General features: G+C 48.2%; 1 protein-coding gene across 1 annotated transcript; it reads left to right on the plus strand.

Moving 5' to 3' along the window:
- Positions 1-58,070: 58,070 nt before the first annotated feature.
- LOC144161528 (phospholipid-transporting ATPase ABCA3-like) lies at positions 58,071-120,260 on the plus strand. The gene is made up of 20 exons (XM_077692186.1): positions 58,071-58,115; positions 58,262-58,443; positions 62,644-62,769; positions 66,555-66,675; positions 68,347-68,501; positions 74,632-74,778; positions 79,408-79,667; positions 83,579-83,681; positions 88,175-88,284; positions 88,773-88,870; positions 92,336-92,621; positions 95,040-95,210; positions 100,321-100,532; positions 107,810-108,106; positions 109,240-109,365; positions 115,103-115,363; positions 116,255-116,408; positions 117,748-117,952; positions 119,025-119,383; positions 120,083-120,260. The coding sequence occupies exons 2-20, from the start codon at positions 58,363-58,365 to the stop codon at positions 120,258-120,260; spliced, it is 3,450 nt and encodes a 1,149-aa protein (XP_077548312.1). The 5' UTR covers positions 58,071-58,115; positions 58,262-58,362.
- The last annotated feature ends 11,983 nt before the right edge of the window (positions 120,261-132,243 follow it).

Consider the following 132,243-nt stretch of genomic DNA (forward strand, 5'->3'; position numbering starts at 1 on the left):
CGATGTTACTCCTCTCAAGCCATGGACTGTGCGCCGCCTGCTGAATGACATCGGGTTCAGGTATGAGAAGAGGGGCCGGAACTCGCTGCTGATCGAGCGGGACGACATTGTCGCGTGGCAGCAGAAGTACCTCTACGACGTCGCCAGGTACAGGATGGAAGGACGAAAAATCTTCTACCTTGATGAAACCTGGGTGAATGCGGGACACACGCTATCGACTGTTTGGACGGACACGACGGTTGCTTCCCACCACGACGCCTTCATGCGTGGTCTGTCGACAGGTTTGAAGCAGCCGTCAGGGAAAGGACAGCGCCTGATTGTAACGCACATCGGCAGCGAGGACGGCTTCGTCAGTGGTTGCCTGGATATCTTTCGGGGTACGAAGACCGGCGACTACCACGAGGAGATGGACGGCACCCGCTTTGAAAGGTGGTTTGGCGCCGTTTTGCCGCAACTGCCACAAGGTAGTGTAATTGTCATGGACAATGCCTCGTACCACTCGCGGCTGGAAGAAGCAGTGCCTACGACGTCTTCGCGCAAACAGGTCGTTCAGGACTGGCTGACGTCCAAAGGACTTGCTTGGGATGAAAAAATGCTTAAAAAGGAGCTCCTCAGCCTTGTGGCCTCTGTAAAGACACGGTACATCAAATATCGTATTGACGGTGCAGCTGAAAGGGCAGGATGTATTGTGCTTAGGCTCCCACCCTACCATTGTGAGCTCAATCCCATTGAGCTCATATGGGCGCAGATGAAACGAGGTGTCGCAGCCAGAAATGCCACATTTAAGCTGGCAGATGTAGAGGTGCTCCTGAGGGAAGAAGCTGCCAAGGTAACAGCTCAACACTGGGCAAACGCAGTTCAGCATGTGATCAGCATTGAAACAAAGTTCAGGGGAGACGGTGGAGCAAGTGCGCATGTTCAACCTATTATAATCCATCTGGATGAAGATGACATGGACTCCGACAGTGACCTATCTGGTATCGAGTCCTTTGAAGATGTGTAAGGCAACCAGCTATTCGCCAGTGCCGCCTTTGCCCCTTTCAGTTAGTGTGGAGTGCGCAATTTAGCTTAAGTAGGTGTGTTTCCATAGCTGCAGGAGCAAGAAACTCCATCAGACAGCAGAGAAGACCAGACATGCTGTTTGTGTGCGTTATTAAGACTTCTTTCTGGAGTTAACTGAGCAGCCTGTGTGTGCAGCGTAACTTGTTAATGGTTGATTGCTTTGATATGTAGCTATGAGAATCAGAAAAGACCATTGCAATGCTTGGTTTGTAATCTCATTTGCCATTACTCAGTGTTGTCTGCTCTGTCGTAGACTCAACAGTGATCTTCCAGCATAACAGTGAGGGCGGCAGAAGCTATTTCAACAATCGATGCATGATATCATTTGCTGTAGTGAACCGAGCGGTGTATTGTGTGGTGCTGGCTCAGGACTGGTTGCCTTGATATGTAGCTATGATAATCAGAAAAGGCTGTTGCAGTGCTTGGTTTCTGATTTCATTTGTTGCCAGTGTGGTGCAGGAATTAGGCCGAATGAATGCAGTCCTGACAAGACACTGCGTGGCAGACGTATCCATAAAAGAAAATTGTACATCTCGAGCTAGAGGAAACCCACACTGTTCCAAACTATTTTCTGGAAGCAGGGCCACGCCTGCACTATGCGATAGTTTTTGCTGCACAGGGAGGATGGCTATTTGCATGTGTAGCATGAGGTGTGTGCAAGCAGAGTCAAGCGAGTTCGCAAATTCACTTCAAGCAGAATCATCTGCAGTGTGTGGCTCTACGGCTCCTTGTGCGACACTATATAAATGGCTATAAAGGCAAGTTTCACCTACAGGAAAAGACGCTAGCTCGAGTTTTCACCCCACGTTTTTTACATTGTTTGGACACTTATGTGTGTATTGGATGCAGAAACAAAGTTGCAAATTAAATGCCTACGTGAAAGCATGTAACTGAACATTGTGTGTCCGTGTGGCTGGCTGAGCCAAGTTGTCTTCTTGTAGAACATTGAGAACAAATAAATCTGTTTAAGTGTCTTATTGCTCGTTTCATTTGCTATGCATAATTCAGCAGTGCGTCTGTTTAGCTGTCTGAGCCAAATCTGACAGGATACAGCAGTGAGGACAAGAAAAGTTGCTTCGGTGTTTTATTTCTAATTTGATTCTATTTAGCTATCTGCTGTCTTACGCAGGACTTAGGATAAATAGGTTTTATCTGTTGCCTACTCCACTGGATAAAATGCAATGTTAAAAACAATCCCCAAAGCTTTGGGAAGGGGAAACAAGGTTGGTTTCAATCGATCCTCCCATGTATGGGAATAATTTCATGTAGTGCATATTTGGCGAGATTATAAATTTCCTCCTGAACATATGATCCGATTTTGCCTTTGCGTAGCAAGAAAAGTATGATATGCATTGACCAGTTTCAGTGCAGCGATGTGTACCATATGTGTGGTTCCATGCATCAACTCAACCGACATGTCATCAATCAGTGCAGATCACTACGTAACCCTTCAAACAGACTTCATTGCCTGTGTTATGAAGTGGGCATCAATTCATGTTCTGTCATTGTGATTTACACTCCTAATATATGTGTAGACATTGCACGAGTTGAGTTGCGAACAGTGCTGTGGCAAGCAGCAGCTTGCTATTTGACTTGGAGCAGCGAGCTTCTCGCTCCAGCGGCCACTTGTGACGCAACAGTGAGAATGGATGAAATGCTGAGCTGTTTTCCACCCTGAATGCTCTATTTTGAATTTAGAGCACGTGCATGCAGATGACCATTGCAGCAGCAGCTTCTTACTTAAGAGACAAACACAAGGCGAGCAGTGTCTATATAGCTTCAATAATGCACATCTCATGCAAGAATTTGATTTGGTGAACAATATGCATGCGCATGTGTAGAAAAAGCTGAAAGGTGGTTTATTTGATTTCAGTGCTGCGTTTCATGTCTTCACATGCATTGTTGCAGCTGGTCATACCGGTGAAATCTAGCTAATGCAATGTCACTATCGCGAACCACAGCTCATTCACAAAGCATAAACGGGACAATGAAATTGAACTTACAGTGGTAACACTCCTGTGGAATCTTAATTATCATAGACAATGCAAACTCAAAGCAGATGCCTATTCGTATTTAATTCACAAAGGTTTTTGTCCGAAACAACAACTTAAGGCACTCCAACAAAAAACAGGCGACAAAAACATACTTGTTGCAATTAATACATTTAACAATGGTATCTCAGCGTAACCGAGAAACAAAATAGAAAAGGTGGCATATTAAATCCCATCACGTAGCTAAGCTACAGCTCGTACGCATTCACGGTCAAAAAGTGCGAAAATTCTGCTTCTTGTATTTGGCAACTTGATCACAATTTGGGCGAATACGCTTGCGCCCGACATGGACTTGGGACACACGGCTCGACATATATGCTTTCACGAAATGCAGCGCGCGCCGTCGCGTGGCTTGCGTTTCGCCCCGTGCATACTGTCCATGGCGTTAATAACTGCTGGCGTAATCTACGAGAAATAAACAAGGAGTTATCGCCCCCTGTCGCAGACACTGGTGCGATAACGTGGGTAGCACAGACACAGGAGGGACTAAACGGTAGAACGGTACTTCACGCTCAAGGCCAAACGCCCGCACAGGATGCCGACGACAGCTTCGTATCACACAGCGTACTGCAGTAACTGCAGCGGCGGCTGCTTACCGGCAACGCGAGCGCTCACAAAGCAGAAGAAAAAACACCGTAGCGATTGTCATTACCGAGCATGTTAAGAACACTGCACACAACACGCAAACAAGGAATACGACTGAACGGCACTAAAAATCGTCGTCAGAGAGCCCGACGACGCCGACGGTTTGACGCGAACAGCGGAGGCGGCCATTTTGGTAGAAGTCCGGAAGCGCGGAAGAACATGTTTTGTGATTTCTGCCGTGAGCGCGGCGTGGAGGCGGTCTACCGCGACGTCACGTTGATACGGCGACACCATTGGCTGGAAGGGGGTCCTTTGATGAGGAAAAGCCGCACTTTTCTTGAGTTGTATCCGAGTATAGAGTCGCATCTTGCGTCGCGGGCGGTGGCCGACGACAAGGGCCCGGCGAATTTAGCGAGGCGCGGCGGGCGCCGGCACAGCCCGAGGCAGGAACAGGGAGTAGGAATCCTCACCCACTGAAGCCCAAACAATGACTGAGCCTCAAAACGGAGGATTTTACTGAGCCGACTGAGCCGACGAGCGGACGTTTCCAAGGTAAATATAACTGGTAGCGAAGCTTCCATAGACGCCCATACGTTCATAAAATGGCGGCTCTTAAGCTGCTCATGGGGCTTAGCGCCATCTTTGTGAGGAGGGAACACTTCCGGCGGAACAAAAAAATAAACAGGATGTGACGCAAGATCCGGTCAGAAAGTGACGTCATTTTGGTGGCATTAGCGGGAAAATTTGACTTCAAAATAGCCTGAGCAGGCCTCTGATCGTTGAGGGCTCATGTCATTGCCACCTGACGCAAGTTGGCGAGCTCTTGGCGTCTGTGCTTCAAGTCAACGCCAGCTTATACTCGTGACTAGAGAAACGTACTTTAGCATACTGTCGTATGATTCGCCTCGGGGTTTATAAAAACATCTTGCATCTTCTTTGAACCTTTATTGTGTATTCATGCCTTCCACTGCTGTATAAAAGCAATCAGTTGTTTATTTTGATTGCAGTGGGTGGCAAACGTAACCCCCCCTTCCCCCCCCCCCCCCCCCCCCCCCCTCCCCAGACCAGAATTTTTTTTCTGCCTTGGGATGCAGAGCACAAAATTACACTTGACCACTCTCAACGGCCCCCCTTTCATATAAAAACGTGCCGACTCCTTACCCCGATACCAATTTCTACCAACGCCACTGCTGGGTTTAATTGCGTCGCACATACGCAGGTAGGCGTGCGTGCCTTAAGTATAGATCAAGGTTATATAATGCTTGCTCAGTTTGTGTACTTCTGTACTAAGAGAAAAAATAACGCATAGTCATGCTATAATCAAGACATTTGAATTTTATTCCAGGATAAACATAAAACAAATTTACCACACTGCACAAAATCAGCACGTATACACTAAGTACAAAATGTTCGTGGGCACTACATGCATTATAATTTTCCTTACGCGCCGAAAAATTGACTTTACCCGTAACACATAGCATTATGAGCAATGAAAGCGTCAACAGCAGAGCTACTTCGAAACAAGAGAAAAGAACTAGGCACTGCATCTTGACGCAGAAAACCGGGCCGCAGGAATGCCGATTCACGAAAGTGCAACGAGCACACCGCAGCTGTCCCGGCGTCTTATCAAGTAGACATGGTTTCTACAGGTTTCTACAGAAGTTCACTCAGCATTCACGCCTGCGGTTTCCTGGTTGCATTATTAGGCAAGTGTCGCAACAGATAAGTAAAAAGAGGAAAAATGGATCAATGCAAACGAAAGCGACAGCAGTATGTAAAAGCACATAGCAGGAAAGATCTGGCAGCAGCGCAGCACGGAGCAGCACAACACAGTACTGCGATGGAAATAATGCTTGCGCATACAAGTGCGGGAAGCAATGAACACTACAAGCGTTGTAATGCAATAGAAAGACACTGAGATAGATAATTAAAGCGACTCGTTTGAATTCGAGTGGTACTACGCTGAGAAGTCCTAGATTAATTGACACCACTTGCTCCGAGCCAGCCTGAGGTGAAATCAAGAGATAACTGTGACATAACAAAGCTTTAGACCCATTTTTTTTTCGAAGCACCACCATGCACGTCCCCTTACACAACACCCGTGCACGTATTAACAGTACTATAGTTTCGTGTTACGTGTGGAAATGAGAGAAAAATGGTGCAGTAAAACGCCAGGCGTAAGGGAGTTGCTTTTGCAACCTTGTACAGCACATCGTTTCCGTAGGTACCGAGGAAAGCGCTCCGCTCCAACCGTTGGCAGCATCGTCCCGTAGTTCACCGTGCCCGCCGGGCACGGTACTAAACGTGTTTACCGACGATACAACGCACCTCGCAACTCCACGCCCAGCAAAAATTAAGTGCACACCAAATTAACAAGGAAAAACGAATGCAAATATGCGCACCACCAAAATACGCGAGGGGCGTTTCCGAGCAGACGAACTTTAGGAGCGCCTTTCCGAACACTATAAGGACTGCATCACAGAGCAATGACATGTGCCATTCTTCAGAGAGTGCTACAAAAAAGGTTTTTGAGAATGAACAGCATTTTCGTAAAGTATTTACACTTTGTGGCTAAATAAATGTGATTCAAAAATAAATATGGTTCGCAAAATATAAATGTTGTTTTATAGTTGAACAAAACTTGGTTTTTTGTTACTAGTGTTTGTTCCCTCCTCACCTAGACGCGCTTCAATCGCCACTCCCATAAGCCCCCATGCTGCTGTCGCTGGCAGTAGGTTCTGAACCGCTTTTCGCCCGAAGCTTCGCTACCATTTATATTTACCTTGACGTTTCTTCACGATGACACACGGAGACACGCATACAGACGGGATTGGCTAGCTCGAATCACGTGTGTCGTTCAACAATGACATCTATCCGACACTCTCAACACAGAGCCGCACCCAGTGCGCGTGCGCTACCACTGATACATCCCAACTCTCAACCAGGCTATTCTTATAGTCATCAGGTCTTTAAAAGAAGAAAAAATCAAAGCCGTTTAAGAGAAAGATGGTTGAAACGCCGAGCTTTCTCCCATGCAACCTGACTCGAAGTTGAAGTCCAAAATCCAAACTGCTTCGATCCTATCGGTCTGGCGCAATCGGATAGACGTCAGATTCATAACGCAAAGAAGCAATGTTCGAGTCCAACCATGGGAGGAGGAGGAATAAACTTGATTAGACCACAGGAAGTATTTCTTTCTTGAGGCGCTTGATGTGCGTTCACCTATCATCATCATTGTTTTGTGGAAGCCATTGTCTAAAGTATAGGCTGTCTGCAGTGCGACAGAGGCCGCTATCAGTGAAGCATACAAAGCTGCGCTTTAAAATTAAGGCATATCCAAACTAAGCATGGCGGTTGGCGACCCCAATCTATGCCTGGAAGTTTTAGCATTAGCTTTGAAACCAAACGTGCGTACCCAGGGGATTGGTCAAGAAGCTATAAATTGCCATCAGACGCCCTGAAGTTTCTGGACATCAGGCCGTTAAAAGGAAAATGAAGGCAAAGCTACACTAAGGACGCTGACTGTGGTGGCGGCGGTTGCCGACACAATCTATGCCTGAAAGTCTGCCAGCATTAGCATTGAAGCGAAGCGTGTCCACGCGGGGGATTGGCCAAGAAGTTACGAATTTCCGTCAGACCTAAAGTTTCATCTTGTCATCAGCCCTTCAAGAGGAATATTAAAGAAAAGACATAATAAGGATGTTGATGATGGGGATGGTGGCCGGCGAACCCAATTTACACTTTGAAGTGTCAGCTTTGGTACGAAAGCAAATGCTTCCAAGCAGACGAGTGACCACGAAGGTAGGAATTGCCATCTGGCCTTCTGGAGCTCCTTCTCATCATCACAACGGAATAATCGATAGAAAAAAAAATGCGCTATACCTATACATATGCTGATAGAGCTTGAATCCAAAATGCAGTGTGTTTTTTAGCCCTCTGGACATTTTCAAGCCTCGCATGCCTTCTGTGGGGTAATAAATGTAGTTCTTGAGAAGCACTGGAAGAAGAGGAACGAAGTGGGAGGGAACGCACGCGGTGCACGCCTGCGCGCACTTCGTTTCTTCGACGGCACAGGTAAGCACACGGCGCCTTTTAAGCGCTGAGCACTTTATGGGCTCGCCTTGTCGTCGTAGCTCGCTAACGGTTGATGCGACTGCCGGAATCAGGCGGCGCAGCGAGATAACGGACCCATGCAAGTAGAGCCTTCTGTACCGGCGTCAGGGAGTCACGCTGAGGCTTCGAAAACCACGCGGTTTCAATTGTCATAACCGTTCGAACCTCGTGAACCGCTGGCGCTTGTGGTACAGCTCCCTGTTGTTTAGCGCAAAGAAAATTGCAGGTACATTTCAGGCAAAATTTGTGTGCATAACCGGCATCCCCTGCGTTCATTTAGTTAGGAACGCTCGTTGGGTTGGTTTTTGCGATAGCAAGCGAAGAAAACGGCCGAGCAAAAAAAAAAAAAAATGGCCCGTTCGAAATGACGCAGAAAGGCTCCAGCCGCTCAAGAAAGAAATGGCACGTTCGAAATGCCGCAAAAAGGCTCCAGCCGCGCAAGAAAAAAAATCACGCGTTCAGAATGCAGCTCCAGCATGCGAAATTAAAACAAAAACAAAAAGAATACCACCCCCCCCCCCCCCCCCCCCGGCGCAGTTTCAGGCAGGGGGCGCGCGAGCACTACGAAGGCGAAAGTTTGAAATGCATTGGGTGGCAGCAGTGAGCGGATAATGGCGCTCCAGCCAGTTATGGCGAATCACTGCTCTGCACTTACGGCAGCTTTCGCATTGAGTGGAACGGCTTTAATGTTTCTTGGTTGTTCTTTTGCTGAGTGTTAAAAGGGCCGATTTTTTCTGGAGCACATTCGAGACCGCTTGCTTGGAGGCATTGCTGTGTCACATATACCGCAGTTTGGAGGGCGTCTTCTTGGGCACCGATGGATCCCGTAGGGGTCCATAGTGTAAGATCATCCGCATACATTCCATTTCGGAGGTTGGGGATTGCTTCAAGAAGTGGTGGGAGGCCCGTCATTGCGATATTGAAGAGCAGTGGTGAAATAACGGAGCCTTGCGGAATCCCCTGCGGTATGGTTGTGAAAGTGTCTGAGCGGAGGTTCTCAATGTCTACTGTGGCGGTGCGGAAGCAGAAGCAGACAGATAAAAAAACAGCGCGAACGGAACGAAGAAAGTCAGAAGACCCCGTCCCAAAGCGATGCTGCGGCGCAGAATATTGCAGAGCAGACGCCAGCAACCACATGTTCTTGCAAACGTCATCGAGAAGCGAGGCGTCGCATGCAGTGACGCTCGCGCGGTGCGAGGATATGGACGAAACGAGGGAAAATCACGGCGTGGGTGAAAATGCGGTCTTTTGATTTGCAATAATTTCACTAACAGTCATCGCTTCAACAAATTTTTTGTCTAATCTCTCTCCTGCTAAATCTGTCTATCAGTGACTCCAATAGCTCAGTCTCAGCAGCGCATTGGACACGGCTTCCGTGGTAGATAAATGATCGATCTGCAGACACAGAGACGGTTTAGTCACCGGAACTGGCAGCGAAGGTCCACTGTTGCCGTGCGCTGGAACATGTAACGTTGTTCTTCCCTTGATCTCCGTAGAGTGGTTAATCTGCGCTTCGATGGAAATGTGAATTAGCCGCCACACTGCATACTCGCGATCTCTCTCAATGGTGCTGTGCACTCGTCAATATTACATGCGGAAACCGGACTATTTTCCACACTGCAAGGTTCCAGTATACAGACGGGGCGTTTATAAAACACGCTGCTTTACCGCAGGGAATTCGGGCACTTGGTGCCGATTTGGTTGTCGAGTGATGGGTAAGACCAGAGTCCTTCAATGCTTTATTGAAGGACTCTGGTAAGACTAAGAGGAGGTGCTTGTCTAGGGAATCAAATTCGGGGTAGTTCATTATTATTTCGAAGGAATGGATGAGATATCATAGTAAGATGACAGGTGCCAATAAACACGTATACCAACCTCAGTGCGTGGGCGACATGATTTTGTCCTTTTGACAACTATGGCCGTTATACTCCTTTCCACTCCGATAAATTGCAAGACCCTTATGGGTAGAGCGACCCTTCGCTCAGCAGAAACAATGGTTGTCATGCGCCATCATCCTCATCGTCCAAAGCTCATTTTTGTACATAGCAGGGCTGAAAACTCGCCCAGAGACTACTTTCCAAACTACTCCGTTCGTGCACTGTGCAAGTCCCTTGATTGCCTCCAAATATTTGTATTTCGCCCCAACTCGGCCTACACCAACAGATACCTTTTTCGCCTCGGACTGACGGCCAACCCGTACTCAGATAACTGTTCTTCCGTAGAAACCGTTGAACATATTTTATTAGTATGTGTGGCCTACTTGGCACCAAGATCCCGTTTTTTTGAAGATATTGAACGCCTAGATTAAGGGCCGGTAACTTTGAAAACCATCCTAGGACCATGTACTTGCCCCTCAAAGCAGCGTCAGGCTCTAAATTTTTCTTATTTGGAGGGCACTGGCCCCATTTCAAAATTGTGAATTCTGTGACACAATCTCCGTCAAGCCGGTCAAGCCACGCCAGTGTTTTTTTTCAGCCCACCTCTTTCTAGGAACTGTTTTCCCTACATCCCCGACCCCTAGCAGAGAAGCATGTAGGCGATTGCAAACGCCGGCAAAACTCTCTGCTTTTTCAATGAAGAGCCTTCTCTCTCTATTTCCCTATAAAGTTTGTCGTCCTCTTGGTAGTCATTCCGTTAAACGTATGGCGTTCCACCTACGTCATTCACATTACACGACCCGCCCTACCACACTTCTTACGTTTAGTTTGATCTTGAATGTCTTCTCTTCGATCGAGTCTGCTTTCTAATCAATAATACCTTTTTGTTACGGCCTGTCATTCTAACGTGCCTATTCCCACCACTCTTCCCTGACATAGAGGGGCTCGCGAGATCGCCATACTCGCGTTCCCATGTAATTGAGGATCATGTATTCCCTTTATTACGGGGAAGAAGGCAGCCGCTGTAATGATGACGGTGGTGTCAAAGGTTGGCCGTTGAAGCCCGACATGAGCCATATTATAAGATAGAATCTCCCTCCTTGAGAACCTCCATGCCAGTGGCGTAAGTGGAATTGAAAAGCTAACTAGAACATTCGTGTCTTTGTATCGTGTCTAGGACTTCTTGTATATACCGGCATGGCACACAAGTCCTCGATACTTGTTGACGTGAACTATACTCGGCTACAACTCAAGAACGGCACCACCTCATGTAGTGTATCACTCCGTCAAAGCGGCGAACCCGTCACGTCAGTGCGCGCGCGTTTTGAAAGGGGTTTGCTATGAATGCGTGATATCGTCTGCCTTGTCTCACGCAGTTTGTTTGTCGTCACTGGAGTCGGGAACGGCTCACGCCATGTTCAAAATATTCCCAGTAACGCCCTACTTGCGCCGCGCGGAGAAACATCCGGCTACGGTTATAAGGCACAGCGGCAACTTCCGATGCCGTTCTTAAGTTGTCACCGAGTAGTACGTGTAGTATCTGGAGTTTCGGTTTCAGTTTCGGTTTCGATTTTGGTGGTTCTACCACCAGGGGGCTAACAATGACTCTTTTGCTTGAGTGCAACACGACCGCACCTGACCGCACGTCTGTTCTCTCCGCCCTTCGGGGCCGTTGCCCACGCGACGCTACAGTACACCACACGGGAGAAGCTATGGAAGCGGGCAAAGTTGCTGCGGTGGTGGAGGGATTTAGGTGAATGTCGTAGTGCGGACAAATTATTCGCTGATGCTAGGCATACGTCACATTATGCGATGGAATTGGAAGTAATCGCTGTGACTAGCTCTGAGCAGGAACGGGAAATAGAGGGCCTAGTAATGGTTGTATGTAGTGAACCCTGTCTTCGTAAAGCCATTCGATAACTCGGCGAAAATCCTAAGCTCACTCTTGTGGTGTTGCGGACAGGATCTTGAACCAGATGTCCAAAGTTGAGGTGTGCACGCGTGACCTACTGTCAACGCAATTACGCTTACCCCGAAAGCCACTCGCACACGAGTACTGCGCACTGTGCTTACTTTGTGAGCAAAGAAGGGGGCGTGTCGCGAAAACTTTTCGTGTCGATTCGCATCGCTCTGTAACAGAGCGAGTGACGGATGATCTTAGAACGATAGAATAGAGAGCGTATGGAGCGCCTTTGCAACCCTGGCAACGTTATCAGGGAGACGACGAGTCGAAGCAGGGCTGTCCAGCGGTCTCTGCCTCGACAGGTCCCGTGACTCCCCGCCACCACATAAAGCGTTGAAGAATCAAATCCGGAGCCAATGGAGGGTGGCAAATCAATCAATCAATCAATCAATCAATCAATCAATCAATCAATCAATCAATCAATCAACTATATGCGGGCAAAGGAACAGCCGGGGGGGGGCTTTGTGCTGGCGCACGGAAACAAAAACACACGAAACATGATGTACATATCTCTGAAAGAAAAGAATAAGAGGGGACTAGTAGTGGCTACACACAAAGAAAACTGCACATTTTGACAAACACACAAACACACACTTACCAGCACCCATTCATACACACAAGTAATGATAATAGTGATGATCAATCAATCAATCAATCAATCAATCAATCAATCAATCAATCAATCAATCAATCAATCAATCAATCAATGTTTATTATAGTGCCCAGGAACAGCGGAGGCCTTCGGGCTGGAGCACTCAGAGGGGAAAATGCAGCACTGTAGTACATCGACAATTTGCTAATAAACACTCAGTGAGCAAAAAAAAAAAGGAAAGAAAGAAAGACCTACAAAAAACGGCGAAGAAGATTAGAAATAAAATAGTGCAATCCAACCGACTTTACACAATCAAGTCGTGCTGGCGCACAGAAAAGGTATAAGACAGCAATGAAATGCATCAATACTGATGATAATAATCAATCAATCAATCAATCAATCAATCAATCAATCAATCAATCAATCAATCAATCAATCAATCAATCAATCAATCAATCAATCAATCATGTTTATTTACGTGCCCAGGAACAGCCAGAGGCCTGAGTGCTGGCGCACGGATATTTATATGAAAACAAAATACAAGAAACATATTGCAAGAAACAAACAAGCGACAAGACACACATATTGAAGTAGCGAAAATTACAAAAATAAAGCACAGGCGGAGCCTGGGTACAGGTAAAAAAGAAAAAAGAAGATGCCTTTGTGGCTCAGCTTATTGTAATGAATACACAACAAGCAGAGAACAAAGTTTGACAGTAAGACGACAAAAACAATGACAAGAGTATAGAGACAAATGATAAGACAAGCATGATAAGTAAACAGTTTCAAAAACAGGCAACTATATTGGTTAAACAGAACCGCAGAGAAACCAAATTTCAGCAATAAAAAAAAAAGAAAAACGAACGACAGAGATATCATAGATGTTTAACATACTGTGTTCAACAGCGCAGTACGAATAATAATAATAATAATAATAATAATAATAATAATAATAATAATAATAATGATAATAATAATAATAATAATAATAATAATAATAATAATAATAATCAATCAATCAATCAATCAATCAATCAACCTTTATTTTCGGTGCCCAGGAACAACCCTAGGGTCTTGGTACTGGTACACCATACAAAAAAAAACACTACAATTAAGACAAGACAACACACAAAAACTATATGTATGACATAAACAATAAAGTAAAAATAGTTACAGAAATCTTAGAAAGCAAAAAGGAAAAAAAAAAGACCAGAAAGTCAAAAAAGAAAAGGCAGGCTTAGTGTTGCAAGCCATGCCACTCGGCCAGCGAAACGTTCAGTAGATGTGAAAAATAGGAACTATACAAGCAAATATTGAATCAACATGACATAGAGTATACGTATGTAACCAAGGTTTTCTAACAACATATTAGGAAGTTCCAAAAAAAAAAAAAGGGGGGGGAAAGCTTCAGCATTACCAACACTGACACTAAAACGTACAAATATTCAAGCAACACAAAACAAGAAAAAGTGAAAAGCAAGCAAGAACAGTTTGCACATAATACATAGGGTATATAAATTTGGAATGACATAAAGGACTTAAGCTACAACAGTTTTCAACTCATTAGAGAACAAAGTAAAGGAGCTCTGGAATATATCAAGCCGAACGGAATATTCATTATATGCACATTGTATTCGGCAGATGGACGAGCGTCGGCTATTTAAAGCAACTGGTCTGAAAGCTGGAAATTTTCTGAAAAGTTTATTTGGCAAATTGACATTGATAAGTGTAACCAACTCGTCACACAAAATATTACCATGAAGAAGTTTATAGAGAAATATAATATCAGCTCGCATTCGTCGACACCGAAGGGAAGGAATGCTTTTCAGAAGAGACATGATGCCGTTTGCGTCGTCTTGCACATGACGGAAGCGGTGCTTAAAGATAGAAAGGAACTTATTTTGAACCCTTTCGATACGGTCACTATTGGACTTGCAAGTTCCATTCCAGACAACAGACCCGTATTCAAGAAGAGGTAAGCAGAGAGCCGAATACAACTTTAAGAAAGGAAGCGGACCTTTAAACTCTCTAGAATACCTGCAAACAGCACCCAGACAACGAAGAGACCGACGGGTAATTTGTGCAATGTGGGAAGAGAAAGTCAGAGAAGTATCAAATAGTACTCCCAAGTCTCGAATTTCAGTCACCCTCGGCAATGCAGTGCTTGCAATTTTATAAGAGTATTGCAGCTGTTGAGTTTTTCTACTATAGGAGACAACTTTAGTTTTTGAAGGGTTCAAGATAAGGTCGTTTTTGGTGCACCAACGATGGAATGACGCTATATCAACCTGAAGAGAATTACAGTCCTGAACACTACGCACTTCTCTAAAGATTTTTATATCATCAGCGTACAACAAAAAAGAAGAATTTTGAATGGCAGAAGCAACATCGTTAATGAAAATGGAAAAAAGAAGGGGACCCAGAACGGAGCCTTGGGGTACACCACTGGTTGCTTTGTACCTAAATGATGTTTGACCGTTAACACTTACATAGCAATATCGCTCCTTGAGATAACAACGTATAAGACCCACCAACGAAGCGTGTACATCTAACAGAGTGAGCTTTGCAAGCAATAACGAGTGGTTGACAACATCAAAGGCTTTGCTCATGTCACAGTAGACCACATCCAGTTGGCTTCTACCAACGATTGCTGGGACAGCCTGCTCCATGAAGCATACAAGGTTCGTGGAAGTTGAACGACCACGCATAAATCCATGTTGATTAGGAATGAGGACATGTTTAAATGAGAAAGACAAGACCGTATGAAGAGATAACTCGAAAATTTTAGAGGCAGAACAAAGCAGCGAGACAGGCCTATAGTTTATAGCATCAGTTTTTAGGCCTGACTTGAAAACAGGGAATACGCGAGAGATTTTCCATGAGCGAGGAAACGTTCCCGACCGGAGACAGTTATTAAATATTGAAGTGAACACAGGAACGAATATATTTGCATATGTTTTTAGGATTGCAGCAGGAATACCATCTGGCCCACAAGAAAGCGAGGGCTTGAGCCGCTTGATGCTGGTCCGAATGATGTTCTCGTCCAGTTGTAAACAACCGGAGTTCTCGCCCTGGTGACAAGGGGCGCTGCTGTTGTCACTACCACCGCTAATCCCAAAAACAGAAGAAAATTGACGAGCAAAGCAGTCGGCCACCTTGACAACCTCATCTCCGTTGGAGTCTAGAAGACGAATAGAATCTTTAGTTGTACTAGATCTAGAATTAATGTATTTCCAGAAGGCTCCAGGTTGGTGAGTTGCTTGAGTTTCTACCGACGCCAGGTACGAAGTATGATCACGTTTGTGCAATATTTTACATAGGGCACGTAGGCGCCGGAATTCCTGAGCAAACTGGTTGGCACCAGAGCGCTTCATCTTTCTGTGCGCACGTTCCTTGAGTTTCAGGGCATCCCGCAATTCAGAAGAAAACCAGTGTGGAAACCTGAACCTCCTCGGTAAATATTGCGGGATGTATTCCATCATACCCGAAAGCACAATCTCTGTGAAACGGTCGACTTGTTCATTGACATCAGTGTGGTCAATGACGGTCGACCAAGGGGCAGCGGAAAAGTAGCCATACAGCCCAGCATAATCTCCCCTGGCGAAAGCGTAATGAGGTTGCGTGTTGTTGGAATTTACGGAACGGTGGAGCAATGAAGGGAGGCAACAGGAAATAGAAAGAGGAGGATGAAATCTGTCCGGTATTACTAAAGAACAATCAGAGTGCAACACACTAACGCCATCAAAGTTCGAAAAGCACAGGTCCAGAATATTTCCACTGCAATTTTTTATGCGATTACACTGTGCCATAGAAGTGAAAGCCAAAAAATCTAGTAGCCTATTACCCTTCTGTTCAATGTGGTGGTTGTAGTGGGAACAAGTTAGCTGGCTCCACTCCACGCCAGGAGCATTAAAATCTCCAAGCAGGAGGACTTTGCGGTTGCCATGAGTGATAAGCACCTGTTCAATGGAGGAGATTAACTTATTGAACGCCTCAGGAGCTACATCAGGAGGAATGTAAAAAACACCAACTAGAAGTTTTTCAGTTTTAGAGAAATGAATTTCGACCCATAAAGACTCATCGGCGTTATCAATATCGCTACGTAGCACACACGGGAGAGATTTGTCAACGGCGAGAAGGACCCCGCCCCCTTTTTGTTTGCATCCCGTTAAAGCACGATCATTACGATATACATGGTAATTTTGAGGAAAATAATCACTGGATAAGATATCGGGGCACAACCAAGTTTCAGATATAGCTATTAAAGGAAAGCAAGAAGCCAGAACGTTACCAAAAAATTCAGTCGCCTTAGTTCGAAGACCTCGCACATTCTGATAAAAACCATCTAAACTAGTCATGGTTGTTTTTCTTACGTGATGCGCTCAGAGCTGTGAAGCATGCCTTCGCGAAACATGCCTCGAAACTCCTTAAAGAGGCAGTCTTTCGGCCAAACAGCGGGGTCATTTAGGCGCTCGAAACACTCTTCATTCAAGGAAATATAAAAGGATGCATAGGTGTCGAATTTAGTCTTCAGTCGTCGGCAGCTCAAGGGCGAGACACCTAAAGTGGACAGGTGAGCATTGAGACTGGCAGGGGTGGTGGTCGGAGAAAGCTTGGAAACAAACATAGCTTTGGGGCGCTTCGGCTGCGAAACGACGACCAGTCCAGATGTGTCTGACGCACCCACACATGCCCGGCTTCGGCGCTTCTTCTCAAAACTGGGAGGGTGACAGTCAGGCACAGACACGGAAAGCACTGGGAAAGGGGTGGACGGAGTTGGGTGCAGTGTAGGAGACGCCGGAGACACCGCCTGCAGCGGAGCCGACGTAGCCGACGAGGATGGCACTTCATTGTTAACAGCTTGGACGAAAGAAGGCTTCCCCGAGCTGCCGCGCATTCCATTCTGCAAAGCAGCGGGACGGCGAAGCAATTCAGCTCGCAAGGAGCAAACCTCTGCACGCAGGGAAGTGACCAACTTCGCATAATGGGCGCGGTCTCCCTCCCTCTCCTGACGGAGGCAGGCAAAAGCCCGCGCGTTTTCCCGGCGCAGAAGGTCGTTGTCCTCGCGAAGCCCGGCCACTTGGTCGCTGAAAAAAGGAAATAATAATAATAATAATAATAATAATATTAACATTAATAATAATAATAATAATAATAATGAGCAGTATAGGAAAAAATGACGGTATCATCTGCATATGGACATAAGAAAAAGATACAGCATACGCGATGTCGTTATCATACAAGCTAAATAACGGCGGCATCAGTATAGATCGTTGTGGTACACTAGACCTAATTAAAGAAAGAAAAAGGGGAAGGCATGGAACGACGGCGGCCAAGTGCCAATGTCTTGTCGTACTATTTTTTGGCATATATATATTTGTGCTGTGCGAAGTATGCGAGGAAACCAGCCGGACGTACGAAACGCGCGGTAGTCAGGGTCTATCATGGGCTTTGAGGGATACACGCCTCATTCAAATTTGTTCGCCAGTTCATACCGTTATTACAACCACCCCTCAGTAGCGAAAAGGGTGACGAGCGCAGTCATTTCTGATGGAGGCGATAAACGAAAGCGCCTTTGTGGCAAATTTCTGCTCCCGTGAAGGTCCGGTGTCGTCAAAAAATTATCCGGAGCCCTTGACTAAAGTGCGCCTCAAAGCCCAGTGGTAACTCGGCGCGTAAGGCCCACAGAATTAGAATTAGGTGATCAGAGTCATGATATATCTTCCCTGGATTAACAGCAAAAAATCACTGATGCGAACAACTTGTCATCGTGTTCTGATGCTTACCAAACCTTGTGTAGAGTGGAAGAGCCCATGACCACTTGTGCACGCCGGCCGTGTTGCAGCGCGACATCCTGAACAGAAACGGCGATGGCGGCCACGTCCGTGTCCCTGTGGCACCAGGTGCGCCTCCTGATCTGGCGCTACGTGTGGCTGTCGCGAGTTCGACGTCACTGCGCGGCAACCGTCGCCGAGATCGTCTTCATGGTGTTGGTCATGTGGTGCGTGTGGGACGAGTCCGTGGCGCCGTACTTCGCCAGGCCCCACCTGGACTGGTACTTTGACAGCGTCGAGCCCACCACGCTGTGGGGCCGCCCAAACGAGTCCTGGTCCGTCGGCGAGCTGGCCTTCGCGCCCAACCACACCTTCTTCGTCAACCTGATGGAAAGAGTCAGCCGCAAGATTCCGGGAAATTGGAGTAGGTCGATGCCCCGACATAAATAAGAGAACATGGGGTAGTACTTTCCGTCTAAGCCGCCGCGGTGGCTGAGTGGCTAAGCCGTTGTGCTGCCGAGCCCATGAACGTGGCCGCTCTTATGATGGAGGCGAAAAGCAGAAACGTCCGTGTGTTTCAGAGAACGTTTAGTGAAATTTCAGTAAACGTAAGAGTTACCCAGGTGATAAACAATGGCAGCATCTCCACTCCGTGGATGATGGCGAGGGTGCGGAGTACGGGGACTCCAAATGACATCCAAGTTGCGCCCCGGGTGACATCCGATTTGCGCTCCGACCGTCGTTCGATTTGAGCCGTGAGTTGCACCTTGATTAGTCCCTAAATAAAACTGCAACTCACGGCTCACATCGAATTTCGCTTGATTTTTGCGCGGATGGACACGGACGGACATTGGGAGGTCCTAAGGTATATCCGCACCGTTACAGGCGAGGGAGTTAGCCCTTTCACTCTCGGGTGCTAACTCACGGGCGTAGCCCAGGGTGTAAGACGACTGACGCTAACTCTGTCTGGTCTACTAGACACAGGCTCGAATCCTGCCGGTGCCTGTGTGATTCTTTGCGATTGTGAATGCTAAGCGCACGGACGCGGACGAACATTGTGCTGTCCTAAGGTGCTACGCTCCGACAACTTTTCGAAGCCCTTCCGTACGGCGCACCTCATAGCCTAGATGGTGTAGCTTCGGCGCATTCAACGCACATTATCAATAAACTTGCTTTCGATTTGCTTAAAAAAAGATTTTCTTTCGAAGCGCGCATTTGCGGAACCCGTCGGAACGTGTTCGGTTTCCGTCATGTTGCATGGGGAAGACTGCCCGACCAGAGTTACTCGTTTTCACATGCTCAGGAAATTACACGTGTAGGTTATTTTTTAGTTAACACATCCCGCAGTTCAAGAGTGGTGCCTGGACCAGCAGTAAAAGTACCATCACTTTACAAACATGCCTAAAAAATGAGCAGATATTCAGAGTTCTTTCACAACCCCACTGCGCATGCGCAATCCCCTAGCGGCCAAGTCCCTAAGCAGTCCAGTAGGGGCAGCAGACGACATTCCCCACAGCTCCCGCACAAGCGGGAAGGGGTCGTGGTTGTATTTACATCGTTTGATTTTTTGTGTGTGCTCGTTGTGCGCGGAACAATGCCCACAACTTGTGCTACGTTCCGCTGTAACTCGGAGTGCCGAAAAGGGAACGGTGTCGGCTTCTATCGCTTCCCGTCGGCCGCACGCGATCGGCTACGGCGGCTTGCGTCGCTCGCGTCGGCTCGGCATCCTGGCGGATATTTGATCGCTGCTATCTGTGCAACTGCGAATGACAATCCGCAACACAACTTTTCACTACACTATCATCCCCTTTCTCGCATGTGGAACTCTATTTAAGTTATAACTGCCGTTTGAGTGATCGGTGACCGAAACATCTGCGTAGCCTGTTGCGATGCTTCCGCGCAGGTATCGCCATCTCTCGGCTGCTCGGCGCACCGCGCGCCGCGGCGACCGGTCAGCGTATAGGCTTGCATCGCGGCAGATATATCTGATCGCCGCTTTTAAAATAAGCCCTGACAACAATCCCTAGCACAATTTTTCACCACACTAACACATACTTTCTCGCATGTAGAACTTTTTAGCGATCAGATTGATTCAGAAGAGCAGCGACAAGCGCGGTTGCTACCGTTGCTACCGTGGTCTGCGCCGGTTCGAGCCGCTGAGTGTGCCGAGCTGGCAGGCGCGGCCGGCGTGTGCGCGGACTGTTTCCGAAGGCAGAAAACGCTTCACGATTGCTTGCTTTATCCATTTCTTGCGAACAAACGCGCAGAATCTACAAATTCAGCTCAGCGATCATCGTAGTTGACCATGGAGCAAAAACAGTGGGCGGAGCGACGCCGACGACGCATCTCATGCGCGCATCGGGCCGTCTCAAAGTCACGCGTACGACTAGTCGTGGCGACAGTCGTAACGATCAGTCGCATGCGAATCGCGTGTACCAATCGTACATGTGTCCAGCGAACTGCCGGCCTTTGTTGAGCTGGCGATCGTACTTCATGCCAGACGACTCCAAGTACTGCTCGCTCTGCTACTCGGACGGCACACGGATCTGTCCGAGATTTCTCTGCCAGCCCTCATTCAGTGATAAGAAGCCGCCTGGTATTATGTGATGACCAGGGGCTGTCGTCGTAAGGCGTTATAACACCAACACAGAAGAAAAACTTCGGCTGCTCCTCGCCGTAATGTGGGATTGCCGTGCATACAACTAGAACGTAGCCGGAGGAAACGCCGGCAAACCCTACGGCTTCAACTTCCGCTAGGCACGCTAGGTGGCAGCACACCGCAATGAAAGAGGCGGATTACCAGCATTCAGACACCGCTTGTCGTTATTGTGATTTTTTATACCCGGACTTGGGAGTAGCGAAATATGTTGGGTTAGTTCATTGACATAAAGAATTTCATTTGTATTTTGGTGCCCATGATGTACAGGGCCGTCCACGCTAGGTGCGAACACGGTGCAGCCTGGCCGTGCTCCGCGGAGCGCCAGCGCACAAGCCGTGGCCGCGCATCGAAGCTCAGCGGCGCAGGCGCACAGGGGCTTGGAGGCGCGGCTTCGTGTCGTCTGCTAGCGCGGGAGCGCGCCGTGCTTGCTTTGCTGTGAAGCTCGCCCAACTCTCGGCATGCTTGTAGCGAGCGTCTTAGCGCGCCGCGACGCGTTGCGGGAAAGCGCACTTCACTCAGTGCGGCGCGTTTGTAGTTTCTAAGCGTAAGACGACTGAGCGCTTCCCTTTTTCAGTGCCACCATCCCAGTTCAATGCATGTATTGTTACAAACAGTTGAGGACTGGTTTGGTTGGGATTATGGGTTTTAATGCCGCAAAACGACTCTGGCTATGAGACGCCGTAGAGTAGCACTCCGGATAACCACCCGAAGCTCTGCAGTGATATAGCTCAGCATGCGCTCGTTCTTGCATTTCGCATGTGTTGAAACGCTGCACCTACTACCGCGATTGAACATGGATCCCCCCGGCACACCAGAAGTTTGAAGCATAGTGGCTAAGATTGAGCGTAGGTTGAGGATAAAGAAGGATTGATTAGAAGCAGTCGTTTCGTGTCGTGCAGTACCGGAATGGAAAGGGGATGAGCTACAGTAAGCTGTCACAATCCTTGCGATTGGATTGAAGACATATTGAACATACTGGTCATTTTTCTGTTCGTGGCGTTGATAGGCCATGCGTTTTGGGTGGTAAAGAGAAGGGCGCAGAAGTGATGGACCGCAAGAACGGAGAAGCTGTTACACAACGGTGGAGCGTGGAACTAGTGACCAGAGCTTCATTACTCACATAGGCCCATTGCGGGGAAGTACGAATCAGAACAGAAAAGAGGCTGCGTAGCAGGTGGCAAGAAAGGGTAGGTAGGGCCCCTGTGTCTCAATTAGCCAGTTATATACTTCGCAATTAATGATATATGAACTATAACGCAGCAGGCCACAGTGGGACCAGCCCAAGGCTCTGCCGGAGAGTAGGATGATCGCGCTGGATGCGTGAGACCCGCTTGCTGGGCGGCTGCTTGAACTATCTCGACAATGGGCGATGATCTTCTAAAAAAAATTGAAAAAGCTTGCACAAGGTTACACAAGGCTTCATCCATAGCGAAGCTGAAGGATTTCTTTCTATGTAAGCACTGAAAGACACACCACCACGCATTGCATTAGCTTTGAAATTGTTTATTTACATGGCCTGTCGCCGCTTTCCACTTCTGTAGTAGCAGTCATCGTCATATCCATCTTCTTCCTCATGCATGACTGCCGGGCCTGGTACGTTTTGTCGGCAGGTTTGCACATTTCGCCCAAAGTGGAATGCGTCAGGACGCGCTAAAACCGGCGGCAACCGCCTTCGCGAACCGGGCGTCTGTAGAGCAAGCTGTATTGTCCCCCTCTCCCCCCCGTTGAGGTGCAGACGCACGCGAGCTGTTTCCTTGGTATTTATTTTACGAGCGCCACGCGCAAGCCTGGACTTCTACAAGCGCTCGTCGTGACGCGCGGGCTCACACGAGCGGTAAACTTCGGGAGTAACCATGACCCGAGGTTTTCTGATGACGTCGCACACTGCACACATTTACGGCCTGCAACAGCAGCACCGCTATTGTTGCCAACAGATATCTCCAACAGATATCGAGACCAATGTCGCGGGATTGAAACCCAGCCGCATGTTGCCGAAATTCCATGGACGCGAACTGCACGGACCCTCATATGCTGCATAATGCCAGTGCACATTAAATAAATCATGGTGGTCAAAATTATCCGCAGCTCTCCTCTTCATTAAATAAAACAAACCAGTCCTCAACTGTTTGTAACAATACATGCATTGAACTGGGATGGTGGCACTGAAAAAGGGAAGCGCTCAGTCGTCTTACGCTTAGAAACTACAAACGCGCCGCACTGAGTGAAGTGCGCTTTCCCGCAACGCGTCGCGGCGCGCTAAGACGCTCGCTACAAGCATGCCGAGAGTTGGGCGAGCTTCACAGCAAAGCAAGCACGGCGCGCTCCCGCGCTAGCAGACGACACGAAGCCGCGCCTCCAAGCCCCTGTGCGCCTGCGCCGCTGAGCTTCGATGCGCGGCCACGGCTTGTGCGCTGGCGCTCCGCGGAGCACGGCCACGCTGCGCCGTGTTCGCACCTACCGTGGACATTACGCTATTATAGCGATTAACTGCCTTAATCTCGCCAATAGTTTATTCTGTGCAGATGCAAGGCATAATGCATGGTTGGTATGTTTTCACGTTATTTCTGTTCCGTTGTTTCCGTTGTTTTGGAGGCGCCCGCTCCTGTTTTTTCACGTCGCCGCGATCCTTGATGTAACCCAGCGAATGAGGAGGATACCGAAGGTAGACGAAATAGAGCGAGCAGTAGTGCGAAGGTGGAAAGTGTGGTGAAAGGGGTAGGGGGAGGGAAGTATTCCGAGGCCGCGCAAGACGTGTGGGAAAACCGCGCCTTGGCGTCTAGCGGCTCCCGAGAAAAGGGACGCAACACCAGCATCGATGAAAGCAAGCGTTCATGCAAGCGTTCTTTCAAGTTCATAAAATGCATAGAAGCCCAGCACGCGCTGCGCGCTGCACGTTCATGGGTCCTTCGTCGTCCTCTTCGTTGCGTGGCTCATTCTAACAACGTGAAATTTGCGCGCGAGGTTTAAATGTGATTTAGTACAAGAACATGCTCGGCGGCGGCGACGCATTGCGAGATAACGCCATGACAGAGTATCGTGCATTTGCTGATCACGCGATCACTTCCCGAGACGCAGCAGCTAAGCGCCGTGACCAAGAAGACTGCAGCTCGCTCTGCGCTCAAATTTCGCATTATATGGAGTGTCGTAATCATCAGACAATTTTTTCCGGGACAAGTTATAAATTTTTGTCGTAATTTTTTGGGCCAATCTTCACTTTTATTACTTTTTATTTTTTTGTGGACTTTATAGATATTCACGATTTGGTTCACTATTAGAACCATTTTGCTATTATAACCTTTAATGCGCTGACACTTTGAACGGGTGTGCATACACAAAGCATCACAGGCCTGGTCCGTTTCCGCGATTTTTTTACTCGTGTCGCCAATGTTCTTCTCCGGGCCTATTTATTTTAGCTTTCATTTTTGTCAGGATATGTATAAGGTGCGTAGTTTTTATTTTGTTAGTCGATCCCCATTTATAAAATGCGTCTTTTGTTCCTTTTTTGTATTTTTTGATTTTCTAAAACTTGTTCGCTTAATCAACTTCAATGTCGCTATGTATCATAACGGGTAAATGGGTGACTTATACCAATTCAGACTTTTTTTTTTTTTTGCAAATTCAGGGTATTACAAGGGTCCGGGCGGGGGGGGGGGGGGGGTACCCGACTTTTAGTCAGATATAGCGATGAAACTGTAGTGGTGTTGAGGATGCGGGCTCGATTTTCAGGCCCTCTGTTCGATTCACATCCAGGCTCAAAGTCACCTTATTTTATGTTTACTCCATTACTTTACTCTTAATGTATTTGCGGCATCGGCCATAGCCACGTGCGCTTAGGACACGTGTCGCTGTTACAGGCGCCGGACTCCGGCTTTTTCACTGAATCCATGGGCCCATTCATTGCTGTCGCATTAAATCGCTACCCGCCGCTTTTACGAAAGGAATTTGATTATCCTCATCCGCACAATATGCTGTGTAGGTCACGGCATTGATTCATAGGCGTCAGAATTTCCAGTGAACAAAATCTATTCCTAATTGCGAGAGCTGGAAAGGGATGTGGGCGTATACTCGGGGATTTATAAACGCTCCCGTCCTCTTTTGCGCACGCAGAGTCCGTGCCGTTCGGAGACGCAGAAGAGGCGGCCCGGTACGCCGAGTCAGCCGGCGATTCCGGCCACGTCCGGCGTGTGGCTGTGTGGTTCGACCGACCGGCGGACGACAAGCTAACGTACCACGTGCGCTTCCCGGATGGTCGGTTCGACACGCAGGACGACTACAAGCACGGACTGCTCGTCCCCGAACCCGCCGACATCGATCGCTTCGACGAGATGAGTTGAGCGATTCCGTGCTGCATGTGCACTTTATATTGCCAATATTTGTCTATCCTTGCATATTCATCCGCATGTATCGTAATCGTCATAGTCATCAGCATCACGAGACGCATGACCCTGTTCATTACGGAGCGAAGCGAGGAACGCGGTCATGGTCCACTGGTTTCCGCAGTAGACGGTGCCGATACTTTCGGGAGAGGAGTTAACGGTGAATGTTCCTTAGATCGAGGGCGTCAAAAAGGGAACGGCTGCCCGAAGACCGGCGAATGGTAATGGCGGTGGCGCCCCCTGTAATTCATTTCAATGTTGTCGGCGTCATTCGTGACTAATTCTATACCCTGCAATGCATATGGCTTAGCGCAATGCTTACGTGTGATTATCATCGTTAAGCAACATTTAGCATGTCGTTTTTTGGAAGGGAAACCCCCGAGACGTGCGAGTGCCAGCAGTGCTTACCTATGTTGTAGTGCTGCCAGGTTTAGTTAAGAACAACAAAAGAAGGAAGATCCCTTGACGCAGGTAAGCTGATCTGGATAGCTGCAACCATGTGGGAGAGTATCTCTACAACATAAAAGTGAATGCTGACTCACCATCGCACGAACTGCTGCTCACGTGTGTAGTATTCGGCCGCCGACTGCTCGGGACCTAATGACGAGACTCCCACGACTATATTCTCCCGTTGCCAAAAAAGTTCTGGTAACCACTTTAAAGGCCCATGAAAACAAAATGCATGTTTGGGTCATTAAAAAGCAGGTTTGTCCGGAGAACAATTATGCCGATTTTATCGCAAACTTCAAATTTTAGAGATATGAAGGAAAACACGTGAAGCGGTGGCGACTCCCTAGCCACTTGAACGCAACTTTTTTATGACGTCACAGAATCTTGTTTGTGCGATTGGCACCCGCATACCGAAATCATCGCTAAGACACGTGATTGGGAGATTGTATCGGATCCTCTAGTTCCTTAGATCGCATCACTTGAATGCTAACGTGTAGTTGACATACACATTAGCATGTTTTAATGCCGACCCATATGACGTCACTCCTGCAGAAACCACCACTGTCCCACGAAGTTGGAAAGTTTTTCAATATTTGTTTTTTTTTCGATTTAAAAACGTCTTGTCGGGCCAGAATGGAGCTTAGTGAGGTACTGAGGCGTAGTTCTTTCAAATTAAAGTTGTATTTTGCCTTCATGGCCTTTTAGAGGGACCCTGCAACACTTTTGATAAGCACTTTTAATCTTTCTTTCGCGTCTGGAACCACTGCGAAATTTATAGTTATCGCCAGCACGGAGCGGCACGGAGTGATTTGCTCGTCCAACCAGATGCGCCTTCCATTTCTGCTTTTTTTTGTCACTTCATTTTTAAAGTTGCTATCGAAAAGCGTTCATTGCTGCAACTGAAGGAAAACTGGCCAACAGTCGCTACATGGCCTTGGTGACGTAATTAGAGCCGTTGAAGAACGTCAGGACCGGGAAAGGGAAAAAAATCTTTTCAGCTAGTTTACGAGTTATCTGATGGCGACTGAGGAGTTATTTTTGGCTCAGGTACTTTGCGACCTTTTAAAGGAGCCATGAAGACAGAATACAAGTTTGTTTTATTCGAAAGCTTTCGCGTTTTATTGTGCTCCCAGCGCTTGTCCGGCAGCAAATGATGCCGTATTTACTGAGAAATTGATCAATTTAGGTTAAAATTTTGATTCTCCCGCCAAATCGTGGGTTTTCGTAATGTCAGCATTGACGTCAGAAGGGCGTGTATTCAAACGAAATTTCACTGCGTCATTCGAGTTTGTGGCCTTGCTGACCGTGAGCCCTCCCAGATGGCGCTGCCATGGTCATCCACGCCCCGATTCAAAGGGAAAGCCACTAATCATCATCATCATCATCATCATCACGAACCGTTGTCCACCGTTGCTTTGTTTTTGAGCGTAGTTGCACCTTGCACCTTGCTTTGTTACTGTAAAAAATGATCGTCTCGTGAAACCTGGGGTATCCTCGACAAACGGGGTCACGTAAGACAACGCCGCATACGCCAATCGGCCAGTGTCCTGTAAAACAACTTCAAAGCGGCGGAGTTCTGTGCAGCTAAAACATAGTGCGCCCAGTACCAACAGCAGTGCTCATCGGTACTTCTATGCTTACGTGCGTTTTCGTAACTTTCATTGTTTACCGCACCATTCTTACTGCTGTAAAATGAATATGAATTACACTTAAGCGCAAATAGTTCGTTCGGAAAGCCTATAAGCCGTGCCTAATTTGCGTTTGCTTTTTCCGTCCTCAGCCAATCGCACAGCTCACATGACATCATAAGTTCTGTTGCGGGAAATGAGCTAGTGGGTCGCATGGCCATTACACTTTTTTCCTAATTATGTAGCTTATTTGAGCGAAGTACATGTGCGTTAACAGTGGTGTCAGTTTGATTCTATCGAGGCAATCTTTCGAAGAAACCGAACTTGTGTTTTGTCCTCATGGCTAAGCACTGAGGATCTAAGCACTGAGTGTGTTGGGTGACTACGTTCTACAAGCCTTTAAGGCTTCAAAAAAAGTTGTAAAAGTGTTGCAGGGTCCGTTTAAAGCCGCAGTTACAACGGCAAAACGTTTCTTTCTTTTGTCTTGCCCTGCCAGGATTGCTGGTGCCGCTGCAGTACCTCGTCGAATCGACGTTCGTCGACGAAGTGGCCGCTGCCCTGAGCAAACCCTTGCAGCATGAGGTGAGAGCACGCGTTCCGCGGGGAATCGAGACACGCGACACACCGTCTGTTAAAAAAGTGTGGTTGATTCCTCTGTCATAGGGATAGATAAAACAGGAAAGTGAAATGTGCAGCGAAATCTGCAGCTGAGCATTATTTGCGGGTCGGCGGCTGTCTTGTGGGTGTGCTTGGCGAGCGACGTCCTGCTGGCGGGTCGCTTCGACAAAGTGTACTGGCGTAATTTCCGTGACCGATATGACGTCAGTGAAATCTTGGTGTATATGTGAATAAAACATTTTCGTGATAAAATATCAAAACCGAAAACGAACGACCCTAAGTATAACGTACTCTTTAGTACTAAAGGTTGCTTCCCCGCAAAAAGACCTTGTGTGCAAGGATACTTCTTTTACGGGCCGCTTGCTTCGTTGTACTGGCGTCATTTCCGCGAGAGATATGACGTCAGTGAAATGTTGGTGTATCCGGGAATAAAAAAACTTTCGTGTTAATAATATCTCGGGCCAATTAAAGGGACGCCAAAGTGTAGAAACAAGTCTGCCCCTATCAGTAGAAAGCAGTGCCGTGATTGCAACTACACAACACACTGTAAAAGCAGTGGCTTATTAACGCATGAAATGCCAAAAGCGTCACAACACGCACCGCCCCCTGCGTTTATTTTCCTGCATTGCGATTTGTAACGTCACGAATCTACAAAGTTGAAGCGCGGATTGGTGCAGATTTCCTAAGCGAGTTTCTTACAACAATTTTTCATCTTTTTCGAAATCTTAAATGCTGGCTGAACGTAGCCACCCAACACACGCAGTACTTAGATTAGGGGGTGGCAAAGTATCTCAGCCAAAAATTACTGTTCTATGCCCATCAGATAACACGTCAACTCGCTCAAAAGATTTTTCTGCCCTTCCTGGTCTTGACGCTCTTCGACGGCTCGAATTACGTCACGGAGGCCATTTAGCGGCTGTTGGCCGGTTTCCCTTCAGTTGCAGCAATGAACACTTTTTGATAGCAACTTGAAAAAATAAAAGCCAAAAAATAAAGCAGAAATGGAAGGCGTATCTGGCTGGACGACCAAATCACGCAGTTCCGCTCCGTGCTGGCGATAACTATAGCTTTCGCAGTGGTTCCAAACGCGAAAGAAAGAGTGAAAGCGCTTATCGAAAGTGTTGCAGGGTCCCTTTAAACTGACAGTCAAAATGAGACAAAGATAACTTCCTGCATTGATAACTTCCTGCATTGATAACTTCCTGCAAAGATAACTTCCTGCATTTTCCTGCATTGCGATTTGTAACGTCACGAATCTACAAAGTTGAAGCGCGGATTGGTGCAGATTTCCTAAGCGAGTTTCTTACAACAATTTTTCATCTTTTTCGAAATCTTAAATGCTGGCTGAACGTAGCCACCCAACACACGCAGTACTTAGATTAGGGGGTGGCAAAGTATCTCAGCCAAAAATTACTGTTCTATGCCCATCAGATAACACGTCAACTCGCTCAAAAGATTTTTCTGCCCTTCCTGGTCTTGACGCTCTTCGACGGCTCGAATTACGTCACGGAGGCCATTTAGCGGCTGTTGGCCGGTTTCCCTTCAGTTGCAGCAATGAACACTTTTTGATAGCAACTTGAAAAAATAAAAGCCAAAAAATAAAGCAGAAATGGAAGGCGTATCTGGCTGGACGACCAAATCACGCAGTTCCGCTCCGTGCTGGCGATAACTATAGCTTTCGCAGTGGTTCCAAACGCGAAAGAAAGAGTGAAAGCGCTTATCGAAAGTGTTGCAGGGTCCCTTTAAACTGACAGTCAAAATGAGACAAAGATAACTTCCTGCATTGATAACTTCCTGCATTGATAACTTCCTGCAAAGATAACTTCCTGCATTTTCCTGCATTGCGATTTGTAACGTCACGAATCTACAAAGTTGAAGCGCGGATTGGTGCAGATTTCCTAAGCGAGTTTCTTACAACAATTTTTCATCTTTTTCGAAATCTTAAATGCTGGCTGAACGTAGCCACCCAACACACGCAGTACTTAGATTAGGGGGTGGCAAAGTATCTCAGCCAAAAATTACTGTTCTATGCCCATCAGATAACACGTCAACTCGCTCAAAAGATTTTTCTGCCCTTCCTGGTCTTGACGCTCTTCGACGGCTCGAATTACGTCACGGAGGCCATTTAGCGGCTGTTGGCCGGTTTCCCTTCAGTTGCAGCAATGAACACTTTTTGATAGCAACTTGAAAAAATAAAAGCCAAAAAATAAAGCAGAAATGGAAGGCGTATCTGGCTGGACGACCAAATCACGCAGTTCCGCTCCGTGCTGGCGATAACTATAGCTTTCGCAGTGGTTCCAAACGCGAAAGAAAGAGTGAAAGCGCTTATCGAAAGTGTTGCAGGGTCCCTTTAAACTGACAGTCAAAATGAGACAAAGATAACTTTGAAACCCAGCCTAATGCTTGTCTGCTCACGAGAAATACATGGAACACCAGCCATAATAGCGTCTCTTAAAATGATTTCGGCTGACGCACCACCGAAGAAATGGGCAATGTAATGGAAAGAGCTTCGTCCAGCAGTGGACATCGGCACACCGTGGATGATTCTACCAGACGTTCGGACTTCCTCCCAGGTTGAAGGCGATCTGTTTCTCAACCAACCAATTCGGGCCACTCGCAGGTGAAGCTGCTTCGGCTGCCGTACCCGGGCATCTTCTACGGATCGGAGGAACACACGCTGACCCCCGTAGTGGTGCGCTTCGCCATCAGCTACTTCGTTCCTTTCTGTGCGCTGGTTCTGAAGCTCGTGCAAGAGAAGCGCACAGGGCAGAGGGTGAGGCCTTGCGGCACTCCGCCGGGTGTTGGTTAATAGGCTCCTCGACTTCCCGGTCCACAGTAGTCCTGGGCGCTTCGTGGGAAGTTCAGGACTACTCTCACATAAAAAAGTATAAAGCCAGAACATGGACACTCAGTTGCTTGTGAGCATTTATGGGTAGTTTGAAATGGCACATGAAGGAGTCGCTGGGTCTCATTTCGCTGCATTCCTAGAATACTTAGTCGAATTTTTAGGGCAGTGCACGACGGTTTTCAGTTTCAGTTTCAGTTTATTAGTCATTCTAAAAAAGTAGTACAGTAATAGTATTATACAGACGAGCGTCACAAAGTTAAAAACTAACGGGACCCCCGACGAATAACAACAAACAATAAATTAGATGAATAAACAAGCAACATGTAATACGAGTGAATGGCAATCAATTCTACAATGTATTGGGGTGAGTAACCATTATAAGCTAAGTGACACAACAGGAAACGAAAAGCAACGCAAAAAAAGAAAGCAGAAAAAGGAAAAAATAAAAATAAATACGAAATCACAGGTTTAGTTAACGGCGGACATTGTCAATCAAAATGCAATTATCTAGATTATATAACAAAAAACAAAAACACAAAGCCCTCCAAAAGCCCTAAAACAGGTAGCTAAACATTTTGAAAAAAAATTTTCAGCAAATTTTTGAGTGATGGCAAAGTAGACATCGATTTAACAGAAAGAGGCATGTCATCCCATAAAGAAATGGCCGCAAAGGCAGAGGTCATTTTTCCATAATTGGTGCTCGAGGCTGGTGGCAAAAAGTTAAGGTTGGTTGCAAAGCTGCAGGTCGCAATGTTGTTTCGTAAAAAACTAGATCAATAAAATCAAACAGTAGCTGTGCATTTCGTAATTGAAAGAAAAGAATGGCTGTGCTATAAAAAAGTAACTCTCGAACAGGTGGGATTTTATGGTCATGGAGTAGATCGCTTGCACTGGAGTAAGGGGAGCTCTTAGAGACAATGCGGATCGCTTGATTTTGTATGTTCTGAATGGGTCATCGATGACCGTTATAGGTGTTTCCCTAAGCCGCAATACCGTACATAAAATGAGAATAGAGAGTTATAGCAGATCGGAAAAACGGTTCCGGTACGGTACACGGTACCCGTTACCGGATAGTACCGGGAAGGCTCGTTTTAAGAGTTATAGCAGACCGTAACTACCGGCCATGCTACCGTGACTGGGAGCGACTTGTGTTGTACATCGTTCGGCAATTTTTCGTGAGTCTGTTGCGTTACCTGTGCTGAAATATTAGTTTTCAATTCTCAAAAGCGCTAAAGTCAGTATAAGAAAAAAAAAAAAAACATCCAACGCCCCTACGGAGATTCGAACTGCGACTGCGTGAACATGAAGCGGGAATTTTACCTCTGCGCCATTTCAATAGATGGCGCCAGCAGGTCAAGCTGGGCTCTCAGTACATACGGCTGGCTATTTCTAGTTTTTCGTTGTATTTGAGAGTTCCTCGCACTGTTACCGCATGTTCCTCACTTGCCGATTTGTAGACGGCCCCCATGTCGCTGTTAACACTAGTTATGTAGCCGTATCGCCTTTATTTAACCTAAAAGAAGGTATCGGACATGCGTCGCTCGACGACATAAGCCACGGCAGTTGGGCCGGGCCGTTTTGCTTGCTGCTTGAGCTGTCAGAATCGCGCGGATTTCACTTGATGCAACCCCATTTTAGATGCCACGCATCTCATTCACCTAAGGTCCTTACATTCACCCGCCTTGTCCCTCCATCCGGCGTCGGCGTCGTTGTTGTCGGGGTCCGCCCCTCCCCCATTCTCCTCCCCGCGCCAGCTTCGCTCTCCGCCGCTCACCCCCTCTCCTCTCCGATAGCGAACACTCTCTCGCGAGGGGCATTGGATTGGATTCGATTGGATTGGCTTGGATTGTATTGGCTTGACTTGGCTTGGCTTGGATTGGATGGGATTTCATTTTATTGGATTGGATTAAAGTGGATTGTGTTGCGTCCTAGCCGCGGCAGACGCACTGGCGCCGGCGCGTGCCCTCACCGTTATGCGCGCTATGAAACGCGGTGCCTGCGCCGCTTCGCTCCATCGTTCCAGCGCCGTTCCTCCGCTGTCCAACGCTGCAACGTGAACCCCGTATGCGTCGCATCTACACAGGGGTTCCCGCGAGGGGAGGTGGTAGTTTTTAAGTGCGAATGCACTTTATAAGCGACCCCAAACCATCCACCGCCGGCGGCGGCGGCGTCCGCAGTGCTCCTCTATATTTAAAAAAAAGAAACAGCATCCGGCGCCAGGTTTCGATCCGAGGACTTTGCGGGCCGCAGCCCGACGCTCTACCGAATAAGCCACGGACGCGACGCTGATATCGGTGTAAGTAACGCGCCTTATATCTTTAACGCATTCAAACTACGTCGTCAGCGGCGTGCGTTGGCGACTCAGCGGCGTTATAGCGGCTTGATAACTGCGTGGTGTACACGTGATACTACAAACCCGATGGAAGAGATGGAAGAGAAGGCGGCGAGGCGGTGGGCTGCGGGGGCCGAGCGCAAGCGCCGCAAGCGGGCCGACAACCGTGCATTCGCACTTTCACATTCTCCCCCTCGGGGAAATGCGGGGGAATTTTTTTCTTAAACGATCTTATATTTACAATCCATTCGGCTAGGCGTGAGCCAATCGTACGCCTCCCAAACTCTTCCAAAGCGGCCGCCCGCTTTCGAACGACGGACACGGTACGTCTCGGTACCGTGTGGCCAAACCACTCCGGTATACGGTAGAATTCTGCGCATGCGCGGTGGCGTCCAGTCGGCAGACATTACCGTACCGGAACCGTTTTTCCGATCTGCTATAACTCTCTATTGAATGAAGGCGAAATAGACACAGAAGTAAGTTTATATGAAAAACTTGACGAGCTTGTATTGTAGCCCGAATTTCGATGGAAGTTTTCTTTCTGAGGTGATCAGTGTGGGATCACAATAGAAATGAATGAATGAAACTTTATTAACGATACGGGGGGCTTGGTAGCCTAGTTGGGGAAGAGGGGAGAAGGGAAAGGGAGTGGGGCGGCCGTCAGAGTCGTCCGGTCAGGTCTGCCGCTCGCACGAACTCCCACAAAGAAAGGATCGTGCTCGCGGCGTCCAAGTGAGGGGGCGGGGTTGTCCATTCTTCCAATGATGTAACGCCGGCGCCCTTGTGCCTGTTCCTCAGCGGCGAAAGGCCGGGGCAGTCCCACAGTAGGTGCCTTAACGTTGGAGAGGCACCGGTACTGCACGTGCAGCACGTCGCAGTGGCTGCCTGGTCGCCCTCCTCGTTCTGATCGGTGATGTCCACTTGTGGGTCACCGCCACGAGCTCTTTTGGATGCAGTGTGTGCTCGCCACTTGACCAGAACATCTTCCGTAAGGGCAGCACCTGTCCTAGCCTTGTGTATTAGCACTTCCGCACCGCGCGGAAGCCCTTTGGGAAGTGGGTGGGGATTGTGCGGCACCTTCGCCCTCAGTTCTCGTTTGGCTTGCATCTTCATCCGCTCGCGTTCCTCGTCCGGGTCAAAGAGCAGCGAAGCCTGAGGGACTGTGTCAAGGGGGGACGAGCGGAAACGTAACAGCTCGCTCGCCGCGTCATGGGCGGCGCCGTTTCCGATGCTGCCCGCATGCCCCGGGACCCAGTCCACCCGCACCATCACGCCGTAGAGCTCGTGAAGGGTTGCGCAAGCGACTTTCACGTTGTGCGCCAAAGTGCCGGCTCTAGGTGTCTTCGTCAGATTTTTGAGGGCGTCCAAAGAGTCGGTAAAAATTGTGAAGGTTTGTCCTCGCACAGAAAGTGGGCTGGTCCTTGCACATTCAGTCAACTTCTCTAGTGCATAAAGGATGGCCTGCAGTTCAAGTGACCTCACAGGTTGCTCTTGGCAGTATTGAAACGCCTGCGCATCCCGCTGCTGTCCTCGGACGGCAGCGACCGCTCCCCGGAAGGTGTCTGGGTCCCAGGCGGCGTCCGTGAAGATGGCGTTGTCCTGGAAGTCAGCCCTCTCAGCAAGGGCGGTTCGTTGGGCCGTGTGATCCCCTTTCGTGCGTCGGCGCGTGACTGGCTTCGTGACACGAACCTGGACGTCGTCCCAGGGAGCGATCGCGCGGAGCACTTCTATCTCTTCACCCAGCTGTTCCCCGTCCAGCTCTAGGAGCGACTGGCCCGCTGGCGTGTAGAGACGGCGGCGATCGTGTCCTGCCTTGCGTTCTGCGATGATGTCTCTGAGCGGCGGGATGCGAGAATAGCGGTGCAGCTCCTCGACCCGGGCATGGCGGGGCAGGCCCGTTATCACCCGAAGACACTCCCGGTGTAGTATTTCCAGCTTGTCGTATTGCGATTTTGTCAGGTCAAAACACACAGCTCCGTAGCAAGCTTTGGACGTTAGTATTGCCATTGTGAGGGTACGAGCTGTGCGTGTGCTGGCTCCTCCGGATTTGTGGGCTATGCGTCTTACAAGATGCAGAAGCTGTTTCCACTTAGGCTCTAGCTGCCGTAGCCACGTTGCCGCACCTCCGCTTTCATGTATCGGGATGCCAAGAATCTTGATGTGCCGGTCTGGAGCTCTCTCGAGTGTCTGGCCGGCGAGGCAGAGCTTGACCTTTTCGTTTTCAACCGTGGAGCCGCCCAGGAGAATATATTTTGTTTTTTCCGGAGACACTTCCATTCCCGTAGTCTTCAAGTAGTCGGCTAAAGTATTGAGGGCGTCTTGTATAGCGTTGGCTGCGTCTTCTGTTGTTCTGAGAGGGTCACCAGGCTCCGTCCACAGCGTCACATCGTCGGCGTACATGGTGAGGCGCACACCATGAATTCGCCGCAGGCGTGTAGCTAGCCCTCGCATCACCAGGTTAAATAGCGTGGGCGACAGTATGGCCCCCTGGGGAACGCCAATGCTGCTGCTGTAAATCCTAGGGTTCCTAATGTCACTCCGAATCTCAAAGGTGCGTCCCTCCAGGAATGACCTGACGATGTTGAGGATGCGGGCTCCTGGCTTCGTGTCTTCGAGTGCGGAGATTACTGCCTCGTGCGCTACGGTATCGAACGCCTTCCGCAGGTCGACGGCTACCAGTATGCCAGGAACCCTTTTTCTTCCTCTCCGCTTTTGAAGACAACGGCGGAGCAAGAAAATGCTGTCTTGTGTGCAGAGGCCTGGACGGAATCCTGTCTGGCCCGGGTCGAAGTAGGGTTCTTTCTGTGCCTCTTCAAGGTGGTAGTTAAGCCGGGTGAGAACCATCCGCTCCAAGAGCTTGCTGAGTGTTGAGGTAAGCGAAATGGGCCTCAAGTTACTGATGCTGACGGCTGGCTTCCCTGGTTTGGGAATGGGGTTCACCACGGAGTGCTTCCATTCAGCGGGAATTTCGCCTGACAACCAAACCTTGTTAATTTCTTCAAGTAGCTGCATTTTCCCGTGTTCGTTAAGGTTGCGCAGCATCTGCCAGGTGATACCATCCTTTCCTGGTGCGCTCTTGGCGTTGACGGATTCGAGAGCCATCACTAATTCTTGCATTGTGAAAGGCGACTCAACATCTTTGTCGGAAGTAGGTGCTGTGCGTTGATAAATTCTGGGGTCTGGTGGCACTGATGGCTGCGGGAAGAGCGTCTCTGCTGCCTTTTTTTCGAAGTCGGACGCCGAGTCGCCGGTCGCCAGCCTGACGTTTTTGACGGTGTTTCCAGTCTTGCGGTTGCCTGACATGGCCTTGTAAGTTTGCCAGAGCTTCCGCCCGCCAGTCCGTTCATTGAACGAGGCGCAGTGGTTGTGCCATCGCTCCCGAGAGAGCATTTTGGCGTAACGGCGCGCTTGTGCGGTCTTATTGCGCACCTTGACAAGGTCGACATGCCGTTTCCCCCTATCAAGGTAAACTCGATGCAGCTGGCTACGGGTGTCCCACAGGTTGAGAAGGTGCTTGTCGGGTGTAGGAAGGTGTTCATCCACTTCAATCTCTCTAGTGGCTTCCCGGGCAGCTCTGGAAAGCTTCTGAAGAAACGGGACGTTTTCGTCGTAAGCGTCAAAGCCGGATCGAAACCTGTCCCAGTCGACAGCTGCGGTCATCCGTTTTTTTCCGCCCTGTGGCTCTTACTTCAAGTTCAATCCAGATCGGATAATGGTCGCTACCCATTCCGTCGGGACCGCACCTCCAGTCCTTTACAAGCCTGGACGTTGTCCAAGTCAGATCTGGTATAGTGTCGCGCTGCCTGGAGTGAAGTGCATGACGAGTAGGGTAGTCTGTGTCGTTGGCCAAGGTAAGTCCTGCCGCTTCGGCCTCTTCGTAAAGTCGGCGCCCCCTCTGTGATTCTTTGTCGTATCCCCAGCTCTTGTGTCGAGCGTTGAAGTCCCCCCCGGCCAGCAATCGGTCTTTGGGGTACCGATGTCGGAGTTCGCGTAACCAAGCGAAATTTGCAGTCTCCGAATTGCCCTTTCTGTAGCAGCTGCTCTCGGGACGTAGGTAGGCAGACACCAGGATGGTCTGGCGACCGCCGAGCTCACATCGCACGGCAACCAGGCGCGTAGCCAGGATTTTTGTTCGGGGGGGGCTAAGATTGTTCTCGTCCCCCCCCCCCCCCCCCCCCCGAACAAAAAAAGTGCGGTAGTTTGCAAGCACCCTTAAAGGCTATGAAGATAAAATACATGTTTCGTTCATTCAAAAGTCTGCCTTGTCCCGATATCAATGATACCAGTTTTATCGCAATCTTCAAAGGAATAATCAAAATATTAAATTAAACGTTTGAAACAATGGCGAATCCCCGCCCACTTTCCGGCGGCGATTTCACTAGGACAGTTCAGGATCTTGTTGGTACGATTGGCGCCCAACGACTTAAGTCACCGCCAAGGAACATGATTGCGCGATTGTAGACGGGCCTCCATTGATCTTATCATTTGAATTCTAACGTGCAGTTAACACACTCATAACTACGCGTCAGTGCTAGCCTATATATATACCACTCCTGCCGATATCACTTCACTGCAGCGCTAAATTTAAAAAAATTTGACATTTGTTGCATTGCTTCGGTTTAAAAAACGCCTGTGATTGGAATGGAGCTGTGCGAGTTACCAAAGGCTAGTTGCTATTCAATTGAACAAGGTTGTATTTTGTCTTTAAAAGGCTCTTTAAGGTTCTCTCATGATATTGGTGTTGATCATGATTGTATTTGTGCCAGCTGAAGTTGTAAACTGGGCGGAAATCCGCAGACCACGTGGTACAAATCTCTGCCCGTGATACGGGACGTACATTGCACGCACAGGAACCTTGTGCAGGCATTGCATTAAACGGCCATAGTTTCATGCAGTTACTTGCTTTATCTCAACGTGTGGAGTATGATAGGTGTGACAACCGCAATAAAATGACGTAGGCCGTAAGAATTAGATTTTTTTTATTTAGTTGTCCTTGTCCAAAATGCAAAATAAAATGTTTTGCGTACGCCTGCACAGTAGCGGCCAGTGTCAGGCCAATGGAGCTCATTCTGTGCAGTATACATCGATTCTATGCACTTGCGTTATCTGTAGCGCAGATCTTATCTTTAAAAAATGAGAGGCTATGAATTATACATACAAGAAGCGTTATATCTTTAGCAATAATTTTAACAAATATCAACCCTAAACACACAGACACCATGCGCAATAATAGCGCTGTTAAGCACGAAAATTACATGAACATGGCAAGATTAGTCCACACCAAAGCGTAATAATTCAGCCATTGGTATTTGTTAAGTCATGCCAGTTTAAATTTGCGCTTCTGTTTTGAGTCTCAACACAGTCCATTTCGTAGCTTCTATCAGGTCTCCGGGCGGACATGAGAAGCTTGTGCTTTGTAACATAATGGATCTGGTTTACATTTCGACACAGCCTAAATGTAGAGTCTGCTGTAATGAGCTTGGTGTTCTCAAATAGTTGCATTATTACCTGTCAAGTTTTCAATGCTTCGTGCATAAATGCCCTATAGTCTGCCTGAAGGCGTGTACTATCCAGTAACTTTTCTGGAGCAGCCACCCCATTTAGCTACCACTCCCAGATGAGGTAGAGCAAGTCACTGCAAAGTTCACCATTCGATGCTGTATCGAACTTTATATTTAGCAAGAAAAAATAGTAACGCAAAGACGACGATGCCTGACCGTACTCTTGCGGTTAGGCATGTTCTGTGCAATCTGAGCAAAATATTGCTGTTTTGAATTTTGTCGTGAGATCTGAGGAAAGAGTTATAATGCGGTCCTACCATTTTGGTTTCAAACTTTAATGAAAGGACATACTTTTTTAGCTGACGCGTGCACTGCCACTTTTCAGCCGAGTACACACTGCCGGTTTTAAAGCTAAACGATAAAAAAATATCAGTGCATAAGCATGGGTGGCTCTGGAATGTATAGGGCGCACATGAGTTTTGTAGTTTTTGTTAGAGACGCGGGAAATGGAAATTATGTTGGGAATCTCCTTGGCCCACCAGAAAACGGAGGATTGGGCAGCTGTGCAGAGCCAGCATGACCTTCGGGCGTTGTGCGATGCGCGAAACAAGTCAGCATTTTGTTTTCCGGAGTGCACCAAGAAACTATGCGCATTGGCATGGCCCCGTATACAGAAAGACCAAAGACTACCATGCTTCAGCATGAAGCGGACAGTAATGACATAGTTAAACTTGGTTGACAGCGAGCGTGATGTTGAAACTGAAGCATGGTTTCAGGCTATACGACAGGATAGATTGGCTAAAAGTTGCAAAGTTGTTTACCGTGATAATTCCTCGGTCATTTCGGTTACTTTGGAAATGCTGACGATTGCTCAAAATGTCCTTCATGCAACATTTTAGAATGTATAAGTAGCAGTTGTGGATTCAGGAATAAAGACAACAGCGCGCACCCGTATGTGTGTGTGCGGGGGGGGGTGAGCGGAGGAGGAGGGCGGAGGTGTGCTGGTGCTCTTGAGGGGGCCTGCTGTCTGTAGCCCGTTTATTTAATTAGGAAATTATGTTGCCTTGCACGACCGATTGAGCCTTGAAAGAGCGATACTCCTGCGTCCACAGAACTTCAAAGCAGGCCAGGAAGCGTTAAAGGAAAATTCTACCAGAAAGGCACGTTCGTTTCTTCGCCACCAGTACGAAGGTCCTTCACTTGCGCTGTGCACGTACGCTGCTATGGGTTTAAAATTGGGTGTAGCAGTCGATGCACGCGTAGATAATAAACGCGGTAACAAAAGTCCCGATAACGCGCACACAATGCAGCAGCGGCTACATCACATGGAGTTTCGTTCCAGTAAAAGCAAACTATTAAAACTGCAGCCAGAACAAATATATTTTTCACTCTTCATGTACTGATACTCACGCTGTCCCGATACACTCTGAGTAACCCTCTCCAACTTCCTGCATAATAAAATATTTAGGCGTTACAGGAGTTAAATTTACGTTTTTCCTCATTAAAAATCACCTATCCGCTCCACCGTGGCGCTTTTAACAATCAATTCAAACGCAAATACTGCATTCGCAATAAAACGAAATACACAATTTTAGCTCGCAGACGCAAGGTATTGGGGCATCGTATAAATATAAAGAAATTATTATTTAAATATCAGAGAATGCATAACTGATCTGCACAGCACAACTTAACGTACCCGCCGCGGTGGCTCAGTGGCTAAGGCGTTGTGCTGCTGAGCACGAGGTCGCGGGTTCGATTCCCGGCCGCGGCGGCCGCTTTTCTGATGGAGGCGAAAAGCAAACACGCCCGTGTGTTCGAGATTTCGGCGCACGTTAAAGATCCCCAGGTGGTCAAAATTAATCCGGAGCCCTCCACTACGGCGCGCCTCATCACCTGCGTTGCGTCGGCGCGTTAAACCCTACAATCAATCAATCAACAACTTAACGTACAATGCGACCTCCATCATCAAAAGACATCAGTGATCATGGAAGGATTAATCACTCGAAGGAAATGACTTACAATTCGAGGCCTCTTTTGGGTGTTGGCACTTGGAACATGAGCTTCTCAAAACCAGGGGCGCTTCTATCCTCGCGACATATTGCCGTTGTGTTTCAGGCCCTTAATATACACTGCTCTGGGCAGCCGCCGTCCAGAGAAAAAGCGGCCGTGGACGCAATGGAGGGGGTTTAGTTGTGATCGAGGTAGAATATGGCCACCTGATCGTTGTTACTCTCGCGACGTCGTCTGCCTGTGGCAGGGCTGGTGACCGCGGTGCCTTCACATTTAGGATAAAGTCTGGGACTGGCTCGGGGAGCTGCAGCGCGCCTTTTTTGTCGAACCGCTGTTCTCCAGTTTCCTAGGTTAGGGGAGAATACCGCCGAACAAAGCTGCCTAATCGCAGGGGTGAAATTGATTGTCGCAACATCGCCGTCTGAAGGGGACACTCAGTGCGCGCAGTCTGAGCCCACTCCAACAAAACCCTCCCGGGCTCGACAGAAACGTGAAAAAGGAAGAATGAAGGGCTGACGCGAGGAAGAGGGGCGTACTTTGCTGTGTGTCTCATTCGCAAAGGCCCTTTGCCCGCGCACGACATTCATCCAGCTAAACTGCATGTTTCATCCATTACGTAGCCCCATCGCATTCTTCAGTTACCTTGCACGAGTCTTGAATGTGCACGTGCCCACGGCCGCTTGATCTCCCCTTTTCTAGGAGATGGAGCGGCCGTGGTCAGCCACCGCCGCGTGCACGTTGTTCTGCTTAACATACAAAGATCGTCTGTTCCCTTACGGGCCTGCGTCGTACCAGTCTTCAACCATCAATGACCGGCGGTCCCTCTTTTTTTTTTTCCCGCGAGTTAGTGCGGACCACTCCTTGCTTCCCCGGCCGAGTCAATCTCCTCTTCTGGGAAGTACTCAGCCGGCCTATTATTCTCTGTGTTGCCACATGTCTCGCACAAAGGGACACAACGCATGCCTGTGTCGTCCCGTGCGCTGAGCTTACCTGAAGGCGCCGTGGCTTTTAGGGCTGCCCCCCTCCGCAATAATCCCTCAGCGGTTCGCACCCTTCAGGGGCTTCATTTTGTCACGGCCGGACTCGACTCCCTTTCCGCAGCGCGGAAAAAAGAGTCGAGTCCGGCCATGGTTTTGTGTAAACACCCTTGCGTAGGGAAGACATTGAGTCGTGAATGCTTCTACTAGTGGCACATTCAAAGGATATGCAGCTTTGTTCGCAGGCGACGTACCAGGCATATATAGGCAGACCGGCGACGGCCGGAAAAATTTCGGGGGGGGCTGAAGCCCGGTCAGCCCCCCCCCTGGCTACGCCACTGACGGCAACCACCTCTTGTATTCTGTTGCAGTACTTCCCAGTGTCGAGTTTGACGTGCGGAACATCTCTACGAATGAAGATTGCCGCCTGTGCTTCGACTACCTCGTCTGGCTGCTGACCTTGCTTCTTCTTGTTTGTCTGTGTGTGCACAATGGTAGGTTGAAAATGCCCTTCGTATCCCTGGATGCATGGATTAGTACCTCTTGTCTCCTGTAGTAGAAGGGCCACCGGTTGCCCTACGTGTCTGAAAAGTGCTCCAAGCTCGGCAGCGCAGGACTTGAGTGACCGGCAATTCCACTGCAGGACGTCTGGTGTCCGCGCAGCCGGTTTATTCTGGCTTATGGTGGGCTGGCTGGCCATGCTGTAATAGTACGGCTGTCACTTGGGCCTGCTGTTTTTGAAGGATTTCTCGAAGTTGTTTTATCTTCTCCTGCTGTGACTGGTGCATGTCGGTCCACTTCTGCATAGCTTGATTCGTTTGAATAGCTTGTGTTTGTGCTTGCGCTTGCAATCGCATGGACTGTGCCCTTGTTTCTTGAAGGAATTGTGTGACCCACGGAGGAGCTTCGTAAGCTAGGGGAAGTGCTTGCTGTGGCTGCTGCTCTTGTAGAGTCGTTTTCTGAGCAGTAGTAATTGCAGTTGTAGACTTGCCTGCTGACTTCTGTTTTTGTTGCGCGTCTGGGGGAGCGGTTACTAGGGCTCTCTTGGGCGATGGGGACTGCCTCGACTTCGCCTTGTCAATGCGCGCCCTTTCCTCCTTCCATTCTTTCAGTCGGTGCTGAAGAACCAGTTTTTGCTCGTTTCGCGCGTTGAGCTGTTCCTGGAACCTTGTACGGGTCACGTCTATGGAGCGCTGGATTTCCGAAAGTTGTTTCTCTAGGCGCGCCAGAGTGTTCTCGAAATCCCTAGTGCTGACTTCTGTTTCATTGTCCAGTTGTTTCAGCTCACTCTCGATTTCTCCCTTGCAACGCGAACTGAAGCCGGATGATCCCGGCTTGCTGGCTGAAATTTGGACTCCGGACGCTACCGTGGCGTATGACAACGCGTCAGTTTGAGGCAGCGACTGATTATCCCTGGGCTCCGAGAACTTGCTTTTTGGTGCGCGTTGCGAGCGGCCGCGTTGCGGTTTTCGGCTCGTGCTTGTGCCGTTTAGTGTGTCGGTTTCCCGGCTGGCAGACGGTGCGAAAACCTTTCGCCGTCGACTTTTGCTGCGTGACTGACGTTCCTGCGTCGCTTCCTTGACTTTCTTATTGAAAAGCCTACGCGCTGGGCACTTCTTGTCGGTTCCCAGATGACCATCCTTCCCGCAGTTGGCGCAGTGTTTTTTGTCTTTCTGAGGGCAGGCGTCTGGCGTTTCCTCGTGGGAGGAGCCGCACTGCGAACACACTGCCTTCTCCTTTGGGCACACATCCTGCTTGTGGCCTGGTCCGTGACAACGAAAACACGCTACGGATCGCGGCTCGTAAGGGCTTACTCGTTTCAGAAAATCCCAGTATTTCACGTACCGGGGTGGATGACGCGAGGCAAACGTGATCAACACCGCCCCTTTCTTTCCCATGGGACGGGCTTGTAGCACCTGGACGCTCTCAGAGTCCAAAGCTTCAACCAACGTCGCTGATGTTTCGCCTGGAGTGCAGTCATATATGACGCCACGCGACATGCCATCACTGGGAACCTGGTGTACAGTCACGGGAAAGGATGGGTTCGAGGGAGTGTCTAACGCACTTAGTTTAAGTACTGCCGACGCCTGCTTCTCGTCGCAGGTATGCACGGTGAGGGTGTTAGACTCCTTGTTGAAGCGCAGAAGTTGGTGCTTCGATAACTGCTGGTTGTGCGAAAGGGCACAGATAGCCCGTCTCACTTCCTGAGGGTTGAGAGATGTGATACTACATCGCTCCTTGGGTCGTATTGACAACACGAAGGTGCCGAGTTCGGTGCGCTCAGCGGCTCTTGCCGATTTTGCGGACGTCCCGCTGCGCTGTAGCGCTGCTTTTCGTTTGGCGCGAGTAGTTGCGCGCTCCCAAAGTCCGTCCCCTTCAGCGCCATCTTCCGGGTCTCGGCTGCACCAGTCGGCCTGGAAACTTGCCGCTTTGCGTAATGTGGCTTCACCGGCATCCTCGGATTCCGTTCGCCGTCGCTTGCTGTCATGCTGCTGTCTGCGGTCAGTTCTAGTTCTCGTAGTTTGGCCGTCAGCGGCCGCTACAGATGGTTTACGCCGCATGCGTAGCGCCCCTTCCGTCGTCGGTGCGCCGCCCGGCGCGACCTCCATGAGCTCCGCTGGCTCCGCTCCGCGGGGTGGCGCAGCGGGCGGGTGAGACGTCAGTTCTCCTGATGAAATCGCAGGCGTGGAGTTGCCAGTTCCAGCGATAGATGGCGACGCCATCCCGCCGCAGGCGGCCCAGCCGCCGCCGCTGTCGTTAGGGTTAGCTTTGGTCCGGTCGTGCACGCTCAAAAGGAAAGTGGCGTAGGGTGCCCAACGAGTTCGCAAAAAAGAGCGAAATTTTCCTCACGTGTGCGGAAGGTCAGTTTCCCCGATTGTGGCCAGAAACATACAGGGGTGCTGTAGGGCAGCTATGGTCCGACAAAAAAAAACAAAAAAAACAAATAGAAGAGCTCTTTAATGCCTGAAGAGATTATCTCTGCTTGGCAAAAAATATTTGGGAATTAGAGTAAAATAAAATTGAGTTTGAAAGCATTAGGATTGTAGCGAACTTTCGCCTGAAACGATGATTTGGAGTTTTGTTTTTAGACTTACAAATGTTGACTGAGATCTTTCCTTCTGGCCATCGTTTATCCTTACAATATTGATTTTAAGTACAACTTAAATATGAGTGTGGGGCTGGTATTCGGCTATGTATTTCCCTCAACTGTTGTCTTCGCATGAGCTGTTATTGGTCATGACCAATACCTTTGGAATTACATGGACACAGGTTGAGTGCCGATAAATGACGCTGAAGCCTCACAGTCTCTTCTATGCCAAGAAGCACGTAGTGAAATATTACCGATGCTCCCAGTAGGTGGCGCTGCTTCAGGGGACAGCCGCCAGCATGCAGAGGCTAAGTAAAATGCAGACTCTCAGGCAAAACGTTATCGAATGCATTTCATGTGCCCAATCGAAAGCTTGGTCTCATTGAAGCGACCTTCGCCGCGCCTTCCAGGACATGCTACGCAGCGTCGGGCTGAGCGACCCCGCCTACTGGCTGGGCCACTTCTGCAACACGGGCTGCGTGATGGCGTGCGCGATCCTGCTCATGTACGTGCCGCTGTTCGTGTACCGCAACGAGAGCGGCACGCCGTTCCTGGAGCTAGCCGACCCGACGGTCGTCATTACGGTGCTCGCCGTGTTCAGCGCACTGGTCATTGCACACGCTATGCTGCTCTCCATCTTCTTCTGGAACAGTGAGCAGACTCTTCCAAGCTTTCTCTACACTCTCCTTGTGTTCTTTTAGCCTTTTAGTACAGCGAGAGCCACCAGTTTCAGAACGCGCGGTTCTCTGTTTTAAATGCAGAGCATTTCAGTAACTCACGATGTCACCCGCGTTGACGTCCGTCGTAGTCCGCACCGTCGTTGTCCGCACCCTTCCCCCTACACTATATAAAAAAAAAATACTATCCGGCGCCTGGTTTCGATCCCTCGACCCTGCGCGCGGAACGCAATGTACATGGTGCTCTACCCACTGCGCCACAAAGCCGACACAGAATGGGAGGCTAAGAACGCGCCTTATATCCTTGACTCATTCAAACTACGTCAAGAAGCTGCTGATACAACGCATTCACTACCACCAACTCCCCAAACACTAAACGTTAACGCAATACACACACCCCCTATGCGACGCATTTACTCGAGTACCCCTCGCGGGGAGATGGGACCGCCAAAAACAACGCGTTGTGGACTGCGCAGTAAGGTGCCGGCACGTGCGAGAACCGCTCGCGCTGTTCGTTCCAGGCAGGGGGCGCGCCAGCACTGCGAAGGCGGGAAATTTGAACTGCTTTGGACAAACCTCCGTTCAATTCATCAAGAGAGAAGTGAGACAGGGAGGCGAAGAGCGTGATGGGTAGTAGCAGTAAGCGGATAACGGTGCCACAGGCCGTTATGGCGAATAACTGCTCTGCATTTACGACAGCTTTCACGTTGAGTGGAATGGCTTTAATTTTTTTTGCTGTCCATTGTGGTGCAATGTTAAAACCATCACGTGAGGCCTTTAAGGAATGCTCGGTTTCGACTGTGGGAAGGCGAAGTAAAGTTAAATAACGAGGCACGGATAAGGATACGGTTGACGAGTGGACATGCGGTGTGGAAGACCGAAAGCGGGCCTATCACCCCGGTGACGTCATGGCTACTGACGGACGGGACGGTATGTGGGAACCAACAAAGTCCTCGATAGCGGGATGAATTTCAAGGTGTTGTTTATTATCTCTTTCTCATTTTCCCCTAATACAGGCATGAATGTCTGGAACCCAAGCGTATTGGCTATTAATTGATCTATTAAAAACGTATTACAAAGGAATCAGGGTTATGCTACGTACAATCACATGTTTGAAGTAATGAAGTATATACATTGTCAATGAAAAGCATGGGTAGGAATAGAAAAGACGCATTCAAGATTAATTCCAGTGATAAAAACAAACTCTCGATTCTGTACAGACAGACGAAACTATGAATAAGGCAGCTGTGTCTAGTTCACATTGCAGTAACACACAGACAGCAGACCACACGTTAAAAATGGAGTACACCGTCAGTAGTAAAAAGCTGCAGATATGATTGTTGTTCCCAAAAGAGCAGCAGTCAAAATCGTGGACAAGGCATTGCAAGTTGATACTATTGTCACTTATCTTTTTCTTAGTTTTTGTTCATCGATGTGGTGGATATTGTTTGATGCGAAAAATTGTGTTTCAAAGCATGATCTACTCTGGTTGGTCGTAAAACCGATGACGGAAGATCATTCCAAACTTTAACTCCGACGTACTTGAGATGGCGTAGACCGTATGTTTTATAAGAGAGAGGAATTGAAAATTTGCCCTCGGAGGCAGAGCGGCTATTTCTATCGGGTGTTTGGAAAATATTTTGACGGAAGGGAAAATTCTTAGAAATGATTTTATATACCAAGAGAGCTATACGATAATCTCGTAGCGTGAGCACAGACATTATTGCTGTTTTGGAAAAAGAAGCAGAGAGGGTGTACTAGGGGGAACATGGTTTATTATTCTCAAGGCTCTTTTGTAGGCATATTATGTGCATGATGGATGTGTGAGTTCACTATAGTTATATAGTTCACTAACCATATAACTTTATTTTTCCATTGTTCTTTCACTTGGCGTTCGAAAAAAAAAAAACGGTATTCTGAAAACGCTACCAAGAAATGTATCCTACCCTATCAACATTCCCGAAAGTACTAGCTTGTTTTCTGCTTCGCAGTTGCCTTCATTTGACGCATTATTTTAGCACACTGTTATCTGCCACCATTTTTGGAACAATGATTTTTTGTTTCGTTTTGTGCCTACAAGATCCCGGAGACGTCATCCTTTGTTTCGCATACCCCGATGTTACACGCGATTTGGACGTTTTGTGCGCAATTATTATGTTCCCGATACATTTAATTCGATGCCCGCTGCTATCTACTCCATTTCATCGACACATTCTCTCAAATTGTATTTAAGAAAAAACTTTTCTTAAGTTGACTAACCCTGCATTTTGTCTTTTGTATGTATGGATTACTCAGTGCTTTACTGCTTCTGATCCTTTTCCTCTTGTTTTTTTCTGTTCTCGTTTCTTTTCGCCCTCAGGTTTCTTTTATTTCAATTTTTTCATTTTTTTCTGTGCTGTAATTTATAGCATCCTCACACTTACTGCCGGGCGCAGCCCAACAAGCCATTTTGGCTTGGGCTGGCCCGTCATGTACAACCATTTAATATTACTATAATAAAAAAGACAGGCCTTGGCCCTGTACTGCGCACCGACTGCAAGCTGCTGATGTTACGATCTTTGAAGGCGTTGTCTAATGGGCGGATGAAATCCAGCTCGGGGCAGTGCGACTTTCGAGCGACGTTCGGGGCAGTGCAAAGAGCAGTGCAAACTTGTGCAATTCAAAAGGGCTCCCCCTCTGATGCCCTCGCCCGTTCTGGCCCTTATTTTAACGCAGCTTGCGTGGCGTTCGGGGCTGCCGTCGTCTACTGGCTGCTGCTGTGCCTCGAGCCGTACGTGGTCTTGCAGAACATGGTCGGCTTGGGATACGACATGACCAAGAGGTCCACCAAGCTGGCTTCGGTTCTCAGCCCTGTCATGTACCTGCAGTTCACCCTCAAGATCATCGAGCGCTTTGAGAAATACGGTGCGTTCTTGCATGCGCAAAAGCGTCAGACATAAAGGGTATTTGACAGGATGACGTAGGCCGCGTCATGGTGCTCCATTAAGGACACCACAGCAGGCGATTTCAATAAACGCTTCACTCACTCACTCCGTGCTTGAACATGGAAGCGGGGTTTCAAATATAAGTGTGTCACAGCCACCAGGAACAGTTAGTTTCGCTGGTCGCCAAAATCGTTCACAGCCTGTCTGGAGACGGTATTCAGGAAGCCTGACAGGGAAAACCCCGGTTTACAGATAAACGGGGGATGCAGATGTCATAATCTTGCTAAGTGAATCTGCAGAACAACCCCAGAAAATGATTGAAGAATTACAACCAAAGAGCCTCACCGTCCGACTAAACATAAATATGAGCAAATCTTAAGTGATAATGAATGAACATTCTAAACACGTCCCTTGGACAGGCGGTCAGTGCTGCTGCCAACCACGAGAAAGAACTCCGGCGCAGAATAGGAACGAGTTGGGGTGCACTCGGTAAGCAATCGCGACTAATGAAAAGTAAGCTACCTCTATCCACAAAAAGAAACGGATTCAATCAATGCATCCTGCCGGTGATGACATACGGAGCGGAAACTTGGCGCCTTGCTAAAGAACTATAAAACAAATGTAGACCCGGCCAACGTGCCATGGAGCAAACGATGGTAGAAGTAACGCTTAGGGACACGAAACGAGCAACCTGGATTAGGGAGCAAACTCGAGTAGAAGATATCATAGTTCAAATTAAGATTGATTGATTGATTCAAACCTTTATTGGAGAAAAAATTCCCCCGCATTTCCCCGAAGGGGAGTATGAGGAAGTGCGAAGCACGGGGTGATGCTATGAGGGGGAGTTTGTTGAAGTTTGGTGGCATTTTGCCCGTTAGTTACATTAACACCCCCTCGTGATCACGTTCGGCTTAACACGCCTCGTTTGTCCCTCTGCGGAAATCTTGGTGAATTAACGTGTATGTTCGAGAGGAGGAGCGCACCGCAGCTGCGAAGCGCCGACCGGAGTGAAGGAAGAGGAGGCGCAGTCACGTGAGAGAATGCAGAACTAGCGGGTTTGTAGTATCACGTGTACACCACGCAGTTATCAAGCCGCTATAGGGACCGGGCAGCTGGACGGGTGGCGCCACCACTCGGCGCTCCCCTCGTCAGTGGAATGAGCCGGTGCATTGGACTACACAGCCTCCCGTTGTTTTTGTCGTGCTTGCTTCGGTGCTTTGTATGTTTTGGTGGCGTTGTGAGCAAACATTTGAGATGAAACGAAGTCTAGACAGATGTGTTGGGTTCTTAGATGCAGTAATGACTACGTAAACTTGTCGGACGCGTCTAAAGTTGGGTATCGGCTGCAATGGCATGAGCGCTTTTTGTAGCGATCTGCGCTTTGCTCCACCCGTTCTGAGTACAAATAAAACTATTATTAGTATTATTTTCTTCTTAAATGCACTAACGGCTACGCAAACTTATTGGATGCTTGTAAGGTTGGGGAAGGGCATTGACACGAGCGCTTTTTGCTGCGCTCTGCGCATGGCTCCGCGCTATCTGAGTAGGAATAAAACTATTAGCAATATTAGAATTCATTTCTACCACTTTAAATTATCTTCACTGGTTCCAATGACTACGGTTTCCACGCCAGCCTTAGCGCTGGGATACCTCGATACGTGTGCTTTAAATAGAAACGAACCTGCATACGAGATGGATTACCGTGTAGCCGTAGAAATGTTGCGGTAGTTTACACTTTCTGTAACCGTGACCTTTGTACCTTCGGTTTTGGTGAGTGACACTGTGACAGCATGGGAGCCTGAAAGCCTAAGTGGAAATCCCAAGTTTGTGGTGGTCATTTTATCAAAAGCCAAAGTACCTCAACAGCCCAAGCTACAAACCACCCCTCCTCCCCTTCCCGTTTTACCACCTGCGTAGAATAAAGGCTGGCACCGATAGTTAAAAAAAATGTGGCAGTGTTAACATCAACTGGTGTTTTAGTATTCTTTACAGAGTTCCTAAAAATCGTCTAATGTCTGGTGAAGACATCAAAAACGCGCGATTAGTTGCCTCAAATATGGGTGCATGAGCCCGAGTCCTCCACCACAGACACATTTCCGACACGCTGGAAAAAGTTTAGATTTGTAGAGGGGGCATGGAAGTTCAAAATTAAACAGCAAAATCATCTAGCCCTCCGTCTAATGATTATGATGGTTGAGCACAAAGCTTTCTTCGTGCGAAATCAAATGGGAAATGGTCAAAGTCAAAGACGCTGCGATCAAAAGACCAAGCTGCGGGCTGGTCAAATTCGACGCTTAACTAGTCAAAGTTTAAATCCAGAAGGCAACCATAGAGCTTTGCATACGATAGATCTTTGCGATAAACCATCATCGTCGTTAGACGGAGGTGTGCATGATTTTTCAAGCGTAGGTGGCAGCTTGTAAACCGACCGCAGCATTCAGATGTGAAGCTCAGTACAGGTTTCAGGCGCCCTCCTGTCTTGCGTCCTTCAGCCACGCAGGAATTGGTTTTTGAAAAACCATTAACCAACTAGCCAGCAACCATTGTAATTCTTGTAAAGCAATTCTTCTCCACGACAAGCAATAACGTTCTACTATCATGCGGTATTTATTCTATCAACGATTCCCGATTACTGTAGTAAGAGCATTTCTGTGAAATTAAACACGTTTCAGCCGTAGGTAATGAAGTTACGGAAGCGCCGTCCGTCACAATTTCTGTTTTGAGGTAAATCTTCGAAGACAGTCCCCAACTTTGTCTTTCGCTTGTGCACGACGCCGACGCCGTTTCGTCATCAACTGCCAAAGGCCAGCGCCGCAGCATTTCTAGATCGGTTGCACACACCGGCTTTGTGGGAGCATTTAGCGGCAATATACTCCTCGATTCGCGAAACTGCATGCAAGCATGAAAGAACTGCATGAAGTAACGAACTTTCACTTCCAGCTTGACTTCCAGCTTGGCGCATTGAGCGTCGTCTGCTACTTGTAAATACTGAGTATGGGCGTAAATCAAACACATGGCATGCCTCGTAAAGATCACACCCACGCTCAAGATTTACCGATCTGAAAAAAGGCCTTGTGGTTATGTACGCTTTGCAAGCCGCACCGCAAAAAAAAAAAAAAAAAAAAAAAGACGACAGAAAGCATGCACAATAACGCTGCGCTGACCGCCACCGGCATTCCACTGACGAGCGGTTCGCCACGGGCGGCGCTGTTCGCTGAAACGACGGTGGTGCCATACAACGGCCGCCCGGTCCCTATAACGCCGCTGAGTCGCCAACGCACGCCGCTGACGACGTAGTTTGAATGCGTTAAAGATATAAGGCGCGTTACTAACACTGATATCAACGTCGCGTCCGTGGCTTAGTCGGTAGAGCGTCGCGCTGCGGCCGCAAAGTCCGCAGATCGAAACCTGGCGCCGGATGCTGTTTTTTTTTTTATATAGTGTAGTGGCCTGGCTGGCGCGCCGAGAGAGGGTGTTGCGAGCTGGAGAGTAGTAAAGGGGCTTTAGGAGAGTAGGCGAGGGGGGAGAGGAGGCGCTATGCGAGCGCGACGATTCAGGCTCGCTTAAGAAGTGCATTCGCACTTATTCCTGGCCAATCTCCCACGTGGGTATGTGCCATGTCAGCGGCCAGGCAGCGCGCGCCCATCTCCCCCCGTTGCTAAGGAAGACGAAAAGCGCGCGCACCCGCAGCTGTTGCTATGCGGACGGCGGAAGGTTCGGGGTCGCTTATAAAGTGCATTCGCACTTAAAAAGGGAGGCCCGGAGGCCGTGCATGGGGGAATGGGAAGTGAAGAGATGGGGGTGGCAAAAGGTATTCGTTGCACAATTGAATGTCCCTTCTTTGAGCACTCATTTTGCGTCCATGATATTAATAAGGCTCTTCTCAGGATGGGTAGTCCCGCCCAGGCTACACTAATCGCTCAAGGCCAGTCTGTATACCATAATTCCTTAGTGCTTGCAGAAGATCGATGTCGTGATTTGTAGGGTGTAGAGTGTCCTTGTCTGGAGGGACGTAACGGGACAAGTCCTGTTTTTGGAGCGCGAAATGGCTGAACACCCACGTGAGGTGCTGAATGTCAGACGATACGTTTTGTTGGCAATAAGGGCATTACGGGGGGGTGCCCATTCGGACGGTACCATTTTCTCGTAACAAGGAGGCACTGTTATCGATGCTTTTGAAACCCTGGGTATTTGAAGGTTCTCTGGGAAATATTCTTTTGGAGTTTGACGTCATTAAGAAAAAGAAATGCACTTGGGCTGGCCATGTAGTTCGACGAACCGACAACAGGTGGATCACGAGGGCAACAGAATGGATACCGAGAGACGGTACTGGAAGAAGGGGAAGAACATTATTTCGGTGGAGAGACAAAATAAGAAAGACCAAGAGGAGACTCGGGCAGCACAGGACAAACGTGGGTGGAGGTAAATGGGAGAGGCCTTCGTTCTGCAGTAGACTTAATTAGACTGCTGATGATGAGGTGGAAGGGGTGTTGGTCTCTGATGCTGCTCTCGATAAAAGTTGCATAACTTTGTTTAGTACGGATCACAACTAGTTTACCAACCTAGAGAGAGAGAGAAACAACCTTTATTAGAGCCTGCTGTGAAGACGCGGCTAGTACGTCGCAATAGCTGAGCCCCTGCCAGGCCTGCTCACACAACCTCCGTGGAGGCGGCGCTTGCAGGCCGTTGGCGTTCGAGGCCAGCCATTGCCAGCTGGACAGCCTGGAGTTGGTCTTCGTGGTTTCCATTCTTCATGGCGTTCATGAATCTTGGCGGAATTGTAGTGTTTCTGGCTTCTTGCGGGTGATTTTCACAATCCCATAGGATATGGGCCATGGTGGCTCTCTCTCTGTTGCATAGTGTACACATATCACTAACATACACCTCTGGGCAGATGTGTTTGGCTACCACTGGAGTCATTAATGAACAAGTCTGTAATTGTCTATAAATCACTGCTTCTTGTCTAGTTAGGTTAGGGTGTGGTGGTGGGAAAGTTCGGCGATTGATGCGGTACCACTCGAGAATGTCTCTATATGCAGTGAGTGGCTCCGTTTCTTCGGGCACTTGCGTCGCAAATCGGGGGCTTGGACTCTCAGGAGCGCCGTGGCTGGTGAGCGCGTGCGCTGCCCGGTCCACCTCCTCATTGCGGTTGCCGTGTCCATCGCGTGAGTCCAGTGGACCCACGTGTGCCGGAATCCATCTTAAAGTCACTGGTGTCGTTCTGGGGGGTGTAGGGCCCCGCACACCCTCACAACACTGGGGGAGACACAGTTTGTAGCGTAATGCATGATCGCCGTCTTCGAGTCACTAAGCACAGTGGTGCATCTTGGATTGGTGATTGCAAGTGCAATGGCCATTTCTTCGGCGTGGTGTGCGCTTCTGGCTTTCATCCTGCTCGCAGTGTATACGTCACCAGAGACGGCGGCTATCACAACTGCGACGTACGCGTTTGGTAGGTCCGGGTATTGGGCTACATCCACGGATAAGGGCGCTTTCTACGTCGATGTAGTTTACCAACCTAGAATTCGCCTCTGTCGGGGTGAAGCCTCCGCTCAGCTATAGTGAAAATTAAAATGTGTTGCCTGGGAACGGCCTTGTAACCTGGAATATCTATCAATCAGTCTATCGCTCGATCGATCAATCGATTCGATCGATCGATCAATCAATCAATCAATCAATCAATCAATCAATCAATCAATCAATCAATCAATCAATCAATCAATCAATCAATCAATCAATCAATCAATCAATCAATCAATCAATCAATCAATCAATCGCAATCAATCAATCAATCAATCAATCAATCAATCAATCAATCAATCAATCAATCAATCAATCAATCAATCAATCGCCATCAATCAATCAATCAATCAATCAATCAATCAATCAATCAATCAATCAATCGCCATCAATCAATCAATCAATCAATCTCCATCAATCAATAAATCAATCAATCAATCGCCATCAATCAATCAATCTCCATCAATCAATAAATCAATCAGTACGTAGATAAATAAATAAATCAGTCAATCGATTACCCATATTTCACTCAATCATTAAATAATCAATCAACAAGCAACTCAATAAGTAAATCGATTGATTGATTGTAGGGTTTAACGCGCCACGCAACGCAGGCGACGAGGCACGCCGTAGGGGAGGGCTCCGGATTAATTTTGGTCACCTGGGGATCTTTAACATGCCTTGGAATCTCGTACCCACCGGCGTTTTTGTTTTTCGCCTCCATCAGAAAAACGGGCACCGAGGCCGGGAATCGAACCCGCGTCCTCGTGCTGAGCAGCAGGACGCCTTAGCCACTGAGTCACCTAGGCGGGTAACAAATGTATAAATTAGTCAGTCTGTAAATAAATAAATATATTAGTAGGTCAATCAACCAATAAATAAATAAATAAATAAATAAATAAATAAATAAATAAATAAATAAATAAATAAATAAATAAATAAATAAATAAATAAATAAATAAATAAATAAATAAATAAATCTCTCACTCACTCACTCACTCAATCAATCAATACACAACTCGAAAAATAACTAAATTAGTAGGTCCTTCAGTCAATAAATGAATAAATAAGTCAGTCGGTCAGTTACTCAGTCAATCAAACAATCAATCAATCAACATTTCTATAAGTCAATCAATCAATTGAAGCACAGTACAAGAACTATCGACTCTCAAACTGCGCTTACACTGCAGCCTAGGACAGCACTACCTACCCACAAAGTGCACATACGCGCGGTAGTGTCTTGAACAAGGCTTTATCAATGGAAACTACGGCTATTTTACGCAGTAGTAGGCTGTTGGCGCAGGCGAATAGTGTGTAATTTTTTGTGATTGCACGACTTTCAGCACACCACACACGGTAACCGATAAAGGCACGACGAACAAATCATTTTCTTTCAACGTCACTATAGAAGTAATTTGCTGGAAGGCATCCCGTCCACTTCACCCGTGAAGTTTTGCAGCCATTGAGAATATTTGCAGAATAATGCTATCGCACTTAACACAAATACGATCACAAATAACAGAGCGGACTTACTAGTCGAGTGTGCCGAACGGAATAATCTATGCTTCATGAATACCTTTTTCTGCTAACTGGAGAGCCGGAAGTGGACGCGGAGGAGCCCGAATGGGGAGCATAAAAATGAAATTGGCTTCAGACTATGCGATAACCCTGGTGTAGTGCAAGATGTGGAAGTGCTCGGAAGGGTGAGGTGTAGTGACCCCCGTATGGTAAGATATCAAATTAGGGTAGATTTGAGGAGGGACCGTAACAAGCTGACACGAAAGAAGCCGGCCAATGAGCTAAGACGGAAAGTTGAAAAATTCAGGATCGCGCTGCAAAACCTAACCGAGGAAGCAGAGCTTGCGACACAGGAAGCCAGAGACAATCTTACACGCATTATCACGGAGTGTGCAGTAGAAGTGGGAGGTGCGATCGCTAGACAGGATACTGGTAAACTTCTCCAGGAGACGAAAGATTCAATTAGGAAAGGGCAAATCATGACAATATCCACCCCAGCTGACAGAGTATAACCGGTGGAGTTTTCGAAGTTAATCAATAGGCGTATGACAGCTGAAATACGGACGTATAATATGGAGAGGACAGAGCATGCTGTAAAGAACGGCGGCAGCCTGAAAGCAGTGAAGACACGTCTAGGCATGGGGAAAAATCAGATGTATGCACTTAAGGACAAGAAAGGCAATGCCATCACAATTATGGATAAAATAGTCATAGTAGCCGAGGAGTTCTATAGAGATCTCTACAGTAGTGGCGACATCCGGGATAAAAACCGAACGAAAAAGTAGTTCAAACGAGATAGACATACGACCAGTAAAAACCGAAGAACTAAAGAAGGCTTTGAAACAAACGCAAACGGGCACATCACCTTGTGAGGATCAGACAACAGCAGACCTCTTGAAGGATGACGGGCAAATTGTACTAGTAAAACTGGCAAACCTGTACACGCAATGCCTAATGACCGCGAGTGTACCGGAATCTTGGAAGAACGTGAACATCATCCTAATTCGTAATAAAGGTGACATTAGGGACTTGAGAAATTACAGGCTGATCAGCTTACTGTCAGTCGTCTACAAGGCACTTGCCAAGGTAATCGCTAACAGAATTTCTACCCCACTAGATTTCAGTCAACTTAAGGAACAAGCAGGGTTTGGTAAAGCCTATTCAACAATGGACACGATCAATCAGGTGATAGAGATATGCGACAAGTGTACTCAACCCCTACAACCCCTACAACCCCTACAAGCCTTCTTTTATTATGAAAAAGCACTTGACTCGGTCGAAGCCTCAGCAGTCATTCAGGTATTGTGGAATCAGGGTGTAAACGAGCATTACGTGAGAATACTAGAGGATATCTGCAATGGGTCCACAGCTACCATCATCCTATATAAGGACAACAGTAAAATTATGATAGAGGAGGCCGTCAGACAAGGCGACACAATCTCTCCATTGTTATTCACAGCATGATTACAAGAGGTATTCAGAACATTGGATTTGGAACAGGTGGGAGTAAGGGTTAATGGAGAATACCTCAGTAACCTCAGATTTGCTGATGACGTTGCTTTGTTAGGTAAGTCGGGGGGCGAATTGCAAAGCACGCTTATCGTACTCGACAAGCAGAGTAGAACCGTGGGCCTGAAAATTATGCAGAAAACTAAAATATTGCTCAATAACCTCGGGTGAGCACATCGGTTTGAGATAGGTGGCGAGGAAGTGGAAGTGGTAAGCGAATATGTCTTCTTAGGCCAAGTAGTAGCCCCGGATCCCAACCATGAGGCAGAGATAATTAGAAAGATAAAAATGGGGTGGAGTGCATTTGGTAGGAATTCTCGGACAATGAATGGCAGCCTACCATTGTCCCTGAAGAAGAAAGTGTATGACACCTGCATCTTACCGGTACCCACCTACGGGGCAAAAACCTTGGAGGCTCCCTGAAAGGGTACAATTTGAATTGAGGACGATTCAGCCAGCAATGGAACGGAAGATGATAGGTGTAACATTACGCGACAAGAAGAGAGCGAAGTGGGTCAGGGAACAAACGCGCGGTAAGAACATATTAGTAGAAATAAAAAGAAGAAATGGGTGTGGGCAGGGCATGTAATGCGAAGGCAAGGAAACAGTTGGTCATTAAGGGTTACAGAGTGGATCCCTAGAAGGCAAACATGGCAGTGGGCGGCAGAAGGCTAGATGGGTAGATGAGATCAAGAAGTTTGCGGAGATACATTGGCCGCAGCAAGCACAAGACCGGGATAATTGGAGATCTATAGGAGAGGCTTTTCCCCTGCAGTGGGCGTAGATCGACTGATGATGATGATGAATATCACACTTCCGTTTTTTGAAAGTTTGGAAGCTACAACGTGAAATGGCCGCAATTTGGTGCTAAGCGGCTGACCGATACTACGAACAAGGAATTGAAACGACCTGACTCAAACGTTATGCTAATAATAAAACTAGTGTGGGCTTCTGGCATCATTGCGCCTGCATGGAAACAGCCTTTTCGATATCCCACTCTGTTACCCTTTAAACTTAAGGTTGCCCACATCGGCTGACAACGTCTTTACCTTCGGCTTCGAACACCAAAAGTCATGCACGGAAGGGAAAAACTCCAGGGGCACCTCGCGTTTATGAGTTGGGAAGGCCCAAGTAAATTGACCGTCGCTGTGTGCCAAATTGAACGCTGCAGGGTGGGCAGTGCCGCGCAGCGTGCTCGTGTCACTGGAGACTGTTGGGCCGCTGGGTGAGGGAGATAGAGGGGCTGAAGGTAGCTCGGTGCGGTGCGTGATAAGCCAAACCAGTTTACCACAACGTGCTATCATGGAGACGGAAAGCCCTACAGTGGCAGCCACCGCACTCTCCGCTTCTACCCATGGGTGTGGGCATGCGCAGGTGTTGCCTCATCTAAATCGCGCCCTCCTTTTACCTTTGAGGCGCGCGCCATGCAGGCGCATGACCCACCGCAGCCAAGTGAAATTTAGGTGCTGTTTTTCTGCTACAAACAAACCTGAGGCCGCACTTCTGACTGAATAGACTACTCTTTGTTTTCGCATTAGCGGAGAGGGCCGTGTGTTTCCTCCTCATGCTAACCGACTGCGCGGTTTCCTGCTTTTGCTTTCTGTGACAGATGTTCGCCTGACGTGGACTAACAGCAGGGACTACGACACAACGTTCGACGACGTGAACCTCAGTCAGCACATCGCCTATGGTGTGGGTGTTACGGCGATTATGGGTTGCATCGTCTGCTACCTAGACAACGTGGTGCCCTGGGGATACGGCGTGCCCAAGCCGCTATACTACTTCCTGAAGGTGCGTGTGCGAGCAGAATGTTACGACCCTCCGCTTTTTTCTGGCTCTGATGATACGGCAGATGATACGGCAGCGGCAGATGATACGGCAGGTCCAGCACATCTCTTGGCATGGCTGTGTACTGCGGAAAAAAAGAAAACAGCGTATACAGACACTTGCAAAAAGTGTAAAAATATATAGAGGATGGGTTTGCGAATGAGCCAACTGGTTGGCAAAAAAAAAAAAAAAGACATCAGGGTTAGTCCAGCGCGACAAATTACCAGCGCTGAAAGTGCAAAGAAACCACATATCTGGGCTAAATGTGGTATCACGAGACTTCTGCAGCAACCCTCATTGTGCAATTATGCCTCTGTTTAGCGTACGTGGTCTTTGTGTGTGGGTTTCCTTTCTACTACAAAGCAGTATATGTCTAACCTCCCCAGTTTTCATTCCGGTGTCATCGATTTACTCGGCGCCGCTCCCGGGCTCCTCCTCACCACCGCTGACACCTCTTTCACAACTGTTTTCCCCTTCGCCTCCCCCATGACCTTTTGGCAAGTTGCGCAGTCGGCAGCTAACGGTGGTAGTGCGGTTATCGGATGTTCGCGAGAAATAAACAGAAGCACGGATGGGCGCAAAAAAATGCACTGACGATTACTGCATCCCCTAATATGAAATTTGTGCGCAGCGAGAGTTGCAGTCTTGTCGGTCACGGCGCATTTCTGCTGCGTCTCGGAAAGTGTTCGGGTGATCAGCGAACGTACGGCGGCACGCGCTACTCTGCTGCTGCCTCGCAGTGCGCCGCCGCCGCCGGCCAGCATGTTGAAAATCGTGTTTGAACCTCCCGCGCAAATGTCACGTGGTTCGGATTAGACCCGCACAAGGGCGCAGCGAGCATGTTGTTGCATATTGTGTTTGAAACTCCCGCGCAAGCGTCTCGTGGTTTGGATTAGCGGAGAATGGAACAGCGTTTGGGGAGTGTCAGGGAGAGGGCGCTCCTTGGTGGCGACGCATGAGACATATGTGAGGGAAAGGCAGTGAGAGTGATGACGCCGTAGCCGCACGTGTCGTGCTGCACTTCACCTTTCACTAAACGCTCCTATCAGTTTTCTTTCGTTCGTCGCTGCTGCGTACCCTCACTAGGTTACGCGGACATAAACAGATGCCGCTCTCACGAAGCCGAGGTAACGGCTGCCAAAGGGCTGCCCCCTAAAACGACCGAAACCCGTCGTCAACGTTTCCGCTCAAATTCACTTCACCAAGTAGCTGCCAATCCCTCCAGGTAGAAGAGAAACTTCCGCAGTGTGAACGCCGGCTTGAGCCCATATTTCTTTTTCAGCTTGGAAGGCATTCCGAGTGACATTTTCGCCGGTGTCTTTCACGCCTAAGTATGCGCCATCACCGGTTGCCGATTTATGCGTGCACGGTTTGCGGCTAGAAAAAGGGGGGCGCCAACGCACAGCTAGGCGTCATGCCGCTACCGATGAAATGCCGGTTGTGCTGGTGGGAGATTTAGATGCCGAATTACATGGCTCAATGCGGCTAGTCGGCTGTCCTCCTTAATCGAGTGCTTTGGGTGTGAGTTGATGTGTTACACAGATACCTTACACCCACAGTGAGATGCATACGAGGGGGAAGGAAAACTGACATCCACATGTTTGCACGCGAATAGAGCTCAAGGGTTTCCAGGTTTTAAACCGTGATGAGACGGATGCATGCCGTTCGTTTGGAGAAAGAAGAGCGACAACTGAAGCGTTGGCCCGACCAGAAGTGCGAATGGGCGCAAAAACAACGGAAAGCTGCTGGCGCCGCCGTTACCGCCTTAAGTTCAGCTCGTCAAGTAGTGGCGAATCCCTCCCGGATGAACAGCAACGTGACCACTTTGAACGCCGGCGTTAGCCCATATCACTTCTTTACCGGGCTTTCAGGGGATATTTTCGACGGCGTCTGTCACTTCTAAGCACGCGCACATGACCGGTTACCGGTTTATGCGTGCGCAGGTTCGTAGTGGATAATAGTGGTAGGAAGGAGGGGGGCGTGCACGCGCAGCTATAGGTTTCAGCCCGTACTGCTGGATGGCACGTCCATTGTGTTGCTGCGAGGTTTAAACGCGGACGTTAAACGGCCCAATGGGACCTATACGAAGTCCTTAGTGGTAGAGCGGATTGGGTTTGTGTGTTAGGCTATGTTCAGACTACCGGCGCAAACACCGTATCATGATCTACGGACATAAAAAAATGGCGTGTCACGCAATTCGGTTGGGTGAGACGTGAAACGACGTCATTCTTTATAGTTATTACGACAGTTGCGGCAACCGTCTGAACCCGGTCTTACACAAATGTGCTTACGACACGGGAGGGACACAGGTAGTTTCGTGTTTATTTGCAAGAACAAAGCTTGGATCCTACAGAGGTTCATTCAGATAATTAGCTAGGAAGTATGCTCCCTCGCAAATTACAATAAACGTGTTTTGTTTTGTGCACTCCGTGGTCTGCGTCAATCTTTGCAGGTCATCACAGAGTGCAAGGGCACTGTTAAGTTCGGGCCCCTCGCTTATTAATTAAAACCGTCCGGCAATTAGATATGTTTCGCTGGGATAGTTTGTTTACCTGTGTGGTGTTTGTTTTCACGCCGGCGTGAGGGGGGTAAGGAGAAACCGCGGAGGCTTCTTTGTTATTTGCAGCGCTTTTGTGTCCACCCGGCGAGCGGGCCCGGAGACTACGCATACACACGCGTCGGCCACTCCATAATAGGTGAAAGCGATGTCAACTTTCCAAAGGAAGATTTCCTTGCATTCGTCTGAGAAGCCGGCGGAGGGGGACCGTTGATATTTTAACTACCGCGATTACCGCCACGAGAATCCCTGAACTGGACGGGAGCTGAAGGTCGGTCAAGGGGTCAAACCTTGGTCACCAGCCGTTCAGTCTATGACAGTTGCACTGCTTAAAGTTACTGGACGAAGTTCAGTTCGTCACGCGTCTGAGCCTGGCGACTCGGCGGCGGGGATGCGTCAATAGGTAGGCGACTTTAAATCGTGATGGGCCCTCCACGTGTTGACAAAGGAAAGGAATTGTGGCGGCGTGGGGCACAGTTGTAGGCGCACACGGTATGACAATACTTTAAGACGTGTGCCCGAGAGCCGATTCCCGGAGTTGGGCCTGCTTTTAGTTGGTTGGTTTTCATTTCTGTTATATTTGTGTTTTGCGGAATACCTTTGGGTTTCTGTATGAGAGTGAGAGAGGTAGGCCACGTGACTATTTTGAACCCACCTATCTTTGTTTGTCACGGTGGCCAATCAGTGGCCTAGTGTGGGTTAATGAATGAGCCATCCTCACTCTCAAGTTGTTACGTCCCGTTTGTGGGCGGGGTTTTAGTGGTAAAACCGAGGAATTTTATTGTTGGTTGGGATTGAACAGGATTGAACAGAGAGGAGTAGAGGAGATAGCGCGGCGAGCCCCACTCGACGCGGGCCTTGCCCGACCTCTTGTTTGTGATCACGAGCCATGAGTTGTAAATAAGTAATGTAAATAAAGTGTACATATTGTACATTTTGAGTTTAGCTATGTGCCGTCGGCCAACGAGCCAGAGAGTCGTCGTCTCATCGGATCATCGCATCGATCATCGACTGCGGGCGACCGATCCCACCTTTCTTGAACCTTAACTGGCACTAATTTTTTAATTAGTTTTTGAATCAGTGAAGTTTACGTTTTCTTACGTTAGGAAGACAAGTGCAGGAAAACACGCTTGCAGAGTGGGGACCGAAAATACGCCTTCCACTTACACGTTGGATGCCTTAGTAATTTGGCTATGTGGGCGACCACGTTGTCCGCCACTTTCTGGGGTCTTTATGTTTAGCCATCCTACGCTTAAGGGTGGCAGACAGCGCCGCTTTTCGGTGCTCACTCTGGGTGCGTTTTTCTCCACTTTGTTTCCACACACACGCACACGCAAAGAGTGCATGTAGCCTTCCTTCCAGTAAATGCTTCTCTTAGAAGCCACCGCCCCGCAACGCTGGTTGTGGTGACGTAGCTGCCGTGTGAGCTTCATGGTGCCCACGTCACTAATGTACGCAATGATATGGACGCTGTACTAGTGGCCGGGCTTCGTCAGCGCCACAGTGCTGGTCATTGGTACCTTTTACGCGTAGGAAGTGGCTCGCCATGGGGAGTGCATGTCTTATTGGCTTCCGGAACATCTCGTCGGTGCTTTCGTTCCTTGCAGATGGAGTACTGGCACCCCACGAAGCAATTCGAATTGCGGGGCATGTCCTCCTCGCGAGACACGCGCTTCTACGAGCCTGACCCCAAAGACTCCACCGCCGTCGTCCACATGGTGAACCTGTGCGCGGTGAGTTGTTGGCCGGCATCTGGAACGGTGCTGCTGTTGTTGCAGAATGTTTCTTCCGAAAAAGGCAGAAAGGGGATTGACAGAAAAGGTTGGGTTCGGTGGGTGGCCATCCTAGTCCGGTAGACCGCGGGCCGTCGTCTTCGCCTTCATCCGAGCGATCAGGATGTCCTGGTCTTCGAGCTGGCAACTGCGCAACTCACTCTCCCATCGCTCTATGGTAGAGGAAGAGGGAGGAAGGGGTTGGAGTGGGCAAATCCAGGCAAGGTGCGCGGTAGCGTTAGGAGTGCCGCTTTGGGGCAACTGGGCACAAGTGGGGTAGGTGAGGGAGATGCGATGGAGGGCGACATGGTTGTGGTAGATGTGAGTTTAAAGTATTCGCCAAGTGCAAGTGTCGGAAAGGGATCGAGAGCAAAGGGTGGGCAGGCAGATAGGTACGTCGGAAGACTGGGAGTCTGCGCCGTAATTCGGCAAAGCTTATGGAGCAGGTGTCGGCTCATTGGTGTCGCCTGTGGACGTTGCAGCTGGTTGTGTATGTGGGCCTCCATCAATTCTGTGAGTAGCCACTCGAACGAGGTGTACACCGGGTAGCCTATCTTTAAGGATTTCCGAATGAGAATCTCTTTTTTGGCCTGCTCTTACGGTTTGAGGGAGGTGTAAAGAGCTCTTACGTGTCTCAGTTCGCAAGCTTTGCTTGGAGGCCACGGCAGATGTTACCATTTTTGAGGCCATGTCTTCATGGAAAGATATGCTTGTCGGATGATGTGTGTTAGTTATGAAGCAATAGGTCGAAGTTTGGTTAGAGACGGAGGGTCTTGACAGGGGGGATGCGTTGACCATTGCTGGTAATTGTGAGGGTGGGTGGCTGGTTTGGCGGTCCATGACGGCTCCAGCTTCAGGGAACGAGGAGAGCAGATTTAATCGCGGCACATGAGAGACCGCACCTGCGGAGATATAGCAGAATGACGTCCAGTACCTGCTGTAAATTATGTTGGTAGCATGAGGAGCCAGTGTTAGCGTAGTGCGTAAGATCATAAGAATACAGAACATGATGCATGTCAGGTGTCTGTGCGAGTCGCGTCGTAAGGAGGAAGCGGGAGATGTTAAATAGTAAAGGGGAGATTACTGATCCTTGGGGAGTTACGGGGAAGGGATGTACGTGGCAGTTGTGTTTTACAATCCGCTGTGTAAGGTGACAGTCCGGTTTGGGAGTGAGCCGCGTGCAAAGTTGTCAGTAGCCGTGACACATACCATGGGGAACTGCCGAAAAAATGGAAGCGGCTTAGCCCAGCTAACCCTGGATATACAAAGCAAAAGGTAGGCTTAGTCTGGGTGAGTCTTGGTTTCGCTTGGTTAACCTTTGTATTGCCGACCACGGCTCAAAGCCGTTCGGTCCCGTGCAATGCTCACAGAAGGAGGCACGGCCTTGCTTTCATTCCCGGCGAAAGCGGCGCAAGATGAGTCACATCGCCTGAGACGTCACAGCGGCGCATGCGTGGGAGGCTGCGGGCTTGGTCGGCTGTCGATCAGCTGAGCGGCCGCTCCGTCGCCGCCGCGACGGGAGTGGCTGCGATGTGAGCAGAACGACTTAAAATGGGGCCTTGTGCGTAGCGCCGACAGCGGGCCCGGCGAATCACGCGATGCGCCTCGAGGGGTGTGTCGCCTGGGGTGCGCCTCTGGTCGAAAGGTTAACTTGCGCGTGCTCTGCGAAACCACTGGAAGATAGCCGTAAAGCTTTGCTTTAAAATGCCTGGGTGGGTTACGTTCTCGAAAACCCCTCGTATGTCGAGGGCCAGAATGGAGCTGGGGTTCATTTGGATGAGGCGGTCAATGGTGGTTTCTTTCAGTTTTTGGTGTACGTCTTGAGTAGAAAGATGTGCCCGGAAGCAGAGCAGGGCGTGGGAGAGCGTTACCCACCTCCTATTTTCTAGGATGTCGGTAAGGCGTCGAGGTAACAAATGTTCATTCAGTTTGCCGACACGCGAGGTTAGGAATGTGGGTCAAAGTTTATCGAAAACTATGGGTTTGTTGGGCTTTGACACTAGATTACCGTCACTATGTCACCATTTCGAGGGCAATGTTCCATTTTTATTGTGCCGGTTGTGGAAATGCTTGTCGTTGAGATTCAAAGTAGCTTGATGTGATTTGACCGTAATAGGCAGCGAATTGCGTGTTAACCTGGCAAGTGATTGTACAAGCTCCTCGCATGTGCACGGATCGTCAAGGTTGGGGCTTGGAGCACCTTGGTGATCAGGGTGGGAAGTGAGCGATATAAATAAAGCTGGCATGGGACCAAAAGGCTTCTTTCGAAGGAAGGAAAACAGCTCGTCCGTGGATTGAGAATCGTGCACAGTGAATCGTGAATCGTGCACAGTGCACGATGGTTGAGTAGCAGTGGTTTTCCATGGCGCGATGCCCAAAAGGTGCTGAAACATGTTTCATGCTTTCCAGTTTGGAAAACCCGCTCAGGTGGTTGCAAAACGTGCACCAATTTAGGGTTTGGAGGAATTGAGAGTAAGTGACAGCTTCCTGCGTTAATTTGGTGATGCGCTATTTGAGTGAGCGATTACGCATGTTGGGACAGCATCGCCTGGGTAAACGGGGGCACGCTGCCCACAGGTGCTCAAGGTGGGTATCGGCTGCTTGGAGATATTGTGTGAGTGGATGCTTTTGCTGTAGGTCTGTTGTATGTCGGCCATTTGTTACGACCATTCTTCAACGTCATCCGTGAGTTGAATAATGTAAAAGGGGGCTTGGAGGTTGGGGAGGGGCAGTCAATCCAGTCGGTTTGTCGGGCTACTCCCGTGCGATGGCGGAGAGCATGTCTGGAGACACATTCAAATATTTTTCCGAGGTAGGTTTTCTCATTTTTTCCCCATAGTTTCGGAAAAAATATTTGGGTGGCCCAGGGCCCCGTCCTGGCGCTCTGTTGGATGGAAATAATGACGCTAACGTTCCGAAATGGACAACGGGAGTAATAGATGTGTCTTTTGGAGAAATGTTGACGTTACAAGCACCATGACAGGAAACGCTTCTTGCGAATGGGGTGTAAAGGCGTCACCTAAAATGACTGCGAGTCAAACCTGCGTAGGTCGACTTCATGTCTATTGACATTGCAGTTGTCGTCGCTTGGGTTTAGCCGTATGGCGAAACACTGCCATGCTTCCCAGCCAGCGTAAAGGGCCAGACACATGTGCGTAGAGCGACGTGTCTCCGCACCATTTCCCTCCCTAAAACCGGTCCTGAAGCCTTCACGAGTGTTCCTGACCGCTGTCGGGCCGGTTTCCGTAGCGGGAAAACGCTTGCGTAAACGCGTCCTTTTCCGCACCTGTTCTTGACCCTTAGGTAGGAGCGTAGTACGAAGGTTTTAATATTCGTGCATTCGCCCATATAATTCGCGCATTTAATAAAGCTTTAGGAAGAGGCAAGCACACCAACCAAGGGCATTTATTAAAAGCGGTCCCCAAGTTTCGGAGCCTACTCGGCTCCTTCATCAGGAGTGACTATGTAAGACAAGAAGCAGCAGAAGGTCTCTTCTTCTTTCCAGTTTTCTTTTTCCTTCAGTTTAGCCCAACCAGACAGAGTTCTTTTGAAAGAGTTCACATTTACTAAAACTGCGGGCAAAGATAGACGTTGCTTTCGGAGACACGTGGTAGGCGTTCTGGGCAAACCTACCAGGCGTAACCAATCAGTGGGTAGATAAATTGAGATACAGCGCTACTATTGGAAAGAACTCAAACAACCTTGTCCTCCGCTAACGTAAATAAACCGCGTGTTTGGCGTCGCAGAAGGGGCAAAGCAACTCGGCCGATGTTACGGATGTGAATCTGACAATCCTCGACACCCAGATCACGGTAATCCTTGGGCCACCCAATTGCGGCTGCTCGACTATCCTGGAGGTACTGATGGGTAAGCTTTTCGTTCCGATTGCTTTGCTCTAACGCCAAGCAGAAGGAGTGCATTTCGAGAACAACAAGACATGCTCACAACGTATCAACGAAGAAAAATTACAATGGGTAGCGCTGAGTGCCTTCAGAATTATAACTCAGTAGGCGGGTGAAATGATGTAATGGTGTAATGATAATTAGGTAGGCGGGAGACGGTTGCCTAATAGCTGGCTTCGGGCACGAACGTGTAAACGGGCTGGTTTGTTTCGCAGTAGACTTCGATTAGCTTTTTTAAAGAAAACAACGCAAACGATGTCCGAGGCAAGTGAGATCAAAGTAAACATAAATAAGTCTCGTCGAGCTGTTCCAGCAAAATTGGAACGATAATTAAAAATGAACGTGGAATAGTTTGTTAGCAACCAAAATAAAATATGGTAAAAATGGTGTCGCTGATAGGCGAGGTAGAAGGAAATTCCAAAGAAAAGTCATTTCGGCGATGTTTTGCACACAGCGCAGAGTTGTGCAACGAACGCTAGATGTGTAAAGGGGCTTTGGACACCATTGGGCATCAACAGGTACTAGTGATCACTCCTTGCAGCAGTTTTCCAGACAGATGGACGGAGGGAACAATATTTTCGAGTTTGTGGACCCCATGAAAGCGAGAGAAACGGCGTAGGAAACAGGTGAGGAAAAGTAAACGCCAAAGAAAAGTCTACTCCAGCTGTTCGAGGGGAAATCTGAAACAAAATGCCCCCAAAAATGACGCATGAGCACTGGGAATGCGGCAGAGTTGCATCCAATTTAGCCAACTTCTATTGCATCCATTATGGGGGTCGGTTGAGGTACAGCCACTGTAGTTGAGGGGAGAGCAGAGGTACAATGGCGGCAGAAGAAATTTGCAGCGAAGTCATCAGATACGTGGCTGATTTTATTGTTGCAGGTCACCTTAAGCACTGCTCTGCACTTACCGAACTACTTTTTTAGAGCAATCACTAAATTTATTACATTTGAATGCTGTATCTTTGAGTGGTGAGGTGGCATCTTTTAGATCAGTGTATACACAGTGAGCATAAAAATGCACTGACAATTACTGCGCTCCCTAGTGCGTGCAAGATAACAGCAGAGGCTATCTCGCAGCGCGTCGCCGCCACCGGACAGCCTGTTGTTGCAAATGATATTTTAACCTCCCGCGCAAATGTCGTGTGGTTAGGATTAGCCACGCACAGGGCAGCAGCGAACATGCTGTTGCAAATCGTGTTTGAACCGCCCGCGAAAATGTCAGTTTGTTCGGATTAGCGGTGAACGGAACACCGCCTGTGTCAAGCCTTAGGAGGAGGGTGATTCTTGGCGCCGGCGCATACCGATAGTGAGAGGGGAGGCAGCGAGAGAGATGACGTCATGGCCGCACGTGCCGCCCTCGTCCTCACCCTTGGCCGGACGGTCCTCTCCGTTTTCTTTCTTCGCTGCTTCTTTTGCTCACTCGGTTACGCGGACGTATACACCCGCCACCGCGGAATCCAGGTACGGGCCACCCAAGGTCTGCGCCCTAAAACACTATAGTTCAGAAAATAACGTGGTCGTGCGTATAGCCATTGAAGTGTAGGATTGCCCGACGCCGTGCGTGTAACCTCAGTCTACTCTTTATTTCACGTCACTCGCCAATGAGAGGCCTTACTCCTTCACCCGCGGGCAGGCAAGCTCGTTCCCACAAGCGGAGCCGCCTACGTGTGCAACTACAGCGTCGACTCCATCTCGGGTGTCACGGCCGTTAACGTCAGCGCCTTCCTGGACGAGCGCGCACTGTTCGACAACCTCACCGTCGAGGAGCACCTCTTCTTCTACGCGCTGGTGAGAATCGTCACCGTTCGGGGTGATTAAGGGCATAACACATGTCTGCACATTGTGAAGTGATTTACTCCCTCGTGGGGAATTTTTTTCTCCATATAACTAACACGCTTACACCCTATACAAAAACACAAGAAAACACCATTTGGAAGAGTATATAGTTTAACTAAATACCCTACACCCTAGCGAAAACTCTAAAAAACACCCTTTTTTCAGGGTGTTTTGTCGCATCCATTAGAAGGGTGTTACGATCCGCTTGCCTCCATGGTACACAGGTAACGCCTCCGGTTTTCGTACAGAAGCTGTGGGTTGGAATACTAGCTCCCTCGAACTTATTTGTTCTTTATTTGTGCAGTGGTGAGCCTTCTACGAAGCACGTGCTGAGCTTCTGTGCTGCGGCCTAGGCATACTGCCCTCCCCCTCACACGTCCTCCACACCTTCATACTCCGCTTACCTGCGGGTTCACCTTCGGTGGCCTTTCGTTCTCTCGGTTTTCTCGTAGCGCCTCGCCGCCTGTGATCGTTTCGAGCCACGTCCGCATACCGCCCTCCCCCTCACACTTTCGACGCACTTTACTCCTCCTTTTTCCTTCTGTCTTCAGTATCCCCTTCGTTCTCTCGGTTACGAGGCACGGCCACGTTGTGAAATCACAGCAGTGGACGCTTAAAGTAGCCATGAAGACAAAATACAAGTTGGGTTTATTAGAAAGACTGCTTAGTCCCGATAACAATGATACCAATATCATCGCAATGTTCGAGCAAGTAACGGCGATATTAAAGAAAACGTGTGATGCAGTCGCGACCCCCTAGCCGATTTCCCGCAACTTTTCTATGACGTCACGGAACCTTGTTTGTGTGATTGGCGGCCGCCTAACTGACCTGTCGCGACAACACATGACTGGACGTCTGTAATGGGGCCTCTCCAGCCTTGCGCCACTAGTGGAAGCTGCGCCAATGGTTTTTATTTTTTGAATAAATGTAGGGTTTTAGTTGTATGGTGTACAATATTTTACAGTGAGTTAACAGGATGTTTCGTGGGGCCGTTTTATGAAGCCGATGGGTTACTCACACCGCAGAGTTCTGGTTCGAGCGCGAAATGCGGAAGTGGCTTCGGACATCACTGACCACCGACAATTACTGCTCTGTGAAATGGCTTACACCCTTTAAGGCCAACTGTACTGAAAATTTCCACCTTTTTGAAACATTATTACTGCGAAGCAGTATGTGTCTCACCTCGCAGTTTTCATTCCGGTGAAGCCGATTTACTCGGCGCCGCTCCAGGGTACTTCCTCGCCACCATCAACCCCTATTTCACAACGGTTATGGCAACGGTTATTCCCCTCGTTCCCATCGATGCCTCTTTCACGAATTGCGCAGTCGGCTGGCAGCGGCCGTAGCGTCGTTTTCAGATGTTTGCGGTGAACCAACAAAAGCGCGAGTGGGTGTAAAAACGCCCGAAAGCTGGAGCCACCAGCGCCACCTCAAAATCTCCCTGAAGGTCCCAGCTGGGTGAAAGCAGCTTGCCCCGTTGGAACGCCGGCGTGAGTAAATAATTCTTCTTTAGCTGGAAAGCCATTCCGGCGACATTGTCGCGTTAGCGGCCCTCGTTGAAGAACTGGTTGTAGTTGTTCTGGCAGAATAATAGTAGATCTTAGTCTGGCCGCACATCAAGTCTTCATCTCTCCCTTCACAGGTGTATTTCACGTCTTACTGTGCGCCCATTCCCAGTTGCCGGTTTGTGCGTGCGCGGGTTGGGGGTGGAGGGAGGGGACATGCACGCACACCAGGGCTTAATGCCGCTACGGATGACATACCCGTTGTGGTGGTGGGAGATTTAAACGTGGGAGTCTCACGGCTTAATGCGCCCCGTCAGCTGTCTTCCTCAATCGAGCGGTTAGGCTCTGGGTTGGTGTGTTGCACAGACAATAAGATGCGCCCGCCTGGTCAGCGAAAGAGACATCCCCGCGTATGTCTGCTATAATAAAGGCCGAGGCCTTCGAGGTGTTAACTCGCTGTGAGGCTGTCGCCTGTCGTTCGCTTGCAGGAATAAGAGCGCAAATTGAAGGAGCGTCAGCCCAAACAGAAGCGGGATTGTATACTCGAAAATAACGGAAAGCCGCTGCTGCTGCCGTTGCCGCCTCAAGTTACAGCTGGTTGAGTCACTGATCTCCACTAGAGTTGCTGGATGGCGCTTCGAGCTCTCCGGCGCACGGCCGCCGGAAGTTCGCGCGCTCGTCCCGGAAGTCGGGCCGTTCCAGCATAGCGCATGCTACGCATGGGCTGGTTTCGCACGCATTCCGCCAAAAATGCCTGCTTGTTGGGCCGTCAACTGCACAAGCAGACCAGAGTAGTCGTCTGGGAAGACGTTTCACTTGGAAGTATTACAATATTCGGTACGACGTGCGTGATACGCAGCGAAACGCAAATGTCATATCAGTTTCGTTTTTAAGCTGTAGCTCTTGTTACGCAGATTCCCTCGCTCTAAGCCGGATTTATACCGGCGTTGGGTGGCAAACTTATACCCTAGTTACACGGCGAAAGTAACCACAGTTAAGTTTAACCGTGGTTACTAAACTTTAACCGCGGTTATCGCTAACTGCGGTTTTGGATGTTACACGCGAAATTGCAAGTTTGGTGACCGGATTCACTTGATTATGAGCGCAACAAATATAAATGCACACTTTTAATTTCACGATAAAAAACGAAAGAGAAGCAGTGTAGACAAAAAGAAATATCGTTAAAGCATTCGCTTCAGACACAAACGCAACGCACTCGTGCGCGGCGAGAAGAGGGGCTTCCCCAACAGCTCGCAACCCGCTTGGTTTGCTTAGGTCTGTTCGGTGTTGGGAACTTTCAGCTCAGCACAATTTTTCACCGCACTGACATCCATTTTCTCGCATGCGGAAGTTATTTTCCCCGATCAAATTGATTTCGAAGAGCGGCGATGCGATAAGCTGTTGCTGCCGTGGTCTGGGCCGGTTCGGGCCGCAAGCAGTGCCGTGCGGGCAGGCGCGCCGCGCCGGTGTGTTTACAGGCACGGCCGACGCGCGCGCCGATCGTTTCCGAGTGGTGAAAACGCTTCAATATTGCCTGCTATATCCATTTTTGGCGGAAGACGCGCGGAATTTACAAATTTAGCACGGCTTTTGTCGTAGTTGATCGGGCGGATCGGGAAACGAGCCGCTGCTGACGGGCAGTCGCGCTGATTGCGAAAGCGATATGCTAAGAACGCAAGCGCGTCTTGGGGCGCCCGCTGTTTGAGAACCTTCGTCTCTTCCGAACGCCAGGTGATTTTTTTTTCGCCTCCACTGATGCGCCGCCACTTGCGTCCGAACTGAATTGTGTGATTTTGAGCACTGCGGCTGCGGAAACTGTGGTTAGCGTGACCGAACTGGCTAAGCTCAGTTTTCGTTAACCATCGTTAGCGACGTAACCGCAGTTTCGTCTGTCGTGTAACGCAGCAAACTGCGGTTTTGTCTAACCGCGCTTTTCCTTAACCGTGGTTAACTGTGCCCGTGTAACTAGCTCTCCATTCCCAGGCTGCAGGCTCTGCAGTGACCACTTTACTGACAACTGTTTTGACAGAACGGGCACACGAACTCGGCTACAGCCTGACGCCGTGCCCACGTTGTTTTCTTTCTAGCATAAATCCCTAGCATAAGTTTCTAGCATAAATCCTGTTAGAGCTGCGTCGTCCCCTCTCAAACCAAGACCCAAGTGACATTTTCGTTCTCCTTTGCAATTAAATTCTGGTTCATATTTACGTCCCATATTTCGGTATAGCATAAGTTGCGATCTGAACGCGATGTGTACAGCCAAAATGCAATAAAGTGAGAACAAAATGCCAAAATGCGCCAGTGGAGCCGCTTATCAGCGGGTGAGAAGCGTAGCAGACGCCTGACTTCCGGGACGAGCCGTTGAACTTCCGGTGGCCGTGCGCGCGCCCGGCCGCGACAGCGGCGAAGCGCCATCCAGCAACTAAGTGGAGATCAGTGGGTTGAGTAGCTGTGAATCCCTCCCGCATGAACAGCTACTGGCCCACTTGGAACGCGGACCTAAGCCAATATCACTTGTTCAGCTTAAAGGGCTTTCCGAGCGACATGTTCGACAGTGTCTTTCACTTCTAAGCGCCCGATCATGACCGTCAAGCAGCCCAATGCGACCGGTCCGATGTCCTCAGTGGTAGAGTGGAATGGGTTGGCGTGTTACACAAAGAGGAAGATGCCTACGACGCGGGAGGGAAAGAGACAGCTCTACGTTTGTCCGCTAGGATAAAGCTCGGGTCTTCCCAAATTTCATTCAAGTAATTCGCTTGGAAGTATGCTCAGTCGTAAATTACAAACAAACGTGCTTTGTTTTGCGCAATCCCTAACTAACTCCCTTGAATCCTCGCAAAAACACAAGGAAGCGGCCTTTTGCAGGGTGTTTTGTCCCTTATGTCACCCTTAAAGGGCGTTGCTTGCGCTTCTGCTAGAACTCAACGGTGTCAGTCAGGGACGAAAATCACCCTTAATCGCCAACTTCACTGAAATTTAAACTTGGCCGAATTTATCTTGAACATACACGGCGTACCACCAAATCAACTGGGATATGACTCGTAGCCTTGTGAAATCCGTGCTCTAACCGTTGGAGGCGCTTCAAATAGCACCGTTGCAGACGACGCTGCACATGCCGGATGATCGCGGAAACAGCCATGAAGTGGAAATGACTTTGCGGCCGGTCGGGGCTTAGCGCCGAGACACTGTAGTCGGGTGCTTGGTCCTTCGACAAGCCAGGAGGACCGTGCGGGCTCCGCTGGGAGCGCTTATCCTACGGCTGCTGCGAGCGCGGAGCGTTGCACGCAGGGACCGATGCTTGCTCGGGTAGTCCGGCCGCTCGCTCCCCGTCTGCAACTTCACTTCAGCCTGGCCGCATAATGGTCACGCTCTTCTCAATTTCGGTTTCAGAATCGCTGATTTTTTAAGGGTGTTTGCGCCGTGCATACGCGTATTTTAGCAGTCATTTTTTGGATCTTGCAGACATTTTAGGTCGACTACGAAGAAGAAAATTTAGTGCCGTCCCACTCTGTGAGAACGATGATCTGCGAAGCTGCACGCCCTCCGCGGATTGCGCAAAACAAAACACGTTTGTTTGTAATTTACGACTGAGCATACTTCCAAGCGAATTACTTGAATGAAATTTGGGAAGACCCGAGCTTTATCCTAGCGGACAAACGGGAATCCGCGAAGGGCATGCAGCTTCGCAGGTCATCGTTCTCACAGAGTGGGACGGCACTAAATTTTCTTCTTCGTAGTCGACCTAAAATGTCTGCAAGATCCAAAAAATGACTGCTAAAATACGCGTATGCACGGCGCAAACACCCTTCAAAAATCAGCGATTCTGAAACCGAAATTGAGAAGAGCGTGGCCATTATGCGGCCAGGCTGAAGTGAAGTTGCAGACGGGGAGCGAGCGGCCGGACTACCCGAGCAAGCCTCGGTCCCTGCGTGCAACGCTCCGCGCTCGCAGCAGCCGTAGGATAAGCGCTCCCATCGGAGCCCGCACGGTCCTCCTGGCTGGTCGAAGGACCAAGCACCCGACTACAGTGTCTCGGCGCTAAGCCCCGACCGGCCGCAAAGTCATTTCTACTTCATGGCTGTTTCCGCGATCATCCGGCATGTGCAGCGTCGTCTGCAACGGTGCTATTTGAAGCGCCTCCAACGGTTAGAGCACGGATTTCACAAGGCTACGAGTCATATCCCAGTTGATTTGGTGGTACGCCGTGTATGTTCAAGATAAATTCGGCCAAGTTTAAATTTCAGTGAAGTTGGCGATTAAGGGTGATTTTCGTCCCTGACTGACACCGTTGAGTTCTAGCAGAAGCGCAAGCAACGCCCTTTAAGGGTGACATAAGGGACAAAACACCCTGCAAAAGGCCGCTTCCTTGTGTTTTTGCGAGGATTCAAGGGAGTTAGATAGACTATCAGACATAGTTTTGTGAGATCAAAAGTCCTACAGTTCATCCGTAGAAAAAGCCTCATCATGGCAGCATCTATGAGCTGCGCTGAAGAGGCTTAGAAGCTAAAACTGCGAAGTGAACGTGTACGTGCGAATGACACGATGACCTTTGCTGGCACGCTCGTACCCTTCGCCAGGTGGGGTCGACCGACGCAGACGCGTACGTCGACTGGGCGCTGAATGCGGTCAGGATGGAGCCTTACAAGGACTGTCTCGTGTCCCAGCTCTCACCGCGGCTACGCACATCCCTGTGCATGGCCATCGCCATGTGTCGCGTCAAGCAGGTGAGCGCACCACCTCTTCGTACTCTCCTCTCGCTCGTCCTCTTCTTTTTTACATCCCCCTCCGCCTTCTTGCGCTTCCTTCTCCCGCTCTTCTTCTTAACTCCCTTCTCTCCCCGTTTCCGCACACTATTCGTCCTTATTTTTATCAGGGAAGCTGTTTTGAAAATCGTTATTAAACTTTACTAATTTCGTCCAGCGGTACCGCCGAGGACGTGCAAATTCACCTTTTGACCCTGCGACACACCCATTGAAGCGCATCGCTTGATTCGCTGGGCCCGCTTTCGGCGGTGCGCACAAGGCCCCGTTTTCAGTCCTTCTTCTGTTCAACTAGCGGCGGAGGCCGCGTCGGGTGCGGCCGCTCGCCTGATGGGCAGCTGACAAACCGCGCAGCCTTCCACGCATGCACCGCTGGGTCTTCTCGGGCTACATGACTCGTCTCGCGCTTGGCGAAGAGAAACGCCGCGTTCGTCGTGAATGAAAGCGGGGCCGTGCCTTCTTCAGGGATCATTGCACGTGACCGAACGGCTTTGAACCGCAGTCGGCAATACAGCAACGTCAAAGGTTAACCAAGCGAAACCAATTCAACCGGATTGAGCAAGGTTTTGCTTTACATATCCGAGATTAGCTGAGCTAAGGCACCGCCATTTTTTCATCTCCGCAGTTAAGATTAGCAGGAAAATGCCGAGCGCACGTGAGCACGAGCACATGATTGATTGATTGATTGTGGGGTTTAATGCGCCGACGCAACGCAGGCGATGTGGCGCGCAGTAGTGGAGGGCTCCGGGTTAATTTTGACCACCTGGGGATCTTTATCGTGCGCCGAAATCTCGTACACACGGGCGTTTTTGCTTTTCGCCTCCATCAGAAAAGCGGCCGCCGCGGCCGGGAATCGAACCCGCGACCTCGTGCCCAGCAGCGCAACGCCTTAGCCACTCAGCCACCGCGGCGGGTCCACGAGCACATGAGCGTGTGCCTCGCCATGACCGCCCAGCGCCCCCGCCGGATGTTTGTCAAGCTGCAAGCATACCCAATTAAAGAGACTGGCCAAGACTGACAAAAAAATACGAGAATTGTCTACTAAAGCGTAGCATTTTTATGCCGCGTGTCTTCAGGGTGAGTTCTTTACAGCCAGATTTCTTGGTTTTCTAAATCCTGCACGACCAATTATCTGCATTTACGCAATTAAAATGAGTACATTAGGAAATTTTGCGATTAGTGCATTATTGCTGAAAGGCAAGGCCTTACACGATTCGCCATTTGCGTATTTTTATATTTTTCTTATTTTTTGTGTTCAAATTTTTTTTTCAACCGATTATCTTCATTTACGCTAATATAACGATTCCAAGTGGAACTTTCGCAAAATATGCTTTATTTGGAAATGCAGGGCGTTGCACGGTTTGCTATTTTCAGTATTTTTTGTTTGTTTATTATTTTTCCAAAATTTTGTTCCACCAAATATCTCCATTTACGCTATTACAACGATTTCAGGTGGAACTTTCGCTAAATTTAGATTAATGTGGAAATGCAGGGCGTTGCACGGTTTGCTATTTTCAGTATTTTTTGTTTCTTTATTATTTTGCCAAAATTTTGTTGGACCAATTATCCCCATTTACGTTCTTATAAGATTACGGTGAAATTTTTGCAAAATCTGCATTATTGTGGAAATGCAGGGCGTTATACGGTTTGCTATGTTCAGTATTTGTTTGTTTGTTTATTATTTTTTCAAAATTTTGTTCGCCAGTTATATCCATTTACGCTACTCTAACGATTACAGGTGGAACTTTCGCAAAATCTGCATCATTGTGGAAATGCAGGGCGTTATACGGATTGCTATTTACAAAATTTTTGTTTGTTTATTATTTTCCCAAAATTTTTTTCGTCCAATTGTCTCCATTTACGCTCTCATAACGATTACATGTGGAACTTTCGCGAAATATGGATTGTTGCGGAAATGCAGGGCGTTATACGGTTGGAACTAATCCACATTTTCAAATATTGTAGCGAAAAGCAACACCTCGCTATATCGGGCAGCCCTCGCGAGGTGACCAGTTTTAACCTTGAGAACTAGAGGTGAAACCACACCCCCTTCCGCAGGCGCCCGGCACGGCGCAGTGGCCCGATGGAGGGGAGAGATATATGGGGCAAGGGAGAGATAGGCGAATAGGGAACGGAGACGTGCGCGGGTCCCGTGTAGCCACCTGGCGAAGGAAGGCGAGGAGGCCAGCGCCGCAGCGATAAGCGCACGCCACGGAGTAAGGCCAGGAAGGCACTTGCGGCCCACAGCCGTGGGTGATTGAGGAAGACGAACATCCAGGCTCCAGCTGTGATCGCTCGTACAACGGCCAGGCTTAAACAACACCTTTAGGCGAAAAACAGGAAACACGCTACAGTTGCGTGCAGCCTCGGTACCTTCAAGCCTTACGCATTAGTGTGAGCTGCCTTAATTTTTTTATTTTTCTTGTTTTTCAAAATTTCGTTCCACCCTAAAATTATCTCCATATGATGATTACAAGTGAGACTTTCGCGAAATCTGCATTGTGAAAATGCCATGCGTCGTATAATTTGCCATTTCGGTAATTTTTATGAATTTTCTTGATGTCTCGTTATAATTTTGTTCTACCAATTATCTTTATTTACGCTATTATAACGATTACAGGTTGAACGTTCGCAAAATATGCGTTATTGTGGAAATCCAGGGCGTTACACGGTTCAACGTTTTCCGTAATATTTTGCAGTTTTCTTATTTTTTAGTTTTTAAAAAATTTGTTCGACAACTTATCTCCATTTACGCTATTACAACAATTACAGGTGGAAATTTCGCGAAATCTGCATTATTGTGGAAATGCGGGGCTTTACGCGGTCCGGGCTGGGAGGGTAACAGGCAAAGAATTCTGCGCATTAGTAAAAAAAAAAAAAAAAAAAAACACCTCCAGCGTTCGTTGTAATCGTGGCAACACTTCCTCAGAACCAGAATTACGCGTCATAGCGTACGCCCCTCCAAGGTGATGTCGAATGATTATCACTTCAAAAAAAAAAAAAAAAAAAAAAAAGCTGACTCATATAGCAACGATGGTGGAGTAAAGGTCGTTGCAGCAGCGAACATGGAAATCGGCTGCAATCGTGGACTTAAATGGTCGTGATGGTCGTGAAAGTAGCGCACAGCTTTGCTACCTTCGTCTTACGGGTTAACGCGAGCTTCCTTCATTTTTTAACAGTAAAGCTGTCTGCCGACACAAACCCGTCCGCCGTAGACAGAAACCCACCAGCGCACGTGAGCGCGTGCCTCGCGGTGACCGTCCGGCGTCACCGAGCCAGGCGTCGGGCACGACCTTGGTGCAGTGGCCTTAGCGAAAGAATTCAGTGAGGCTTCCACTCACGTGCAAGAGTTGAATGACGATGCTGTTGAGCATTGCCGGACTAATGGCTATGTGTTAGTATCATTGTTTATTTGCATAGTTGCGGTGCTAGTATTCGTCGTCATATGCATCGAAGAGGTCGTCGTCATCTTCGCGGGGCCCTCCCCGAGAAGACGAGTGATGCGATGTCATCCTCATGAGTGTAGGCTTGCACCAGCTGAACTGGCGAAGCTTGCACGATGTTGCGCAAGGCTTGAACCATAGCGAGTCTGCACGATTTCTTTTTATCCGTGAGCACTGAAGGTCACATCACCACTCATTTATTTACATGTTCTGTCGTTGCTTTGCACTGTGCTAGTAGTATAGTAGTAGTCATATGCATGGATACCATCGTGTTCCTCACTACAAGCATGGGAGGTTCCCGTTTGAACCCATTCCCATTTCATCCTTCCCGCTTGTTCCCTCCCGCTTCAATCCGGCGCAAAACGACCTTCCCTTTTCGCCCTTTCCCATTTCGCCTGTTCCCATTTCATTTGAAACTTCTCGTTTGTTCCCTGCTGCTTCAACCCGGTTCAAGACGACAAGGGTAAGAATGGGGTGGAGTGCATTCGGCAGGCATTCTCAGATAATGAATGGCAGCCTACCTACCATTGTCCCTGAAGAAGAATGTGTATGACAGCGGCATCTTACCGGTACTCACCTACGGGGCAGAAACTTGGAGGCTCACTGAAAGGGTACAATTTGAATTGAGGACGACTCAGCCAGCAATAGAACGGAAGATGATAGGTGTAACATTACGCGACAAGAAGAGAGCGAAGTGGGTCAGGGAACAAACGCGCGTTAAGAACATATTAGTAGAAATTAAAAAGAATAAATGGGCGTGGGCAGGGCATGTAATGCAAAGGCAAGAAAACCGTTTGTCATTAAGGGTAACAGAGTGGATCCCTAGAGAAGGCAAGCGTTGCAGGGGGCGGCAGAAAGTTAGATGGGCAAATGAGATCAAGAAGTTTCCGGGGATGAATTGGCGGCAGTTAGCGCAGGACCGGGATAATTGGAGATTAATGGAAGAGGCCTTTGCCCTGCAGTGGGCGTAGATAGGCTGGTAATGATGATGATGATGATATCAAGGTATGATGGCCGTACGGCCGTAATAGCGGCGAAAGTGTGACACTTCAAGCGTTGCAAAAAATGGACGCATTTTCTCGTCGAGACACAAACAGCTTCGTTAAAAGCCCCGCCCGCTGGCTTTGTTCAAGTTTGTTGACGCCCGCAGGCGCGGCTCATGATCTTCGACGAGCCGACGAGGCTGATGGACGAGAGGCACCGCCGGAGCATGTGGCTCACCCTGGAGGACGTGGCCAAGTACAGCGCCGTGCTGGTGACCACGTCGAGCGTCGAGGACGCCGAGATGCTCGCCCACCGGCTCGTAATCATGAACCAGGGCCGCGTCGTCTGCGCCGGCTCCCCAGGCTGGCTCAAGACGCGCTTCGGCGTCGGCTGCTACCTGCGGCTCACCACGATGCGAAGCTTCAGGTGCGATTCCAACTACGTCGTCGAACTCCGTCGAAAAAATTGTCTGCATGTATGCGTAACGGTACTCCGTTGTCTTCATCACACTCATCATGACACGCCCTTCAGTGCACTAAGGAGTGGAGCGTGCTCCCCTTTTCCGCAAAAGATAAAATATTCAGTGGTTGTAATAAATTAACAGAAAAGAAATGTTTGTTATACGGCAAGAAATACGACAGTGAAGGATAACCTTGAGAGATAACGGAATGAATGCACCAGGACAAATCTTCTCACAAGAGAAGGGTAAGATAAAATAGTTGGGATGTTTAGGGCTGCTTACGTGCGTTAATGACTGTGCCTGGCGTACTATTAGACGGCTACCGTTTATATGCACCCTAACCAGTTTTTACGGTGCTTGATTCATCCTAAGCCTTTAGGCTACTTTATTCCACCATTAAACTTAAACAGGTATTAATGAATCTTAATTCAGCTTAACCCACCTTAGTCTAGCCTAACTCATCTCAATTCATGTTAAATCAGTTCCTACCTTAGTCAAACTAAATCTATCCGAGTTCATCCTAATCGATACATCTTAATCCCATCCACAGCCGCTAAATCCAAGCTTAATCCATCTTACAACATTCTATCTTGGTTAATCTTAATCTAAATATTAGTCTTAATCGAAATACCGACGCAATCTACCGTAATTCTTCTTAATCCAGCTAACTTTGTCCGACTTACTCTTAATCTACTTATATCCCATCTTATTAATCTTTAACTGTCAATGGCTAACCGATCACAAATTCATATCATTCATCTTAGTACACCATCAATGGTCTTAAAACACCTAATACATTGTAACTAACAGTAATCCCACGTAACTAATTATCATGTTCAATCATTGAATAACCATTAATCACCTTGCAATTAACTGCGATCACCTGTCATTATATCTTCATCCAACATGAACAGCTCTTCTTATCTCCATGGCAGGTTGTCTAATTAGCGCGGCGGTAAACCACTGGCTTCACACTCTGGAGGCCCCGATTGAAACCCCAAACAAGCCCAAACGTTTCTATTCGCTTTCGAGCGGAAGTCATTTTGGTACCAGTCGTGTTGACGTCGACGACGATCACTTTTCGCGTTTGGCGAAATATATAGACTTCTCGCTCTAATAAATGGTTTTTCTAAGACAAGATAGCCGAGTAGCGTGACGGGCCCTGGTCCCTCTTGATAAGCAAAAAAAAAAAAAAAGAAATTACCCCACCTTCCCGCGAGGGGAACCCTGTGGAGATGCGACGCATCTTGGGGGTTCACTTGGTGTTTCCGTTGGGTTGATTCTCTTATTGCGTGAAACGTGTGAGGAACGCGTTTGATGTATTCTTTATTTAACACGCGGCGTAACGTTAACGATGACGGCCTTGTGGTCGCTGAAGTGTACGGGTAGTGGATGGTGAAGTAACGGGACCACCGTGCAATTTGTAGCGAAGATCAAGTCTATGCACGTGCCCGAAATCGGAACGTCACCCGCCGCGGTGGCTCAGTGGCTAAGGCGTTGCGCTGCTGAGCACGAGGTCGCGGGTTCGATTCCCGGCCGCGGCGGCCGCTTTTCTGATGGAGGCGAAAAGCAAAAACGCCCGTGTGTACGAGATTTCGGCGCACGTTAAAGATCCCCAGGTGGTCAAAATTAATCCGGAGCCCTCCACTACGGCGCGCCTCATCGCCTGCGTTGCGTCGGCGCGTTAAACCCTACAATCAAATCAAAATCAAATCGGAACGTCGGTGCTGAAACGACCGCGGCTTTGACGCAACGTGGCACGGCTATGACGCAAAACAATCCAACACAATCCACTTTAATCCAATCCAATCCAAATCCAATCCAAGCCAAGCCAAGCCAAGTCAAGCCAAGCCAACCCAATCGAATCCAATCCAATGCCCCTCGCGAGAGAGTTTTCGCTATCGAAGAGTAGAGGTGGTGAGCGGCGGAGAGCGCAGCTCGCGCGGCGAGGAGAATGGGGGAGGGGTGTGGATGGACAACAACAACGCTGTATGGAGGGACAAGGCTAGTGAATGAGATGCAGTCGCATCTAAAATTCCCTCTATAAGATGCGAATGGGCAATTATTCCTTTGCGTGTGTACGCGGTACGTATATGAACGCAACCGTCATCTAGCATCGTATCCGCATATTTTTCATTTCGCGTAGTCAGACTTAATAATGGACCGAGAAGCCACCCTTCTCGGCTTGTGTCTTTAGCACAAGTTGTTAAAAAATGACCGGGGAATCGTTTAAATATGTTGACGGCTCTCAACGAGAAATGCGTCGGGCTTCCGGAAACGGTAAGGATGCAACACGGGCCGCGTAGGGGTGCTGACGCATGTTATACCATCAGGGCAGCTCGCGGCCGCGCCAAGAATCCCTCGCTCTTTGTATGTATGATTCAGCCCACTGTTTTGAGTGCTTCCGTGTAAGCTGAATACGCGAATTCTTTCATCGATGTTGCGCACGCAGGCAACCAGGGTGCCCCCGTTTTGCGGCGAAGCCGTATTTTAGACAGTCCATGATAACAAGCTACAAATTTGTTCAGTTTGAAAGAAACAGCTTTTGGGAACGCACTCAGCTCCACTCCAGCAACAGAAGACGTTCTGTTACCCGAAAAAGTGCAAGGAATATTGAAGAAACTTTCTAATTTCACACTCCAGTGACACAATATGGGCACGGGTGACGTAACATATGCCCCCACTAAGTCATAATTATCAGAGTTTAGCAGCACGTTGACATTCCAGTGATACAGTAAAGCGGAACTTGAGGCCCTACATCAATCTCCCAGTCATGGCGTAGGCCGGCGTGCGCCAATCGCACAAACAAGATTCGGTGACGTCATACAGGAATCACCGGAAATCGATCGCGCAGTCGCCACTGGTTCATCTGTGTTCCTTGTTATCTCCATCACTTGTTCGAAGTTTCCGATAAAATCGGTATCGTTTTTATCGAGACAAAGCAGTCTCTTTAAAGGGGCCATGAAGACAGTACAGGTTTGTTTTATTCGAGAGATTTGGTGTTTTATAGTGCCCCCAGAGCTTGTCCGGCACCAAACGATGCTTTAGTCACTAAGAATTCATCAATTTTTGTTAAAATTTTGATTCTCCCGCCAAATCGTGTTTCTCGGGGTCGTCTGCAATCATCTATGTCTGCCATGATGTCATAAAAAAGGGTCTTCAAGCGAACCAGAATGCGGCACTAGGATTTGAGACGACTACAAAGCCTTGTTTACTATCAATCCTTCCAGATAACGCCACCATACCGTAACTTACCTTTGCCCGTCTTTGTTTTGTTTTTGACCGTATTTGCACGTGGCTTTTTGTGAAACATGGGGCATACACGACAGTGCCGCGTAAGACGATGTCGCTTGCGCCAATCGGCCCGTATCGAGTCATAAAACCCGAAAGCTCCATACTGCTGTGCAGCTATAACAGGCCTAGGGTGCGCAGTACCACCAACAGCGCGCTCTGGTACGTACATGCATCTTTACGTGTACTTTCATAACTTCCATGTTTACCCCACAATTATTGCTTCTATTAAATGAATATATACATTACATTTAAGCAAAAATAGCTTGTGCTGCAATATTATAATGCCTGCATAACTTGCGTTTGCTTTTGCCAGCCTCAGCCAATAGCACACTTTAGCAGTATGACATCATAGGTTCTGTTGCGGGAACTGAGCTAGTGAGTCGCATGGCGTTTCCTTTTTTCATAATTATAAAGCTTATTTCAGCGAAGTTTACGTTAAAAGTTGTCTCAGTATGATTCTAACGAGGCAATCTATCGAATGGACCAAAGTTGTGTTTTGCCAGAATGGCCCCTTTAATGGACCAAACATATACTTTGCCTCAGTCGTCCCTTAAAGTGCGAACGGCAAACTGGCCTCATGCAGGGCGGAACGCGTGACGCGCATCGTCCAGCAGCACATGGGACCGGTTGAGCCCGTGCGGGTCACTTGCCTGGAGGCCGTCTTCAACCTGACGGTCACAGCTACGGTGAGCAGATTCGCCGCCCTCGCACAGAGACCCACGCTTACACCCGCGGCCTGGTCCAATCAAGCAGTCTTTGCGTTCAAGTTTTGAGAAACTGTTTGAGCTGAGTATGCTTCACGGTGTATCGGGCGCCAGAAATGGGTGGAAGCCGTTTTTCATGCGTAAAGTACACGTCGGTCAATATTCCGGGGTCCCCGGAAAACAAACGGCACAGAAAATGGCCGACGCATACACGAAATTGTCGAGTGCTCTAATAATTAAACGCAGGATGAAAATTGGCCGCGCATCTGCTCCTTTCATTGCAAATGTCGAAGGAAGACAGCAGTCGACTGGTGCCCCTGCCAAGTAAAGGCCTCCCTTTTCTTTCCCGCTCACCTCTCATGCTGTTCCTCTCCCGTCTCGCTTCTACCAAGATAACAGGCTAGAGGTTTGCACAAGTCGATTTAAATTTACCGCTTTCCACTGCTCCGAGTCGGGTGCCTGGGTGTCAGCGCTGCCGTATGGCAGACACGCGCGTGAATTGAGGCACCCTACTACAACGTTTATAGAACCACGTTGTACTACTCCACAAGCGTTCCAAACGGAACTTGGATACCATCTAGTGGAAGCTTTCGTTGCTATTGCCGTTTGATATCTTAAAGGCCGCCAGGAGGTAGCGCTGGCAACAGCAGATGACGGTTTTCTGCAGTTGATGTAGTATTTCATTTGCTATCGCAAAAATCAAGCATCCATGAAATTTTTAATAAAGGAACAGTGCAAATATCACTTATGTATTGATTTGCGGCCTTTTATTTGCAAATATCGTCTTCTTGTTCAGCAATGCTGTCAAGTATGAACACTGTCACCGGACTTAAATGTTTAGATTTGGCTGTGAGTATATAAGTCTACTGCGCAGCATCTGCTTCACTTTGGCCGGCTGTCTGAATTGAGACAGACAGACAGACAGACAGAGACAGACAGACAGACAGACAGACCAAAATTCTGCGTTTAAGTAGCCCAAGAAAGACTATCGTCTTTAGTCATCTTGAAGGCGAAGTATATTGAGGCAATGCTTCTGGTAGGTCTCATATATTTCCTCATTGTTCAGCGCAAAGGCAACTTTTGTCAAATTTGAATCTAAACTAAAGCGCATAACTGGCAGTACTAGTGTTCTTTCAGTCCTTGTATAGGGGCTTATGATATAAAAAATACAAACAACCGGTAAAAACGGCCGCCAAGAGAGGTGAGATGAAAGCAAACTAAAAAAATTATATCCTTTCCACTCAATATGAAAGCTGTCGGAAGTGTAGAGCAGTGATTTGCCCTAATGGGCCGTAGCGCCGTTATCCGCTCACTGCTACCACCCATCACGCTCTTCGCCGCCCCGTCTCACTCCTCTTTTAGTAACTGGAACAGAGGTTTCTCCAATGCAATTCAAATTTCCCGCCTTCCCAGTGCTCGCCCCCCCCCCCCCCCCCGGCCTGAAACTGCGCCAGCGGGAGGTCTGTTGTTTTTGTGTTTTATTTAATATTGTATGGTGGAGCTGTTTCGCGTCGAAAGCATGATTTTTTTTTTCTTGCGCGGCTGGAGCCTTCCTGCGTCATTTCGAACGCGCCGTTTTTTTTTTGTTTTTTTTTTGCGTGGTCGCTTTTAGATGCGAATGCATCTCATTCACACGACTTGTCCCTGCATCAGGCGTCGGCGTCGTCGTCGTTGGTCGGCGTCCACCCCTCGCCCATTCTCCTCGCCGCGCCAGCTTCGCTCTCCGCCGCTCATCCCCTCTCCTCTCCGATAGCGAACACTCTCTCGCGAGCATAGCTCGCGAGCATTGCTCGCGAGGGACATTGGATTGGATTCGATTAGATTGGCTTGGATTGGCTTGGCTTGGCTTGGATTGGATTGGATTAAAGTGGATTGTGTTGGATTGTGTTGCGTCATAGCCGCGGCAGACGCACTGGCGCCGGCGCGTCCCCTCACCGTTATGCGCGCTATAAAACGCGGTGCCTGCGCCGCTCCGCTCCATCGTTCCAGCGCCGTTCCTCCGCTGTCCAACGCTGCAACGTGATGCGTCGCATCTACACAGGGGTTCCCGCGAGGGGAGGTGGGACTTTTTTAATTTACTATCGTAAAAGACAACCCAACGAGCGTTCGTAACTGAATGAACGCGAGAACTGCCGGTTATACACACATTTTGCCTCAAATGTGCTTGAAGTTTTCTTTGCGCTAAGCAACGGGGAGATGTATGACAAGGTCCAGTGGTTCACGAGTTCCGAATGGTTATGACTATAATAACCGCTTGGTTTTCGAAGCGTCGATCGGACGCCGCTACGACGGTACACCGTGGGGCTCTACTTGGGTCCAGCGAGAGAGCTACGAATACAAGCTCCTAATGTGCTGTGCACTTCAAACGAAATATTACAGCTGGAGCTGCTCTGAGCGTAACAAAAACTAGATAAACAAAAACGTCTAACTCATTACCAGCAGATGGTTCCCAGGCAGTACGAACCCGGGAAAATTGAATTTATTAAACTCTATTACAAAAGAGATGGCGTATTAGCTTTGGGGAAAGGGAGAGTGGGATAAGACGGGAGATATTCCGTTCCTTGACAGGTGCCCAGCAATTACGGTGCGGTGCAAAACGTTAATTAAAAAGGCTTATATGCCTCGCCCCACGTCTAAACCGCCGTAAAAGATACCAGGCCATCCTTAGTTACGAAGAAATGCGCAGAATTGAGCTAAGATTTGCCACAAGAAAAAAATCATGGGTCTTGAAAAAAATGTGATTGATCCCTCTTTCATAGGTATCGGTAAAACACGAAAGTAAAATCTGTCTTCACAGGAGCATTTGAATGTTTATTGTGCATCGATATGAACTTGCACATGGCTATTTATATTTAATCGGCATGGAAGCGTTAGACGCATCAACATTAGACACTGGATTACACGCCCGGGGGCATCGCGTAAATCCGATTGAAACCCCAGGTACTCGCAAACCATGCCAACAAAACCGAAATGGTTGTCAGTGAATCGTTTGGTGAAGTCACAGTACGCTACAGTGAAAGGATCATGATTTGCGTTTCGGCAGCAGTCTTGTGGGTGTGCTTGGCGAGCGACGTCCTGCTGGCGGGTCGCTTATGCAAAGGTGCGACCACAGTGGTCCTACTCCGTGGCGTGTACGCCATACCCTTCGTTGCGACGAGCTCAGCTTGTGGAACGCGCGGCGGCGGCATTCCACAAGCTGAGCGGCCTTCCACATAGGAGGCGGACGGGTAAACACAGCAGCTTCCGTTGCTACACGCTGCCCTATCGAGGCGCCAACTATCGGCGCTCATTAGCGTCATGACGCACTACTTCGCTTCGCCTCTCCTAGACGGCAGCACCATCGTAATGGACAAGTTAGAGGGAATGACATAAGGAGCGTTCGTACAGCTCCCAGGGAATGACTTCATGGCTGAGTCGGTAGAGCGTTAGCGATCGCGGGCTCGAAACCTAACATTTCGAAACCTAACGTTTTCTGGTGATATCATATCTGTGACGGATATGACGTCGGTGGGGTTTGTGAGCCCTGGCACAAAACACTTTCGTGTTAAAAAAATACTGCTGCGGCTCGAACCCGGCCGTTTGTTCCAAAACTCACGTTTCCACCCATAGGCTACTCGGGAAGATCAGCGGGACTTTCTTAGCAGTTGCATAAAAGAATAGAGTTGCAAGCGAAGCTGCAGATGGCACTGGGTGCCTACAGGAAATTCGGACTTGTGCGCACAGGGGAACGGAATATCGCCTAAGAAGGTGCGGAGGAAGAAACACGTGCGAAGGGGGAACGATTATAATGATGATGATTGAGAGAACCCGTCCGAAAATGGGGAACTGATGCTTCCACATGCTCTATATCATCAGCGTTGCTTAGGTGGCTTCTTCACTTTAAATGGACCCTGCAACACTTTTTTCAATTTTTTTCGAAATCTTATGTACTTGCACAGCGTAGTCACCCAACACACTCAGAACTTAGATTAGGGGGTCGCAAAGTACCTCAGCCAAAACTTACTCCTCTGTGAACACCAGATATCGTGTAAATTCGCTCAAAAGACTTTTCTCTCTTTCCCGGTCTTGACGTTCTTCGACGGCTCGAATTACATCACTAGGCCATGTAGCTACTGTTGGCCGGTTTTCCTTCAGTTGCAGAAATGAACGCTTTTCGATGGAAACTTTAAAAAAAAAAAGGACACAAACCCAAAGCAGAAATGGAAGGCGTATCTGGTGCGACGAGCAAATCACGTAGTGCCGCTCCGTGCTGGCGATAACTATAACTTTCGCAGTGGTTCCATACGCGAAGGAAAGCGTAGAAGCGCTTATCGAAAGTGTTGCAGGGTCCCTGTAATTCTTACGTTTGTGAGGTGGTCATAACCGTGCATGTTGGGTGTCTCCCGTGATCAGTAGAGTTCAGGTTATGGGAAGGTTTGCATTTCCCTGTGTTCGCCCCTGCCATTTTTCGTGGCCCGGACCCAACTCCTCTGCAGAACATCAAGAACATGGCCTCCATGCTCCATACCCTGGAGAAGATGCGGAACAGCCTCGGCATCATGCACATGCGCCTCAGTTCCTGCTCGCTGGAAGACATTTTCGTCAAGTGAGTCCAGTGGCATGTTGGTTTGAGCTGCTTTTGTGCTACTTCTGGGAAATCTTTGTGAAGTCTCAATCTTGCGAAAAGAAGAATGAGATAATTTCGTGTTTCAAAACTCTATTTGAGTGCTTTCAAGTGGCCCGCAGCTACTCTGTTTCCTTTCTTAGCACTTCAACACCTCCGACGTACAAGACGATAAAGAAAAGGTCAGATTACAGACGATAAACATGGCAATTTCAAATCAAATTTGTGTGGCTAAAATACTCAGTCTTAATTTCCGTCGTCTACGGCTTTTCTTGAGTATCTTTCCATGGTGTTATAGAAATGGCGGCTGCCGAATAGCGCACTCTTGTTTAAGAGCTTACGTACTGTCGTACGTATTTAGATATTTTCTTCTTTATTTCGTCGCGGCTCCAGAATGGGCCAATGTATTACTAAGAATGGGAACTGGCCTGGCTGGTTTAATTAAGATCTCTTGCCTTCTATTTTCGTAGACTGGCGCACCGCACGGCGGTGAAGGAGACACCCGACGCTGGGGACGCTCAAGGTGCAACGGTGCCGACAGTCATGGATACTGCGAAGGCGGTTGAAGGTGGGACGAAAAAGAGGAACACAGTATTTTTATCGGTGAAGATGAGTAAACACACAGGGATGATTTTTTTTGCATAGACTTCATAAACACACATTTTCATAGCTGAAATTTGTAAGCGCCCTTGGCGGTTTTCCATCTCGCCACCCAGTTCTTTCACGATAATGGCGGCTTGGTTTGTGGCTGCGAGTACGTTCGTTACTTGCTGGAAACTCGTCACTCCCAGGTGTAAACTTCCGCTTAAAGAGGTCGAAATCCTAAATGCTTTCAGAACGTAGTCAAACTAAACATTCAGTACACCGAATACGGGGTCACAAAATACCACAGCCGTAAACTACTGCTACATGCCCATCAGATAACTTTGGAACTTGCTCAAAAGATTTGTCTCTCTTTCCCGGTCTTGGCGTTCTTCGGCCGCTAGAATTACGTCATTACCGCGGTGCAGCGGCTGTTTGCCGGATTTCTTTCAGTTTAAGCAATGAACGCATTCGATAGCGGCTTTAAGGCGAAAGCCACAAAAGGAAAGCAGAAACGGAAGGCGTATCTGCTGCGACGAGCAAATTGCGCAGTGACGATTCGGGCTGGCGATAACAATAAACCTTTTCATCCGTCAATATTTAATATTATGAGATCATGTTCTGGGCTGTGTTGCACATGCGCAGTTACATCTCCCTGCCGACTGCGCCCATTGTGGGGTCGTTTGGACAGCTCACTGATAAAATGAAAGCTCCCATGACGAAGAAAATACAAAGGTCTATATCTTTCCCATTGCGAAGGAAAGAGTGAAAGCGTTTATCGGAAGTGTTGCAAGGTCCCTTTAGAAGGGCAAAAAAGACATAATACAGGTCGGGTTGATTGAAAAGACTACTTTGTTCAATTAACAATGCTACCCAATTTTTTCGCAGAGTTAGAACAATAGACGGATGTATAAAGAAACATGCGAAGCCGTGGCGTCACCCCATTCACTTTCCGGCAACTTTTTGATGTCGTCACATAATTTTGCTTGTCTGATTGGCGGCCATCAACCTGAACCATCACTATTAAACGTGATGGGACGATTGACCGAAGAGGCATCCGTTTAATGGTATCACTGGAATGTAACGTGAAGTGATAACTGTTTTTTGTGCTGACCCATAGTATGTCACTCTTGCTCATAACACGTCACTGTAGCGCGAAATTTGACAGTTTGCGGCACTTCTCACGTTTATTGGTTGAAAATCGTCTTTTGTGGCTGGAATTGAGCCAAATCAGGTAGTGAAAATCAGTTCCCTCAAAATAAACAAAGGTGTGTCTTGTCTTCGTGGCTCGTTAATATGGCCAGGAAGAAAAAATACAACGCTGCTCTCTTCGAAAGAACCAGCCCTTGGTAGCTCAGTCACCCCTATTTCATCTACGAAGAACAATTTTTACTCGAAAAGAAGTCATAAAGGTTGGGAAACTCGAAGATGACTGGCCATAGTGAAGTAATGGGCCCAGGACGCAGGCTAAAATCATAACAGGAATACCGCAGGAACCTAGCAAGAATTTCTGTTGTACGACAAAAAGCTTTGCTGTGACAGCAGAAGTCCTGTTGTTATGACAAAGCTATCTATTATTACGACACACATTTCTGTCGTAACGACAAAGTCAAATTTCTCAACAACAAACATTCGCGTAGTCACAAACGACAGCCATTGAAGCCACTCTTCGCAATGGGCAATAACATTCAAACAATGTGCTACTGATGGGACATCAGGATCACGACAAGACAGGAACTCGACACTTCGGAACATCAAAATCAGGACAGGAACACGACACACGACAGAACATCAGAATCGCGACACGACATGAATATGGCAAGACGACAGTACGACACGCAAAAATACGACAAACCACCGAAATTTTTCTTGTCATTTTCGACTGGGGAATGACGTGTTATGTGCCCAAACTAAAAACATTTTTATCAGTGTGTTAATTCCGCATTAGCAGTTAGGTTATATTATGGAACGGAAGTAGATTCCCTGCTGCAATCGCACAGACGTGTTTTTTTTGGCGATGGTTAGGTCGGAGGAAGAACAAACAAGATTCTGTGACGCAATAAAAAACTGAGGCTTTCCTCAGTTGATGTGTAGCGCTCGTCCCGTATAACTGTCTCTTCTTCTGTCCTCGTCTGGTGCGCTTTTTACCATGTCGAAGTCATATCCCCAACTAGCCCAAATTTCTGCGTTGAGTAATCAAAAAGTTGCCGGAATGTGTCAGGGTAGTCGTCACTGGTTGACATGTTTTCTTTATTACGTTCGTTATTTGTTTGAAGTTCGCGATAAATTTGCTATTGTTGTTATCGGGATAAAAAACCCTGTTAATAAACCGAACTTGTATTTTGGATTCTCGGGCCCTTTAAGGGCATGCTACGTATTGACATAGAAATTTTCTTTTCATTTTTAGTGTAAAGCAATAAGTGTCTCATTGACACATATGTATGCTTAGCTTTATCGTAGCTAAAGAAGTGCTTTTTAAGGTGGATGACTGACTATATTTGGCAGGCTTCAAAGCTGACCTCAGCCACGAGAAAAATAAATCCGACGTTAAACTTGTGTGGTCCGGGAGACATTCGGCAAACGGTCTCATACAATTAATTTTTGGAAAGCTCCACTATTTAAAGCAGGTTACACAACCAATCCGTACTGCCAATAATGACTTCCTGAGCAGGAAGGTGAAAATTATTCCTGAATAGCTTGAAAGGAAACTCAGGCACCTTATTCCTACAGCGGGCATAAATAGGTGTGGGTTGCTGACGATAACGAACATATCCGCGAAGAAAACGCTGCACGAAATTAGGAACTCATCGATGTGGTTCAATTGTAGCTGCGATGGCTGATCTAAAGATACACGTTTAGACATGAAGACCGCCAATACCTTTCAGACTGCACTGTGAGGGTGCGAAAAGCAATCACAGGAAATAAGCAACACAGCTACAGAGAAGACCCGCTAGGCCTGCCCATTCGATGAGTGAACGTGGCTACGTATTCGGATTTCATCAAAGGAATTCACTCTCTTTAGGTCTAAAATTCTAACACGTGGTTTCTTATGCTTCCTGAGAAGATTGTCGTATAGTTAACTAACTCGTATTCTCTCTTGTAGCTTAACGCTACAATGTAAAATGATTTTACACCCTTTTTACAATGTTACGCCACAGCAAAAAAAAAAAAAACACTCTTGTAAAAGGTTTTATAAACAACAACACACAATGTAAAAGCGTGTTTTCTTGTGTTCTCCGCAGGCTGTGAGGGTGTTAGATATCCTAATAACCCTTTCAAAGTGTTTCGTTTTTTTACTGGGGTGCAAAGGTGTTAGTTAAAGTCCAAACCATTTTACAGTGTAGAGCATCCTGAGAGCTCAAGTTTGCCTTCCGTCACAATAACGAAACCACCATCATTTTACCGTCATCGTGTTAGGCTTTCAGCGTCTCGGGCACAAATTTCCCCACAGAGGCGGACGCCCTGAAGCAGCTGTGCTCTGCGCGTGGCTCGGAGGCCGACGTGTGGTCCGTGCTCTGCGCCCTGTTCCTCAAGCGAGCCCTGATGTGGAGGCGCGTGTGGTGGACCAAGTCCCTGAGCGTGCTCCTCCCGGCTGCCTCCCTGGTGATGCTGGCGCTGTGCGAGCACCACTTCCTGCCCGCACGAGCTGCGCCCAGGAACAACGCCACCTACGTGCTACGGACGTTCTTCGACGATACGAAGACGCAAGGATTTGTGGAGGTCGTCGATAACGCGAGGTTCCGGTCTCCCCTTTTTAAGCCGATAGCCTCTCTTTGTGCTACTTAGACGCGGAAATTGTGGTCTCTCTGTCTGTCTGTCTGTCTGTCTGTCTGTCTGTCTGTCTGTCTGTCTGTCTGTCTGTCTGTCTGTCTGTCTGTCTGTCTGTCTGTCTGTCTGTCTGTTCGTCCGTCCGTCCCTTGATTCATCCGTCCGGATAAAAGGAAAAAGAATTCTCGAACGAGACGTTTATATCGCAAAGCCTTGGAATAATAAGTGTGGGAGTATACGTCATTCCTGCAAACAATATTCAGTAAAAGACAGCATTGGTCACATTTTAAACGTAACATAAATTCATAACAGTTACGCGCAGCGGCTGTAGACGGCTATTGTCTTTTGTCGCCATTTGCAGCGAAGCTAGAAGAGGCAGCCATTTTTTTCTTCTCTGGCTCTCAGCCACCATGGCGGCGCTTGAAGTCGCTGTTCTGCTACGCTTGATGTCACGGACTCGATTGAGTTTTTCTGTCAGGGTTGGCCGCGGATTAACGGCAAAAATTTGTGCCGATGTGCACAGTGTACTGCTAAGGAAGAAAAATTGGTACCCCCCCCCTCCCCCCCCCCCCCCCTCCAATAACGCAGCCGATTGAGGGAATAGAATAAAACTTTGCCACCCGGACTGTTTTGCATATCTGCGGTATCGGAAACTAGCTACGCTACACTTTCTGGTTCACCAGCGTAACCGTTATGATTGCGCACACACGTTGAGGTTAAATATTTCAGCGAAATCATAGTAAAAACAAAGCGTACCGCACACAAGACAGCCTATCCTGCAGCTTATTAGTTGATAGATTTTTTTCTGTTTAAAAAAATTCCCGCTAAAAAAGGACGTGCCAGATACATTTATTTGGCATACAGATGTCCCACCTTGCTTTATCTTTCAGAAAAATGGCGAGGCAAGGTCTGTCTATTGACTTTTACCATTCAAGATTTGTGACGTCACGAACAGCCGTGTAGAAAAATATCCGTTGTTGGTTCTTTGGCATTCGTAAGCCAACTTGCTACTACATGGTACTGCACCTTAAGAGGCCATGACGAAAAGCCACGTCCTTGGTGTACTTTTAAAAGCGAGGTGATAACTCAAAGGACCTGGACTTAATCCTGGACCCGGCGGCCACGTTCCTGACGGAGACGAAACACGAAGACGTCTCTGTAAAGATGTACCAGTGCACAGTGAATATCTCCAGGTGGTTAAATTAATCTGTAATCCTCCACTACCTGGCACCTGGTATCCCAGGTGTAGCTGCGGCGTGTGGAATTACGCCAGACGTCTTAACCACTTGAAAACTAGCTCAACTGAGGCCAAAAACGGCGCTCTTCTTACACACAAAAAAACAATAAAAACCAGAAATAGAAAGATACATTGTCAAATTTCCGATTTCCCTGATTCCTAATTCCTACTACAGTGATGCCATTGGAGAGGCACCCATAATCACAGCGGTCATTGCGATAACTCCGCGCTGTATCTTTCAAGTAGTGTGCTCGAACAGAAGCTGGGGCACCGAAACAAATGAACAATCATCTTTGCTAGCGGTAGCTTTATACGGTGGCCACCAATCGGTGTTAGTCATCCCTCTGACGTCGTTAGGTCAGTGCGAAAAGGTTCTTGTGATTCGCAACTGCTCCACCCGTTTTCCTTAATTTGAGCCAGAATATTTCAAGGATGCGCAAAATTTGAGTGGTAATCTTACGTAGCAATGAATGAGCCGAGCTGTTCTATGGTTTCATCAATCCTGACGTTCATGTGGCCTGGAAGTGCTAGTAGTGTTCGAGAAAATGGGTGTACTGCCGCCGCCTAAAAACAGGTCACGACGCGATGAGTCACTTTGTGGTTTTCTTGCACTGTAAAATGGGTTACATCCTTAAGCGTGATTTTTATCTGTAAAACACCCTTACACCATTGCAAAACACAAAAAGCCCCTTTTTATCGGGTGTATAGTAGAATGAACAGATGTACGTACACCCTAGAAAATACACATGAAAACACTCATTAACTACAAGTTTTCTTTTGTAATTTATAACACGCTTTCAAAGGGTGCTTTTCTTGTGTTTATGCTATGGTGTGAGGGCTTAGTTATAGACAGCGAAAATTCTCTTTAAGAGTCCAGGTATAGATCGCGGCTCATTGTAAACGAATGCTGAACGCGAAGTAACAGCGAGCTCAATGCTTGCAAGAAGTACTTTTCTCTCGCCCGGAACATTGCTGGCGCTAGGCGGGACAAGGACGACGAATTACACAAAAATTAAGCGCACTTCATTTTTGCGCTTCATTTGTGTGTAATTCGTCGTCCTTGTCCCGCCCAGCGCCAGCAATGTTCCGAGTAAAAAACCAACTAGTCCAGTTTCAAGCTCTGGTTTCTCTCGTCGTCTTCTCCTCGCAGCAAGCCGTTCGGCCACAGTGTAGTGCTCCCCACGATGGCCGAGCACGGCGTTCAGACCTTCTCACCAAAGACCATCAATGTGGATCGCGAGCTACTCTTCTGGGCAGAGCAGGGGAACGTCTACGACTACATCCGCCACTACCAATTCGGTGTCAGCCTCCTGAACAAAAGGTGCGCAGAGGGCGCCGTGCACGTTTCCTCACTGCTGTGGTTACTTCGGGCACAAGTTCATCAGGCGTAGCGGCTAGTCGGAAGGCACTGTTTTCTTGCTGCCAAAAACCAGGAGGCAGCGTATTGTGTCGTTTCTCCCTTTTCTGATAGCGCGCTGCTTGTTGGAAAACACTTTTCAAAACCCCGCCAGGTTTATTTCACTCGAATTTATACCGAAGCGCGCGTGTGTGGCATGACTTTATATCTTCAGGTGGAGCATGCAATCTTGGCTCTTTTTGCCTGTCGAGTTTACCATGGCTCATCGCGAGCAGATTTTTAAAATTTCGGAGTCTGAAAAACGGGAGCCGTAGGCCTTACTTAAACGATGCTAAAACGGTTTAAGTTCGTAAGTTTAAGTTCGTAAGCTACAAGCCGGGAGCATATAAGCAGCAGCGCACACCCTGCTACCTTCAGTGGGCACGGAAGAGCGGCAGCCATGCGGTCGTCGCTCAACAATCCACTCTTCTTTTTTGTGCAGGTGGGTAACGCACCTTCACTACATTGTAAACGTTCGAACAATGTTTGTTTGCTGCTGCTGCCGTGCCCAAGTGTAGCAGTTCAGAGTTTTTGCGATTGTGTATTCGTTGTGAAGTTGTTACTGCTTGGCGGCGACATTGAGGTCAACCCTGGTATGACTGATGAAAACGCTGACCAAAAGCATAATGAATTACTTGCTGCAATTCGTGCTCTTTCTGCTAATCAAGATACTCGCCATGCTGAGGTTATGGGCGTTCTCACTGATTTAAGGCAGAATCAGGAGGCGCTAGCTCAAAGAGTGTCTGACCTTACTACGAGGCTAGCCACGGTAGAATCGGCCATTGAGAACCTTGAAAGTGCTCCATCTGCCGCAGACATTCCGCAAATCGTCAACGAAGCCATAAAAAGCGAATCCCTTGCACTAACTTCACGGCTTAGCGAACTAGAAGACCGTTCTAGGCGAGATAACTTGCTTTTTTATGGAATTTCGGATAATCAGCAGGGAACGTGGGAAGACTCTGAAAAACTAATTTGTGACCTATTATCTCGCCACTTCCAAATTCAGCTCAAGGGTGACGAGATCGATCGAGCCCATAGGTTAGGACCATTCGTACGGAATAAAACCAGGCCAATTATAGTTAAATTCGCATCATTTAAGACCAAGGGCGGCATTCTGGCGCAAAAAGCTAAGCTAAAGGGTTCGAACATCTCAATCGGGGAAGATTTCTGCCGAGAAACGCGCCATTCGCGTAAGAAGTTACTTGAATTTGCCAAAGCAAGCGGGCAGGCTTACTCCCTTCGGTTCAATAAACTGACCATTGACAAAAAGGTATATACTTACTGCGCAGCCACCGACACTGTGTGCGAAATTGAGTCCCCCCGAACCGCGCCTGTGGCAGATAACAATATCCCCAGTTCTAGCCCTGTTCGTCCCGGTCCTTCGTAGCTACCTTCTGTGCGCAATATTAACCATGCCTCTGTTTTCTTTACAAATGCTCGAAGTGAAGTGTCCTGAACAAATCTATTGCACTGTCTAGCGCTGTTGATTCGTGTTCAGCCGATATTGTTATCTTGACTGAAACGTGGCTTTCGGCGAAAATTAGGAACAATGAAACATTGAACTGCGAAAAAGCGTACTGTTTTTATAGATACGACAGAGATATTCGTTCAGGAGGGGGCGTTCTTATTGCTGTTAACGAAGTGCTTGTTTCACATGTAATACCGGTTGTCTCGTCGTTAGAACTTGTTTGTGTGCGGGTGCACATTGCTAGTCGCGAATTCATTATTTGCGTTTGCTACAGACCAACCAGTGCCGCTCGAACCTTTTGCAATGACTTTCACGATGTTCTGAACAAACTGATCATTAGATATCCCAAGTCACTTCTTATATTAGGAGACTTTAACTTCCCGGATATAATATGGCACCATGATTCTGTAGTTGTTAAACACAACTCATCTGAGTGCATGGAATTTGTAAACCTATGCTGCGATTTTAACCTCACGCAACTTGTTCACATACCTACTCGATCTACAGGCTCCACAGCTAACATCTTAGACCTAATTCTTGCTTCTACACCGGAATTAATCTCTACTATCACGCATATGCCAGGAATAAGCGATCATTCCATCCTCCAGTTTAATATGAAAGCCCAGGTTCCCTGTAGGAAAGTTCACAAACAAATACAAGATTATGGCAGAGCCGACGTTACCTCAATAACAGCCGAATTAGAGTTGTTTCTACAAACTTATTTCCATGGCTTTTCAGCACGCACAGTTGACGAAAACTGGTCGCTGCACAAGGATAAACTCTTAGCGCTAATCGATCGATATGTACCGAAGAGAACTATAATAACTAATCCTAGCTCGCCTTGGTTCAATAGCTCGCTTAAACGCTTGCGTAACAGGAAGAAACGTTCATTTCGTCGCGCAAAACTAACAAACCGAGCTGATGATTGGCGCACTTATCACACCATTAATAATGAATTTAACAAATCGGTCGCAAGCGCGAAAAAAACGTTCTTTAATGACACATTACCGGTGCTATTACGGACGAACCCGCGAAAATTTTGGAACACTATTAGCGGCACCAAAAGGAACCTCATTCAGTTGCATCATTCAAACGCTCCGGTCCCTCCAAAGCAGTGCTGTACAATTCTAAATAACACCTTTGCTGCAGTGTTCAATTCTACCCATCCTGTACGTACCCCACCTTTAATTTTATCGGATTTTTTACCAATGGATCCTGTTTTTGTCGACTGTGTTGGCATTGAAGCATTAATTAGTAAACATGAAGTTTCCTCCTCTCCTGGACCTGATTGTATTAACGCGAAAATGCTCAAGTGCACTATTGTCTACTCCTCTATTATTCTGTCAGAAATTTTTCAGCAGTCGCTGCGTTGTGGTGCATTGCCTCGTGACTGGAAGGGGGGGAAGGTGGTTCCCGTTCATAAATCCGGTGATGTACATTCTCCCGAAAACTACCGTCCCATCTCTCTTACAAGCATACCCTGCAAACTCCTTGAACATATAATATATTCACAACTGGTTGAATACCTTGAGTCGAATTCATTTTTCACTTCTTCTCAACATGGCTTTCGAAAAACATTCTCATGTGAAACTCAACTTGTAGCCTTTACTAATGACCTTTTTGCAAATAACGACCTTGGATTTCAAACTCACTGCATATTTATTGATTTCGCTAAAGCTTTTGACTCAGTCCCTCACAGCCTATTAATTTTCAAGCTCGGCCAACTAAACCTTGACCCTCTAGTACTTGCATGGATTACAGACTTCCTGTCTAACCGAACTCAATATGTTTTCGCTAATGACTGCACGTCTTCTACCTGTGATGTAACATCTGGTGTTCCGCAAGGATCGGTGTTAGGGCCTCTACTCTTTCTGATATTTATTAACGATTTGCCCGACTGTGTTAAATTCTCGTCGATAAAATTGTTTGCGGATGATTGTGTAATTTATAACAACATTTCTAACTCCTCTGACGTTCAAAATCTTCAAAATGACCTTAACAGCGTTACTAAATGGTGCAATAACTGGTGTATGCAATTAAGTGTTTCTAAGTGCAAAAGTATGCAAATATCTCGCCCTACTGTTAAAACCAATGCTTGCCTGTATTTCCTAGATAACGTTCCCTTGCTCTCTGTTAATTGCTATAAGTACCTAGGTGTTCACATTTCTAATGACCTTTCTTGGAATACCCACATTGAATACGTTGTAAGCAATGCTAACCGCATGCTGGGCTACTTACGCCGAAATTTTTCAACCGTTTCTACCTCCCTTAAACTTAATCTTTACAAAACGCTTGTCCGTTCCAAATTAGAGTACGCGTGCGCATTATGGGATCCTCATCAGGTCACGCTCATTCATTGTCTGGAATCAATTCAAAATCGTGCCGCTCGCTACATCTTATCGTCCTATTCACGTACTGCCAGTGTTTCGTCAATGAAAAAAACGGTTAACCTCCCTGACCTGTCAGTGCGCCGTAGATGTTCTCGTCTGTGTTTATTTCACAAAATATATCACCATAACCCTACCCTAAAAGAACAACTTATTACCCCGCCTCGCTATATTTCATCTCGAGCGGACCATAGTTGCAAAGTCGGCTTGCCGTCTTGTCGTACTAACGTATACAATGACTCATTTATTCCTAAAACGAGTGTACAGTGGAACCACCTCCCTGCCGCCATAGCATCCATTACTGATACAACCCTTTTCAAAACTGCTGTACATAACACCTTTTGCTCGTAGAATGTCATAGGAGATTATGTATTATTTTGCTGTCGTGTAAACAGTGTACATTCATTGTTGTCGTACGCGCATCTCAAACAATCCATTGTCGTAAAAACTGCACATTGTATTCTTTTAAGTTTACCACTCCTTTCTGTTGTGCCCTATGAGCCCTGAAAGTATCTGTAATAAATAAATAAATAAATAAATAAATAAATAAATAAATAAATAAATAAATAAATAAATAAATAAATAAATAAATAAATAAATAAATAAATAAATAAATAAATAAATAAATAAATAAATAAATAAATAAATAAATAAATAAATAAATAAATAAATAAATAAATAAATAAATAAATAAATAAATAAATAAATAAATAAATAAATAAATAAATAAATAAATAAATAAATAAATAAATAAATAAATAAATAAATAAATAAATAAATAAATAAATAAATAAATAAATAAATAAATAAATAAATAAATAAATAAATAAATAAATAAATAAATAAATAAATAAATAAATAAATAAATAAATAAATAAATAAATAAATAAATAAATAAATAAATAAATAAATAAATAAATAAATAAATAAATAAATAAATAAATAAATAAATAAATAAATAAATAAATAAATAAATAAATAAATAAATAAATAAATAAATAAATAAATAAATAAATAAATAAATAAATAAATAAATAATCCACTTCGACGTGGTAAAAAGCGCACTAGACGGGGTCAGAAGAAAAGACAGTGCCACGGGACGAGCGTAATCACGCAGTGCATAGTGCATGGACAGTGTAGGAACAATGAAAAGAAAACACGTAGCATGCTTCGTTCGCAGCGGGAGCAAGCTGCCGGTGTTCCTGTGGTTCAACGGCCAGTGTCCGCACAGCGCCGCCCTGGTGGTGAACATGTTCCACACGGCGATGCTCAGGGACTGCACGGGCAAGAAGGACTCGGCCATCACGCTCGTCAACTCGCTGTCCCTCAACGACAGCCTGAGCGAGAAGATCGAATACGAGCGAGTACACGGCAGGCTCTCCCTTCCCGCAGGTGAGTTCACCTAAAAGATGCATATGGCGGAGGACAGTGGACGGCGCGTGCACGCCTTCTTCTTACGACTGCGTTAAAGGAAGAATACCACGAGCGGCAGCAAACATACTGAACAAGATCAAGGGAAGACCCCATGGAACACACAGATTTACCCGGATCCCCGGCCACGGGGCATTGGCGGGGAACAAAGCGGCTAGCACCTCTGCCCGAGAATTGGCGAACCGGGCGGGTGACAGCACGCCGCTTTTCACCCCACTTCCCAGCGGCTACAGGGAAAGACAGGAAACACTCAGGGCAGGCAGGGCACTTTACCAGCCCCTCACAAAAAGTTGAACGCAATGGAAGCCACCTCCTGGAGACAGATTCAAACAAATACTTTTCCAAACCTCCACAGGTACTATAGCCTCATTTACTCAGGAAAATACCGCCGAGAATGTCCAACCTCCAGCAGCACTCCCACACTCTACCACATCACCTGGGAGTACAACAGCAATTGGCGTGAACACACAGCACCAGAGAAAAAACGAGCCATGGGTGGCAGCCCTGGCCAGCTCGAGCGTGAAAAATTAGCTCCACCTAGTCAACCTGGCCTGGGAGAAGGCCAGACTCAGTGGAGTCCTGGACTAGGAACCGCACCGATCAGCGACACCAAAAGGTCTGTTTTTAATAAAGGTCTGGTCCTTCTCCTTCCTCCGGAGGAGAGGAATCATGATGTGGGGGATGTAGGACATTAGGGATCTTGAATATGAACAAGGAGGATGAGTGTGAGGCGGCAGGGTGCAAGACAAAAAAAAAACACGCATTCTTCAAGGCCTTATACCCACCCTGAAAAGAGTCCTCCTTGCATTCTGAAACGGCTGGAATTGAATAAATACGACTTTACGTCTAGACGTTGTGCCCACTGACAAGGTCTCTCAAATTCCTGAAGCACGTGTATATCGCTGGAGAGCCAGAGTGGACCGAAGAACAGTTCACTGAGCGGGGGCTGGTGGCCGATCGGCACCACTGCATGTGTTTACGCTGTGGAGCTAATACTGATGCTCTTGCGCTGTTTCGATGATATGTAGGAGACTCAGTACCGGAAGCGCGTTCGCTCCACGCTGCCACTCTTTAGGAGTAAGAACTTGCATGCGTTGTCCCAAAACTGCCCTCCAAAGTCCCAGCTTAACGGCGCACCGGTATCTCAAAGCTCTAGTTTTGTTAACCGGCCGGACAATGGCTTCAAAATGTCAGTGGCACTTAGTCGGAAATTTACGCCCCAAATCCCTCATTGGTTAATTTTGAAAAACGTACCCGCACATTTTCTCTTGAGCTCCGTTGATGGCTACCGAATTGTTAATGCTAACGCGAAACAACAAAAAATGCTCGAATTAGAGCGTCATGACAATGACTGGGAAGCACAAACGTGTTGAACTCAACGACTGAACCGATGCGTATAGTTGATGACTGCTTGACAATGGCTTCACGAGGCAAGATGTGAACGTCAGCAGCAGCCGACATGAGTATCACCGGGTCAATGGTGTTCAAACGCTGCCGCTGAATATGTGTTGTACCCGCCGCGGTGGCTCATTGGCTAAGGCGTTGCGCTGCTGAACACGAGGTCACGGGTTCCATTCCCGGCCGCGGTGGCCGCTTTTCAGATGGAGGCGAAAAGCAAAAACGCCCTGTGTATGAGATTTCGGCGCACGTTAAAGATCCCCAGGTGGTCAAAATTAATCCGGAGCCCTCCACTACGGCGCGCCTCATCGCCTGCGCTGCGTCGGCGCGTTGAACCCTACCATCAATCAATATTTGTGTTCTTGCAACCTCGCTCACAGAACACGACCAGTCAGGGTGGTCCTAGCAAGCTCTTAATGCACCGGTTAATTATTCTCAACGCTTTCGAATAGAATGTGCGCCTTCTTACATGCTGAGTGTGGTTTTCAGACCACCTCGGATTAGCCCTGTCACACGCACCTTTCGAAACAAGAGTTCCGCAGTTAGAAACCCAAGGCAGCTAGCGAAGCTTTCTTAGTTTATATGACCGAGAGACAGAGAGAGAGAGGAGAGAGAGAGAGAGAGAGAGAGAGAGAGAGAGAGAGAGAGAGAGAGAGAGAGAGAGAGAGAGAGAGAGAGAGAGAGAGAGAGAGAGAGAGAGAGAGAGAGAGAGAGAGAGAGAGAGAGAGAGAGAGAGAGAGAGAGAGAGACTTTATTCCAAAGCCTGGTTAAGTGCGTTCGGTGACCGACAGCCGCAGCGTGCCGGTGACCAGCTCTTTCCGCGAGACTCTTCTGGGTCTGCATGTCCGAGATGCGGTTTTTAGGAGGTTTTGTACGAGAATTTGAAGGGAAATAGTCCCCTTTGGCGAAGTTTTTGATGGCCATTTTCTTATCTGAAATTATGATTGCAGGGGTTGGCCGGTGAGCTAGTGCCAGCGCAATAGCCGCCTATTCTACCATTGCCGTATTGCGGGTGCGCACAGTAAGGGAATTGATGGGTGGAACGTTGGGGTCATATAGAGCCGTCACAGCATACGCGTCGTGGTGCCTATAGTCGGCCGCGTCCACGTACACCCTGCTTGGGTTTATTGGGTACTTCTCAGTTAGAGTTTGGGCTCGTTCTTCTCTGCGCTTTTGATTGTGTACCGGGTGCATATCTCGCGGGACAGGGCGAATAAGGAGTTGAGCGTGAATTTCATGGGGGATGGGGACACTGGTATTAGCAGTTAGCGGGGCTCGCAGATTCAGTCTGTGCATGATTTGTTGGCCGGTAGGGGATGCCGTCGGTCGCGATAGCTGATTGAGCCTGTGGCTGTATTTCTCAGCTGTATTGTAGACGCCCAACTGTTCTAATCTGGCAGTTGAAGTGCTGTGGGTATTTGTAGGGCTGTCTTGTAGACTTTACGAATAAGGCAATTTACCTTGTTCAGTTCGATCGGGGTGGATTAAAGTATGGTAGCGGGTATGTAAATGGCTGATTACAGATGTTTGGATTATTCGGATTCTTCAGCTTCTTGAGATCCTTTATTCCGGGCTGCTACAGCCGTATTAGTCTTATTGTTTGGTTCACTTCAGCAGTGAGTTGCGCCATGAAGCGAGTGCTGGGACGATTGCTCTGGATAATTAACCCCCAATATCTTTAAGCTGGGTACAGTCGGTACATCCGTTTCGCCAGTACGGATTGGTATGTTTAAGGGTGGCTGGGAGACTCGCTTTTCTGGGAGCACGAGAAGTTCTGATTAAGCTTGGGAGCATCCTAACCTTCCATACTTTCCTCATCGATGACAATTTGGGCTCCTCTCTTCAGGGTACTTTCTATTGAAGCGTCACTGCCTCTCGACGCCCAAAGGTAACCCTTTGCCGGCGTAGAGGCAGGTTTGGGACCTGATCCAATTTACGTGGTATATTAAGCATAGCGAGATTAAATAGCACTGGGGAAAGGACTGCTCCCTGCCTATTGACTGTAGTGACCTCTGACGTGATGTCACCTAGTTGAGTATGGACGTACGGGAGGAAACTTCTAACGTAGTTATATGTGCGTTGGCCTGGAGCTATGGATTCCACGACATTTAGTATGGCCGCATGGGACACTCTATTGAATGCCTTAGTAAGGTCTAGTGTGAGAATGACTGCCGCGTCAACCTTTCAGGGTGGCGTAATATTATGAAATAACTGCAGGTGCACATCTTGACTAGACAGTCCCGCCCGGAAGCCTATCATGGTAATGGGGAGGGCGCCCGTCTTGGCCAGGTACTTGACCAATCGTGCATGAATTCATGCTCCAATACTTTGCCCACACACGAGGTAAAGGAAATTGGACGTACATGGTCGAGAGTAAGAGGCTTGCCCCGTTTTGGAATAAGAGAAATTTTCGCGTGCTTCCACGGGGGGGGGGGGGGGGGGGGGGGGGTAAGGTACCGTTGGTCCAATAATAGTTGAAATACTGAGTGAGGTGGTAAATAGATAGGTCATCTAAATTGCGAAGCATTTTGTTAGTTATGCCATCCGTGCCGGGTGCCGACCCTTGGCGGAGGTGAAGAAGGGCTGCTTGAAATACCGCTTCTATTACATCTTTGTCTGCGTTTTCTTTTCCCTGATAAGGAGGTAGAGTGACTCTCGTACCATTCGCTATGTAAAGCGTTTTGGTTCGCTCTAGGAGCTGGTGGTTCGTTCCCGGGTAGCTCTGAATGATTTGTGTCAGACGATTTTTTGCACTGTTTTAGATTATACGGGGTCCAGCAAGTGTCTTAGTAAGGACCATGTGCGGCACATACTCAGGTTCCCTTTCCTTTGGTCACAGAGTTGTCCCCATCGGCCTTGAGCAAGCTCTGTGGCGTGTGTTTCGAATGGTTGTTCAAGTTGCGCTAGTTTTCGTCGAAGGTGGCGGTTACGTTTATTGAATTTCCGTTTGCGCTGTATACTCTTGTATGCAGACCTATGGTGCAGGTGGGTGTCAGCTATTTCTGCGGGTATCTCGGGTTCTAGCAGTTGGTCGTGCTTACGTTTATCCTCTATTTGGTCCACCAAGCTCTGTAGTGTATTCGCGTTAATGTCCGGAGGGTCCCATTGAGTGCGGGTTTGCCTAAATTCATCCCAGTTGGTTAGATGCTGCTGTCTCAAGCGCGGTTTGAAGTTTGAGGAACGAGAGATACTAAGTTGAATGATGTAGTGGTCGCTTCCTAACGAGCGGTCCGCGCAGCTCCACTGTGCCTTTCTTACCCTGCTAGTGAGAGTGAGGTCTTGTGCAGTATCTTTCTGCACGCTGTTACCAATTCGAGTGGGTATGGAGGGGTTCGATTCAACTGTTAACCGGAGGGACTGCACGTGCTCCCAGAGAAGACGGCCTTTTCGGGTGCTCCCGTTATAGCCACATGCTTTGTGGGGCTCATTAGAGTCCCCTGCTATTATTAGTGGGCTTCTTGTGCTGTCTTACGGCCAAGCTAAAGAGATGCTTAAAGATGTGGGTGTGAGTGCGGGGTCCGCTAAAAACATTCAGGACGTACAGTCGAGAGGCAGTGCGCATTTGGGGGTATAGAACCACCAGATCATGTGGTATGTCTACGCTGTCGAACTGCAACCTGTTTGCCGGGATGTTTCTTCGGACCAGGGTAGCCGTGTATGGGTTATTCGAAGACTGGAACGATTGATATCCGAGAAAAGTTTAACGTTTGGGCCTGCCTCCTGGAGGGCAATTGCCGAGGGAGCTTCCGCTTCTGTCGTTAGCAGCATTCGTAGGTTGGGACGTTTCCTGCCGGAACCCCGGCAATTCTACTGGCAGACTTTGAGGGTTTCACTGTGCCTTGCCATTCACCTGATCATACATTGGTTGCGGGATTGCTTGACTAGCTACAGCGGCATTGAAAGTGGTTGCCATTCCCTGAAAGTAATTTTAAGTTGCGGTTTACAGAGCTTCGATTGTAGCCTGCATGACAGCCTGATTAAGCATGAGGTTTTGGTGGAGGTTAATTTACACCTCTTTTTGCTCGGAGAGTGCCTGTCTACACGTACTTTCGAAGGAGGCCAGGCGTTCCTCCATGTTAGAAGATCCTTTTGGAGCGGCAGGAGCGTCAGATGTTGCCCTCCGTTTTGGTGGCGGTGACGTGGAGTTCTAAGATGCATCTACCTGAGGGCAGCTTGCCTGTTTCTTTAGCTTCACACGTTTAAGTGCAGCATTTTCTTGCGAGCAATAAGTTTATCTCGGCGGGAATCGATTGCAACTCCTTTAAGATGTCTGTTTGAGTGGTTTCGAACAGGAGAAAAGCGAAGAGTGTTGTATCGAGCAGTTGGGAGGTGCGCCTGGGCAGCTCACCTGTGTTTCCGGCTGCCGTCTCGGTGAGGAGGCCCTTGTTGCCGGGTGTCCTTGGAATGCTTTCGTTTGCCTGAGGAAGGCCCCTTGTGGCCGCGGTGTGCAGCGTTTTGAAGGACTGAGGAGGGGTCTTCGTTGGGATCTTGAGCTTGGGACGCAGCTTGTGCGTAGGTGACTGGCTTACGGCGCGGTTGATATCGTTTAGGGCAGTCGACAGCCCCTGTTGGGTGTGGTCCGGCGCACACGATGCACTTCGGCACATACGGATGATTTTTGGTCGCGTTTACAGTCCCAAATACAGGGCACCGTGAAGACGCTTGTGCAACACATCGCGGTGGTGGCCTGGCTGCCAACACGCTGCGCATCCCTCAGACTTCCTGCGGAACGGCTCTCAGCGATAGGTCGCTGCACGGTAGCGAATGCAGTAGGGGACTTTGGTATACCGTCGAATTGTATCTGAGTGATGTTGGAGTTATTGAGTCTCGGAGCTTCCGAATATCTTCAGGCCGGGGTTGTTCTGGCAGACGCTGTTGAGAACCTGCTCTGGGGTGTCGTCATCCGGTATATTTAATATTAATCCCGTCACCGTGTTCGTTGATGCGGCAACGTGCGCAGCAATCTCGTACTGCTTCCCCTTCAGCGTGAGAGAGGTTATGCTTGCGTATTTCACAGCACGTTCTTCGGTTGGAGTGCTTATGATGATAAAGTTGGACACGTGTTGTATGCGGACTTGGTCTTCATTTTTAGGGCCCTGCCTGTGTTTGAATTATGTACGCTAGCGTGGCTAGAGCGACCTATGTAAGTGCGAGACCACCACACGGACGCAGGATTATTTTGATGTCAGTTGTGGGAAGAGGTTCTGCCGGAGGCTCGCGACGAGCCTGGCGTTTCTTACCGTTTGGCAGAGAGCTCGATGGGCCTTCCTGTGCACTTGCCTGCATGGCACTCCGTTCAGCAGTCTGGTGGGCTTGTTTCCGCCGCACTGCGATCCACACAGGCTGGGTTTGGTCCGCCGGGTCGATGTTTTTACCGTCTGCGATATTTTCCACAGTACTTGCGCAGCAGCTGTGGCGATCCGCAGCTGGCCCGCCAGCGTGCGATTGTGGCGCGCCAGGCCTGGTTAGGCCTGGCTACTGGGCGTACGTGGCAGTCTTCAGCTGTTATTTGGCTGCTGGGTGCTCGGACGGCCTTGTAGCTGGTACCCAGATGAACTGGAAGCCTTGCTGCTTTGCCGGTGCAACCCACAATGTCGTGTATATTGATAATCCACTTTTATGGTCAAAAGTACACGGAGCAGTTGTGGAATGCGTGTGCATGCTCGGGCCCCCTAGCGGCCATCCTATGACCTAGAACCATTTTCGTCGTCTACTGTGTCGGTTCTTAAACGAATTTCGCCTGTGAAAACGTACCTTGTGCCAAAAAAAAAAACTCATTGGCCTTTGTCGAGCTAGTCCCCCGGGACCTGCACCGATGGTGCCGCAACAAATTCACGCAGGTCGCACGAGGCTGGGCCACGAGACGGAGCTGTTCATGGAGCGCAACGTGATCACGCGAGCGTTCCACTCCTTCTTCCTGTCCCTTGCCGCGAGCTCGTACTCAGCGAGTCACGTGGTTGCACCCATGACCGAGCAGAAGAGCGGGCTCAAGCATCTGCAACTCATGACCGGCATGTCGGGCTTCGTCTACTGGATGGGACACTTCCTCTTCGACTTTTGCATGGCCGCCGGGTCCAGCTATTTTCTGACCGCCATCATGTACTTTAGCCACAGCGGAAGTGAAACGATCTACTACCGTAAGGGCTCGGCAATCAATTTACTGTCGTGAAGGACGACGACTACTGCTGTGGTAACGCTGAAATAGCGATTTTTGCTAAGTTTGCTAAGTTTTCTAATAACGCAGCCATCTGTATTTAATAAAATAAAACGGCAAAAACCACTAATGCATTGTTGTTCTGCCTCAAATATGCCTAACTTTTTCTTTTTCCTGAACGATGTTGACAGGTAGAAAGCGTGTTAGCAGATCTAGTTGTTTGTAAAAGATTTGCTTATGTAAACCTCTCGTTCGAGTATGCGTTAACTTTTGGCCGGAAGGCTCAAATGAGGGACAGACAGACAGACGATAGACGGAAACAGACTAACAGACAACAGAAAGACGGCAGACGGAGACAGACAGACACAGACAGACAACACAGACAGATGGACACCGACAGACAACACCGACAGAAAACACACAGACAGACACAGACAGACCGACGGACAGACACAGACAGACCGACAGACAGACGCATACAGACAGACAGACACATACGGACAGACAGACAGATACAGACCGACAGACAGACACACACACAGAAAGAGACAGACAGACAGAGAAAGAGACAGAGGCAGACAGACCAAAATTGCCAGCATTAGGTAGCCCAGGAAAGTATCATCTTTAAAATTCTTTTCGAGGATATCCGAAACTATGTTGGCGATCACGTGGTATGTTTTTGGTAACCGGATGTCGTGACTACCAGGTTTACGCACACTTGCGTGGTAATGCACCTTCTCCAATAGCAAGTGAGAAATTCTTAGAAATGGAGCCACTATCAATCAGTGGTCGTGACAGCAGTGTATAGATGTTTTCAACTTTTGTGGCGCAGCTGACAAAATGCTAGGCTTTGTGAGCGACCTGAAATTTGCCTTTCATGTTACAACACTTCACGAACGGACAAAACGCTGATACGTAGTTTTAAGGAGGCGGTGAAATATTGCTTGACGCTCTGGTTTTCCTCGAACCATTTCCGGCGCGTAGTTTGAAATAACCTACGTATGTTTAAAGGCATATAGTACAGCTAAGTGTTGGTCTGGAGTAGGCTGCACGGGTTTGTTTTTGTGTGCATGAGTTAGTATAGAATGCAGTTCGGTGATATCGTTTTCTACGCAGTGGCCATCATGGCGTTGTTCCTTGCCAACGCCTTTGCCAGCATACCGTTGGCCTACCTCGTCTCGGAAGCGTTCCATAGCCGAACCTGGACTTTCTGCTTCTTCGCACTCGTATTGTTTCTTGGGGGTAAGTTTTGCTTGATGTCACGCATTGCTGCTAGCATTCTCCGCGGGTGACTACAAAACAGCTAATCTAGTGGTGGGTATGAAGTCTCGCAGGCTCCCACTCGTCTTGCAGGACCATTGTCGTCGCGCCATCCAATCAGTAGGTTCTAAATGCAATAACAGCTCTTTTGTAGCCTTAAACGATGACGCATTCCACGAGTACTTTCGACACAATGCGGTTGCAAAACTTGTTTGCCCATCGGCATCTTTATCGCTAAAACTTCCGCCCTCTCAAGAATCTTGTAAATCCATTGCAGGAAAGTGATGTTTCGCAGACAGCGAGGAGTCGAATTCGGGCATGAAAACTGTAGAGGGTCTTTCAAGGACCCTAAACATTTTTAGTGCAATTTTGTGTTAGAACTCACTCCCCCTACATTTCATTGGGGGTAGGGTCGATGGCTCGCAAGCATGGACGCGGAACGTCGTTAACGTGAAACTGCGCACTAAGTACGCTTTCGCCCACAAGATCACCTGTGAGAAAATATTTTGAATTCCGTTGAATACCTATAAAGGGTAATCACTACCGAAACAACTGCGATGAAAGAACTGCGACGACAGCACACAGAACCGCTTTGTCAACCGGAAGCACGTGACCAAAATTGAGCGCGCAGCGCTATATCAGAGAGGATACGCGCGCTCGCGCAGATCCGTTGTACTGTCGCCGTGATAAAGCGCGGCGTACGTTTGACATGTGACGTCGACACAGAGGCGTGGCTTTGCGGCTCTTTGCAGCCGCCTATCGCCAATCAGAAAAGACTTCCGGCAAATTGCCGGAAAACATGGCGAATTGCCGGCAATTTGTGCAGTCGAGAATAGCGCCCCTATACTCGACTGCACCCGGAAATTCGCGTTGTTTTTTTGCGTAAGCACAACGTAAGCAATCAGTGACGTGATCTACATATAACTATGACAAAATACAGTGTAATTTGACGCTTCACTCATAAATATCGCAACCAAGTTATCAAATATTGCTAATAAAAGATATAAACACACTTGGCAAGCACTATAAAAATTAAGACTAGCTGAGGCTGGCAAGAGAAACACATTTCTGCAGGTCAAAATTAGCGTCAGCACCACAAGGCGATCGAGTAACGCTGATCCAAAAGCGTCCGAAAGGCGGATCTTGAGCTAAAAAACATCAAACAATTTTTTACTGTAGCTATTTGTTTCTTTCAATCGCTTTAAGCAGAGTCCTTCAATGCTTCTCTGGTCATGAAACTCCCGGCCAAGTTTCGTACGGGGACAAAGGCTATCGCGAGTGGCGCCACCGCAGATCGGAGTGCATCGGGCGGCCGCCGCTGCTCTGTAGCCAGACCGGCAGGCAGGAACGCAGTAGCAGCATGCCCGTTTGCACCAAATTTTTCCCCCACTCACAAAATGATAAGTCCATTTCAGCGGCCCATGACACGTAAAGCGAAAGCGCACTGCTGATAAGGCGGCGAGTGTCTGTTTTATCTTGCTCCGTGGTCCGTTCTCTGCCAAACGCGCCCTGACCACGCCCCCGGCTGCCCTCCGATCAACACCAGCGGCGCGGCGCGGCAGCGTACAAAACTCTCCCATAGCGTGATGGCGAAGATTTATGATCAGAAAGGCATTGAAGGACTCTGCTTTAAGTAACATAGTTGGGCTCTCGGCTTGAATGTAAGCTTTGTTGCGTTATCACCTTCCCGGCCGCCACCGCCGCCATGCTATCGTCTGCTGCTATCTTACAAGTGTATGGCATGATCACAGAAAAAGACGGCCGCGACCATCGCTTGTATGACACATAACAGGAGTTAAGCGCAACGCCTGATAACCGCGGAGCGCACCGAAGTGCTGTTTTGGCGCTCCTTGCCCTAGTTGGCCTTGCGCCATAAACATCCAACCATCATCATTACTAGAAGAAGTGTGGACAAATGCCATTCATTGGGTTGTCTTTGTAATGAAGAGGCTTGTACTGCCCCCCTATGTTGCCATTACGCAAGACAAGTAATTTTTATTTTATTGCCAAACATAAAAGCAACATACTGCATGTCATTTGTATGATCCGTGATCGCTGACTTGTAAACAGTCTAAACTATTATTTGTTTAGGTAGAAAACATGCTTTAAACCGCGCGTCATGCGAAACTGCACCTGCTGCAAATTCACGGACATTTCGCGGCGCCGGAGGTCGGGGAAATTTTTTGCCCTATTTCGCGGCAAAAGCAGCCGCCATTTTCAAGCTGTTACGTAACATTACGTCACTTTTATTTAGGGTGAAGTTGCCAATGTGTGACGTGTTCGTTCCCGTCAACTGTTTAAATTACGTCACGCCTTCTCAACCAATCACAGAGAGGGCGTGTATTACAAGCAGCATTGTTGTTGAATTGCAAAGACAGGCCTACGTTGTCATGTTGGGTGCATTTAGTCTAGTCTTTTATTGCCGGCCAAGAATTATGCACTTTCAGTAAAGAATAATAAGGCAAACTTTAGAACTGTTGACAGTAAACGTCATGGAACGTCAAAATGACACCACACACAACCGCTTTGTCAACCGGAAGCAGGTTTCCGAAATTGAAGGTCAATCAGAAAACACTTCCGGCAAATTGCCCAGTTCCCTGGGAATTGGTGCAGTCGAGAATAGGGCACTTGAACACTTTTTTCAACTTATCGAAATCTTACATGCTGGCAGAATGTGCTCAACCAACACATCCAATACTTAGATTAGTGGTGCGCAAAGTGCCTCAGCCAAAAATAACGCTCTATGCCCATCAGATAACTCTAAAACCTGCTAAAAAGATTTTAGATTTTTTTCTTTCCTTGTCTTCGCGTTCTTCGACCGCTGGAATTACATCCGTACGGCGGTGTAGCGGCTTTTGGCAGGCGTTGCTTCAGTTGCAGCTATGAACGCATTGGAAAGCCACTTTAAAAAGAAAGCCACAAACCCCAAGCAGAAACGGAAGGCGTATCCGCTGCGACGACCAAATCACGCAGTACCGCTTCGTAGTGGCGAGACTATAGCTTTCGCAGTGTTTCCAGACAGGAAGGAGGGAGTGAAAGCGTTTATCGGAAGTGTTGCGGGGCCACTTTAAAGGGGTCATGAAGACAAAATGCAAGTTTTGATCATTCGAAAGACTGCCTCGTTAGAACCATGCTGACACCACTGTTAACGTAAGCTTCACTCGAATAGGCTATATAATTAGGAAAAAAAGGAATGGCCACGCGACCCACTAGCTCATTTCCGGCAACAGAACCTATGATGTCATACCGGAATGCTCTACGATTGGCGGAGGCCCGCAAAGAAAACGCAAATTAGGCAGAGCTCATAAGCTTGCCGATCGATCTATTTGGCTGAAATTTAGGGCACATTCTTTTTATATAGTAAGAATGGTGGGACACAGAGTGGACGTTACGAAAGCACACGTAAACATAGAAGTACTTACCGATGTGTACTACTGTTGGTACTGCGCGCACTATGCTTGGTTTAGGTGCCCAGCACAGCGAGGCTTTCGGGTTTTCTCAGGCGACACTGGCCGATTGACGCAAGCAACGGTGTCTTGCGTGAGCATATTTGTCGATCAAGCCCCATGTTTCACGAAACAATTTTTTTCTCCCAGAAAAAAACAAAAACATGCCAGGCTTAAATACGGTCACAAACAAACCAAAGGCAGAAAACGGCTACAGCGGTGTGGTGGCGCCATCTAGGTTGACTAACAGTACACATGTCTCCACTCCACACCAAATTTTGCTGAAAGACCTGTTCTGATGGTGTCATTGCAAACGTGTCATTGCAAACGTCGTTTTGGTGCGAGAATCAAAATCTTAGCTTAAATTGATTAATTTCGCAGTGAATAAAGCATCGTTTGCTTCCGGACAAGCGCTGCTGGCACCATAGAAAACGAAATCTTTCGAATAATACAAACTTCATGGCCCCTTTAGAAGAACCTATTTATAGGCATCAACCGTCGTCATCCATTTCAACTTTCCGAACGGACTGTTCATCACGCTGCTGTTCATCATCCAGTAGCCTTCCAAGTATACCACCGTTGCAGGATTTAAGCCACTCAGCTTTCAGAATCATATTAACAACACGGAAACTATATAACCGATATCGTGATTGAATTTATGCAAGTGGAGCTCACATGGGACGGAGTGGACGTTAGAAGCCGCACTTTGTTTGCCATAAATGAATCGATAAAAACCAATATAAACGTGACTGCGACGTCAAAGTTGATGTACCACCTTGGGTGCGCTGACTGCGCTAATGTTGCACAGACAACGTCGTTTTATTGCGTCCTTGTTTTTGGGAGGTTACCGTGACGCCCACTGAAGAACAGTTGACAAAGATGTACGGTTAAATTTCAGTGGTGCAATAATGCTGATTCGTGCAACATATACCGTATTTGCGCTACTCTAATGCACCTTCATTCGTAACGCGCCGGTAAGCTTACGTAGAAAAATTCGAAAAAAAAACATCTTTTGCAGATTAAACTGCGCAGAGGTAAAATACGTAAAGTGAGGTACCTGGCCGGCAAAAGGCGTTTCATTTGATGCATGGCGGTGTAGCAGGAAAAAATCTGTTGTGGTTTATAAACTTACTTATCGAGGTCTTGGTGCACTGGGGACATCGGAACTGCGTGCAATTTGAAGTGACGACGTTTATATTTTTAGACGCAACGGGTCATTGGTTCATTTACTGCTAGTTTATAGATTCCACCTGGAAGTCCAAGTTTTGGAAAAGTCGGTGCTCAGGGCCGGCTTTGTGGCTCGGCTTTGTGGCTCGGCTTTGTGGCTCCGCTTTGTTTGTGTCAATCGCCCGCTCACGCTTCCGGGGTGCCCATTGTGCGCATTTCTGGTGCTCACTGTCTGGAAGTAAAATTACCTTGTGCTTGAACGAGGCTTCATGATGGTACCCATGGTACTCTTCTGAGCAACAACGACTCAATAGAGGGGCTAATTGCCGCAGCAGAAATGTGTGCAACAGCTGCCCAAGGTATGGCCAGTAAGGAAAGGGAACACCACAATTTACCCACGCGTTGTTGACGAATTGTTTTGGCTTGACTTTGGTTGGATTTCGGAAGGAGTCCGTGTCCATGGCAATGCTGCCGGCCGCTTTGATGCCTATTTCAGTTTTGAACCACATTTTAACTTACACACAAATTTCAAGGTTATCGCTAACAAAAAACGTCTGCGACCTTCGCAATTAAGATGCCAAGACTGAGGAAACAGCGGAGGCGGTGGTCTTCACTATCACTAAATTGTATTTTCTTAGGTCTGCCCCTTTCTTATCAAGAAAGGTGGTTGAAAAGCGAATATTTTTCATGCAAACTTATTTAAATGAAAATTAACAATCGACGTTCATAAAGTCCAAAACCCAAACTGCCAAACTACCAAGCCAAGGTCCACTTCAACTCAGCCAAATTCTAAAGCCAACACCCGCGCTACGAACCCAAAATCAATGCTGCGCTCCTCGGGTGCGACGATAGCGCAATTGGGCAGTCACCAGTTTTATAACGCCAATGAGTTTTTTTCATGAGGCGAGCACTGAAAATGTCTGATCGTTGGCTCCTTGCCTCCTCGCAACTTTCCCTCACTTTTCATTGTCTAGCATTTCCTCCTCTCCACTTCGCCGACCGGAGTTTTCTGTCAACGATCAGCACGGACAGAACTCATGCTCAAACAGCTCGCTGTTAAAACGTGTGCGGTTCCATTGTGCAACGTGTGGTCCCTCCGTGCGCAGGCCTGCTGGGCTCCGTGAGCACGGAGCTGTTTGTCCCGATGGTGCAGCGCTACCACGTGACGGGCGCATCCTCCTCTGTCCTCTTCGTGTGGTTCTTCCTGCTCCGCTGGTTCCCCACGTACTCGCTGGTTCAAGGGGTGACCAAAGTGGTGATGCTGCACAAGTACAACGCCATCTGCACCACCGGGGGAATGCTTCTGGCGGAAGCGTGCCGGGACTCCCACTTGGCCGCCGACGAGAGGATATCGCCATGCTGTCAGGGTACGCCACTGGTTCGAGATGTGGCCGCAGTTGGTTGTATGCGTGTTTGGCCTGTCTCGACTTGCTCCGGTGCTGTTTGTAAGAAAAATTATGTTTGGTGGGAAGTGAACGTCTGGGAGATGACGTCTTGCGACATCTCAGAGGCGGCGCTGCTGAGAAAATAATGGTACTATGTCTTAAACGAATGCTCGCTTTTGGTTGTCTGCGTGTTACCTTCGCTCATTTGTGTCAGCGTATGCTGAGGGAGATAATTTAGCTTCATCGTGACAACAGTGTAGGCGTTATTCATAAAGTGCAGAGGAATGTGTTGGAGCTCCATGCTCAAGTTCTTATATATAGCTTTTTTGGGGCCACTTCCGTACCATAATTGTCATCCACACTGGTTTGCTTGCAAAAACATACTCACGTTGTATAAACGTTGCATATTTAGGAGCCTAATACTGGTCCCACATCATTTTACAAGAAACAAACTATTCGTTGGCGTTTAGTTGGTGTCGAGCTGTATTCGTTGATTTAATTTTGGGGTTAAACGCGCCGACACCACACAGGTGATGCGGCCCGCCGTAGTGAAGGGCCCCGGAATAATTTTTGGCCACCCGGGGGTGAATGGCCAGTAATTTCTCGTGAAATGCTGATGTGTTAATCAATGCCTGGGGGTTATAGATGTTAGATAATTGGATGTGCAATTGTCTAATACCGGCTGTTAATTCAGAGAACGAACCTAAAGTTGATAGTGACTAGTGGTATAAATCACGCGGATTCATTTGTTTCAATGAGAGAGCAATAGTGTGGTCAGTGGTATGCACGGGTGCGAACATTAGTAAGTTGAATCAAAGCTGCGTAAAAGACGCCATCTCGCTTTGGGCTCTTATGTGTCACACAAATACGCAGCACGCTTGGCGAATGACACGATGTCTCTCCTCGACCCCCTGGAGCCGTGGCGTGACACGGGTTTCTACGAAGCTGCGAGGATGGTACTTCAGGGAGTGCTCTACATTGTCATGCTCAGCATCATCGACTCGCAGCTGGTCTACAGAGTGCGCTGGTACGAGGTCGGCGTCAAACAACGCCAAACCTTAAAAATAAGGGAACTAAGGTTTTTTCGTGAGCGATAGAGCCCAAGAGTGGCTTCACTTCACAACTTGCGGGGATTACGTCTTGCTGTACTACGAGTATTTCGCAGAGTTTAAGTGTCGAAGTTTTTCTGCCCGCAAAATATCAACAGTCCATCCGCATCGAAAAGGCTAAGCTGTATTTTTGTCACCCAGAGTTAAATTTAAGTTTAAATTTCAAGTTTTAATGTTCTTGTTACCTGTTAAAAAACTGTGGTTGATTCCTCTGCCATAGGAATCGGTAAAACACGAAAGTGAAATGTGCAGCGAAGTCTGCAGCTGAGCGTAATTTGCGAGACGGCGGTTACCTTGTGGGTGTGTTTGGTGAGCGACATCCTGCTGGCAGGTCGCCTCGGCAAAGTGTACTGGCATCGTTTCCGTGACGGATTTGACTTCAGTGAAATCTTGGTATATCCCGGCATAAAACACTTTCGTGTTAAAATATAAAACCCGAAAACGAACAACCCTAAGTATAGCGTGCTCCTAAGTACTAAAGGTTGCTTCCCCGCAAGAAGTCCCTGTGTACAGGGGTGCACCCTTTACAGGCCGCTTGCTTCGTTGTACTGGCGTCACTTCCGTGACGGATATGGCGTATGTGAAATCTTCGTGTATCCGGAAATAAAACCCCTTCGTGCTAAAAAAAGAAGGCTACGTTGTGAACATATACGGACCCCAAAGTTGGGATTCCACCAGGGCCGTCCGGGACCTTCAGCGTTCATCGCTCACTGCACGAAACGCTGATATCCTTATGGGAGTCCTGAGGGTCGACCCCGCGGCAACTCACAATTCACAGGATTTTCTAATGAACACCTTGCTTAAACCAACTAGTTGAGTAACGTCCAAAAACAACATTGGAATGAGTGGCTGACCCTGCAGGACTAGTGTTTCGCCGTATCACTCCCCTGTCCCCTATGATTCCAAGTTTGGCGGACTCAAACACGAGTTTTATTTACCTCTCGGCTAGTGCAGACAAGTAACCTCCCTTCAGTTCGCGCCGCCCTGGCTTGTGAGCACTCATGCCACTGAGGGCTCTCAGGATGCGTTCGGAGACTGTTTCTTCCTCCATTCTACCAGATCAGTTGTTTGATTTTCATCATCTAGCTTTTTTACGTTACCCGCTATATTGTTACCCTATAGTAAGACCATCCTTTACAGCCCCTATTCGGTGCACAAATAGGAACCCATGGGGTTATGTTTTGACCTACGACTAGGCGAGCATTCAATCTCCTCGAAGGAAAATGGCGACAAGTTTCCGGACTGGGAACATTCCAGGCTCGTAAACCGTCGGGTCCAGGGCACCGAGTACACGGACAAGGTGACCATGCAGCCACGGGGTCCCAGGATCGTGGACAGCTGCATGGACGCCGAGGTCGAGGAAGAAGCCAGCCTCGTCGACCAGGTGTTCCGCTGCAAGGCCTTCGGAGAGGGCGCCATGACCATACAGCAAATCTGCAAGACCGTCGGCATTGTCTCACCGGTGCGTAGAAAAACGGAGGGACCCACTGTCTTGTTGAGTATCCCTGTGACGGTATTAGGCACAGTGCGTTTCTGCGAAATGGAGCAACAGGGGCGCTTTGTTTGGCTGATATTTTGCCAAATGGCCATGTATTTGGTCACTCCTACTCACGGGGCAAGTACGCAGCCTTTACTGTTTTGGTACGCCCTCGTGCTAAAGTTGCTGCGGGCGTCGTTTGCTAGACGTCTTCCTGAAACATTTCAAAATCGGATGGTATCGGCATGTAAGCGTATATCGGTGTGTCAGCGGCGTCGACGTTGTTTATCTTAACGCTTCAACGCGGGTATTTAGAATTTCTAAACTGTTATGCAGTTCTCTCACATTATTTTCACAATAATGCAAATTCTAGTGAAAACCGACATTATTTATTTAACTGCAGCCCAGACGGGCTGCAGGGTTGGCGCGACTTCGACGCTTACGCTCGGCGCAGCGCGTCCGATTCTAAGCAGTGGTGATGGCACGGCGGCAGCGGGCGAACACCCGGCGCGGTTCGCGGGCTTGTCCTTCGTACGCGGTTTTTCCTCCCTCCTTGCTCTCGCTCCCTTGTTGCGCCCGCACTTCCCGCAAGCTCCGCTACATACTACCCTCAGCTGCGATATAACGAGACCTTCCGTTCCCTCTTGCTTCCCACACATTGCGCGTCTGCACTCGGCGCTGACGCTGCGAAGTGTGTGCACACAACCAGCGCCTGTCACTCCAAGGTGAAAGGCGCATACATCCTCCCTCACCTTTCTTTTAACTTCTCTCCAATCTGTGTTTTCTTTGCGCATGCGCAATGGTGTCTGTTAAAGGCCCTTTCGGGCACGCGCGGATGTTTCGCCTAGACATGTACAGCTTCGTTGTAAAATGAAGGTTCCAAAAGATGGCGAACGACTCGTGCTAACGCGGGAAATTTGAATTCAATTTTCAAACGTCGACGGCAACCATTATTGGAGGAAATAGAGGAGAAAGTGTTATAATGCAGGGGCTAAATTTGCAACACATGCAGATCCGCTGTCATTTTTTTCTCTCATTGCATACGAATCCATCGCAGGTCAGGCTCCTTGAGGGCGTGAGCTTCCAACTGAACCGTGGCGAGTGTCTGGGACTCGTGGGCATCCACGACTCCGGCAAAAGCACGCTGCTGGACATCCTTGTAGGGCTCACGATGCCGACGCAGGGTGGGGCGCATACCGCGTCGGCGTCCATGGGCGGAAACCTCCGCGCCTGGCAGCGAGGCATTGGCTACGCTCCGGACGGCATCTACAAAGAGAGCATGCCGGCCCTCACTGTGGGCGAGATCCTCGACATAGTGGCCAGACTCAGGGGCGTCAAACCGGGGCGCCCTGCCGTGACCAGTGTTTTGAGCATTGTCGGCAAGCTCAACGAAAACCGGATGGCCAACGAGTGCAGGTTGGGACAACTGGTTATATATGTATAGCTGCTAATCTGAGACCTTATAGTAGGACGCGATAAACTAAAACTGCAATCATAAACAAAACCTTTTACACAACATTAGGCTTCCTAAGTCTTAGTAACACTGTGAGCGTAGATGTGTTGAGAAAACTCTTCCAACGTCCGCGCAGAAAAGAAATTATAAGTGGGAGCACTATAGTATTGTTTTGCGGCTACCGTAGCTCTAATAAGCAGCCGCAATTATGTTTATAAATAAATTCACCTGAAAAATTATTGCACGGGTGATGCCAACTGTAGTAGTTCTCTTGCATCTTGAGAATTGTAAGAACGAATAAGCAATATTGACTAAGCAGCGAGGATTGCGAATTCTTCAGCCTGATTAACACACAACAGTCGTCACGATATTCGTCATTCGTCAGTCCACAAAGCATTAGGTGAAATCATGCAGGCGGATAAAATGGAATTACCACGACGTTCTGTTAGCTCGTCATTGGCCACAGCATCCTAGAGTAAGAAGGAAGCGGTGAGTAAATGAGTCTTCGCGACGTAGCGCAAAATTGCGATATAAAAATGGGGTAACCTCCCGGTTTTCCGTATACCTCGCTTTCGGTGGGGAGCCGGTTCTATCACGAACAGGATGGGCAGAGGGACATCAAGCCGTTGAAGTAGAGTCTTTATGTCCGGAACCCGTCGCAGCTACGGCGAGATCAAAATGCTGTTGATCGCGTTGGCGGTGATCGGCACGCCGCCCGTGGTCCTTCTGGACGAGCCGTACTCGGACCTGCGGAAGCTGGAGCGCGACAACGTCGTCCACATGCTGCAGCTCCTCAAGAGCGCCCGGGCCATGTCCATCCTCATGACCTCGCACCAGTGAGCACTGACCACTCACTCCTCTGTGGGCATTCGCTCTCTGTCCGTGACCAACGCGGGGTAGCCTGCATGCATTTGCAACGGGTATGCCTACAGCTGTGAAGCCGTCGCTGTTTGGGCCGCAGTCGCTAGCGATGACAGCGCCATCTCCGCGATGTCGCGCTGCCAAGTGGTCCTCTTTCGAAAGCGAGTAGCAGTCCGCAGCACGTGTAGCGGTTCACACAAATCGAAGAAAAAGCGCGGGAATGGTGTGGCTGTTAATGAAGTGTCGGCTCGGCTTTGGTGATATATAATCAGGTGAGGAAGAGGCTGCTTGTCTAGGCACACAAGCCGACGACAAATTGTGCTTGCGAATGTAACCACGTTTAGCGCCACGCGTCTTCTGTAACCGCTCCTGGTCGTGTGGGTTAGTGCGGCGGCACTAAAGGCCGCCTAATAAGCACCTCTTCCTGAGCCGGCTGGGAGCAGCAAGCGCTACAAGTTGACGTCGGTCGCTCACGTGAACTGCACTCCTTTCTAAGTCGCCCTCGATCGGCTCCTCCACTGGTGCTGTTGGAGTCCCAAGGAGCAAAAAGGCGGCTACTTGTTATTCATTTGCGTAGGCGGACATTGATGGTTTTTGGATTTTAGAGAACCGTTTTTTGGTGGAACGATATATTTGTACTGACGATAGTCTCGAACGCAGCGGCTATTGAGACTGAAATGTATAAATAAATGGAGAGGGCATTTTGGGCAGAAATTTCATTTTGTACAACAGAAGGTGGTTGGAAACATGAACACTCAACGTTTTGCATTTTAAACAGTAAAATGACCTGCCTCTTAGTCGCAACGATAGCGATGGGGGAAGTGAAGCTTGCCAAAATCAAGTCCAACACCAAAGGAACCAACCCAGAAGGGAGCAGACAGGGTAGTAGGACGTAGGACTGCGCTCTCTTCATGTGAACATTTATTTCTTACGGAGACAGTTTACGGCACGGCGATTGGGCTCTCCAGTGTTTTGTTGATCAGGGCATTCCATGGTTTTTCCTAGCCTTCAATCATAATCGTCGCTTGATGGATGGTGCATTTCTAATTTTGCCTGTCCAAGCACCGCTCTGCAAATCCAAACCGATTCGACCGGACCGAAGTGGAGCAAGGGATAGGCCACGGCTTGGCACTGCGAGGGATCCAGGTTCGATTCCGACCACGGGAAGGGTCTTAATTTAGCAGTGTCTATTATCACGGCAACCGTCAGAATTAACGTCAGGAATGTCTCACGGCAGTCGCCTCTTATTGGCTAAAAACGCTACCTGGAGGTTCTATGAGACAAATATTCCCTAAAAAGCCGCGTTTACAGCTGTCCCTGTAGTGCAGTGGTGTAATACTTGGGTTTAAACGAGAAGGCTCAGGTTCGAGTCCGAAATTGCGATCTTCTTTCTTTTTTTTAGCTTTAGTATTTTTTGGTCATCGTGATTTTATTAATGCTTTTTTAGGTGCGGAGTACCTTAAGACCGCACACTGTTCGTCCGCGACCTTGCGCATAATATACAATCGCAAAAAATCACAGAGGCACCGGCAGGATTCGAGCCTGTGTCTGGTAGACCAGACAGAGTTAGCGTCTGTCGTCTTACCCATTGGGCTACGACCGTGAGTTGGTACCCGAGAGTGAGGCGGCGTACTCCCTCGCTTTTAACGGTGCGGAGTACCTTAGGACCTCCCAATGTCCGTCCGCGCCCATCCGTGCGCGCACCACCACCAAGCAAAAATCAAGCGAAAGGCGATTTGAGCCGTGAGTTGCAGTTTCATTCAAGGAATAATCAAGGTGCAACTAACGGCTCAAGTAGAAGGACGGTTGGGGCGCAAATCGGATCTCACTCGGTGTGCAACTTCGATGTCATTTCGAGTCCTCGTACCCCACACCCTCGCCATCATCCACGGAGTGGAGATGCTGCCATTTTTTTTAACTCTGGTTTTTACCATATCAAGAGAACGTTGCACAGGACTTCTAGAATAGGTTGAATTACGTTTAATGTAGGTCGTGTTCTGTGTCGTTGGGCTGGGTTAGATTAGCTTTGTTGCTGTTTGACTGGATTTGGGTAGGCAGTTACACGTTGGGTTAGGTTACGTTAGGTTCGGTGAGGTTATATTACGTTAGGTTACGTTGTGACGTAATATTATTGAGCAAAATTTAGGCCAGCCAGCTTTTTTAAAAACTGCAGTGAGAATTTCCCGGAGGTAATTCTCACGGCTGCCGCGAGATTAGACGCAGCCTTTTACTTTTTCTTCACTCCCCCCATGGTCATCATCACCTTCACAGAAAGTTGAATTTCCTGCAGTGCGTTTTGGATTGACTGCAGACATCAGTAAGAGGCTGTAAGCTTCGCTTTAATAAAAGCGGCCTATAAAGGTTTTCAACACGTGTTTCAATAGCGTGATTGAAAGAGTGCATTGTACATTGCCCAGTCGATATATTTGTCTTTTGTAAATACACCACTGTGCCATAGAGCAGCGGGAGTTGGCAGCATATTCTATTGAGCGAAATTTGAACAGGAGCTCTGTCATGTGTGTATTTTAGTGACGGCAGAAGTGAACCGGAAAGGTTTTTGCTGACGAAGGTGTTCGATGTGCACTTGTAGCGGAATAATTCACATCGGTCTCGAAAGTGAGGGAGCTTTAAAAATACCAAACTGTTTTTTTAGTAGCAAGTTTTTTAAAAATGAGCGCGTTCTGCCGATTCTGATAGCGTTGACGTCGCGCTTGTCTTCAATGATTTTGGTTTATGCTTTCTTAGAAGTTGTAATCTTGTTCCAGGATCTCTGAGCTTCAGTTTTAAAGCAGAAAGCCGTATGCAATAGCTGTATGAAAGCACAGCCATAGGAGTCTTGCCCGTCAAGACCTATAAATGTCTTATCTTGTGTCCACAGAAGCTAGTAAGTTTTTATATTTTCTTTGTAACTTGGAATCAGTTGATATGTCAGCAGCTGGGTAGTTCTGGGTCTTAGGTAGGTTGACGCCACCAGAACGCAAGAGCAAACTACAATATCAGAGCTCAACTGGCGAGCATATGGGGAGAACAACAACGGTATTAGAATCCCACCCAGTCCTTGTCAAAAGTCTCCGTGCAGTTTATGCCGAACGTTTTGAGGCACCAAATAACTGAAGCAGAAGCCGAGCTATTGGGTTCAACTGCAAAATGTTTGCTATTATTAGAAATAATGCCGGTTCCACCAAGTTACAGTATAAAACATAGGGTGCGATTTTTATAGTCACACTCGTTCTTTGAGTTATTTGTGGCCGGAGAGCTTGCGGCGTGGCCCGGGGTTTTAACACCAAGACTGTAGGGCTACGGGTGCCGGTATACCTTGCTGCGCCTATGCTAAAGCGAGGCTTTCTGTAGGTGGACGAAGGCGGTCCTGTGTGCGCAGCAAACTCTTCCTTCGCTACCGGACAAGCAGAAGTGAAGAAACCACGTTGGAGAGGAGTTAAAAGTAAAAGGAGAGGGTGTGACTAGGTTTATCTCGCTCATAGCAGTGTGTCATTGAGCTACTGGGTGAATAACAGATGAATAAATTATAGCGGGCTGGGACATGGGCGGTTCGGGTGGAGCAGTGTCAAGTGGCAATAACAGACACCGCCCGCTCGTTTAAGGGACACTGAAGGCGAATAGCAAGTTGGGCTCACACGAAAGTGCAACTAACCCGAAGCCCTGTCAGCGTTTATTGGACGAAGAAAATGCCTTAATTGCCGATAAATTGTCAGTTGAAATAAATGTGGTCGATTCCTCTGTCATAGGAATCGGTAAAACACGAGAGTGAAATGTGCAGCGAAACCTGCTGCTGAGCATGATTTGCGGGTCGGCGGCTGTCTTGTGGGTGTGCTTGGCGAGCGACGTCCTGCTGGCTGCTGGCGGGTCGCTTCTGCAAAGGTGCACTGGCGTCATTTCCGTGACGGATATGACGTCAGCGAAATCTTCGTGTATACCGGCGTAAAACACTTTCGTGTTAAAATATAAAACCCGAAAACGAACAACCCCAAGTATAACGTACTATTTAGTACTAAAGGTTGCTTCCCCGCAAGTAGGCTGTGTGTGCAAGGGTGCACTCTTTACAGGCCGCTTGCTTCGTTGTACTGGCGTCACTTCCGTGACGGGTATGGCGTCACTGAAATATTTGCTTTCCCCGGAATAAAACACTTTCGTGTAAAACGCATTTTATTCCTGGCGACATTTCATGACGTTTCGCGTGACGTCAACGGTTGCTGGAAGCGAGTGAGAAAGCGGTGCGGTGTGAAAAAATTAGCCGCGTATCTGCTCCTTTCGTTCGAAATGCCGTCAAAAGACGATAGTCTTTATCGGATTTTGCGAAGTAAATGCCTGCCTTCGTTTTCCCGCTCACCTGTCATGTTGTTACTCTTGCGTCGCGCTCCTCCCAATGTAGAGACGTCAAAGGTTTGCTTAAATCATTTTAAATTTCCCGCGTTCCACTGCTCCAAACCGGGTGTCTCGATGCGAACGCTGCCGTACGGCGAAGACGCGCGTTAATCGAGGCGCCCTACTTCAACGTTTATAGAACCGCGTTTCCCTACTCCACGTGCGTTGCAAGCAGAACGTGGAACCTATCTAGTGGAACCTTGCGTAACTGTTGCCGGTTGATTTCTTAAAATGGCGCCAGAAGCTATAGTGGCGCGGGCGACAGCAGGCGACCGCGGAGTGAATTCTTTTTCTGCAGTTGATAAAGTATTTAATTTCACAAAAGTCAAGCATGTTTGATTTTTTGATAAAGGAACACTGCAAATATCACTTCTGTACTGATTTGTTGTCTCATATTTGCGTAATGTCTTGTTCTTCTTCAACAATGTAGACAAGCATGAACATTACACCGGACAAAGACGGGTAGATTTAGCTGTGACTATATAAGACTATTGCGCAGACATTGTTTTGCTTTGGCCGGGTGGCTGCATCGAGTCACAGACAGACAGACGGACAGACAGACATACAGACAGACCAAAATTTCTGGGTTTAAGTAGCCCAAGAAAGACTATCGTCTTTAAAACTAAATCCTGCCGAGCGAACCATCGCGGCCGCAGGAGCCACTGGTCGTGCACTCTGCGCATAAGACAAAACAATTTCCCCGATTGACGGGTGTCCCTTCCGATTAACGTGCGTCAATCTTGGTTCCGCACGGGACATGAGATGTGAATGCGCCGCGCCCCCTTCTACTTTACTATAACGCGTCTAGCGGACAGCGCAACTGCAGCGCGATCGATGACAGGGGCACTTCTTTGATTTGCATTCTCGTTATGGATAGTTCCGTTTTACTGGCTTCGATGTTCTCGTAATAACAGCCTGGCGCCATCTGTTAGTTTAACATGTAACAACATTCAACGCTAAATCTGTGCGACCCGCTACGTCGGTGATGATGATGTTTGGAGTTTAATGGCGCAAGGCCGACTAAGGGCAAAGAGCGCCAAACAAAAGCGATTACATGAAAGTGGCATGGAAGTAAAAGTAGAACATTTCAGTAAAAATAAACAAAGTAAAACACAACGTAATGAAGATGACTGGTGTAAAGGGCCAGGTTGTCAACATGCATGATAAGAAATGAGATATAAAAATTTTACGTCGGTAAGAAACTCGAAAACGCGTTTGATTGAAAACATGGCTTCATCTCCTAAGAAGTATGACGGGTGTGGTGGAATATGTCGCGTGTGTAGTTGTGGGAAGTATTTGTGTCGTGTTGTGTCAAGTGCCTTACATTGTATAAGGATGTGGATCACGGATAGGGCTTCTCCGCACCTGCTGCACAGAGGTCATGGAGACCCCGTGAGAAGGTGCGAGTGCGTTGCATGAGTGTGCCCTATCCGTAATCTAGCCAAGGCGACTTCAGTGTATCTATTACGTGTGTCGGTGGTGTATGGTCCCAAGTGTGGTTTTATTACGTGTAACTTGTTGTCTGTTTGTTCACTCCAGTGTGTTTGCCATGTTTTGCGAAGTTGTTGTCTGATGTGTGGTTTCACGTCGGTGTAGGGTAATGTGGCTATGTCTACTGAATTCGAGAGTGTAGCAGCAGCAGCCATTCGGTCCGCTGCTTCGTTCCCGGCTATACCACAGTGGCCAGGGACCCAGCAAAGAACTAGTTCAAATTTACGTACATACACAGACATAATACCCTTGACGATCAGATTGACAACGTGGTTTTTCGAAGGCATTGTTGACGACAGTGCCCGCACAACACTGAGGGAATCTGTATAGATAATGGATTGTGGGATGTGGCTTTGAAGTATATGATTGACAACAAGAAGTACACCGTAAGCCTCTGCCGTAAAGATACTAGTATGACTATTCAGAGTTTTGGTGACACTAAGTCCGAGCCCATGCGCCGCGCAGGACACAGAGGTGGAAGTCTTAGAGGCATCCGTATAAAATTCAGAGCACTCATACTTCTGCTGCAAATACAAGAAATGCTGCAGAATTGCACATGTGGGAGCTCGGTTTTTATCTAATTGTGTGAAAGATGTGTCGCATGATAAAGGGCGAAGATGCCATGGTGCTATAAAATCCGTTAGATAATTTTGGATTGTATCTAAAAAGGAGACAGCAAGCTCTGACGCTTCCTCTCTAACTCTGTAAGAGAAGGGCGCAGAGAACGATGGTCGATTTAAAAGGAGTTCAGTCATGGACGTATCAGGAAAAACTGATTTAAAAGGATGGTGAGGCATGGATGAAATTTTAAAAGCATAAAGGAGATCTGTGTATGCTCGCTGACGTTGTAGGTTCCATTTGTTGCACTCCACATATAGGCTTTCGACCGGGCTAGTGCGGAAGGCGCCACACGCCAGGCGGAGCCCGAGATGGAGCACTGGGTCCAGCATTTTGAGGGATGTTTTACTTGCTGACCCATAAACAATGCTACCATAGTCCAATCGTGAACCTATCAAGCTGGTAAAAACACGTAAGAGAAGTTGTTTGTCAGCACCAAAAGAGATGTGCGACAGAACCTTCAGGATATTCATTGTTTTTAAGCATTTATGTTTTAGTTGTTTTATATGTGGAATGAACGAGAGCTTTTCGTCAAGGACTACACCTAAAAACTTGTGTTAAATTCTGACTGGAATTGAGACACCATTGAGTTTGAGGTCTGGATCCGGCCGAATTCCACGCCTTTTCAAAAAGAAAACACAAGTACACTTCACCGGATTAAATTTAAAACCGTTGCTATCTGCCCAGCCAGCTAGCTTGTTAACACCAAGCTGGACTTGGCGCTCGCAGATAGACAGGTTACAAGACTTAAAGGATAATTGCACGTCGTCTACATAGATTGAGCAGGAAATGGTTGGTGGCAGAGCCTTCCGAAGAGAGTCCATTTTTACAATAAACAAAGTGCAACTCAAAACTCCACCTTGCGGAACACCGTTTTCCTGCACATGAACTCTAGAGAGTGCAGTTCCAACTCGCACGCGAAACGTTCTTTCAGAGAGGTACTGGCAAGCGTGTTCCACATGTTACCCGACATACCAAAGGACTTCACATCGCTGAGGATACCGTACCGCCAAGCAGTGTCGTACGCCTTTTCAAGATCAAAGAATACTGTCATACAGTACTGCTTATGGAGGAAAGCATCTTTAATATATGACTCTAACGCAACCAGTTGATCGTTCGTAGATCGCCCCGCCCTAAAGCCCGCCTGGCAGCTCTCGAGAAGACCGTTGTACTCTAAGAAGTACACGAGTCTCCTGTTTATCATCTTCTCGAAGAGCTTACACAGGCAGCTTGTCAGGGCAATGGGGCGATAACTGGCGGGAGAGGAAGGGTCCTTCCCTTCCTTAAGGAAAGCCACTACTATGGCCTCCCTCCAAGAGCGTGGGAAGTGCCCCGAAAGAAATATTTTATTGTAGAGGTGAAGAAGTGTTTCAAGCGTGTCTGCATGGAAGTGTTGTATCATTGTGTATGAAATCCTGTCAGCACCTGGAGCTGAAGGTTTAAAAGTACCGAGTGCGACCTTTAGTTCATGAAGTGCAAAAGGGGTTTTATAGGATGAGTTCGACTTATTAGTGTCTCGCAAGGACTTCTTCTCACATGATGCTTTGTGTTTAATGAAAGTGTTGGTGTAGTGTGCTGAGCTGGACACGTGTTCGAAGTGTTGTGCAAGCGTGTTGGCCTGGTCTTCGAGTGTGTCCCCTGTTGTGCTAACCAGGGGCAGGCTGTGTGTCTGTTGTCCTTTTAGCTTGCGTATTCGTGTCCAGACTTTGTGAGTGTCGGTGTATGAGTTGATGGAAGTGAGGAAGGCGCGCCAACTCTCCCTTGTCGCCTCACGACGCACACGCTTCCCAAGAGCCTTTGCCCGTTTAAAGGAAATGAGATTATCTGGAGTGGGGTACCGGCGAAGGACACCCCACGCCTTGTTTTGGGCCTCCCGCGCCCGCCTACAGTCCTCGTTCCACCAGGGCCTCCTTGGGGTGCGGGAAACACTGGAGGCCTGGGGCATGGACTTTTCGGCGGCGTCGAGTATGTGTGCCGCGACGAGTTGGGCTGCTTTCTCCACGTGTAGGTGTTTTATGGTTGTGTGGTGTAGTTTAGATGTTTCTGTGAATGTACTCCAGTTTGCTTTTGATTTATTAAACCTGTTATGGGAAGATGGACTGCTCGGGCCTATACCTATATACGTTAATGAAGTGGGGAAATGGTCACTACCATATGGGTCTGTGCCCACACTCCACTCAAGACATGGAAAGATAACTGCGGAACCAATCGCCAAGTCAAGATGAGAGTATGTATTGTGTCCTAAGTTATGGTATGTAGGCTGTTTTTTGTTGAAGAGGCATGCTCCGGAGGATGTAAGAAACTTCTCTATCAGGCGACCTCGGGCATCCGTTCTGGAGGAGCCCCAAAGAGAGTTGTGCGCATTAAGGTCGCCTGTTTTTATGTATGGTTCGGGCAGCTGGTCGACCAGCGCCTCGAAATCAGAGCTCGAAAGTGCATGATCAGGAGGAATGTAGATGGAGCATACCGTTATCAACCTATTAAATATTATCGTGCGGATCGCTACAGCCTCGAGGACAGTGTTTAAAGAGAGAGGGTGGCATGCTAATGATTTCCGGGCGATAATGGCCACACCTCCTGAAGAGTGGGTGCAGCCAACCCTGTCCTTTCTGAATACCATGTACCTATTTAAGAAATTTGTTTGTTTAGAATTGAGGTGGGTTTCCTGGAGACACATGATACTTGGCTGACTGGCATGCAGAATCTCATAGACATCGTCAAGATTTTTAAGGAGGCATCTGCAGTTCTATTGAATAATGTTTTCTGTTCCCATTATTTAAATTTAAGAATGACTGGAGTGTGTGTGTTCCTGTGTGTTCATGTGGCGTCTTTCCGGGCTGTTACTCTTGGATTAGGCTTTTTAGGCCTTTCTACTGGCTTGGCCGTCGGAGGCCGCTCCTTGGGCTGCGTTGCAGGCAGGAACGGCCCGACATCCATCTCGTCGTCGGATGTCCGAGGGGCGCCCGACGGACCGGGCCCCCCGGACTTGGCCCCCCCTCGGGAGCCCTTCGTATGAGCCGCCACCGCCGAGGGCATCCGGGGCGCCAGAGGTGGCACGGGCGGTGCGGTGGCGGTGGGAGACGGTGCGGGGCCCGTGGTGTTCATCACCTCGATACCCTCCAACGCACTGGAGGATGGGGAGACAGAGGCGGGAGCGGCACCGGTCCCGACGGAAGACGTTGCCACCACAACCGCTGCTGCCTCAGCAAGCGGCGTGGTGGCGGGTTGGGCTGCCAGAGGCAACCCAGGGGGGGGGGGGGGTGGAGGGACCGGGTTAGACTCGCTGAACTGGGTCCCTGTGGAAACCAGACGCCGCTCCGCCCCCCGGTGAGCTGCGTCGGCGTACCTCCCCAGAGGGAAAGAGGCGAACCTCTTTCTCGCCTCTGGAAAGGTGATGTTCTCAGTGACCTTAATGTTTATGATCTTTTTTTCTAGTTGGAATTTTTCGCACTTGCGGGAGTATGCTGCATGCGGCCCCCCGCAGTTTACACAAGTGAGGGTTTCGGATGGGCAGTTCTCGCTCGGATGATCGTGCTCCGCGCATTTTGCACACGTCGTTCGGCCACGGCAAGAGTTCGTACCGTGCCCGAACCGCTGGCACTTAAAACAGCGCCGCGGGTTCGGGATGTACGGACGGATGGAGCAACGGATAAAACCTGCATTTATGTGTTGTGTGAGAACTGCGCGGTCAAAGGTCAAGATGATGTGCTTGGTGGGAATCTCCTTGTCCTCTCTGCGGATGGTGATGCGTCTCACGGCAGTGACGCCCTGATCCTTCAAGCCGGCAAGGAGATCCGCATCCGTTTCGTTCAAGAGATCTGTCTCTGATATCACACCCTGCGAGCTGTTTAGGCTCCGATGGGGTGTGACCCTGATGTCTACATCAGCCAGTTTTGTCTGAGCTAGAAGCTTCGTGGACTGCTGCTTGTCATTTATTTCGATTAGGAGTTCACCAGATCTTTGTTTTTTGCATTTATACGATTTTCCTATTATGGCTTCAAGATACTTGGCGATCAAGAAGACTGACTGAGATGCAAGAGGGTGGGTTGGATTGAGGGACTCCATGACAAGAAATCGAGAGTAATGATCTGGTTCAGGAAATGTTAAAGATGGCAATGGGGGAAACGATACTTCGGTGCGGCCCCTTTTAGGGGGCCGATCACGGTTGGGGGGGGGGGGGGGGGGGGGTTTAGACAATACCATAAAGCATAGTATAAAAGCAGGGAGACGGGGGTGCTTTCTCCTTTGACCTTACCCTGGTAGTCAAAGAAGTCCCGGAGCTCCCTGCCTGGTAGACAGGCAGGGAGCCCATCGGTCGAAGCTTGACAAAGGCTCCGACGGCCATCGTTTACGGCTTCTACCCTTCACCTTTAAACACCTCGCCACGGTTGGACACGGCTTATGTTGGGAGCTCGGGGTCCGCGGTGTCGCTGCTCACCGTCACCATGAATACTCAAGGTGCCCCGTGCGGGGACCCGCTACGTCGGCACCGCGACGCGAGATTTAGTAGAACGTTTCGTCTGTTTTCCGTAGTGATATGGCAACGCTTATTGAGGCATATGCTGAATGTTTTGCGAAGCGAGTTGCCCATCTGCAAGAAGTGTGCCTAGAGCTTTACCAGCGCTCAAACTACAACTAACAAACGCCTGGGTGCCAGTATAGAATAAAAAACGGGCATTAGATAAAAATGTCATTTTACCCCAGAACGCACCGTAGTGGAAGCATAGCAGCACACAATGCTCTGAATCGAAAGATCCAGTTGACCTTATTTAACCTAAATGCAACCAAGAAATGTTTGAATTCGAACAAACATATCGTCACGGCTCGTGATTTGAGGTCGAAGCGCAGAATTAACAGGCGATCGATTGCTTCTTGTTCGTCGTAAGGATAGCACTCGCTCATTGCGATTTACGGTGGTGAACAAGTCACTTCACTTCATCGCACGCCGAGAAGGTTTAAAAAAAGTCACTCACACTCTGCATACCCGGCGCGGGTTGAATCGTCGCTAGTGATAATTGCAACATAGAAACACAGTCCATTCTCAGCGGCACTCAGTTGCATTTCATCGCGAAGCGAACGCGACCACAACACACACACACACACAGCTTCGACCGCCGTCGTGAGTGCGAAGCTTCGGTCGGGCAGACAGCGTAACGTGAGGGAGCATGACCTTGTTTTATCGGGCGCACATTACTGTCCACAGAAGAGCGAAACATGGGAAGGCCGGCGCGCTACTTGCCGCCATAATGTAAAGAAGGAGATAACAGGCATGTGACTATGCCGAACCTGCAATAACCATCGAAACCGCGACTGGCGCCACGGCTTGGCAGCTTCCGCATGTCGGCATAGCTTAAATTATATGCGCACATTTAAAATTGCGTATGGCGTATGAAAGTTCCCATGAAAAGAAAGTTTTTTTTTTGTTGTTCGTCACGTGACTCTTGGCACATCCGCTCAGTCGCCGTTTACG

This window comes from Haemaphysalis longicornis, unplaced genomic scaffold, assembly GCF_048455015.1.
Source record: "Haemaphysalis longicornis isolate Haplotype H1 unplaced genomic scaffold, Haemaphysalis longicornis Haplotype H1 scaffold_12, whole genome shotgun sequence".
NCBI classification, from domain to species: domain Eukaryota; kingdom Metazoa; phylum Arthropoda; class Arachnida; order Ixodida; family Ixodidae; genus Haemaphysalis; species Haemaphysalis longicornis.

Excerpts from the sequence above, each read along its gene's own strand:
- LOC144161528 (XM_077692186.1), top strand. The coding sequence starts at position 58,363 with ATGGGTTGCATCGTCTGCTACCTAGACAACGTGGTGCCCTGGGGATAC. Across the intron at positions 109,366-115,102 it reads ACTCGTATTGTTTCTTGGGG|GCCTGCTGGGCTCCGTGAGC; the intron begins GTAAGTTTTGCT and ends CTCCGTGCGCAG. Across the intron at positions 116,409-117,747 it reads CTGGTCTACAGAGTGCGCTG|GCTCGTAAACCGTCGGGTCC; the intron begins GTACGAGGTCGG and ends GGAACATTCCAG.